The sequence below is a fragment of the Melospiza melodia genome, chromosome 1 (genome assembly GCF_035770615.1).
Source record: "Melospiza melodia melodia isolate bMelMel2 chromosome 1, bMelMel2.pri, whole genome shotgun sequence".
NCBI classification, from domain to species: Eukaryota; Metazoa; Chordata; class Aves; order Passeriformes; family Passerellidae; genus Melospiza; species Melospiza melodia.
The window spans coordinates 130,027,452-130,153,218 of NC_086194.1; the positions used below are offsets into that span (position 1 = coordinate 130,027,452).

Genomic DNA, 125,767 nt, shown 5'->3' on the forward strand with positions numbered 1-125,767 from the left:
ATTTCCACCTTCAGTTGTTCAGTGCCCTTTATAGTAGATTATCTCTTGCTCCCCCACCTAGTAAAAGAAAGTGTGCGAATTCCCAACTCAGGATGACCAAAGTCAGTTACTATAAATCAAGTAATAAATTAAAGAAGTTTATATAAATCCAGCTGGTTTTGATTAAGGTAACCTAGGCTGGGTTCCTAGAAGCTGCTCAGAAGAAAAGTGAGGAGTAGCGCAGGAAAGCAAAGAACAGCTGAGAGTAAAAAAGGCCCCATCTAATATGGATCAAGAAGGGAACATCCACTGGCAGAAAATGTAGAATTTAAAAAATACCTTTAGAGAAAACTTTAATAGAAAAATGTTTGTAGAATTCAATTTAATTTAAAGAAATCCATCTTGTTACATGCACAAAAAAATGAACCAAATTAAACACAGTAAGAAATTCACACATTGAGAGCTTGTTTCTTGCTTCATATTTTGTTCCTGGTCAATCTTGTGACAGATTAAATCTTCCCTCTGATGATTCATGGACCACTGTAGGAGAAAAGGGTAGGAAAAATGTTAAGCTATGGGTAGAGTTGCATAAAAATTGCTTCTATGCTATTAATTTGTAAGGTATCCTATTGCATTTTGGTCTAAAAGTGAACATAATTTTTACCTATTGAAGACCAAAGAAATTTATTTTAAAATATATAATGAATAATATATAATAAAGGCAAAGAATCTTCTACTTCATTAAGTTTTATTTAGTTTATTATTAAGTTTTATTAAGTCTATATGGAACCTTTGAATAAGTGCAATTTTTAAATTGACAATTTAGGTAGATCTGTATATATATGCAGATATGTTTCATAGCACACTGCACACCTACATTGTGACATCTGATGATTCACAGCTACCTAGAAGGTCCATTAAATTAGTTTGATGCAGAACAATGTTTACACAGAAAGTTGCTTATGATTTTCTTTAGTGGAAAACCTGTCAACAAACTGAAAGCTTTGAATTTCTATCCAGTTCTTAATTTGTGCAACCAGTCCTTTCCCAGGACAATTCTATTGTTGGGAAGGTATTGTTGACACAAGATAAAGGAGAGGGAAGGGGCAAATACTTTTGCAGTAAGGAAAAGTGAACTCCTAGTCTAATCATATTTTATGTGAAAACTAAAGACTTGTAGTTTAATCATTATTTTTATAATAGAAATAAGCACTAATTTACCTTTGGGAGCACCTAACTGGTAGATATCACGAGTAGATTCATCTTAAACCAGAGAGGTGCAATGCAATTCATGCATGCTGCTAATTTTCATTTCAAAAATTCCTATTTAAAATATTTTTGGACACAGAGCTCTCCCAGACTACCTGCACAGTGGTGAAAGTTAATTCAAGTGATTGGAAAATGGAGTATGATGTTTGCTTTTATCTTCCCTTCTCTGTATTTCCTCCAGTGGATGTGGGATAAGTGCTGCAGTTTCTAAAACAGCATGACAGTAATGTATAACCCTGCTGAGCCTCTGGAAGATGCATTCTTATTTTTTCCTTCTTGATGTGGGACCCAGTCCTTCTGGAAGAGGGTGCCTCCATACCTTCTGGAACAGTTCTTCAAGCAGGTCAAAGAGGGAGCTGGGATTGACCTTAAAACCCACATTATGATTTTTGTTGCATATGCAGAAAGTAGACTGGCCAGGAATAGACCATGCCCAGTTCTGCATGAAATTGTCTTAAGCTGATCCACTGAATGTTTAAGGGTTGTAACTGGAAGAGTTATAAAAATGAGATTCTGTTACGTAAAAGTATTTCTTGTGCTGTTTGCAAAGAGGACAGAAGAACAGAAGGTCTGAATGCAAGAACTGCAAAGAAGTAAAATGAGTCCTTCAGATACAGTGAAATGCTTTTGTTTCCCAGCCATTTAGTGAGGAAACACAGAGCCTTTGTCCTAACATGAATGGTTCTTCCTAATTTGAAGTCATCCAACCTGCCTTAAATTACTCTTTAAAGTTATAGCTTCTCTTTGATGTACCTTCCATAATCTCACTGAAAAAAAATCCTGGGTTAAATTATCCTCTTAGCAGCAGTTATCAGAAGCTAAACAGGAATAAAAGAGATGGATTGCCTGTTTTTGCAATGAAAGATTGAAGAATTGTTGCATAGTTTTACATTTTTATCTGTTGCCCTTTGTCAGTTTAATGTTGGCAGCAAAATCGTTATGCCCTGGACACTTCAATCTCAGCAATTTATAGAATGTACATCAGAAATGCTGCATGGTGATTTTACAAAACCCATCACTATAGAGATAATAATTATTTCAAGAAATAATCATGACAGATTGTTAGAGAAAAATCTTCATTCTTTTGTGGAAGAGGAACTCTGTTAGTGTAATTCAGGGCTTGATCTAATAAATAATAATAAATGTAGATGCCTAAAAGAGGTATTTTTCTTTCCACCTACATGTAGTCAAAACTAAGACCACAAATTAAATTCTGACATATAAATGAGATCCTTTAACAAGGTCAGGTTTCTCTGATTTGAGCCATTTTACATCCCTGTTACAGAGATGCTTGTGATTTAGCTGTACCCACACAGCTGTGTTGAGAAGATGCAATATTTGCAGAAGATTAAAGATTTTTCACACACTTCACTCTTCTATCTCTTGAAGATCTGCAAGCAGCTATGGCTTGCACTGTGCAATGTGCAAAGACAGTGATATGATTTTATGGGCCAGCTGACAGAACTCTGGAGTTTAGTCCAACACCACCCAACCTGAGCACTGTAGAGAGAAGAAGCATTTCTCTCCTCTCCTGGCAGACATAGCCATGCCACCAGAGCCCTCATACTGAGAACAGAATTTCAGGTCTCTGTATAGGCAAAAGTTTCCCATTTTGTCAATGCCAGTCAGATAAAGTGAAGCTTTTGCTTTTGAGACATTAAAGGTTTGGGTCAGGGCCTGAGGGAGACTACAGAGTATAAATCAGTTTTCCCTGGTTTATCTTACATAAAGTGTGTGTGAATGCACTTGTGTAAAAGCTTTAGGACTTTTTCTCCTGTGCAAGTGAGATCCAGTCAAGTCTCTTGAGCTACATGTATACTTCCCAAAATTATTGTTACTTGTATTTAATGACCACCTGAAAAGATGCCTGGTTCTAATAACTCACCTTGGAGTACCCTGTGCTGTTTTTAAGTTACCTTGAGCTGTGCTGTCAATGATCATTATACAATTGGTGCAGCCCTGGGGACTGGGGTGTTGTAGCGCGTTCGGTTAGTTTACTTAATGATTCCCCCATTTTGTGTAGTACTCTTCCATTTTATGTATTGTTTCCCCCTATTCAGTGTAAATGGTTCTGCCCTCCCAGTTTTCCCCGCCTCAGTTTCTGTCTATTATAGGGTTGCTATGGTTTTCCCTATGTTATATAATTTCCCTCTCCCTCCATTTACAAAGATGTATAGTTTTCTCTCCTCCCTGGGCCCAGTCAATCACTCCCCACCCCTCCCAGTTTTCCAGAATGTTCCCCTCAGTGGGAGCAGTGATTGGCTGTGGTCCCGGGGCCTATACAATGTATCCATTGGTTCTCCCTTCAAGTCTGTCATGTTCAGTTCTTCCCCCAACCTCTACTGATTGGTTTTCTGTAGACCCCTCCCTTGGTTCCCACCTCCCTTTATAACCTCATGCTCTACCACTTTTCCTTGTTACTCCCTGCTGGCTGCCATGGGGATTAAGCCTGTTTGGACTCCAGGAAGTGTTCGACTCTCGTTCGCTTCGTCCTAATTCGCAGCTCTCCCCTGAGACCTCGTCCCGCAGGCACAGCCCGAGGCCTCCGCTGCCGAGGGGTGCATGGAGCTGCCAGCCCTGGGGCCCTGCCACTGGGACTGACACCCCCGCTGCAGTGGGGCTGTTGGCCGCCCTCATCGCTAGCTGGGTCAAAAGGTTTCAGGCCGCGGTCCACCGCTGCACTGGGGTTCACTTGAGTATCAGGAATCTGAACTAGACTAAGAGCATGTCCTCATTCTATTAACTCACAGTGTTAAATATAGCCTGGTTGAACATGAGGAGATTGGAAAAAGTGCTAAGAGGAAATTGCAAGATGGCACAAAATAACAACCTGGAGGAAGTTTAGCTCATATTTTGGCTTTAGCGTGAAGATTTCTTCATGAAGTTGCTTGCTTCCATTAAATTATCACCTGGACAGCCATTCCAGGTGTTATGTTTTTTTTTTTTCTTTTTTAAGAAACTAAAGACTGCAGGTCAGTCCACTCCTTTGTGTCTTCCTGGAAGTCCCTCTTATCTTCCTCCACTCCGCTCTGTTTCCTCCCTCAATTCCTGCCTCAGGAAGCATGAAGAGCTTTGAGTATCCCCCGTCCCTCCATATAATTAACCTCCATCCCCCAAGCTCCATCAGGTGGAAATGCCCCACTACACATACATTAGACAGTCCCTTCTTTCCTGCGTAGCCTTCTGCAGTTCTGTACTTTATTTGAGCTGGTTCTGGAGGGCAATCTATAGGTCCACTTGCTTTCTTTCAAGTGATTATTTGCAGCAACTCAGTTAAAGAAGGCATGGAGTTGCTACTCAAATGTTTTTTTTCTTTTCACAGATCAGCAGGGAAAAGCAATGTGGACTATTCCTAGTGGAGATTACTGCTCAAGGCTATGCAGGCATAAAGGTAGTCAGGCTGGATTGATCAAAGGTGAGGACAACTTTTCTGAAAATGGTAGCTTTTGGTTTAAGACAAAGACCTAGTGTACTAAAAGGGCCTTCACACCACAATAGAAAAGTGGTTAGACGGTGAGGTTCACTCCAGAGTGTGCTGGTGCCAGCATTCTGCCCCAGTACAAACTACATGATAAATGGAAGAAGAACCATAGGAAAAAATACAACACTTCTTAGCTGGGCAAGGGAAAATTCACTTAATAATTGGGGAAGTGCCTCTGAAGGCAAGTACCATCCATTTTGCTTTTTGTGTGTGTAAAAATTATCCCTGTCATAAAAATAGATGGAAAGAGCCTTCAAAGTTGAGCTACTTTCCTTTGCAAAGCATTTGCCTTCTATTTTCCTAAAAACTTGCATGAGGAATTAGCTTGGGCACTGGTAGAAGGAAAAGGAGTGAAGCAATTTGCCCAGTGGTAATCTTTAGCCATTTAAAGCCTTGAGCTGCTTTAATTCTGCACTAAATCGGCTCTGGCAACATTCAGTCCTGTTTGTGTTCAAAGCTTGGCTTTCCACTGCTTCAGTTGGAGGAAAGCATTTGCCCTCTGTCACCAGGTTGTGTTGCTTCAGCTTGGTGGTGTCCACAGAGCACCAAATTGTTCAGCTCTCCAAGCCCAAAGTACTTCAGACTCATCTCTTGGGTTTTGCACTGAAATTGGCTCTGGGTGCCTACACAGCCTGTTACTGCTGAAAGGCTCCTCACTGCTTTTGGCTGGGAAGTTTTTTCCTGGTTAAGAGCAATACCTGAAAAAAGTGAGGACAGGCTTGGTGTGTCCAAAAAAATATATCTGGTGCATAAAAAAAAATCCATAAAGGAAGTCTCAACTCTCTCCTCACACCTTGTGGTGTCTTCAGACATTCAGGCAGAAAGCTGGCCAAAGAACAGAGCACCTGAGTGCAAAAGCAGGGCTTTAGGCATTGAGCCATCTGCCTTCTGTTCTACTGAGAGTGGCAAAAAAATATACATTTATTCTGCAAAAACTGATTTAAATTTTTAAAAATCCAGAAAGCTGAAAACTGAAGTCTTCGGTTCATGGGTGTGTAACTCAAAATTAATTGCTAAATCTGCTATACAATAAGATCAGTTAATTAGGGCTCTCTGGTTCCTTGCATATTGGGGACACGATCATCTGACTTTGCTGTTTGTATATTGCAATGTACTGAAAATAGAAAATAAAAGTTACACATGACAAAGTATTGATTAATTGTCTCCAAAAAACAAAAAGACAAAACAGCATTAACCAATTATACAAATCTTTAAAAGACAAACCCATGGAAACAGCATTTCCTTCTGTTAAGGCTTCGTTTGGAACAGCAGGCTGTGCTCCTGAATTAATTTTACAGCTGAGACACAGCTAATCCACAAATAAGCCTGTTACAGTTGGTGGGCATAACAAAAGGAATGCTTGCCAATAGGCACACATGACAACTGGAGCTTGAAGGCAAATTTAAGGGGAAAAGTATTTTTGGTAATACATTAAAACTTCAGGAGTAGGACCTCAGAGAAAAATGCATCCACAAATATCCATTACTGTTATAGATTGTCATGAGAGCACATGCTCACAGGGCATCCACAAATATGAGAAAAGCTCTTTTTAATATTCCCACTGATATAAAATTATATATAAAAAAGTGGAAACTCGCATTTTTCTCATTCTTTAAATTAGTTTCTTCGACAGGACTAAAATGTTAGACTAAATTTATTTTTAATATGCTATTACTGAAACCTATTTTCAAGATATTAAATATTGAAGCACAGAAGAATTTCTATTTGAACAGGAATAGTACAGGTGAGATCCTAGTCCTTCTGAAGCCATTACCCTATCTCCTATGCTTTCTAAGGAGACCAGAATATTATTCTGAAAATGCAGGTACATGTAAAGCTTAAAGCTGGCAACTGTAAGAGAAATTTACTCTGGAACCCCTTCCATTTTCAGGGAATTTGTAAACTTCAGGAGTTTCAGGCATTAATAAGTAGGCTCATTCACATCATCTCCCTATCCCACAGAACTGATGCCAGCCAGGAGAGTGACCTCACTTCCCATGTGTTGACACCTAGTACACGCAGGCAATGCCAGATTTTTAAACATCCATAGAGCAACACAAATCCCAACCCTTGGGTGCAGAGATGAGGAAGAAATGAGAGGCTGGTGGAAGGCAAACTGTCTGTTACCTATCTCCTGTATGCAATGCTCTCCTAATTAAAATTACATTCAGGCAAACATTTGAGCAAGTGCTAATTTAGGTAATTAATTCAATAGAACGGTTCTTATGCTTAAACATCATATAAATAATGAAGTGTTTTAAGATGTAAATCTGTCATTTGCAGAAAGACATATAAGGAGCCTTTTAAAAGCCAGTTGTTTGCATTTTTGCAAGAAAAAAAGATTTCTGTGTTTGTCAAGCTATAGAGGGTTACAGATTGGTTCAAAATATACATTCTTAGTACATACACCTAAATTCAGTGGCTAATTGTAGTCCCATTAAGACCATGTGTTCTACATCATTTGAGGAAAAATATAAAAGGATACCAGTAGTGTGAAATTTATTGGCAAGAAGGAATTTCCTAGTTTATAAGGGAATACATTGCTAATAAGGGCTTTAATGTGAATAAATTGATGCTTTAATGGTAATTAATTCCAGTGTGCATTGTTTAAACTTAACTGTATGTAGAGGAGCAAGTATAATTTAAAATGTACTGGTCTTTGCCCAGCGGTTTGGAAAACGCACTGCAAAAGTCAAAATCATAAGACAACTGTGCAAAATATTTTGTTATCATATCAAGAGTTGAACTGCATGATTGCTATTAAAACCAGTGTAAGTAGCAGGGCTTGATATCCTCTTTGTATTGCTTCACCATTGCTATCCCTACAACTCACAGAAATTTTTGGCAAGCTCAAGTTTTAAAAATCCAGCCTTGAATATTTACAGAGAAGTTTGCATTAGATTTGCAGATGCTCTGCCAATAGCATTTGTGCAAGAAAATATTTTAATGATGCTAACATATTTGGTCTTGGCTTAAGATATTGGCAAGTTCAATTTCAACATATTTGACTGCTTGCTACCTCCATGGGTTTCCAACAGAGGTGATCCATCTTCTGTTTTGAGCTTCTTGAGCAGCACTGGAGTACTGTAACAGCCAATCAATCTCTGACAACTCCAAGAAAAGGGTTTCTTTATCAAGAACATGTTAAAAGAGTAGCTATAAAGAGTAGGTGTGCCAGCTCTGGAAATTCCTGATGCAAAACCTGCTGTGAGAGCTATGCAAAAAAAATAAACAACTTTTTTTTTTCTGATTTCAGGTTTGGGTGTGATACAGTGGTTTAGGGTGCCAGTGTTTTCTCAGGAGAACATTAATTTTTCTCTGGACCACATTAATTAGCTTGCAATAACCACACAGCAAGAGGGTGATAATTTTGGGCAAATATATGCAGTTGGGACTCTTCAATGTTTTCTGTCTTTTGACATTTACTTATCTCTTCCTAATGCAGAGAGTGCACACAGGTAAAATGCCCCTGGATTAATGGTGAGACTGGGGGCTGGCCAAGGGAGCAGCAACTGCCTCCTGCGTGGCCAAGCTGAGGTGAATCCATGCTGGTCCCGTGGTGAAGCAAGCACTGGGCTGTGTCAGAAGAGCCAGTTTCTCAAAGTTGTTGGAAATTTTTCTCCCACACTTCTGATGGTCACACATTCAAGCAATAATGTGCACCACCCTGCATCAGTACCAAAGCGAGCCAGCACCCTGTACAGTGTTCAAGTCCCTAAGCAGGAGAAGCTTTGCGAAAAAAGAAATCCTTTGACCAAAGAAACTCTCTCATCCTTTGTGTGCAGCTCTTCTTTTCATCCTCAAGCAGTTTCTGGGTTTAATGTAGTTCTTTCCTCTGTTCTATCATGGATGAGAAGAACAAGACCATGATTCCCTTTGTGAACTCTGAGCTGTCTGCTCAGTATCAAGATGAAGAGCTCATCTGCACAATAGAGGCAGGCTTTTCAATCTCTAGTTAGAGACAAGTTCCCAGCATGGAAGCAGCCAAAATCATGCTCTTGGGCAGAATTTTAAGACAGTCTTTGTCATTGGATTCACAGATCCAGCCCTCAGCTATGAGAACACCCAGAGCAATGCAGTGCAGTGCAGTCCAGAGTGGACCTGTGCAGTCCCTGACTGCAAGGTACTTTTGCTGTGGTTAGATGTCCCAGCAATCACACAACATGACCCAGCAAACCATGACAGGTTTGCGGCGAGGTGTAAGTGGCCAAAGGTCCGGCTAGCAGAAGATGAAGGGCCGACGCCTCTGCTGCATCGAAGGCCAGCCCCCCTTGGCGTCTTGGCCTTGGGCTGGGCTGGATGGCGGACCGGATTCGCAACGCAGAGGAGATGAGGAAAGGAGTGACCACTTGCTGGGGGTGGAAGTCAGTTTATTGATGGCAGGTAGGCACCAACAGAGGGGAAGCACCAACCAGCAAATGGCAAAGAGCAAAGGGAGAGGCAAGGTTTTAAAGGCAAGGGGTGGAGAAGGGAGGGATGCCCAGCTAGCCAATAGATATGGGAGTTACATAACCTAACTGACATACAAAAACAACCAATAAGTACAAAGTAAAGGAGGGACCCTGGGACCACAGCCAACCACAACCCCCAGAGAGAAGAAGGTTCTCGAAGGCTAGGAAGAGTGGGGGGTGATTGACTGGGCCCAGGGAGGAGGAAAAGTTTACTTATAAGGAAAATTATGGGAGGGGAAATTATATAACTTACTTAACTGACAAAGCCAGGGGGAAGGGGTAACCATGGAAACGTAACTGACAAAGGGCCTGTGGCGGGAAAACCGGGGAGGGAAGAACCATTTTACATAGAACAGGGGAGAACAATACATAAAATGGGGGGGAAAACGAGAAACTTAAGAACACACTAAGAACAACCTGTGTTGACAGGTTAATATAAATACTCCACTTTAAAAGCTAGGATAGAAGGCATTCAGGTATCTCTAATGGCCCACATGTACTATAAACTGGGGTAAGCTCAATCTGTATGGCAGCAATCATCCAGTGCAAAGCCAAAAAACGGTTTAGGATTTATATCTGGAGGCCCACATATTTGATTTTAAAAGCACATTCACAGCATCCCAGATATGTGTTCAATATGAGGGGTCTAACAAAAGCTGGCTAATTTATAAAGACCAAATGAAAAACCAAAAAGTTGTAACACAGTCAAAACTGTATCCATTTCTTTAAAGTTGATAAACACATTTTCTCAGTGTATCAATTTTGCTAACCTTCTATTGAAAGAATTCACACCTATCTTTCCCGAGTTGAAAAAGTCAGCACTCTTATTTAAAAAATGATAAAATATATTTGATGCATCATAGCAGAAGTTTTGTTTGAGATTTTTTTTATTTCTGCAGAAATGCTTCTTTTCAAGTAGGAGGTATCATTGATAAACGTCTCACTGAGTCTCAGCTATAATATTTTTTTGAAAAAAAGCTTTATGATGTTAGCTGAGATCCACTTCAAGATATTTGAATCCAGGCATGCACAGTATTTTATTTACAAATTTTAAAATTTTACAGAGGTAGTAAAATCTAGTATCTAGTCAATTCAATTATTTTGACAATGGGAAGACCTGGATGTGAGAAGAAAAATACTGATTTCTAGATATTTTGGGTTTTTTATTTACATGCACTAAACTAGAACAATCTTCTCTGCTCAGTGCAACAAGATCCTCTGTTATTCGTAAGTAAAAATTAAATTTCTGGTTAACTTACCAAACAGTTGGTGAAAACTCGGAGTAACAAATATATATATATATAAATTATCATTTCTCTGTTAATACTCTACAAAATAACAACTCTTATACAGCACATGTAATATCTAAATGCCTCATCATAAAAAAATGTACTCATCCAGCTTCATTGAAACACTGATTCTTGTTCCTCCAGTTTCTTTTGCTGCACAAAGTAGAAGAATTTTGATATTCTCATTTGCTGATGATCTCTTTTTCAGAGGTCAGGAGTCCTGCCTCATTTTGCTATCTTGGCAGTCTTAAATTGTGATGCTTTCTGAACTATTTCTGTTAATTTTTCAACACACCGACAAAAACTCACAAATTTCACTATCAGCACATAACTAATAAAAAATTTCATTTATAGAGCATTAGCGGGTAACTGACAAAATACATTGACAGGTACCTTACAATGTTTCAGTGTTAAGCAGCAGATTGAAGTAGTCTATTAAAACAGCTGGTTTGTGTCACCAAAAGAAGCATTAAAACCTCCTCATCATCTGAGGCACAGAAGTGTAGCAGAATGCCTCAAATTACTGCCTCAGGAGACTGAAAGAACATGGGGAGAAAGGTAAATTGGGAGAAAAGCACTGCATGTACTATTACACACTGTACTACCTTATTAGATTAATAGACCCTCTTGTGGTTATCAGCTAATTCCATGAAAAGATGTTTTAAGAGATAAAAAACCATTAATATGACAATAAGATGTAATTAAAATTACATATTAAATAATACATAATAATAATAAAATAGTAGGTGCCTCTTCCTTTTTGTGGCTGGCGTCTTCTCCAAGCAGCTCTCAGTTTGCACAAGCAGTTTCAGTCTCAAGGACATCTCTGTCTTTTCTTACTTTCCAAGTGAACTGTTTGAGCTGCTGCTTGTCAAGAGTGGAAAACATTGCCAGAGATCACAGAGTTTCTCCCCTGAGGAAGTCAAGTGCTTCTGTTTCTCTTCCAGTTTTCTAAAAAGGAGACTCTTCTACCCAGGCAAGCTGTTTCCTCAGTGTATGAAGTGCCAACCCACCCCAGGCTCAGCTTCAGAGGGCATAAGTCTGTAGGGACTCAGAAAACTTTCTCCTTCATGGAAAAGTATTTAGGCTTCCAACATTGCTCACTACAGGAACTGCTTTCAGATTTTCAGAGCACAGAGCAATGTGAACTTTTCTGTTTACCCCATTTTACAAGTAAACCACATCACAGTAACCAGACCCTCTATTAATAGCAATAAAGTTCAATAGCATGCAAAGACTGGGGGAAACAGAATGAAGGCTTTGTTCATCTGTTGCAGCAAGAGTGGATTTTGACATTTTTCTTTGAAGAAATTCATAGACCAAATTTCAGATAAAGACAGTAAGTACATAAATAATGCTTTTCTGAGTCAAAACTAAGTAGCACATTCTTTTCAGTAAAGTAATTGTAGGATTATGAATGTCCCCAAAACTGTAGATTTAAAGACAGAATTCTGTTTGCTATTCATTATGTTAATCCTTCAGTTTTCTTTATTGAAGTTCATATTCTCAATCTTATGGCTTTTCATATTATTTGGGAGTTCACTGTAGGAGGAAAAAGTCAATCCATTAAAGTCATTTGCATATGAGAATAGTTGACTGAACACAAGGCTCAAACACTGCATTTTAAACTAGAAGAAAATAAAAAATACCAGCAGGTACTAAGTAAATCCAAGTTTAGCTTTGGCCACCACTGAGAAATATTTGTCATAAACAAATGTATGATTATTTGCCTGCAGGAATTTTTATTTCTTATTACTTGGAGCATAGCAAGTATTCTTAAGCAAGAGATTATTTTCATTTCAGAGCCTTGTATTTTGTTTTGTTTAGTATTATTACAGAGTTTATAACTTAATTCCATGTCTCATCACCAGTTAAAAGTAAACTGCACAGAAGCTCTCGGTATAAGAAAATATGTAGGATCCACATTTCACTTTTTGTTCAACCACAGTATCAATGCTGCATAGACACCCTCAAGGGGGATCATTATAAGGTTTCCTTGTTTTAAATTAACTTGTGGTTGTGCATCACATTAGTTTAATTAATTTAAGTGCCAGTAAGTCAAACAGCTGTAACAAGTAATTATGCAATTACACATAATTACTTCACAGAGATGAGTTATAATGTGAGCATTCTTATTAAGCCTGAAAGTCAGAAGGAAAACAGTGTGTACAAGCATTGTTCTCATAAGAGCCAGCCATAAGTTGTCTCCACATTTGCTGTCAACAACATGGCACTTAGGTCAGGAGTTGCATCTGAGTTGCATTGAAGAACTTACCCTTTGGCAAGGAAGTAGATCCATAATGATTCTTGTTTCATGAATGAATTGCAGCCCAGAGACAAGAAAACAAGTATTTGTTTCATGATCCCATGTCCTGAAAAGCTGAGTGGAATTTTTAAAGAGTTATGGTAGTAATTTCAGTCTCTTAGAGTAGGCATTCAGCTCTGGAGAACCAAGAACTGCACTTCTTGGATAAGAGGATATGAGCAAGGATCTTCTCCCCATTCATTTTTTCCTACTGTGATATGAAAGTTGAAAAAGAAAATGGAATTACTTATCTGGCACATTTCCTAGAAGACGGTCATTCTTGAACTAGACAGAGTCAAAATGAAAAGAACAAAAACAACTTCCATTTTGGTGCCTCTTGCTGAAAGAATGGAAACTATCAGTCAAATACTGCTGGATTCAAGTATTTCTCATGTGTATAAGTGTTTTGGGACTGGCATAATTGTTCTACTCATCCCAGAAACCACTGTGGACTAATGAGAAACAGTGAAAATCTCAGCATGTTAAGAAAATGCATTGCATAAACTCTGCCATTGAAGAGCTGATTGAGAGCCCTAAAAATATTTCGTGTTTTTGTCATTTTAATAAGGATCTTAGGGCTATTCTTCCTAAATAAATCCATTTCCATTCAGGAAAACCAAACCTCTCCCTTCATGGGAGACACAGAAGGTGGTTTGCAACTAAGTCAGTTCTTTGAAACATGAGTTTATCACAGGAGCTTATTTTATTGGGTAACAGACAAAAGTTTGTTTGCTTAAAACAAACCAAAGGAAATTATTTTTTCCTACAGGGTTCCCTACTACAACATGTTGCTTCTGCTGATGCACTGTCCCAGAGGGACTGGACAAATTCATGGAAGAAGAGTCCATCAAGAGCTGTGAGTTTGATAGAAATCTATTATATAATCCTCTGTTTTAAGAAGTGCCTTAGAGACAGAGAAATGGAAACAGACTGGAAAAGCAGAAGTGTGGATAGATAGATAGATAGATAGATAGATAGATAGATAGATAGATAGATAGATAGATAGATAGATAGATAGATAGATAGATAGATAGATAGATAGATAGACAGACAGATGGATGATACAGAGATACAGAGATATAGAGATATGCCTTGTCATGTTTTTCTTTCAAAGTATCTTCTCCTGAACACTGTCAATACCATAGTACTTGGGGGTCAGGAGTTGCATCTGAGTTGCACTGAAGAACTCTTACCCTTTGGCAAGGGAGTAGAGCAACTCCCTGCAGTCCCAGTGCTTTTTGACTCTATTAAGTTCTCTAGTTTTTCTCTCTAGTTAATTCTAGATCCCAGTACAGTCTGAAAAGGGGAGGGGGAGAGTGGGGATGCACCATCAGACAAGACTTGAGATGATGGCTGAAGTGTAAAATTCTGTGGCATAACATGAGGGTCAGGAACATTTTTCCTCACAAATTTGTTTTCCTGAGGATTACAGCAGTATTTTGCATTCTGTAACAACTGACAAGAAGTTACTATTACAAAACAATCTCTAAATTAAATCTTGCTGTACTGGAAAATGTATTTTTACATAGAAATCAATTTGCCAGAAGGAGAAAGAAGAAGAGTCATGTAGGATATGCCCCCTTTCCACTGAACTCTAGAGACTGGAAGGCACTTCTGAGGTCCTAGGGCCCAATCTTCTTTCAAACAAGACCAATTTCTAAGTTGTGAGCAGGCTGCGAGCTCACACCTCATCCCGTCCAGCATTTAATGTTTCCAAGGGCAGAGATTCCAGGGATCTTCTGCTCAGCCTCTTTCAGTGCTGAGCCTCTTTCAGAGTGAGTAATTTTCTTCCTTAAGTCCACCAGGAATTACTCTTGTTCCTTGCTGCAGTGTGTGCTCATTGATCTTTGTCCTTTCAGTGTACACTTTCGAGAGGAGCTTGTCTTCCCTATAATCCCTCCCTGGATCAGTGATGGCTGCTCTCCTTAACCTTCTTTTTTCTAGGATGAACAGCCCAGTGGCGATAGCACAGCACAGCCCAGCTTGAGATCATAAACCTTGCCAGGAGTTAGCAGCTCAGGCTCAGCACCAGGGTGCCACAAGCAGTGGCATTGCAGCTTAGGGCTGCCCGTGGTGCAGTCTGCAGGCACAGCAGGTTCCCGGCAGCCTGCAGCCTCTCAGGTCTCAGGCAAAGCTGAAAGGATGCCACCGAGTTTCTCCCGAGTATTTAATCTGCTGGCAGTCACCAGAACAGAGCACAGTAATAACCAGCTTTATCTGCTGAGCAGCATTAGCAGGGAGTTAGAGTCTAAGCTGCTGGAACTGAGCCCAGACACTCAACTCCAGTAACACAGCTTCAGTTTAAAAGGATCTGCCATGAATCTTCGTGACACTGGAGAGAACAAAGAATCCATTATCATTACAGATCTGTATTCCTGCAGCAGCTGGATCCCCCCATCTCAGGTGAAGACCTAGCAAGCACAGAACAAGGTTCATCCCTTGTCAAACACTTTGCAAATACTGTATATTCTAAAAGACATTGCTGTAACTGAGAACAAAAAATAAGAATTGAAATTCCTTGAAGAGGAAGGTCAACACATACTGAAACAGATGTGCCAAGAGCACCTTGACAACATTGCAAATCAAGTTATGATTACCAAAAAGATTAGTTAGGTACTGCTATTGCTAATAAAAGAGGTTATCACTGCTGCAGGACAAAGCTGAAAGCATCCTTCCCGACTTGTAATCGTTTCTACCACAGCCTAGGCAGAATATGTCATTCATCACCTTTTATTTAATGACAGACTATTAGATTAGATCTTAAAACTTCAGTAGCAACAAATTGCATCTCTTGATTTTTCTGTCACGTCTTTAATCATATCTCTATGGATGATTTTCTTGGTATTAGAGGTGCTAGATATGATTCCAATCACACATTGTATGTCCAATTACTGTGCTCAGTGGAAATACTTCCCTACTGAGCTCTGGTATTCTTGATAGAGTTTTGGGAACTTGAGACTTGCTAGTTTTCTAAAATTTTTGTAGTATTCAAGTTGGAATTAAATTCTGAGGAATGGAGATAGAAACATGTATTAGGCTGTTGGCTTTTGTAGGTAATATTTTCCATGAAACTGTCAAAGAGCACGCACTGGTGTGGAAAAACGCTCACTATTTTTTCTGATCTGAATTTCATGTAGTAAAACAAAGTAAGGCAGCACAGTTTCTTCCCCTGCCCTCTTTCTGAATCAGTCACTATGTATATGTTTGATGAATGTGCCAGGCAGTTTGCTGCCTAAGAGAGCAGAGCACCTCTCAGAGGAAAATCTTACAGCATTTTGTACTGGTCAAGTGTAGGCTAGGAGGAGTTCTGTGTAACTACAGCAGCAGCACTGGGGCACTCTGACAGGACCAACCTGACCTGCCTGAAGTGTTCTTGTGTACATACTAACACTTTTGGTTGGCAGCAAGGCACTGTTAGGTCATTCTGTCTGCTTTAGCTGAAACAAAGACTGCAGTTTTGTCTCTGCAAGTTTAAAGAGAGCATCTCAGCCCATCGTCTCTGCCAGCTTCCAGTTGATTGATGGTGGGATAGACTCTGTGTTTCAGGTTGAGTGACAGCGTAGGAAGTCATTACATGCATGGGTGCTTGCCCTAGGAGTTTGGTTGGGGGCTTAGTCACAGTGTGTTAATTCTGGCAGGCATGATTATTAACACCAACACATCTTAAGAATTGGCTTCCTAGTATAATACAGTGACAAAGCCATGAAGCAGCTGTGTCACACATAGTGTGACCATATAATAGTCACAAATACTCAAATACTTCATCCCCTCTTTAACTGCAGATCATCAAAATCAGCATCACATGAAAGGCACTTCACATGAAAGTGTGGACCAAACAACCCTTCCATCCCGTGAACCTTCTCTCACTCATCCTTTCCCTTCTCCTCCTTGGTGATCTGATTCAGTAAATTAATTTCTCTTTAAAAATGCTGGAATTAAAATCTGACTTGATAATTTCAAATGTAAATGCATAGAGCCAATAGTAAATATAAGTCCAAAAGCATTTCCATCATGCTTTCACGTATCTGAACACTCATATGCATTTTATTGCTCAGAAATATATCTATGCATACATGCAAAAAATCTTATCTTTCCCAGATATTATTTTCCTATTTATTGTATTATTACTACACTATTGCATCTGGGCTGGGCTCAGGGTTTCACTGCTCCAGATTTCTTTGACAAAATATCACTTTGTAAAGTTGGCATGCAGGTTTCCATCCTCCTTCCATCCTCAGCAGAACAGTGCATGCAGTATTCAGCTGGAGTTCACTTCTGACTGCTCACACCTCAAGCTTCAGGCAGATGAGCTACACCTGCAGAGATGCAATTTTCTCAGGTTCACAGCCCCAAAATAGTAAATAGCCATTCTTAAATGGTGTTCTCCTCTTCCTGACAATGTTGTCTGCAAAAGCAGCATCATTTACATGTATAAGTAGAAGGAAAGAAACACTTGGGACATTAATACAACTACAATTTCCTAAATATTCCCCAGGCAAAGTAGACAGATTGGGTCAAACTTTTAATAATTACTAAGAGATACAGCCATATATTTAAGACAAAAGGATATATATATTTCTTCTGCAGAGACAGTGTTCACCATAGCCACTGACTTCTTTCCTCCTGGAAAAGTGCACCTTCTCCACACTTCTACCAGAATTTCCTCCAGATAGGAAGAGCAGCATCTCAGAGCAGCACAGTGAGACCTGACAGCACTCATTGCATCAGAACCTAAAGGATCTGCTACTAGTACTACAAGGAAAGTGCCTTATTGCCCCACTTTTCTGATGCACTGAATATCCAGAAGACTACTGAGACGCTGGATTCCTGTTTGGTGAAAGGACATCCCCATTGCATGCCTCTCCTTGCTCATTTCCTGCAGCCTAGAGAAGCCCCCAAGACTCTCAGAGAGATTGGTGTTGTATTAGTTGTTGTCCCTGCCTCCAGAAGCAAACCTCAGACTTAAATCTTTATTAATTTTTTAATCTGTTCTAAATGTGTTACTGTGTTTATAGGCTACAGGACACTGGGGAATTCAGTCCTAAGTACAGCAGTTTGCAAATATGGACAGTTTATTTTATATTACTGTGAAATCATATTCCAGAGCCTCTCTGAAGCCTTGTACCTGATTAGAGACTGAAGTCTCCCAAGCAATTCCCCAGTGGGGTCTGTCCTAAAAATGATGTTGAATATTTTTAAGCAATTTCAAGTTTTAAAGGGAATTTTAAGAAGACCTTTTTTGTCTTCAGTGTAAATGAGACAACACTGACAAGCGATGAAGGCAGAGCAGTGTTTTGCTGTAACTCTGAGAACTCAGTGCCCCTCTGTATGATACACAGCATGATAAATGCTATGGCAGTAAAATCAGAGTATGCCCCTTGCTCCCAGCACATGTACTCCATCACAACACTTGCCTGTGAATGAATAACTTCCTGCAGGTCTGTCCTTGTGTCTAGGTACATTTTCAGGTTATTAATGAATTACCTTTGATATCTTCTTGAGCTTGAGATTGCAGTCCAACTATTATGCTACCAATATCCACTGAAGAATGTTTAAATTGAGGCAATTTTTGTAGACTTTTTATCAAAATATTGAGAAGCGAAAGAGCTGTACAAGTACAGCTGATAGAAGTAATTTGACCTGATTTACAAATAGACACTTGTTGACATTAAGGAAAGGGGTCTGTTATTCCAAATCAGGAATATATTTATTCTGGGGCAACAAATAGCAGCTCATCAAAGAATGATAGGAAGGACAGGAAATTGCTACCTTAAATTTAATAAGAAAAGGGAAGAAAGTTTGAGAGAAAATTGTGAAGACTGAAATCATTGGGTGCCTCTGATCATGCAAAGTTTAGTCCCATAACAGAATAATCACACATTAAAACTGGAAAGTGCCATTCATTAAAGCAAAAGTGAGTTTGTGCAAGCTTGACAAATACTCCACATGTATACTCAAGGTTTTATTTTGTACCTGAGCTAACATGCAGAGTCTGTTATGCAGAATAGATCTTGAGGGGTGGTTTAGTAGGGTGTTTTTTTTTTTATCTCTTAGGGAATCTGATGGAAAAAAAAGACAAAGGACAAAATAGGAGGAAAATAAGCTTTTACACAAAACACCACCTTCCTTTTTAATACATTAGCTAAACCAGAAAAAATGAAGTGTGGAAAATTTTACTGTGCCAAACTGGCCTTGCTCTGACCCTTCAGCCTCATAAAAAATCTGAAGTGAAAGGGGGGGGAAGGTGGGAAGAGAGTTGGTTACAGTTTTCTTGTCTTTTTCAGCTTGCCACAAATAAATTAAAATCCTTTCTAGCCAAGCTTCCAGCTCACTTGCAAACACTCTGATTAGCAGGGTAAGATTCAGGCAAAGAGCTGCTTTTTTTCCTCAAATGTGTTTCTGCTAAGTCACTCAACCTCACTGTAGGAGAGTTCCAGGACGGCTTAGTAAAATATCTTTTCTCCTAAAATAAATAGCCTTAAATCAACCTGGACAACTCCTTTCCTCTTCAGCACTCATGATGTTCTAACTTTGTTAGTCCATGGGCAGCACATTTAAAAGAAAGTCTGCCTTGCCCCATAGAATTTATGCTCTCATATTTCCTTACACCAGGCACTGTAGACCATGCTGTTCTTCTCACATTAAAAGTCCTGGTATGGAAGCAGGACCCAGCCACCCATCTTTTAAACATTCTCTAAAATTTATATGGGACATGGTAAAAGAAAAGAATGCAGCCATATTTAGTTTGATAACTCTCTTGCCCGTGAAAAGCTTTCTTTTACACCTGATTTTTAGAATTTTAGAAGTATCTGTGTACTGTGTCTGCTTAGTCTGCAGTAGTCTGACTCCTAGAATTCCTCACTCCTGGAAAAGTGCAATGGATCTTTAAGATGAACTAAATATCCACTTCAGCTTCTGTGCATCAGAAGTCTCAGACAAAGGCACAGTGCAACAAATGAAATGGAGATGAAAAGATTTTCTATGTCCTTTGGCAGTTGCCACTGTTTTGAGGAATTCCAATTAGATGCACTATATTTCTTAAATCAAAGTTCCTTATGGAATACTATCAACTTTTATTAACTTCAAGGTTAACAGTCAGGCAGGTTACCAGCAAAAAAGTGTTTTCCAGACATCGTACTTCACCTTCTTTCCTGCCAATATACTTGGCAGAGTAATGAACTGCAGAAGCTGGAACTTTTCTGATCTTTTATTTCCAGGTAAACCAACCAATGAACTGCCTTGGACCTAAAGCCATCCCAATTTTCTAGTCCCCAGCTCCAGGAAATATGAGCAATTTTATTTCACTGAGAATTATAGTAATTGGGAATGCATTCTGGGAAACTGACATGGAGGGTGATGAACATCCCACTTGCACCACGTCTCATTTTCATCCCCAGGATGAATTTCTGTTCTTGAATAAGCCATCTGTAGGCCTGTGCATTGGGTTTGTATGGCCAGGTTTTGGAAGTGAGGGAGTAGATGCTGTGAGACACAGCTAGAAGCTTTTCCCTTTTCCAACACTGCCAGCACCAATTGGCTCCAAAACCAACCTGCTGCTGGAAAAGACTGAGCCGGTCAGCAGGGGCGGTAGCAGGTAGATGGTGTCTCCTAGGCAGGAGAGTTAGGAAGAGGAGGAAAAGAAACTGTGCAATTTCAGCTGGAGAAAAGAGTGAGAATATGTGAGAACAACAACTCTGCAGACACCAAGGCCAGTGCAGAAGAAGGAACAGGAGATGCTCCATGCACCAGAGAGATTCACTCCCCTGCAGCCCGTGGTGCAGACCATGGTGAGGCAGCTGTGTCCCTGCAGCCCATGGAGGATGACAGGGATGATGAAGAGATCCACCTGCAGGCCATGTAAGAGACCTATGCCAGAGCAGATGGATGCCCCGAGGAGACTGTGATCCCATGGGAAACCCATGCTGGAGCAGGCTCTTGGCAGGACCTGTGGACGCATGGAAAGAAGAGCCCAGGCTAGAGCAGGATTGCTGGCATGACTTGTGGCCCCATGAAGGACCCACTCATGGAGCAGTCTGTTCCTGAAATAGTGCACCCTGTGCAAGGGATGCACACTGCAGCAGCTCCTGAAGGACTGCAGTGGGAAGGACTCACACAGTGGAAGTTCACAGAGAACTGAGCCCTGTGGGAGGAATCCCAAGCTGGAGCAGAATAGCATCAAGAGTCCTCCCCCTGAGGAGGGAGGGGTGGCAGAGACAACATGTGATTAACAGACTGGAGCCCCCATTCCCTGTTGCCCCTGTGCCACTGGAGGAGAGGTAAAATATCAAGAGTGAAGTTACGCCTGGGAAGGGAGGAGGGATGATGGGAAGGTGTTTTAAGATTTGGTTTTATTTCTCATTATCGTACTCTGATTTGATTGATAATAAATTGAGTCAGTTTCCCCAAGATAAGTCTGTGTCCTGTGTCAGTAACTGCTGAGTTATCTCTCCCTGTCCTTATCTCCTCCCATGAGCCTTTCATTATATTTTATCTCCCCTGTCCAGCTGAGGAGGGGAGTGATAGAATGGCTTCGGTGGGCACCTGGCATCCAACTGGGGCTAACTCGCCACATCCTCTTACATTTTAATGTTAAGGATCAAGCTATGAGGTGTTTCAACTACCCAACAGAATGCTAATGAGGTAGAAAGGCTGTTTTCATGATGTCAAAAATATATTTCAAAGCAATTGGATTAAAAAAAAAACACAACAGAAAACCCATAAGAAAAAGATCTTCATTTGATGAGCAGTCCATTAAAACTCTGCTATAAGGGATCATTAAGCATAAGGAAAAAGCATAATTAGCCAAAAGCAATTAGATCAAAACTCAGTTCAGACTGATTGTTATGCAGATGTCCTGGAATGGAAATTATATTCATGGCCACTGACCCTTGGATGCATTAAGTTTTAGAGGATATGAAAGAGTCTGTGTTTCTTTCTTGGGCAGGAAGGGGGGGAAGTACAAGTTTTACCATAGAAATTAATCAGTGGTCTCTGGATTCAACTGTGGAATTTTAAAACTGTAGTGTACATATTTCATAAAGATAATAAGACAATTTAACTGGAAAATAACATCTCCTGCTGACAGCATGATATGAATTTACTTTTTTTTCAGAGTTCAGTGTAATCACAAACTCAGGGTCAATAGCTTTCCCAACACCTTGTTGCCTGTAATGCTTATACAACCAGAATATACTCAAAATCTGACAGGTCTTTCCATATTTGACATACCTTCCCAGATTGACTAAAAATTCACCATTTCTCCTTGAAAGCTGTATTCTTTCATACAGTGATTGCAAGTTTTGGTGGTCACATTTTTTTATATGTGTTGCCTGCTTTTAAGAATGCCTCTTCTGAGAATACCCTGGGAGATACTGCCAAAAATTCTACTAACTTAGGTCACAGTTCATCAGTCACATTTTTCTAATTCACCAGCCCAGACAGCTTGTCAGGAATTTAGACTGTTATGCTCTGTTCTTAATAAATCCATTTTATAATCTTGCAAATCAAAATTAATAACTTGAGCAAAATCCTTGTAGCTATCAAAGTTCAGGGAAAAAATAAAAAGAAAATAGAACATTATGGAACATCTGCCTTTTAAAAATGCATAATGTTGATTCTTTTCCAGTCTTCCAAGACCTTCCCTGTCCTCCATTAAATCTCCATAAGTGGAGATAAGTGCTGGTGTTTTAGAGACTACATTGGCTGTTTCTTTAAATTCCCTTATAAAGTGTTTTTTTAATATTGCTTTGCCAAGGAATTGTAGCAAATCTCCATTAGCTAAACATGCTTGAATCTGCTCTTTAGCCTCTTGTGAACTTATCTCCCTTCTGTAACTACTTAATTAAAATTACCCTATTGTCTTAAATTCTTGTGAAGATTGAACCAAATAATTGAATCCTTTAACAATCTTTGCTTCACCTCTTACCTGTTCTTTTCTTTTTCATAAGTCCCAGGGCATCCTGCAGTGGCAGAGGGAGCCCAGCAGCTTTCCCAAAGACTGATGTGTGCAAAAAATGGCTTTTCAGAGCAGCTGGGTTTCAGCTGTCCCACTCAGAATCAGAGCACACCTGATGCAAATACACTTCCACACTGCAGAAATAACTGGAGAATATTCAGCCCTGCACCATGCAGGCCATACTGTGTATGGAATTATCACAGCTCCTCTCTGGCATCAGGCTCATGGGTTGTGCTTACTGAACACAGAAGAAAATACCTCCAGAGTTCATTTATACAAGATTTCTTTGTAAAACTGCAAAAAATATCACAGGAAAAACCTTCTAACTTCTGAAAAACCTTAAAAATTTAAAAATTTAGTTTTCTTCTTTTGGCAACAATATGTACACAGCTTTTTATGAAATTGTCCTTTCAAAAAATTCCTAAGGATTGGATTATCGATTTCTTTTTGCCCTTTCCACACTGCTGGTCTTTCTTCTCTCCTCCTTTAGGAGAACAAGGAAAGGGAAATGGTCAAGCAACGAAGAGAAGGGTTGAATCTAGCTTTTGCAGCAGATCATGAGGGCAGAGGGGTTTTGTCCTCAGCTAGGGCAAAGAGGGCTGCCCTTGCCAAGACAAAATTCCCGTTGATCTCCTTGCAGATCTCGTGTATTCCTTCTTTTTACATATCAGCCCACCAAACAAAATGGAGGTTTTAAATCCTCTATCCATGCTGAAAAAAATACATTGTCCTCACATTTCTAACAAACCCTGAATAGTGAGTTGTATTTCCAAAAGGATTCCCTGAGAGAAAGCATGTTTTTCTTTCTTTTAAGACTAGCTAAATTGTGAGTGCACAACTAACATGGTTTTCCTTTTTTCAGTCTTGTTGAAGTTTTTAGTGTTGGTGCAGTTTAGCTGCTCTCAGCTGCTCCACCTTTTGCATCACCTGTCAAACAGCTGTCACCGCCCTCATACATAGTAGCCTACAAAACTTTTTAAAATGAGGTGGCAATTTTGTTCACTATGGAAAGACTTAGAAGATACACAATGTTACAACAAAAGGAAACTGCAGTTTCATAACGTAAGCCATAATGAATCTATCCTATGTCAGGCAGTACAGTCTGCACAGTAAGAGTGTCTTGGCATTATTTCAGTCTGGTTTTAACTTTTTCAGCTGAATCCAATGAATACTGACACCAGAAAGCTGGCACCAATTGGTGCATTTGGACCAATCTGCCAGTGCAAACGTGCGCTGCGACAGCATGATAGAGAGAATCATGGAATCAGGTTAGAAAAGAACTTTTAAGATCTCTGAGCCCAACCATTAACTCAGCACTGCCAAGTCCACCACCATGTCCCCAGATGCAGCAGCTGCACATCTTTTAAATGCCTCCAGGGGTGGTGACTCTGCTACTTCTTTGGGTAGCCTGTTCCAGTGCTTGATCACACTTTCAGTGAAAAAAAAAATCCCATTATCCAATATAATCTTCTCTTGTGCAACCTGAGGCCATTTTGTCTCATCCTGTAGCTTGTTATCTGAGAGAATAGATCAACCCCCACTTCACTACTGCCTCCTTTCAGGTATTTGTAGAGAGCAATAATGTTTCCCCTAAGTCTTCTTTTCTCCAGGCTAGACAGCCCCAGCTCCCTCAGCTACTCCTCATAAGATTTGTGCTCCAGACCCTTCACCAGCTTTGCTGACCTTCTCTGGACATGGTCTAAGCAAGGAGCTGATAACTGAGACAAGCAAAACAAAATCGGCTCCCTTTCAGCTGAACTGGGCAGGGACAAGAGTGAAAAATAGGAAGTGCCTAACAGCGTGCCTTCTGAGAAATCACTCTGCCTTAAGATTTGCTTAATAAGTTGGTTTCATTGGGCTGGTCCAATTGGGTTTAGCTGGGAGTGCTGTTTATTTCATCTGCTGAGCAGGCAGCACTTGGGTCCTTCAGCTCTCTGGCCCTGCCTCTCTACTGGAATTGCAGCCAGGACACACTGGAGGAACCTCATCCCCAGGTCTCAACAGACTGTTTAGGGCTGGCCAGACACAGAAAGATATTTAAAAGACAAATGTGATTATTTGCAATGGGGGGACCGTGGGTTGGACAGAGAATGAAAAGTAAAGAATTTTCAAGCTGTGGCCTTAGACAGTATTTTAAAACAGCGTAACCATTTCTGTTGTACACCTCTGTACATCAGAGAATACACTGACTGTGACCACAGTCCATGGAGAAGCTGTCTGTGTTCATGCATGTAGAACTGGAAAAATTGCCTCTAGAAAAAAATATCATTTTCCTGGAGCAGCAGGTAATCAGCATTCAGCAGCAGCCTTGTATCAGCATGAAGCTTGATAGGAAGCAGAGAAATAAGATAATTGAAAAGGAAAATGTTTCAGCACTCAGGACGACTTCTGCCACTCTCTCTGAGTTAAATCCCAACAACTGACTGGCAGACAGTGTCTGCCAGTATCTCTCTGTCAATGGAACAGGTTGGCCCCGACCCTCTTCAGAAATTGAGACACATTAAACAAAAGACAACAAGACTCATCCTCATTCCATCTCACAGCTATTAATTTTACGGTGTGACTCCTCCAAATAACAGACCCGTAGCCAGTGCTGTGCCCAGATTCCAAGTGAAGGGAGACCAATTTCCACCACCTTGACTCCTCTAATTACACTGACAAGCCTCCTGAAATCTGTGCTGTGGTTCTTCATCTGAAACAAAAATGCAGATGATTCTCAATAGCGTCTGTTGAGCTGAGAGGAACGAGAGGATTAATTAGTTGCAGTTCATAAAACAATGAGATGAAAATCCATAAGTAACTGCAAAGTGTAATTGGCAATAATGATGCAATCACCTCAGTGCAAGGAGGACAGGATTGGGCCCAGATATTTTACACCTGTAACAAAATCCATCACTTGCACTGGGACTGTGGACAGGGAGAAGTCCAGATCACCAGCTGGCTCTTCTACTTTGCTGCAGGGGCAGCTGCCTGCTTCTCCTCGAGGCTGCCATGGGGGCAGAGCAACTGCTCAGCAGAGGAGCATCTCCTCTGCACTTCCAGGTTTTTTCCTCAAATGTCTGTGGCCAGTATTCAAGAGTGGAATTTAAACCAGACTGTGGCCCTTTAGAATCACATTAATAAGAAATGCACGTTAGAATCAATTGTTGCTTTCACAGAAGGCTTATTTCACCAGCTTTGCTGACCTCCTCTGGACATGATCTGAGTAGGGAGCTGACTTGCAATTCCTCTTTGGGATTGACATAGACTTTAATTCTTCTCATGAAAAGACACTTGGCCCACCTATTTTCAAGGAGTTCTCAGTCAACTTCTTTAATCGCATCAATGCAGTTTCTAGAACAAGGAGGGGATTCAACTTGCATTTGAACTGTTCAAAAATTCTGTAATTCAAGCCCCAATAACCAATTAGAATTCTATGAATATGCCAGGAAAAAAATCTACTTCTGTCTTAGCTAGGTTGTTTCCAATTATGAGTTCGTTTTACCCCAGAAACCATTGTTGAGAACACCTGATCTGTGCATTTATCTTTTTATTTCATTACATTAACTCACAAAAGCCATAGCAACTATATAGACCAATGCTCATAAGTGAATGTGACTTTCACTCACTGTGAGATAGGTCAACTACCCCATTTCCTTACATCAGTGTGTGATTGGTTCAATTATCACAGAATCATTGGATCAGAGAATGATTGGGGTTGGAATGGACCCCGAAGATGATCTACATTAAACCTCCCACTGTGGCATCCTCTAGATCAGGTTACCTAGAGACCCATCCAACCTGGTCTTGAGCACTTCCAGGAACAGGGCATCCACAACTTCTCTGGGCAACCTCTTTAGTGCCTTACTACCTTCTGAGTAAATTGTTTCTTCCTGACATCTAATCTAAATCTCTCCTCTCTTTGTTGACAAGCATCATCCTATCACTGTCTGTCCACATAAAACATGGTGCAAAATCCATGCTACACTTGACAGGTGTCAGTTCTAGCCCTTGATTTTCTTCTGTGCAGGTGAGACCACCTGAGGCAGCAATTCCCTGTGCATCACTACACAATGAGACACAGGGAGGACAGCAGGCATGCTGGATCACATCCAAGTGTTCTCATCATTTAGCCTCTCATTGAAGCAAAGAAGAGACATATTGCCTAATTTTAGGCTCAACCTATAATACACAGGTGTTAAGACTTCAAGAACAGTGACCTGAGACTTTACAGAACACAAGGAAATCTGGCACAAGATTGGGTGGCTGGTTAAGGGACAATGTGATGATGTGACTTAGAAAAATATGTGTAGGACTCATATAAAGGCATTAAAAATTTAGTTGTTATGGAAACTATTAGAAAAAGCTAACTAACTAATTACAGTCTGTAGCAGGTACAAAAAAAAAAAAGGTTTAGAATCCAAAATCCCGTAGTGTTAGTAAGAAGATTATTTAAATAAACCATAATGGACTCTCTGTTATGTCTTTATCATAGAAATAAAGAGAAAAACAGCTTCAACTCAGCAAGTTACCTATTCATAATTAGACATAGTCATGGAAATTTCTGACATCTTTTCTTAACAAAGGGGCCACCAAGCATCCTGCTGTTGCTCTGCAGTAGGAATAAAAAAGCGATGCCTTCTTCCCATATCTTGCAATCCAGCCAGATTTTCATTTTAGTTATTTGCATTTCCACTCACAGATCTCACTGATCAGAAGAGTCCCTGTGGTCCTGTTTGTCCTATAGGGAAAAAAGAAAAATGTTATCACAGTACGCATTGCATCCCCTATGCACCCAGTGACTGCTGACATAACTTACAGGGTTTGCCAAGTATGAATCATTACATAAAATCTTAAAATTCATGTAAATGTAGGCACATAGCCATATAACAATTTCCTAAAGTAAGGCAAGGAGTCACCCTAACCCTGCCTCTTAGCCTGGGCAGTACTGGATCATAGCTTGTGAACAGTATGGTTTGGCTGGGAGGAATTTCCAAAAAACTTTTAAACTTATCCTTCTCATGAAGGCAAATCTATACAAAAACCTTCTTCAAAATATCTTATGGGGAAGCAACACAGTTACAAGTGAAAAAAAAATTCTTTGTGTCTGTAAAACAAGCACATGGGGAAATTCCACGTACCAAATATAATGGTAGACGACAGCACTCAGAAATTTACAGGCAAAAATCTCTCTTGGGGAGCTGTAATTGAGCTGGAATTTGGGGGAAACTTTGTGGTTTCTAAGGAAAGCTTCACAACAAAAGCCACAAGTTACAGAGGATATTTTTACATTATGGTTAAATAGAAAGAGAAAATACATATTCTACACTTGCAGCATTAAGTCATCTTTGTAGTTAGATCTTCAGCTGGTGAATGTCAGTTCACTCACGCAGACTGGAACAAGCCCTGGCTGTTGGCACAGGCTCATCCTGCTGCTTCAAAACAGACATTTATTGGAGTACATAGTCAATAAGACAGAGAGAATTCAGCTTGTTTTCACATTTGAGTAAATGATGCTTTACAGCACAGAACCACTGGTAAGAACATCCCTGGTGCAGTGACACTCAGCCAGTCACCCAGGCACAGAGAGGCAGCAGTACCTGGTAGGATGTCAAGCCTACCACAAACAAAGTCAAGTTACTTGTTTCCATGAAAAAAGTGGAAACCATGTACACATTAAAATCTTTCACTGCTTCCCTCCCTACAGTAAGTTTCTCTAAAATGCATAATGCTTGGAAAAGATACTGACTTCTAGTGGAAGACAGATTTTATCAAATGACACATTTTGAAAACAAATTTAAAAACATGAAACACTTGATCATTACGTTGTTTATTAAAAAAATTATTACAACAGGAATATCATTGTCTGACTTCTGTTTCTAATTTTTAAATGTCTGACTTGTGGAATGTCACATGTTTCCAACAGAAAATTACTCATTTCCCCATGAAAAATGCATATATGCCATTGTGTACGTGTATTCTCAAACTGTCCACATAAATCCTGTAATTGTACGTGCAACATCCTCTGAGTATTGTGACATCCTATCCTTCAGAGGAAAAGAACTCCCAAAATCCATAGATGACCATCATTGAAAAGGAACAACAAAAGGCAAAAGGGTCTGCAAAAACTGAAAAATTTTATCTGGGAGAGAGACAATGAATGAGTGAATGACCAGTCCTAGCTCCAGCATCATCCTGTTTTTTTTCACAGTATGTTCTTTCCAATAAACTTTGGTTGGCTTCACAACCATCCAGCTATAGATGTTTGAGACATACATTAGCACCTTATCTTCTGGGCTTCTAGAAGTATCTGAACTTACTTAAAAAAAAAAAAAAAGCCTTTTTTTCACACATCTTTCATAATGCATGTGTTTATTTTTGTTTGTCCAGTCCAGATTTTTCAATCTGTATTTCCATCAAACTTATTAAAATTAGAACAAGAAATACACCACATTAGCCATGCTTGATACATCCAACAATTCAAATTCTGAAACTACCCATGTTTTTCCATGACCCATCAGTTAAAATATTCTTTGCATCCAATCTGTTTCCAAATAACAAAATCTCCTATCCTAAGGAGAACTACCAACACCTACAAACAGATTTCCAGATTCTCACTTCTGCTGTACAGGAATCAGCACATGATGCTCTGGCCATTCTCCTCATTTTTAGCTCCCATCTTTCCCTTAATGAACTCAATAAGGTAATTTGCATTAAATTACCCATTGGAAACCATTACTCATTATAATTAAGAGAAATTACATGAAGAGAGAGAACATATGCATTACAAAAGGTCTATTTGTCTATACATTTAATAACTGGTGCAAAGCATTATTTCAAAGTTATTTTCCAGACAGGTTTTGGCAACTCATTTTGGCTGAATGGACTTTTAAAGCCTTCTAGATAGTCTTACTATGAAATGGGCAGTGTGCCCTAATTTTTCTCATATTGTGTCCAGTGTGTTCTGGCCATCATAAACAGATGCAAAGCATGCTTACTGCAAAGGTGACATCAATGAGTGTCACCCTAGCCTCGTGCATTTTGGAATCCTCAGGAATTATCTTGGCAGGATGAACTGTTTGCATTACATAACATGAAATCCAGAACTGCTGGATGCAATTCTCAAGGTAGGGCCTCAAGAGAGTGGAGGGGGAAAATCACCTCTCTCCTCTTGTAGGCCACACTGCTTCTGATGCAGCCCAGGATGCCTCCTGGGCCACAAACAAATCATAGAACCTTTCAAAATAGTAATTTCAGCCCAAACTGCAACCCACCACTCCAGATTTAATCAGAAGCCAAAGATATGACTGGGCAAAATATTGTCTTTAGTAAAGCAAACAGATTTGACATCTCGGAGACTGAGCAGAGGAATTAACACTGTTAAGATTCTGTTAAGTGTAGTATAAAAGCATTAGCGTGTGCAAAGTCAGTTTAATCTTTTATTACCCTTTTTTTAGTACCAGCCCATACCAGAAGAGCACTGCAGGTCTGGAGACAGCACAGGGCACTGTCCTGATAGAGGTGGGAACAGACAACTAGGGCTGCCTGGCACTGGCAGTTCTCTTGCTAGAAAAACTGTGGTGTTACCCCTCGTGTTCATACTTAAATTATGAAGACACAAAGCTTTCTCCTGCATGTGCTACTTAGCCAGGAGCAGCTGACAAATGAAAATTAACCCCCAGAACTCTCCCAGCACTCCAGCCATGGAGTGGCTTTTTCTAATGAAAAGGGGCTGGAGCAGAAATTACCATCATTTCCAGCTACAGATCCTCAGAGTTATCCTCTTTTATCTGCTGCCATTAGCTTCCTAGACATTTGCCTTCCCAGTTTTCTGCATCTGTACCCCTAAAGCAATTAAGAGCACAAGCTCCTTTGCATTCTAGTGTCATTTATTTCCTCAACAAAATACATTCAATTTACTTTAAAATGCAAGGAAAGAGGTGTGTATCTTATATCTGTGGTGCTAGGCTGCCCCAAGGATTCAAGACTGGTTTATATTACCAGTATTTCAAATAGCAAATGGAAGTACAAATTATGAATATTGAAACATTAGAAGTCACTTTCTTACCTTGTCACAGCCCAGCATGGAGCTATAACTGAAAGCTTCTATTAGATGTCATGTTTAGTTACCAGTACAATAATTACTTAGCAGGCTTGCTTTTCAATTATTAAATCTATAAACACTGAATTATCTATGTATCTGTCATGTAGCATTTAATTTCAGCAAGTTTTAATGGAAACTGTGTAGATGCTTGGGATCACTCTGTCCTTGGTACCTACATCTCAGCACATATGTCACTGTTTTAGCACCTGCCTACAATTTCAGACTTGACAGCTTCATGTATGTCAATTAGCTGCAAATTCCACTAAATTAGTACAAGCTGCAGATCTTCAATCAGCCTGAAGAACATTAGGCCTCCAAATGCAGCAGCTTCAACAGAACAGCCAACTTCTATGTTTAAAAATTTCATTTGCAGAAGAATTATATTGTCCAGAAATATGCATAAAATTTGAGAATGCATTGTAACAGTTGTATATTTTCACTACACTCCACCATTACTATAATAAACTCTCTTAGAACTTGGAGAACTATCTGGTTATCCAAAAGAAGATATATGAATCATCTAAATCATAAACCTTGAGCATAAATCATAAGCCTTGAGCATAAATGAGTTAGAAGAACCATACTTTCCTGAGATTGTGCAATCTGAATCAAGAGGATTGCATGCTGTCCTTCCCGTGAATCATACATTGTCCATAATTTGTCTCTTCTGTAGAACCTTTTGTTATCTCAGCAGCCAAATTAATTCTTGTCTGTAAAACAGAAAGAATATTTGCGGGGGGTGCTTAACTATTCTCAATTTACTTATGTATGCTTACTGTAGCAGAGCCTTAAAAGATTCTGAGTTCCTGGAGGCTACAAAGAAGGGGAAATGTGCTCTCAGAAAGTAATTAGATAAGGGTATGACAAAGCTAATAAAACTATGTTTTTGTCTTTCCTTTCATTTCTAAAGGAATTGCTATGGGTGAGATTTTTCTGCTGAGAATAGAAAGTTTTTCCTACAAATTGTTTCTGACAGGCTAAGTGCATCTATTTTCAAATTCTTTAAGATTTAGTCCAAATGAATGCTTATGAGCAGCAAATTAATTCCACTGAATTTTTTTATGCCTCAAGGGACTATTGTAACCTCTACTTTGTTTTCTTCTGCAAAATAACAAGCCAGTGAGTCAATGCATTGCTAAACTAGAGGAAGAAGTGAAATAAATTAGAAAATCACAGGCTAAGCTTTGAGAGTTCATGTCATGGATTTTACTCCTCCCTTTATTCAAGAAAGCACAATATAGTAAAAAGAGTGAAAAGAGTAAAATACCATTACAATACTATGGTTCAGGAAAAAAAATCCTTGATTCATGTTGGGTTCAAAGCAATTCAGTGAGCCATTTTCCAATAACTTCTCCCCTTTAAAACCTTAGAACAGACCTTTGGCAGCACTTTTTTTAAGCACTTTTTTAGGCATTATTTTGGTCATTTATTCTTGTATACATGCTTAGAGCTCACTGTGTCAGCTCAGTCTAGTGGTGCTGACTTGTACAATGTGAAGACAATTCCTCTTCAACTCTCTTGCTAAAATATGGCAAAATATTTTTAGTGCTATCTCATTGTTACTGCCCCAAATATTTTGGTAACCATCTATTGTTTTTTAAGTGAGTCCTATGGTAATGCATATCTTACAAGAAGTACACATAAATGGGCATGCCTTCTAATGTGGTCAGGAACCAATGCAGGCTGCCAGTAGATCCAAGTAGAAGCAATGCTCTAGTGCAGCATGAGCCTTTCATTGAAAATGTTCATGTCAGCTGTGCATCTTCAGGGTGATCCATCCTCCCTGCATCACACACTACCTTGGCTGTCATGTAGATGGGATCATTATATACATCCCAATGGATTAAATACTTCAACTCCACTTGTCCTTCCTTCCCTAGGTTTACTTACATGGGTGAAGAAGACCTAAATTCCCTCAGGAGAGGAATTCCAGTGGTAGTTTTAGGGGTCGTACACCTATGGAGTGTATCCAAAGCTGGTTTTTCTGGCCTTCCCACTTTCAGAAATCAAGGACTGTCCAGTGCAATTATGAAAGCCAAGAACAAAGCCTTCCCACTCATCCAGATCACAGATGAAAGTAGAACATAAGCATAGCACTATCCCATAACTTGATCCCAAAGCCTCTACCAGAGACGTGCAGGCTCTCTCTGTGCAAACTTTGCTGAGAATCACCTCACCATGAGCACCATACCAAAGCCTGGGGACAGAAATATGCAAGAGGGAGAAGCCAACGGGCTAAACACCAGACAAAGCAAGAATTATTTCCAAATTTGATTACGACTACACTGGTGGTCTGGGCTTGGTAGTTTGACGTTGCTCAAGGGAAATATTTGCCATGACTTCCCATATTGAACAGTTTCATTGTGCATAGAAATCATGAAAATAGCCAGCTGAACATTCCACAGAACTGTAGTTTGCTGGCCTGTAAAGCTAAGGCATATTGCAATTTTGACTTGTAAAATATTCCAAAGCAATTATGGCAAAGTCTGAAAAGCAGCAGATAAGAACAACCAATAGTATAATTCCTGCCCTGGGATGAAAGGGATGAAAATGGAATTCATCGGGCTGTAACAAAAGTCCACTGAACTTGGGATGACTAGAGGCTGTGTCACACTCTTGGTCTGTCCTCCTTTACCTCTGTAATCTTTTTCCAGGTTTAAAAAAACCCTAAAAGTGTACTTCTTCCCAAGATTCCTGGTACCTTTGTAGGACCTGAACATCTGGAAAGCCTTGGGGTTTTTATACATGCAGCTGTGATCTCTATAAATGAGCTTGTCAAATGAGAAAATGCAAAAATGAAGGCAGCTTTCCTGAAAGGTGTGAAGCATAATGGAAGAGGTTTTTTCACCTGGACAATGCTCAAATAGGGACCTGAAAGCACTTCTTTCAAGATTCACTGTTATAAATATTTCCACTACTCAAAAATAAAAGGCAACCATAAATGTGATTGCCTGTGTTAAAATAAGGGAGCGTCTATTTCATATTCTGCCCAGATGAAACATATGTGTTCTTCCCAACAAGCCTTGACAGTAACAAACAGTCAACATATTCTTTATCAGCCCTCTCATACCCTTGCCAAAAATCCTACTGACTACACCTCTAATAAATAAATATTATGAAGTCAATAGTGCAAGTTTGGCATTTATTCTTATCTTCATGCAGATTCTTGCCCTTCATATGCAGTTGGAAACAGCACTGACCACTAATCCCCAAAGAAATTACTGCATCAAATCACAGCACTACTTAGCTTTGCAAATAAAGCATCTATTTAAAGTGGACAAAACAAAAAAAAAGAGGTATTAAACAGGCGTAATTCTTCTTTCACATCAAGTGTAGATTTACACATTGTAATGAATTACTGAAATTTAGCATCTTGCATCCTAATTTGAGGGTCTTCTGTGAAGAGTAGCCTTCGTTCATTTTGATTTACATTATATATCCTTCTATGCTCATAGATTTTCCCACCTGTAATTAGCCACAGATTTCAAGACTGCCTGTACCAGTGCATGTATAATACTTCCAGTTTCAGAGCAGTGTGATATCTTCCATTAATGTTAGTGGTAAAATTTCTAGTAATTTAAAAAATATATATAACAAGGATTGAAAAGTCATAATCACTATGTCCATGCATTGTAAGAAAATAATTTAAGACAAGTTAACCTCCATGGTGTGCAGGTCAGGGATTTTTCTCTGGAAATCATTGCATTCCAAAATTTAACAAAATCAGTTTCTCCAATAAACAATGTTATGAGGGAGTTGTGAATTATTCAACCTTTTCAGCCAAATTATTCATCAGCGTTTTAACTTGGGTACTTCAGAGATATCTCAGATTATATGCACAAAGAAATACAAGTTGAATACCAGGAGTTTTGTCCAAGGTCATACTCAAAGTCTAAATTAGAACAAAAACTGAATGCAATCCCCCAGACCAAAGCCCTCCTGAGTTAAATTGAATATTCTGTAGACAATTCAGAGATGGTACTTGGACAAATGTTTGATGAGATATCTCGAAATGTCTAGGGAGAACTAAGCTCTATTTCTGCAACAGCTTAATCCCAAGGAACTCCTGGGGAAGAGGCCATTTTCTACATCTCTGCTCACATTCATAATATTTATCTGTATTATCTATTATGCTCAGAGCATGTTTTCTCCAGAAGCTGTCAAACCCATGCACCAGTGAAGAGGTCACATGAGAACAATCATGTTCTCTGTACGTATTATAATTGATTTTTATGGAACTATATAATAATAAAAACAATATCCGTTATCTGACCTTGCAAATTCACAAGCACCAACAGCACTACACAGCTCCCATTAAATTTTTTAAGGGTCTTGCAAATGTCATCCTAAAACAGCACAGAAAAAAACACTGCAGACAGACATTTTAACATAGAAAGAAGAATAATCATAATGTTATCTGTGCTTTATTGTTCTTTTTTAGTAAAAATACTCAGTTGCTAATAAACAGATCAAAGTGGGCTTAAATTGAATGCTATGCTGCAGTTATTTAATATGTTTTAGGAAAGTGATAGCCACTTAATGTACAGGGCAAGACAGATTAAAAAATCTGCAGGACCTTGGTAAACCTTTATGCTTACAGATGCATTCTCATGGAGCCTCAAGGCATAGGCAGCCTCCAAGCAAGAGCTTCCACAGTCATATTTCTGGGCTTAGTCAGAATTGTAAAAGTTTCATTTTAAGTGCTCAGGTTATTTTCTGACTTTAGCTAAGAATATAAAGCTTGGACATTACTTAATATCCCCATAAACTACAACAGATTGAACTCTCTCAAATTTCAGGAAGGGGGTTATTAAATTTAGGAGAGTCTGTATTTCAGGCATCCTATGTGTCAGCTTTGAACATAACTAAAGTGCTACTATAAAGATGGATATTGCTTAGGTTTTCCTAGAAAAATCTGTTGTGAATGGAGTTAAAGTAATGACAAAGAGCTTCTGTCAGCTGTGTTCATGTTGGTCTGAAATACACAGTGGCACAACTCCAAAAAATGTCAGTGTTACCACTTGCTTTCCTGCTATGGGCCAGACCATGACAACCCCCTGGGACCTCACTGCCCTGCATGTGAGAGCAGGAGCAAAATGAGGACACTGGCATGTGAAAAAAAACCAATACAGCTGCTAGAGCAGATATGTAAAATCTCCTACAAACAGGGTTTGACTCAGCACACAAGTTAAGGGTAACCACCTCAGGTCCAACTTTCTTCTACCACAGTTAGAAAAAAAGGAAAAAGTCTAGAAAAGGCCAATCCTTTTATTTATTTTGTTTATTTCTTCTCTCACAGGTGTATTATCTTAACCAGTATTAGAGAGATCATCTGAAGCTGCTCTTGGCAACCGGAAGTTACCACAAAAACATGATGATGAAAGCTCAGGAAAATCCTCCAAATATATTCTCAGGCCTTTATTTGAGATAATACATTTCCATTGTTGGCCATTTCTCACTTTCTCTTTACTTCCTTTGCTGTTTTTTTTTGCAAAGGGAAATCTCTTGTTTCCTGCTTGATCGCTGTGAACTGGACCTGGCTCTTTCTCCACTGACAGCAGCTCACAATGAAGTGGCAGCACACCTTTACATGTTTGACTTGAAGGAAACATGGGATATATATAAAAAAAAGGTGCCTGGAGAATTCAAGACATCCCAGCAAACAGCTAAAGCTCACACTTCAGTTATAAAGCACTTAAATCCACTGCTTTTGAACTCACTGCTGGCTACCAACACCAAATAGTGACCTGGTGGCTGCATTTCTTTCTTTCAGTGTAATAAGAGAAAGTATCTAAATTCAACTTGCCATCTTCCCTACCTCTTCCTATAAGCTGCTTATTTTCACTGTAGCCCATCACTTGGTTCTACATAAAGTCTTCTCAGTTTCTGTAATCCAGGACACCTCCAATAAAACCAAAGAGGCTACGTGTCCATTCACCAGGAGCTCATTCAGGGAGAATTTTAAGCCTCATGCATAAGACTAAAAATATTCATGACATTTTAATTTTACCATTATTTGTTCAATTCATTAAGCAAATGCAGCAGAAATTACACCAAAAGCCTCAGCTCTAGCACCTTCCTAGTGCTGCAGCATGTGACCTCCTTCAAGAGACAGAAACAAAGATGATGACAGGACATTGATCTGCTTTTTTTCCAGTTTTCACTTGCCACTCTAAATGAAAATCACTTCAAGATTGTTGTAGCTTATTTAATTCTTTCTGTTATGGAAACTCTATTCCCACTAGTCTACTCGGCTCCTCTGTCATATTTCCAGCACCATATCTTGTGTAAAAATGGTAAGGATAACTGTGTCAGCCTTCTGTGTGATATCAAAATAAGAAAATAAAAACAGATAGGAATCTTAAAGATCAAGTAAATAAAACCACATCCTTGTTGACAGAAATAAACTCAGAAAATGTCCATTAAACAACATTTTGAGACTCACCTGGGCAGTCATTTCCAATTGTTCTTATTTGCAGTGTTTGGAAATCCACATTATTCTGAGCACTGTAAAAATTTCTTCTCATTCTTTTACAGTATCTAAAATTTCACTTTCTTAAGACCAGTCAAGCCATTTTAGTCTTTAATTCTCCAGAAACCTGCCACCTAAGCAGTTTCCAAGAACCTCCCCTTTTGCAGATATTTGTAATAGTTTAAGAGCTAAGTACAGTGATTAATTTTGCACATTAGAAGCCAACATCTCTGAGTGGATTTTATAAAAAAGGTTTAAAAGAAAATAAAGAAACTGAATGTAAAAGTTCTTATCACATAAGAATTCTCTCTCTGCTCTTAAGAAGGTATAAAATGTGGAAAGGTTCTGAAAAATGTGGTGAATTAAATTTAAAATTTTGTTTTCAGACATTCCAAAAGGGTACCACACTCACTCTGACAGCAGTAGTGATGGCAAGGGAAGTGAAATACTGGAAGGGGAATGGGGTACCTTGAGAAATCCTCCTCACAGCACTGCCCCTAACTTCTATCTCCTCAAAAAGGCATTCTTCAGCTTTATTTCCCATATTTCTACAGCTCATGTCATATTATCTTTGTTTTCAATAGCAATTCTCTCAGGAATTCTGAAAACAAAAGCAGAATGCAAGAACAGAGACTAATGTGGGCCCAAGGGTGCAGAGCTGAGCATGGTAAGGCAACATGACAGATAGTCCTCAGAACCATCCAGTGAATAAGACCAGCAGGGATAACCAGCCAAAACAGGAGCTTTGGCTGGTTATCACTGCTGGTCTTATTCACTGGATTCATACTGTAGTGTTGGCCAGGAGGAGATGGGAAAGGAGACTTCCAGCAAATGAGAAAATATTTCCATCACACTGTTCTGGTTTCTTTAGTTAACTGAATATTCTTACCAAGGCTTCCAATTTATCCAGTGCAATTACTATAGTATTTGTACTTTTGTTCTCCTTGTTTCAATAACTGAAACAGTAATGAGACTCCATATTTTACATAAATCTCTAAATGTTCTCTAGTACTCTATTTCCAGTCTCATTTCTAAGGTGGAAAAGGACACTCAAATTTTCTTCTTTCCGTTTAGTTGTTTGCTACAATGCCTTTGGGAAGCAGCTATTGTCCTCATTTTGATTTTTTTAAAAAAGTCCTATTTAAGAGACCTTATATGGTTTTGAGAATCCTTGCCAAAACAAAACCAGATAATGAATGACTTGAAATACAATTTACTTCCACGCTGTAGTTTTAATGGAACCCTACACCAAAGTAAGAGTAGAGTTTATGGCCTGTAGGGGAAGCTGAGAGAGGGCAGTTTTCCCTCTCAACAAAAATTTATTTATAAAGTTCAGTGTCAGGAACAGGTGCTGCCATAGGAACCTCCTTGAGGCCAGGAAGTTCAGTGAGGGGAAGTCAGTTCTGAGAAAAGGATTACACGCCAGAGGTCACAACAAGAAGGAGGTGGAAATACGATGCCTTATTATCCCTGCAGGAACCTATTACTTCAATTTCCTTTTTTATTGTAAGTAGGATAAATACACCAGGAATTTCTCATTTTCTGTCTGTGCTGCAGGCTCTTCTGAAGTTGTTCTGCTGCTGTTCTGCTGTCACAGCACCCTCTAAGGATCACAGATGGCACTATGAGAGACCTGTTGGTCTGTTACTAATGGAACAATCTCAACTAAGACTTCCATACAAATACAGCTGATATAGAAAGTTAACTGCCAAATTAAAAAGATACCTAGCCTGCAAATGTCCTCCAAGCCACCAGTTAATAACACAAGCACTACTTTCTTCGTGAAAATGTTGTATCTCTTGTATTTCACAGCTTACAATGCCAGCTACACCTCACTCTGATATGCACATGACCAGGTACACCCTCACAGGACGTGAAGAAACATTTTTTAGAGATTAAGGTCTGAAACAGATGAGGGAATCTCTTCTCTGATGTCATGATGCCAGTCCCTGTCTTGTGAGGAAGAAGTTGCGTCCCTTCAAATTTACATCCTAGATTGCCAAAGCAATGTGGTCAAGTGCACCAGATCAGCTAGAAAAGGAGTAAGGAGAAGTTGTGGGATGACTGAAGCAGAAAAACACACTAACAAAGAGAAAATGTGATCCTGGAATGATGGGCTCCAGAACAAGCCATGCTTGCTAGCTCTGAACCAGAAAGACCCTTTTTGTAAGTGCGTGCTTTGACACTGACTCCACAAAGACCAAGCACTGATGTGCTGGCTGCTGCTTTACAGACAGACTCGCTCCTCATCCCCTGATGCAGATGAAGTTTTGACAGACACGTGGAAGGATTTTACTCCTTCCAGATTAGAATTAGCTCAGAGTGGATCCAAACTGCTTCTTCAGAAGTGCTGCTTATTTCCATAACCATCCCTGTTGCCAGTGATAAACTGACAGTGGATAATGAATGGGAAATATGTCCTCACTATTGTTTCAACTTCTTCCTTGACAAATTAAAGTGGAGTCTTGTAGGTGAGGTTTTTCTAAGTTGGCAGGAGTAAGATTTATATATCTATAAACATTTAAACATTTTGGAAGTATCTTAGATTAGAAATCGTGACAGAATTCTTCTAGCAGCTAGGAAAAGCTGCATGTTCTCAGCCTGGGATTCTGAGTCTGGGTCAGAGGAAGAGTATAAAGTCAATGTTTATGTACAACCTTCAGGAAATATTACTGTTCCAAACTAACCTATTGGTCACGCTTGAAGGAAAGGGGAAAGTTTTTCTAGGAATATGAATCATGGAAAACACATTTCTTCAGTGCACAAACAGAAAGTAGTAGATAGATATCAAGATTTGCAGAGCTACATGGTGAGACTAGACGATTTTTTGACTCATGCCAAAGGGATTCTAAGATTATTTTAATAACACAGTTCTGTTCAAAAATTTGCATTGTTGTTGGATTTTGCCACACAATAAAGGAGAAAAGCCACAGTATTTTCCAGGAATATTTTTATGGCTCTAAATTCTTGCTAGTGTTTAGAATGACTCCTTGGGGAAAGAAACCAAACAGAAAAGGGTAATAAACAATCATTAATCAGAAAAAGAGAATACCCAGCAATGTGCAAAGGGAGGTCTTCAAGTGAAATGGATTCCTCATTCCTGATGGATGAGACCATAACTCTGATATTGTTTTTATGAAAGAGAACTAAAATTGCCTTCTCCTTAGGGACTGGGCATGATCTTCCAGCTCAACTATAATGCCAACTAAGGAGCTGTATCGCTCCTCTTTGGAAGCAGAAGAAAATACATTGTAACTTAGAATTGCCTGGTCAGTGGGTTCCCCCAGGCTTGGCAGACGACAAAAAGTAGATTTCTTCAATCCTGAGCAGTTCAAATGGAAAAGAATGAGAAGGAAAAAAATCTTCATTCCTTCCACTTGATTTAAAAGACTGGGCAGCATAATGCTTATTCCCCTACACAACACTATCCTTTCCTTGGATCAAAAAATGAGAAAGTAAAAGACCCACAGGATCAGCATCGAGTATCTGTTTTATCAGGGCATCCTCTTGCTCAGATGCAGCCTTCAAATCTCAGAAGCATCCTCCAGGCTGAATATGTAGGCAAAAAGTCTTGGTCCCATTGCCATGGGACACTGACATCATCAAGTCCAGAGCCTCTACCTCCCATCTGGCCAAGGGAAAACAGCATAAAGTGTTTTTTCTTCCTATAGCAGTCAGGCTGACAACCTGTAGCTGCTTAGAAAATCCCAGTTTTATAAAGGTTCTATGTCTGACAGAAGGCTGGGTTTTTGAAGAAAAATAGGGTATTTCAGTCATGAAATATCTTGGCTATCAGCAAGAATTTGCTACCGGGGTTTGAAAGATGCCAGGAAACATATGTGCCATGCATGAATCCTGATTGCTACAAACAAGAACTCTTCCTGTCTGGGCTAATACTTATTTACAGCATTCCTGTATTTAAATCTGATAGGCAAAAGGCAAATATCTCACTCTTCAACATTAGATAAAATAGAAAATGTTGCAGTAAAGCAGACAGGACTCAGTTTCTCATGCAAGAAAGCTAATTCTTTATTCACAAAGCTCAAATTTATAGGAAAAATGAGAAGGCACTGTGTTAGACTTAATTGGCTAGTAATACACACACACTCAGTTTATTGGTCAGTCAATGGCCAGGGTGCACATCTGTTACCTTTCTTTAATTTGGTTCGTTTCCCTATTTTGTTCACTGATTCTTATGGGGTAGATTTCTTGTTTATTACAGGTGCAAACAGTTCCCTTACCAGAATAGTCTGTTGTGCTAATTGCTTTTATTCTTACGATTTTTCACATGGGAAGTCACAAGCTGACTGCTAGCTTAACTAGAGTAGCAGAGCCTCAACTATGAGGTCTTTTTTTTTATAATATCTCTACTTGTATGCAACAAGAAAATGCCAGCATCATTCAGCTATGAGCAATCATCCAAAACAGAAATTGTTTCAGTTCTAACTCATTTCCAAGAGATGGCAGACCTACAATATCATGAGGTGTGTTGATGATCTCCCCATTCATTCCAACATTCCTCTGTAAACAGCAACATTTTTCAGTTTGGGAAGATAAAGGCTGGCCAAACTTTCCCCAATGTCATAATAGTCCCTGCATGCAGCCCAGAAGATGTACAAGTTGAGTCACATGATATTCTCTTTTAAGCTTCAATTCATTCTGTTTGCATAATAATTAGTCAGAACATTATCTCCTAATGGAAAAAAAGATTTTTTTTTTCTGTTTTAAAGAAGTGTTTCTTGTTTAATTAAAAAAGAACCTCCTTTGGTCAGCTCTGACAGCAATTCTTCTTATGCAAGCCAGAAGTACCTCTCAGCTGGAGAAACAGCATCTCAAGCAAAAAGACAAAAGCTCTTGGCATGAAATCCATTCTGTCCAGTGCCTGCTCCCCCAGTTTCTTACACCCCTTCTTGGGATCTCACACATTCACAGCCCCTTGGTTTCTCTCCGAGGGAAGATGTGCTCCAGTGCTGTGCTACACCTGAGACTTCGTGTCTCTGAACATCAAGTTATTGATGTTCAGATCTCAATTTGATGTTGAGATCAATAACCCCAGATCAATAACTTGGTACTTGAGATACAAGAGAGAGGAAAAACCCAAAGTTTGCTTTCCACAGCTCAGTCTTTTCAAAAAGCGTTGAATATTTCAGATTCCCAGGCCTCACTTGCAGATCATGTGCCACTCTGCCCATTTGCCAGGGCAGATGGGCTCTCTCTATTTATCAGTGTCCAGAGGAGAGGTGATCCAGCACATCCCGTGTTTCTTTCAAAGAACTGACCTAAGGAGACAAAGCTCATCAGCCCAAATTAGCTTTTAGCTTGGATGCAGCAAGCCATCAGCCTGCATCTGATACCTTCTCTGAGGCTCTGTCCTGCAGGAAGAATTGGAATACAGGGAAACTTGCCCTCCATGGAGCAGGACCAGGTTAAGGAACATTTACACAAACTGAACGATCACAAGCCTGTGGCCTCTGATCTGACACAATTGTGAGTGCCAGATGAGTTGGCAGATGTTACCAACAGGTCACGCTCCATTTCTGAAATGTCATGGTGATCAGGGTGGGTTCCCAAGGACTGAAAGAAACTCACACTGATTTCCTGCTTCCTTTCTTTATTTTTAAAGTGTTCTAAGGTAAAGCTGAAATAAAGTCATTCTTTCACAATAAAGAATACAGCTTTACCATGTGTTTTCATCTATATAGACATACTCACATACAAATATCATACATATATCTCCCAGGGAGGATATCTTCACCTGATAGCCATTTTTAAGCATCCATCCTGCTCTTGCCTCACTTCTGTGTAAGAGAGTCTTTCAAAAGATCCAGAAGGGCTAAAAGCCCTCCTTGAGGGCTAAGAGAACTCCTTGAATTGTTGGCACTGATCAGAAACAAAGGTAAGGTTCTTTCACTTTACAGAAAACAGATAAATAAAAAGGTATGATACAAGACCAACTTGTGCTCAAGCAACTAAGATCTTTCTGCACACTCAACTAAAATCCATGAGCTATGCAGTGAACACTTATTTTAGTTGGAAGATCACCACCTGCCCCATTCCACACACAAAACCTTAAAGTTTGGCATTGCCTGGTTTTTGCAGAAACAGTCCTAATTTCTGGTTGTTCAATGTGGATCTCACCCACAGCATGACAAAACATGGCCAGTTCTAGTTTGCTAGTATCCAGTTGGATACTTCTGTGGAGCATTTTTAAAGGTGTCTCATGAGGGACATTGTATGATCCCCTTATGGCAGTGTTGGTGTTCTACAAGGCTCAGAAATATGTTACTGTTAGAAAGTTTGTTCTAATTCTTCCTGATCTATCCAGAATGGTTACCCAAAACAAATTAATTCCCTTCTTCTTTGGAACAGCCTTGAATAACACATAAAATGCTGTTATATTCCCCTCCCATTTCTTCCTCCTCTGAGCTAAACTCCTTTTCCAGTATTTTCCATGCTTTCCTTTTAGGCATTTTCTTTAGCCTTCCAACCCAATGTTTTTCTTCACTCCAGACTTCATCCTTCAGTTTACAGCCTCAAAGTTGTTGCCATGACCTCCACAGCCCATAGGCACATATCTGTGGCTCCTTAACTAGCCAGAAATTTGGAAGAAGTTCTACTTCCTTTTTTATTTTGTTCATAAAAACTGGAATCCTTCTGCAGTCACTGGTGGCTTTGGAAATTGATAGTTTTGTAGATTTTCCATTCTTGCATCAGGAGTTTTCTTTCGAGGAAAACCTCTGTGTTTAACAGAGATCATTAGAAACACAGTGGGTTATAAACGTTAGTGCCTCATGCCCTGATCACATTGCCATCCCTCCCAGCAGTTACTCTGCTGACAGACAAACACTACAGAGAGCTCAGATGAACTCAGGGAACAGACAGAACAGATGCCTATGGCTCCACCAAACAAGCCCTTTTTCCCCGAACAGCAAATATTTGGGTTTTGGACTTGGTTTGGTTTGTTTTAAAAGGGCAATTAACTCACTGGCCCAGCTCAGTGGTGCACAACCTCAAACCAGCAGATCATAAAGGATGATTCTCTTCAGAACCTTCCTTTTTGGGCGTTTTGTCCACAAAAAGTAATGGTAGACATAAAATAGTGGAGTGCAGCTACAAGCAAATTCCTTCTTTTTGCAGGAATTCTTTTCTAGACCTTTGATATTCACTGTGCTTTTTCTCATCCTGCTGCATAGTTTTGGGGATGCAGAGGCTACAGCCACAGATAATACCAGTCTGTTGTGGAACTCCCCACCTGCAGCTGAGTAACAGCTGCTCTCACCCAAAGTCCTTCAGCCCTTCAAATGACTTTGCTCAACACCAAATACTTAAGACATCCTGTTCTCTACCTCAAGCCCTTTACTTAAGAATTCCAGAATTACTTTGTCCAGCTTCTCAAAGGGACAGGTACAATACTTTCACTTAACTGCATCATTTCTGCATTTGCCATTGTACTTGCCTGTTTCTCTTAGCTGTCTCTTACTCCACCTTCTTGCACACCAAATTTATTTTGCTCTTTTTTTTTTTTTTCAAATTGGCCCCCTTTTGTACTTTAAAGCCAAGTTTAAAGATTACACATATTTTTAGCCTTTCTCCTTCTATTCCTTGGTAAACATTTTTATTGGCTGTAGTATCTTGATATTGTAGAACTTTCATCATGTCACAGGAAAAAATTATAAAGAAGTCTCCTCCCATGACCTCCACCAGGACAGCTGTGACAGAGCCCCCAGATCATCTTCATGGCATCAGGCTTAGTCATTCACTGCCTGAAGAATTCTTTCTGTATGGAGTCTAATTCCCTGTGACTTAAAGGAACCTTTTTTATGTCTCATGATATTTCTGTAAGCCCTGAGGTCTTGCAGGATGCTTGGAAAGCTGCTTCAAGGTCTTTCTCATAAGTGAGAGTTTCTGGAGTTCTGGGACTTTTGGAACTTCAGTGATTCTACATATGGTGCCATAAACATGCAAGTGCAGAAACATTACAGGGTGCTAAAGAAACCTGGCATAGACCTAGATGAAACCATGTGATACATTTGCAGCAAAAATTAATGCCACCTGGATTATATCTCCTCCCAGGAATTCCCACAGGATGCTCTCAGGCACATGGTGTGATTCTTGGGGCTGTCCTGTGCAGGGCCAGGAGCTGCACTTTGATGATCTTTGTGGGTCCCTTCCATCTCAGAATATTCTGTAATTCTGTGCAATCCATTCCCTGAAGAATTACTTCCTCTGTTTTGGGGGAAGAGGAGGATGGTGAGGCAAAGAAGGGAATAGCTTAACTTTGAGTTTTGTCTCCTCAACTCATGTCTTTAGCCACTTCTGCTAAATTTGTTAAGTGATTTCCATTCCTGCTGTTTTCTCTCCCAGAATAAATCATTTGCAAATCCCTAATTTAAAGGAAAAACACTGTTTATAGAACATCCTTGAAGCATCCTGAACCTGTCTGAGGCCATGTACACCCTACGTGTGGTACTGAAAGTCTTTGAAACCATCTGATGGTGGTTACACACTTTCAGTTGACTCCCTATAATCTGGTTTGGAGCTCTGAGAAAGCCTGCCCAAATGTGCAAGTGTTTGGACACAGTTGCTCACATTTCCTGCTCTCACACAACAGCTCTTGGCTCCCTGTGTAGGAAATGGTTAGTACACATTGCCCTAAAAAGTGGCATTATCCTTTCACCATCTAACTATTAGTAAAAAACTGAAGATGAACTGCAGGAAAATGTCAAATCCAGTTTTCTATTATCACATGGGAATAAAACCACATTTCCTGGTGTTTAAATTTCTCTTCATAAAAGCTTGTCTGATCTGAATTTATATTTACCATTCACAAAAAGCCAGTAGGAAACTGGCTGAGATGTGTTTAATACCTAAGAAACATTTTTTGTTTCAGGTCAAAGTACAATGTATGATGTGCTAAAAAAATGAGGAACAAATCCATCTCCTGTTCCTTCACTAATCACATTTCAACTTCTCAAAAGCAAATATTCAAAGACCCAGAGAAATAATTATCTAAGGTGTCACAGGCAATGATACATTAAAAATATCTCTATGCAAAAGCACTGCAAGAATAATAAATTATATTGGCCCTTCTACTAACCTCAGGAGCATTAAACTCATGCAGTGTGGCTCCAGAGAATCATTATTTTTTTAATGGACCATGGAATTTTATGAAAGTAAATTCCAAATTTCCATTCTTTGCCTAATATTTCGCAACACTAAGAAGTAATGTCTTCAAGCTTTGAGCTCAGTGGATAGCACACCTGTCGCAGACATCTTTTCATTAAAAATCCTTTCCTTAGGATTTTTTCCTTCTGAGAAGCTGAGAGGCCTCAGAAACAAAATGTAAACAACGATTATCTGCTGCTGTGGAATGCAACAGGTGGATCTGTGATTGGTCTTGTGTGGATGTTTGGAATTAATGGCGAATCACGGCAGAACTGGCTCTCTCTCTATCCGAGCCACAGATTCATTCTTTTCTATTCCTAGCCTAGCCTTCTGATAAGAACTTTTTCTTCTATTCTTTTTAGTATAGTTTTAATGTAATATATATATATATCATAAAATAATAGATCAAGACTTCTGTAACATGGAGTCAGATCTACGTCTCTTCCCTCATCCAAAGACCCCTGTGAACACTGTCACAGCCAACTGTGAATCTACAGTTTTCCTGTAATTCCCTGGATCCCAGAACTGGCATTCCAACCATGACAATGAGGCAACACAGAATGAAAAATTCACGAATGGGGAAGATCAGTGGGATGAATATCTGCTCCATACAGGTTCCACAACTGCATCACAGGTACATCACCCCTGGTGGTGCATCAGCGCATGTCCCGGGACAGCTTTGCAGCAGGAACATCTCCAGAGCTGACAGCAGGCAGGTGACAGGGGACAAGGACGGGTCAGTAGGGGCACTCCGGGCTGGGGACTCGGGGCTCCACTCCTCCACAACTGTTGGGGAAGATGAAACAGGTAGGCCTTATAAATATGATTGCCTGGAAAAAGATTTTGAGAATATAGAAACTATAAGCGAGATTGAAATGAAAGCAAGCTTTGTTACTGAGCACCTGGAAAACAATGGTGTGGCTGGGCTGAAGGTAATCCCCTTTTGATGAAACAATACCCTCTGCCTGCAGACAGGTCCAGGGGTCAGAGCAGACCCTACTAGCTTGGCAGAAGGGGTCCAAAGAGTAGTTTTTAGGGTTTAAAATGTAACACAGTATGGTAATGTGACGATTCTTATAGGTTGTACGTAAATGCCATAGGATTTGTATATTATACTGGATTGGTTAGTGAGAATTAGAATATTCAACACAGAAGATTTATTGTATTGTAACGGGAACCTCACTCTCTTACCCTTTCACGCTCTTAACTTTTTCACAGTGCAGAGCTGGAGCTGTTCCTGTGTCGCCAGGAAAAATCTCCACCTGGACTCCACAGCACCGGGGTAAAAGAAAACAACAAACCAAAACCCAAACCAAACCTTTTATCTCTGCTATAAAATGTGGTGTGTTCTCACCACTCCTCAAAATCTACTGCTGCGTGCAGAGAGGTGAAGGGACAGCCTATCTGATTAACCAAAGCAGATCTAGAGCAAACCTGGTTCAGCCTTAGCTGTCCCTGCTGCCACCCTGGGCTCTGGGGCTAAAGTCACATCCAGGCCAGTGCAGAGGAACCAGGGCTGCTCCACAGTCCCCCCAAACACCCAGGCCCCAGTGGAGGCAACCTCTTCCATCCTTCCCAGGTACCACAGGAAGCCACTGGGTCAAATACAAGAGAGCCGTAAAAGTAGCGCACACACATCCACACCCACACCCACACCTGGCGAGAAACACAGATCTATTTGTCACATTTTCAGCACAAGCTGAACCCAAAATGTCTCTGAAAGTAGAAACTGCCCCCAAAAGAGCAGCACGTGGTGCTGAGGCAGAGGCTGAAGAGTGGCATGTCAGCAGCCTTCAACCACCAACCATACAGCACCATTTCTGAGTGTCCTCTAAGCCATGACACACAGGCAATGAGTCGAAATTATTGCTCCTAAATAGTCACGTTTTATCATTTTCCAAAAATTATAAAGAAAAAAACTCCAATAAAAAAGCACCTCTACTTAAAACTACTGATTTTTGTACCAAAAAAGTAATTATTTTCCTTAAAGTTCACATTTTATTCCCATCAAAATATGATAATGAAACAGAGTGGAATACAAATCAAAGCCTTCTTGCCATTTTTTGTTTTCCCTCCATTGAAATATTCCTTTATTTTGATTTATTCCTGTTCTGCAAATCAAGAAGTCCCATAGACTGTTGATGTTACAAGCAAAATTACGGCATAGTACACAATTCCTAATATAAGTACATCTCCCAGAAAACTTAAATCTTGTATTCAAAGCTAATGCCCACCTGCAAAATGTTCTGACTTTAACAACAAGCCTGCAAAACATCACCTGTCTCTAAATTCATAAAATCAGAGGCAAAGTAACAGTACATTTCAGTATATGTACTGAAATATCCTCTTCCATGCCAAAAAGTATCAATTTTAAAGACAGTGGGTTTCTTAGGAAACAGTATAACCTTATGGTCATTTTCAACCTGAAAAATTAGTAGCCAAGGAATTTGAATTGATTTGCACTGATTACTAAAGTGAAGCAATATTTTGATGGAATGCCAAGAGAGATTACCAGGAATCCTGAAAGTCCCTACCTCCCCTGGTTCTTAAATTGCTCCTTTGCATGTTGAAGCTCTGCCCAAAAACATCCTGCCTTAGATTTCTGTCTGGGCCAAAATACAAATACTTCTCCTTCTGTAATTTTTAGGTTTGTTTTGCCAGTTTCATTTTGCTTTTGCAGAAGACAGTTGTCACGAACAGCAATTTTAGAGAGGTCCGTGATTATCCATTGAAGCCCTCTGACCTCCAGCCTAATATTCTTTAAAGTAGTATAAAGGATAATACAGATTTAATCTCAAAAAAGAACCCTTTAGAAAAGCTCTCTATTATAGGACACAAGTCTTATGTGAAAAATTAAAAGCTCCATCATCATATTCCCTGAGTTTTGCCGGAAATATCCACCAGGGCATATCTGCCCCTACTGGTGTTTCCTGATTTTTCTACAGGAATCTGAGGGAGAAGGAGGCTAAGGCTTTTATGCCTATCTCCTCTTCCCATCCAAGGTGAGGAATGATGGTTATATCTTTCCTTCTTCCATTCTGCTAATGAACTTAAAAAAGGAAATCTCAAATAGTAAACTTATACGACTTTTCAGATACCATTTCCCACCCTCTTCCTTCTCTTGACCACAGGTGCAGCAACTGCTCAGGGTTCTCATTTACCCTATTACTTTGTCTTAGGTCCAGTGTCAGAACAGAATAAATTTAATTGGGATTAAATATTTATTTGGATATTTTCCCCCTCCATCCCTGTTTAGCTGCCTAGTGACTGTCCTACTTGCAGATGGAGTAATTTTTTCTTAGTAGAATGAAAATATGGACTTAGTCCCTGCTCCTAAAGAAATACAGCAATCTTCAATTAATTTTATAGACACAGACACTGTATTAATCAGTGGTTTCCAATGTCAAACAATAGTAGTGTGTCAAACAGTTGGTTTTGATGTGTAAAAGCAGAATTTTGAAATGGAGACATTGAATTTTTTCTCCTCAGTCAGGATCCAGTGCTGTCAGTGCTGTCATTTCTCATCTCTGTGTCTTTGGAAACGCTGCATTGATCAATGCATCCCTCATACAGGTGCTGTATAAGGAACACCAGACCTGACTGTACAATGATAAGCAGCCACACATGACTGAACACCCCTGACAGGAATAATTACCTGTTGAACAAACTTAACTGTCTACAGCAGCATACAGGATTTTTACTAAGATAGCTGATGCAGAGCATTCTTAATGAGCAGGACCAACTATACTCACAGGAGACATTTCTATTTGGTAATCTGCCCTGATAAAGGATGTGGATAACACAGTCCTCATTTCATTGACCACCAAAGTGTTGAAATTTAGGAACTTGCTTTTAGTTGCTAAGTTCCTTCTAAACTTCGCAGGAGTTTCTGGACTGCTGTCTTATTTGGCTTGAGGGTGCCAGTGCAGGTGAGTTGGTCTCACAGCTCCCTCTGGGATTGTTCATGGATCAGTCAAAGAGCAGGTGCTGGATCTTTTTATTTCTATACCCTTTCTCCAGAGCTGCTTGGTGCTGCAGGGTTCCACAAGGCTGGAACCTTCCTGTCATGTTCTCCTCACTCTCACTGGGATACAGAGCACTGACTGCACAGGCACAGCATCAATTCAGAGAAAGGATGTTGGTTTCAAACCAACACACCCAAATGCACAAGTTTTCACTGTAAAGATTCTGTTTGGGGGTCAGAGGCGAAGCCACAAAGCTGCTCCCTCACTACTGCTTCTTACTTCCACCAATACTTAATGAAGCCAAAGTGAGGAAGAAGATGTAACACGGTGAAGAAGGTTTCCACTAGATATCTGCCCTTCCACTGTCATCCCAATGCACATATTCTTGTTAGTCTTGTGTAACAGAGACATATCACTGTGCAGAGACCTCCACTGAAAGGGATTTAAACATCCTGGTTTTAATTGGCATTTCCCCATGCTAAGGAAATGAATCCATTTTCATGGCAACCTTCATCAATGTCAAGTTTCACACACTCAGAAATTATATTGTAAAATGCTGAAAATACCTACCAAGACTTCTCAGAAATTCTAGCCAATAGCCAGTTACATAAAAGAGCAAACAAAAGTAAACTTTTCTCAGCAGTATGTTCAACACCCACACATATTTGCTGAACTTTTGCTTGCAGAGTAAAAAAAAAGTCTTATCTGGTAGAAAAAAATGTGGTGACAAGCAACAATAAATTATTCCATCTCCTTGCAATCTTTTACAGATCTATTATTGAAAAACTTCTAGATATTAATCTAAAAATAGATATACTTCTAAGTGGCATTTCAATAAGTTAAAAAAATACTCTGCTCTAATTTGCATCTTTAACAGAACAAATAAATTTAATAGTGTTTTTAGTACATCTGAGGATACAATTCATCTAGAATGCTTGGCACTCGTGTGGCCTACAGATGAAGAGAGTGGATTTGAAAAGCAGTCAGAAAGAGAACATGAACCTCTAAGGCAGTAACATCTCCCCTCTGTGATCTGGAAAATAAAAGCTGTGATCCTTGAGGACAGATGTTAAAATGAAAAACAGTATCACTGTGATTCCTGAATCTTGTTCTCTTAACCTGACTGATGTGTTCAATCAGTTCTGTCAGAGCAGGAGAACTTTCTGGGATAGTCTTCTCTCGTTGGCCTCCCACTGCTCCTCCCAAGCAGAGCCAGAAATGCTTTGAACTGCCACTGCCCTTTCCTCTCTCTGGCAGCTCCCTCCAGTTGCCCATGGCATTACAGTTGGGATGGATTTTTATAGAGCTTTCTTTGGTTGTTTTTTGGGAGGTTTGTTTGTTGGTCCATTTTTTAAACTTGTCTCATGGCTGCAGAACTCTTGGTACAAGCAAATCATGTTTTCAAGTATTTCCTCGATATTGTGAGAGCTACCAGTGCAGAATACAAAAACCTGATTTTTTCAAAGCATCTCCTGGGTTCAAGAGCCTCAGGTTAACTGCCACTAAAACTAAATGCACCTAATACAACCCTGGTGTCAGCAGCTGTAAGAAGTGGAGCCCATGTCCTGAGTACACTTTTGTCCCTCCCTCTGGCATCCCCCCAACAACAGCATCTGCACTGACAAGTGAGGAAAGCTGGGTCTATCACTGATGCTTTCTTCACAAGGATAACAAGAAAGATGTTGCCTGTGAATTTCAGGAAGTATTTCTGGTTTGGTCAGAAGGGGTTCTTGTTTGCTTTACAGTCTCCTCAATATACAGAAATACCTCTCTCATCCTAGGGCTTCAAAGTACCTGGAGATCACGGGGCAGCTGTTTAATGATCATCACTAAGTTATTTCCCTCAGTAAGCAAAAATCTATAGCTACAGTCTTGTTTTCTTGTTTCTTCTTTTTTTTTTTTTTAAGCAGAATTTTCATCACCCTGGAGGAAACAGGGAAAGGAACTATGCCACAATAATCAGGAGGAGAACAATACCTCTATTCTAACTTACAAAGAGGAAATCCCACAGGAATAACATTTGCAAACATCAGCTGAATTGATTTATCCACTGCTATAGTCTATAGCAACAATTTTTAAACTGTGTTCATTTTTCCACTTCTTCAGCTACCACTAAGCAATTAGCAGAACTCATTAACCAAGTGACATTTTACAAATTAATTATTTACTCCTGTAAACTAGAAATGTGTAGTAAATAAATCTTGAGTTAAATAGGATCAGGAAACACTCAGTGTTTAATATGTATTCACGGTTTTAAAAACAGAAGTGTTGAAAAAATTATCTGTTCCAGCCAGCCTTTTACTCTACAAGAGTAATTTTTTCCATGAAATTGTTCAAGGGACTGAAGAAAAGGCAATGTGCATATGAAGAAAGACTGAAGTTCCCTCAGTGGATTTCCATTACTGCAGGCATCTTTATATTTTAATTCACTCAGAAATAATCCCTCATCTCACTGGAGCAAGAGTGTAGTAAGTGAAGAACACCCAGAAGTCTCTACTGTATTCATTGCAATTCAGTGACCTGACTTCTGATACACCTGGGCTGGGTGACACCTTTGGTGTAGACAGCTCTGTGTCACAGCAGATTCTGAATTAAAGGCAATCTTTAATACTGAAGTCCTGCCCCCATTAATCTGACTGTGGCTGTCATTGCACCACATGGCTGCATTCTCCAGGCAGTCTCACAGACAGGGTGATGGCTTTTCAGTAAGACAGCTGTACTTACCTTTACAGCTGAAAAATAATGAAAATGTTGATTCTGTGATTTAGTCAGAGCAGGGAAATTTTCTCTTTAGATCAGTAAGAAAGCTTTGGTATAGTACCAAGATTCTTTACATTGTGTGGTTATTGTGATCCTGGGTTGAAATAATGAAAACCAACTTTTTTTTATTTTTCATTTTCATTACTCTTATTATACACTATCCTCTTTCCCAGGGCACAGGCATGTTCCAGTCACTCTAGCACTTTGACAGAATTTTTCTCACAACTTAATTATATTATCTTTTTATCTTAACAAACATGCTATACATGTTTGTTATACACAGGGAATGAAATTAGGCAACAGCTCAAAATACAGCCCATGCAGTGGGACCCACACTAACCTTGGGTATCAAGTATTATTTCTGCTGAAATTCATTATGTCAGTGAATCCAAACTTGAAATTCTTCTGGTTTTATCTTGGAATCTTATGTCTTTATTCTGGAGCAGCACACAATTTGAGTGACTGTCAAAGAACACTTACTTTGAACCTCTCTATTCTGCTACTGGACTTGGCAGAATCCTAGCACAAAAATGAAATTAAAGTGCAGCTAAGTTTATGCTTCCAGAAACAGTAGAATTTCCTAATACTTAGAAATTGTTCAAAAACATAATGAAATTATTTAGTAAATGAAACTAAAGTTTTTCTGGGGGGAAAGCTGATGTTTCAAGGCACAGGCCACTAGAGCATTTGTACTTGAGCAAAAACTAGTTTCTATCAAAGCTAGAAATAAATTGGTGCTCATTTCCTTTGTCAGCTTCAAGTCTTAGATCCTGAGAGACAGTAATAATTACCAATGACCTATGACATGAGGGATAATAAGGAACACTATTTGGCTTTCTGTGTAAGGACTCAGTGGGAGAGAAACAGATCTTCAAATCTTCTATTGAGAAGCTTCTAAACACAGAACTAACCTCTCCTTACATTATTTTTCCCTCCTGCTATTTTTACCTGAATCTTTGAATGATACCAAAAGGTTGAGTTGCTGAATCTGTCCTCAGTCAAGTATCAAGTTCTCAATAGAGAGAATAATAAGTTTATCTTCCCTCCCTATAATGGTCATATCTTAAAAGCCATTGTAGTGGGTACATCTCAGTTTTTGCAATTTATCCAAACTACCAACATTTTTGGGCATCACAGTCAGTGTTTCTGATTTTGCTTTTGATTTTTTTACATACTCTCTACCTCATTTATCACTGCAAAAAAAAACAGGATGAAAAAGTTGTTTTGACTGGAATTTTTAGAAGTCTCTGGGAAATCTATTAAGAAAAATTTCCTTTTATTTGGGAAAAAAGTATTATAAAAATGCAATTGATAAACTAGTTCGGTGCCCTTTTTCTACTTAAAAAGTTAATGTTTTATTATTTTAAATATAAAAGATAATTGTACTTATTTTTCTCCTCATTTTTCATTCTACATTTTTCACTGACCCTATGTGTCTAGTCCTACTTGTTTCACTGTACAGACAGTCTTTCCAGGACAAGTGAACGATTTCAGAAACCTGGCAGATTTTAAATATCCCAAAACTGTATTTAAATGAAGGGGGCTTCAGTGGATTTTGTATTAATTGGTATCAAGTCACGTTGTGTGGCAAAGACCAATTATTTTCATACTTCCAAACCTGGAATTGTAACCAGCTCCTAGGGAGCACAGGTTTTCACACATGCTGAGGATTAGGAGAATATTACCTGTCTTAAACCATGAGGTTTATGACTTATGCAATTTGCCAGACACTTTTCTAGTAACACAGCAATAATAAATTAAAACTACACCAACCACAAGAGTAAGTAAATGGCCATTTTGTTTACAAGGTAAGCAATTAATACTGCTTTTGCTACAAACTTTTAGATATTTATTGCTAGTTAAGTCATTATTCCATTACTCAATATTTAGACAGGATTTTAAAAATGTCATTTCAGATAGAAACAAAGCGAGTTTGTGTCCATAAGTAATTTAAGTATTAAAGTTATGATTGTTTTTCCTGTTTTGAAGCATAGAAAAGTTTAGGTTACAAGACAAGGCAACAAATTCAGAAAACTCCACAGCTTTGTCAGCATAACCATCCCTTCAAAACAATTTTAGAATAGAATACCGTCCTAGTTTCAGCTAAGACAGGTGCACAATATTAAAAATATCAGATGAATACTCCATTAGGAATGATTTTTACTATTTTTGAGGAAGCAGATGGGGATTGCTGCTTGAGACAAGTAAAAGAACAAGACCCTGCTATGTTATCATAGTCATCTCCTACAAGATTCAGACACTCTGACTCTGTAAAACCCTATCACTCCAGATTTGCATTCCACAAAATAGTAACCTGTCAATGCAGCATTTCAGCAATTTTTGGCAAAGCAGCTTAAAACCACATGAATTCTCCTAGCAAAGGATGGAGCAACACATGCCATGAAGTATGGAAGAGATGGCAGAATTCACCTCATCTCAGGAACAGGTTTGTTGTTACTCAGCTCAAAAAAAAGCCTAATTTTATGTATATTAGTGTATGGAATTATTTCTGTATTTTAAGTAATACAAGATAGAATTGTTCCCATATTCCCCAGATTGAAACAGGGCATTTTATTTTTTACCAAAACCTCCGGCTTGGCAAGTTTCATGGTTTTATGTTACAAAGGTAGCAAGAAAGTAGATTCCTAGTACAAAAAAGAACCCTTAGAACTCATTGTCTTTGAGAGCTTTTTCTAGCTATCTCAAAAGTAAGATGTGATATTATGATCTATTGTGAGCCACAACATGTGAGCCATGACAGAAGTACAAGAATGCCATTGCAGAAGTACAAGAATGTCAAGAGCAAGACAAATCATTTCAATAGAATTGTTTTCCATTGTGGCAGTGGTCACAGTGGTCTTTGGATGAGGGAAGAGACGAGGATTTGACTCCATATTTCAGAAGGCTTGATTTATTATTTTATGATATATATATTACATTATAACTATAGTAACAAGGATAGAAGGATAAGTTTCATCTCAGAAGGCTAGCTAAGCTTAGGCTGGAAAGGAATGATAACAAAGGCAGCTGGCTTGGACAGAGAGAGAGAGAGACAGCTCTGCCACGACTGGTCACTAAATCCAAACATCTGCATGAGACCAATCACAGATCCACCTGTTGCATTCCACAGCAGCAGATAATCATTGTTTACATTTTGTTCCTGGAGCCTCTCAGCTTTTCAGGAAGAAAAATTCCCAAGAAAGGATTTTCATAAAAAGATGTCTGCGACATTCCATCATCACTGGAAGTCCACACCATGGACGCAGAGTTTCCCGTGTGAGAATCCACTAAGGAGGCATGCTTAGCCCTACTTCCATGCTAGTTCCTCTCCTAAGCAATCATACTGATTTTAGAGCTCCCAAAGACACACTTAGAATTTCTAATGACACACCAGGAGAGACAAAGCATGTCTCCAGCTAACCATTGCTACTGCAATTCCAAGGAAGGAAAAGCTCCATTATATTTGAAATCCAGAAAAGCAGGTTACCAAGGACCCTCCTCCCCCAGACACCCACAGCTCCTGCTGAGTCTCAGACTGATGAATCATGGACAGCTCAGACACGCAGGTGAGCGTCAGAGCTTACGCATTTGGGTCTGCAGTGCTGAGACTCCAGGAGCTGCTCTGCCCTGCATTATCTCATCTCATCTCACTGCTCTGTCATTCAGAGATTCTCCAATTCTCACCTGCTTTTTACCTGCCAGCCACTGCTCAATAACTGGATCCGACTGTGAGTTGCCATTTGTACCACCTCCAGCCTCCATCAGAGAAGTCCAACTCCTTCTACAGGGTCTCTCTTATTGCATCCAGTTTCTAAACATCATGCTCTTGATAACCCACTTTGGACAGGCTGTCCTAAAATATACACCAACTGCGACTTATAACAAACACTGTGGCCTACAGAGCACAGCTGAATGGCATCAATAATGACTTTTCTTCCCCTAAACGGGTGTAAGACAGAAAAAGCAATGATGACACAGCTTAAGGCTACAATGTTGAGAACCTTTCAGATTATTCTTTCAACCTGTACATCAAAAGAAAAGGACCTGAGGCGTAAAGCAACATATTCATGGACAGAGAATATTTCAGTATTCTATTGATTTAGCAAAATGATCCACAGCCCTATTAAGTTTAAACAACTGTGAAAGGTTATGTGCTGTGAATGGGCTCCAAGACTTTTTCTGAAAGTTTAAAGTCCTGGAGACAGTCATGCAGTAGTACCCAACACGAGTAAAACTGGAAGCCTTACCTAGTAAGAATAAAATGCATCAGAAGGTAGATGCACTGTCTCATGCACCAGCACTGTTCTGTGACAGCAGCAGCACCTGTGGATTGCTACAGCTGTATGCAAAGGGAAGCAAAAAGGCCACCAGTCCATACAGTGAATATGGTGTATGCTTTATTCTATTTACAGTACATTTGTTATAAATATAATACATTTCTTGAAAATCTTGAGTAGATTTTTTTTAAACAGATCAGTTGTTATATAATATAGTAAGTGACAATTTAAATGACAATCTCATGGTTGTGAAATAGTGCCTTCTGTTTTGAGATGAATGAGAAAATACTCAAACTGGTTCAAATTTTTTTTTAAACATCCTAGGTGGACTTTTATGTAAACCTTGAAACGTCACCAGTTTCTATAAATATGAAACCAAAATCTTAAACTAAAGAACCGAGAATCAGAAATGGAATTGAGCGACCTTATTGAACTTCACAGTAAGGTTGGGATTTACCATAACTAATGGCTTCAGACAGGAAAAAGCCAATGAGGTTTTCTTCCTGAATCATATCCTAATACAGCCACAAATATTAAACACACCATGCTGGAAGTTGTAACAGCAGTCAAGCTGCATTTTTGACAGGGCATTGGACATACAAGTATGTTCAGATCTTCAGTTAGAGTATTTTATGTTATGAGTATCTTAATTACCAGAGAAGAAATACATTATAAAAGGATAAACATATGTTCAGTCCAACGTGCATTGCATCGAGAAACAAACTGACAAGTCATCTGAATATTTTGCTATTTTCTTTTCTACACGATCTTTAGTAACAAGTTAGATGTTTGAGGTGCTATTCCAAAAAAACTGCAGCAAAATGTCAACCAGCAATGTAAGAAAAGAATCCCATTTATTTTTTCTTTTAGTGCTTTTTTTCAGGAAGTGGTCAGATATTATTGATAATGATCAGTGCAGGCATGGAGTTCTGCTGACTTGTTTCAAACAAAGTAACTTGGTCCACGAGCTTGGCAAATACTCTGGGGGTTCCAAGGTTATAGACACCTGTATGAACAAAGCAAGCTTTGAGCTGCAAGCTATAGACCTCCTGGCCTTTAAGTTGAAGCTTGTACTGTGTTTGCCCAAGCCATGTAAAAGATCCATGTATTTCTAGTGCTTCGGAACTGAAAAAAAAAAAAGGATAAAAATGTTAATTCTCTGCACTTGAAGTATGTATTACCTATTTACAGGACTCCCTCCAAGTTTTTCTAAGATTGCAGAATGCACTGTTCGCCCCTCACCAGGCCCTTACAAAGACTGATACTTTCTAGAAATTTTTCAGAAGTCAGTAGGAACTTATGTTACTATTCTGGTTCTCCTTGGATGAGTGCCAACTGCCATTTGTCTTTGATGCTGCTGAGTCTTTTTGACTGCCTGCCTACAATCACTACCCTTAAATCACTGCCTTCCCCAAATGCATACGGCTGTCTTTGTTCTGCAAACCCTCCTTATCTTTAAGAGCATGTTTTCTAGCAAGACAAAGCTGGACTTTGTAAGGATTAGCAGCTGACATCATAGCTACAGACAGAACTTCACTTAGCATTTTATCGAGATACTGTAATACAACTTTAAAAAAAAAATCACCTGTGTCGTCTTCTTTCCTACTACATCCCTATCCACTCACACCCATTCCCACAAATACATAAACACATGCAGACTCAGAGTATCTAGGGTACCCTTGGGTAAATTTCGGGATGTCTGTGTCTTTCAATCAGCTCAATTGAACTCTGAGTCTTACCAAATATTTTTTAATGTTCTCTGTCTCACTTAAAAATCCTTAGAGTGGCTCTCCCCTTAGCTCAGATGAATCATTACAAACATTTAATGCATTTCTTTGGTTCCTAATGTACTGTACACTATACACAGGACATTAATTACACACAGATGTATATAATGAAGAACTCAGTGTATTCTCAGCTTTCTACATAACACTAACACTAAATGTAGTAACAATATTCAAATTGTCATAGTTTAAAGAATTCCTGTTTCAGGCATTCCTAGGTCTGTCCCATGAGCTAGAGTTAAATCAGACTGCATGTCACACAGGAATAGTCAAAATGGACCTACACTGCTTTAGAGACATTGCACTGACACATTAGGAGAGAGCATGAGGGGGCTTTCTTTTAAAGCAGTTTCAAGGTACATGAGGAGTACACTGTCTTAGGACACGCCTCCCAGTGTAACACAATATGACTACCTTGTGAAAAAACAGATCAGTGACTGGCTGCCTAACTGTACCTGAAAAGTAAACTACACTTAAATTTTCTGTCTTCCATTTCTGGGCTCTGGGCTTTTAAAATCTTACTTGGCTCCATGGACTGTTGGCAAGAAGCCACTGCTCCCCCATGACTAAGCCCCTGCAATGTCTTCACAATCTTTCTTCCCCTTCCTGGTGGCAAACAGACTAGGTAGTATTATACCTAAGAGGGCAGAAGGGGAGCTGTCACCTGCATTAATCATGAATTGAAGTTGCCTTGTTTAAACACAAGTGGTAGAATTACAATGGTATAGATATCAGGGTAATGAATTCTCTATCCCACAAAAAATCTTCAGTGAAACTTTTAGAAGCAACTCATGAACACTTCCTCAATGATAATATTTTCCCACATACTACTACAGTACTGAGCAAAAAGGCAGTCATAAGAATCAGCTGCTAAACCCAGATGAAGTCTTAAAAATATCCAAGGTTCTACAAAATTTTACACAAGGCCAAATTGTGGGAGGTCTACGAATTATTCAGAATTTAAAAAATGAAAACCTAACAACTTTTGTTTAATAAAGGCTGATGAAGCTCCTATTTCACTGGTGGAAAAGATCTTTCTCTAGAAAAGATCTGCCAAGTTTTAACTACCCAAGAGCCACAATTAAAGGCCCTGTCTTAGCAGAGACTGAAGACTCACAGTTAATTGCATGAGACCTTTATCAGCTTCAATTCTTTCAAAGAAGCCACTGTAGAAAAAAATCCTATTCTAGATATTCAATATAGTTAAAATATTACAAGACTCTCCAAGCTAGGAAGGGTTCTTAAAAATATTGGTTTATTAACATTTGCACACTACCTTGTTGGTTTATGCCGCAAATCAATCATCACATCTACAACAGCCTGGGAGCAATTGGAAAGTAGGAGAGTGACAGGTACCAGACAGAGGCTGCAAAGAGAAACAGTTCTACATTAAAGACAAAAAAATCTAATTTTAGATAATTTTAACTATTTAAGAGTATAATTAAGACTATTTCCAGTAACACAGAATTTATATGTAGTTATCAATTATGCCAGTGTAGGTAGAAATATAATCACTTATACTGAATAGAGCTACTTATAATAAAAGCTGTCAATTAAGGCAAACTGGATTGGCTCATTTAGGCCAAATGAAGTTACCACCTCCCTTCATCCAGCTGAGAAAGGAGACAAAAAGCATAAATACCATCTCAGTTTACAGGAAATCTGCTTGTTTGACATGAGACATACCAGAATGGGATAACATGGTCCAGTACACTATATTCTGAATTTCTGGTCAGCACACTTTGACTGGATACTTTTCTTCTGCACTGCCTCCCATAGAGGAATTGCTGACACTGGGCCTTAAGTTATAACCTGAACAGTGCTCAACCAGAACAGATAGCACATGTATACCTGGATTTAATGCAGGCCTTTATACTAAATAAAACTAATACAGTTAATTGATATTCTGCTTGTTCACAATTACTATTATTGTTTTGGTAAATAATGCTGGAGCAAGAAAGACCCCAAGATATCAACAGGCAGAAACACAAACTACTGCAGGTAAAACAGCTCTATGTATTCAGCAAGTGATTTGTGTCACTGGAATTCCTTGCCACTGCCTAAACACTTTAAATATTCTAAACTTGAATTGTAAGAAAAGAACAATTAGAGACTCTAACTAATAAAGGGTCAATGTCCTACAAGAATAATGCAAGTCATTAAATCACTGTCATTAAAATATACCACCTTATAGAACATTTAAACATTAGATTTTAGAAACAAATCCCTTTCTTTAGACAACTTACATGAATTGTTATAAAAAACTGTAGCACAGTAGAGCTTTAAGATACAACAACTCAGGCCTAAATAGGTACCTTCATGTTTCAAGTACAACCCATTGAATGTTCAGAACTTAAACCAGGGTGTTTGTTCATATCATTACAATTTTGAAAGACTCGTAGATTTTACAGGCTCCAACCAATTCACTCTAGCAGCAGGCTTTTTGAAAGGTTAATACTGATATTCTTCCAGGGCACAAGCCCCAGTGATCTGAACTGTTACCACTTTTCCTTCTGACGTAAGTCGGAACCACGTGCAGCTAATCTTGGCAAGTGAGATGTTGTAGACATTAAGAGCTCCTTTGAGCTAAAAGTGCATCTGTCTTTCTGTCTGGCTGCTCAAAGAAATCACACTGTCTGCTCTGACAACAAAAATAAACACAAAGGGAGCAGACTATTTCTTTTTTTTTTCAGTAAGTTTGATAACATTACATTAAAACTGTGAGCTATGGTGTTACAGTCTATCCTTTTTTACAGGAAACTTTCATTTTATCTATAAACTTCTGAAGCAGTGAGTTTAAAAAGTTAACAACATTTCACGCTTGCATACCAGACTTTAATACCATAACGCACACAGCAAGTCTCAAAAGGATTTATGTCTAATTAACAATATTTTTAAAGTTTCTAAAGGTAATGTTTCACTAACCTTTTTTGATGAAAAGAATGATTAAAAGATTCTGGATAATGAAGACTTGTCTTAATAAGATTAGAAAGCTGCTCCGGGGTTGGTCTTGCAGGTACCGGCGTGTTCTCTGGTCGAAAAAACTTCAAGAGAACTGTTTCTGGTAGTTCCTGAAACAAATTTAGGATAGCATTGAAAATAGTAACATAAGGTATGAGAAATCTAATCACAGAAGTTACAATTCTCCATTATGAACTATAACTCATAAGGGAAACAAATCTGCAGCATTATGAATGCTCACATTTTTTTCCAAGGTGGTTTGCATTTAAGCATGCCGGACGAGGAACTGGTATGATTTATCTATTACCCTCTTTTCAGACAGATTTCACAGCTGCTTATGAAAACACTATCTGTGCAAGTTTCACAAAAGCACACTATTGTTGCAGTGGTTTGCTAGTGCTTGGGTTTGCCTTCTAGAGAAAAGGGACAGCATTTACACTGCTCCCTGTTCAGCAGCTATAACTAACAAAAAAAAAATTCATCACCTGCCCTAGGAAGTTCAAAACAGGAAAGACAATGCACAAGTTACCCAGAACAGATCCAAAGTAAAGCAAACAGAAATTTACAGGAATGTGTGAACACTGACAGAAGGACTGAATAACAGAGTTTCTTTGAAATTGCATAACAAGCAGTTGCAGATATGAAAGTTACCCTTTTGTCCCCAGCTGAAAGCCCAAGACAAGCTCTAACAACACACTACTTGGGATTCCCCCTAATCCTTTGGATGGAATGAGTCCCTGAAGCACAAATTAAGTGATACAGAAACTGCAACCAGCCTGCATTTGGTGCAGCGTTTCTGTCCAACATCATCTAATCTGGTTTGTGAGCAGGATTTATTCAGGAAGGGGCTGCCCTTTAGTACTTCCTTATGAACCTATTCTGCAGAAAATCCATCCTTAAAGGAAAAAAATAATTTGCAGCAGTAAATGTCACTGCCTACCAAAAACACATGAAACTAGATTTTTAAAAAGCCACCAGTAAGTTGGTACAGTATAATAAAGTTAATACTTTTCATTAAAAGGTGATAAATTGTACCTTCCAAGTTGAAAAGAAACAGTACAGGCAATGAAACCTGATTTAAAAACCAAACACACTGGGGCATCTGGAAATGTGTGTGAACACCTTAGTCACTGTGCTGATAATACCAGGAAGACACCAAATGTTTTCACAGGCTTGTAAGTCTTCCCTTTGAAAGGAAGAGTAGCTTTTTCCAAAAGTAATTTGAGAAGAAAAAAAGATATTCTATAGTAACAATAAAATATATTTTAAATGTTGAATAAATTTGGTGTTTCCATCCCACCCTAACAATGCAAACTGACAGCACGAAACACAGCAGAGATTATAGGTTTTCATTTAAATTATTCTCTCCCCTCAAATAACAGTCCAACCAATTTTCAAGGCTGCCTTCAACCACACAGCAATACCCTACATACTGTAGTTTGCCCTAGAGTCAATTACCTGTTCCAAGTCCTCCCAATCAGAATTCCCGAGTATTTTTTTAAAACCCTACAAAAGACAAATACGAATATTTACCTCTACAAGTAGACAAGAACATCATGAAATGCAGCAGAAACATTTACTGGTGAAAGTGCAGAGTGCTATTAATACTTCCAACCTTTAGTTCTAATATTACACCTCTGATGAAGGATTGGAAAGCAGCAAAATTAATCATTTTCCAGCAGAACTAAACCTTAATTTCAGCCACCTTCTGGTGTGAGAGTCAGAAAAGATGTCTGTCTCTCCAAGTTTAGCTGCTCAGACTCTATGCTTTTTGTGATTGTGTACCTAGAACAAAGGCTAAGATACAACATTCAGCCCATTTTTCTCTTACCTAATGAATGGTTCAGGAAAGAATTAATGACTTCCAAACAATAACCAAGAAGATGTGCATACAGATCAGAAAGCTACCTAGAGACTGCTAAAAAATGCTAAGTTTAAGGATGCATTAAACTCCTGCCCTACTCTGGAGCTTGTGAAATTGGATCAAGGCTTAAAAAAACCAAACCAAAAGCCCACATCTACTTGGCACCTGTACCTTCCCTTCAAGAATACACACCAAGCAGTAACAGCCTTATACTCACAAAGCAAAAGAAAAATCAAGAACTGAACAGGTGATATTTTATTGCTGAACACCTTGATTATCAGCCCAAGTGAAGTACTGCCTTTTAAAAGGGAAAAAAAAAAATTCAGACCCCTAAAATCAGCTTGCTGACTCAGTGTGGTTCTTTGCAAAGCCTCCAGAAGTGTCACAAGCTCCAGTAACCAGCATAGGCTGCATACAAGAAAGTCACATCAATGGTTAGGATTGTCCCTTTCAAAAAACAGTTATAGTGCAATTTGAGTGTCTCATCTATACATACTGGTAGAGAGGCTTGACTTGAAGAGGTTGGAAGAGGGGTGTGTGTTTTTGTTTTACATTTTATAGCTGCATTTTAAAGCTTTTTTGGTTTTGCCTAAAAATACACAACAAGCATTAGCACCAGAACTCCGCCATGTTCCTAGAGCTACAAACTGCACAACTGGTGCTTAGAAAGTTGTTTTCTGTTTTTAGAAAGCTTCTTGGTGCCCAAAGCCATTTACACAGGCCAGCTTCAAACAAATACACTCAAAACTAGACAGAAGATTTCTAATTCAAGTAGAATAATCTCCACATCTTCGCTCATTTGTGTTACAAGAAAGTCCCAACCATTAGAGTCTGGTATTTTGGTAGTTTGAAAAAGCTATCAATCATCTCTATATACACTTCTGAAATGGTGCTTTAGTCATTCACACCAGTTTCAGATCTCTCCTGCAATTATGTTTAGCTAAAAGTTGAAAAAGCAACATTTTAACAATTCAAAGCCTCTTTAAATAGATGTAACAGACAGATCTACCCATAACACATTCCTTAATATCTTAGAATGCACTTTCAAATTGAGAAGTTCTTCCTTTCCATCAGACAGACAGAAGTGATGGTATCTTCACATACAGTCACTTTTGAAGATTTTTATACCAAATATTACACAACCTAAAGTTTTCCATTTCATAAACAATATTCTTAGAGACTTGGGTCAATGTGCCCTTAAGCACACCAAGAAAAGTTAAGCACTGTAATTTGACTTCCAAGTCGTACAGAAGATCAGTATATGTGCCCCATAAACCACAAGTCATAAGTAGCCAAAAGGATTGATGTGCTCAGTCAAATACAAGGGACCAGTATGCACAGCACAGAAGAAAACCTAAACAGGAAACTCTTGAATGGAACTAAGCATAAGTAAAAGCAGAATATACAAAAGCAGTAGTGAGACATCTAAATGATGTGCTTTTTTCCCTTTCCCATTTTAGATCTGAGAATTTCTATTTTAAAACCCCAGTTTTAAGTTGCTTCCTTCAACATGTGACTCATCCATATTCATTGTAGCTCTCAACTTACAGAAATGAGAACTCCAGGAACAGTATTTTACTGATATAAAGAATAAAATAGTGCATTTGAAAACAGATTCCTTCAGCTCTGCAGTCCATAATGGGTAAAACAGCAGATCAAATATTGCAACTACTTGTAATATTTCATTCATGACAATAATATAAGCCAGATCTCCCAAACTGGTACGGTATCTGCTCTATTAATTGATACAACAGAGTGAAAAATGTGTATTTCACCTCTTGATGTTCATTTACCCTTAAGAACTTTGCTTTTCCTCTACTGAGGTGGTTTAAGGAAAGTCTTAAATCCTTCCAACAATCTTGTTTTATTCAAGCATCTCCTCCCACATACTCTGTAAAAAAAGTCCTGAACTAGCAAAAGATGTCACTTCCAGTAATAGGAAAAACAGTTACTTAAACCCCACCCCTCTCCTACATTTCAAGAATTTCTGCTTCCAACCAAACTGTTGCTGACTCACTAAGCTGCATATATTTCAAGAAGCTGTCTTACCTAAAATTATTCTCTCTATGGATTTTACTTTGGACTACCACTGGTCTAATTCACAGGACTAAACATGCAGCCCAGAACATCATGTGCAGTCCTGAAGCACACCTGGAAAGGACAGATGCTATTCCCAACATGCCAACATTCGAATGACAAACCTCTAGGCTGCTTCTCACCTTCCTTTGGTGAGAAATCATTGCAAACCAGAAGTGTGTCAGATGTCCTATTACTTCCACTACTACTTCTATCCCACCATATTACACTGAACTTTCAGAATCTTTTGGATTGAATTCACCAGATTAGAAAAACAGGGAAGAGAGCAGTAAGAAATAATATTAATCAACAGCCCTAACTGTGACTGGATGTTTAATGCATTTGAAGTTTTTGTCCTTTCACTAATTTAAGGCAGAGAGGTCAAGAAGAAGAGACAGAGTAGCTGTATTTCAAGTGCAATTTTAAGGTGACTTTCAGTTAAAACTACTTGATTCCAAAAAGCATGTTTCAGAAGAGAAACAAAACCTACAGCAGTACCATAGTTGAAAAAAACAGCCCTAATTTACAAATTCTTAACTGAATTTATAAGTGAGGCTTTTATGAAATGGATCTATTCAAAGCAATTCGCTTTATTTACACCTTATGTGACTTTTCTTCTTCATATATTGTTGCCTGTGACTATTAACATATCACTTTGTGGCACCTTCTGATTCAAGGCAAAAAACTATATTTAGCATTTTTTCCCCTACTTTTAGCCAAAGGACATTTTTTTCAAAAATACAAATGAGAGGAAGGATAAGAAGATAAATGTTTTCCATATAATCCAGAGAGATTTCTATATGAAACACATGAACACTTTAACAAAGTCAATATTCTGCAAGTGTTCCTTCAGCACACTGCATGTTATGACTCCAAACTTCTAGAACACAAAAGTGTAAGTAGATTGTCACATCTCCTGGTAGGTCTATGCTGTCCAGTAGCCTATGCTCAAAAGTAGTGCTATTTTGTTATACAAAAAAACTCTAGTGCAAACAGCAACAATAAACATCCCTATTTAGTGACAGAAAACCAGCTTTAAAGTTATAGCTATTATAGTGGTTGGAATGAAAAAGGATTAGTATCTCTAATTATATTTTGAACAAACATGGAAAAAAAGGGAGCACATGAATTTGAGCATTAAAAAACTTGTACAGAATTTTACTGCTGCTTACCTTTTTAATATGTTGGTACATATAGAAATTTTACCCAGAAAAACATTTCAGCCTTTCCCCAAGCCCCACTGTAACCAGAAGTTATATCTTGGTTTTATCAAATACTATAGCAAGTTATGCTACTGTGGTACAGGAATAATTGCACCCTGCTGCCTGTTCCACATCCCTGTTGTGCATTAAACGTCCCACAAGGATCCAAGCAGAAGTAACCACCCATCACCATGGCTCAGTCAGCAATCTAACATCTTACAGACATATAAGGATGAATTTATGTCAGTTCACCCAACTACCAATCTAGCAGCAACTGCTGGAACAACTTAAACATAACACTGCTGAAAAATATCTATCTCCTGTTCTTCACTACAGTGCTTTACTTCTACTGTTTTTGTTTTGTTTCTACTGCTTTGTTTCTACTGTTTCCCTGAACAGTAGTAGAAGCTTCTGTGAATCCAAACTTCTAAATCCATATTTAGAAGCTGGCAAAGAGTTAATCTGAGATATGCCACAAATGACAATGTAGCAGAAGGTAACCAGTACAGAGAATTTGACCAAAATATAAAGTAAGTGATCACATTTTTTTCAACAGAGTTGTTTGATTAATGTGGCTAAGATCTGAGCCATTTCTCAGAGGACTAAAAGAAATAAAGGGGGGGGGGGTCAGAGAGGAATTTTGTTCATGTTTCGTCAGTGTCCACTGTATGACTGTTCTTGGGCTGGGGATAATTGTCTGTGTCTGACAGACAGACAAAAATTCCTTTGCTGCATACAACAGCATGAAACTAAGGAAGTCAAGAAGAAAGTCACTGTAGAGAAGCAACAAACAAAACTCAGCAATAAATGCAGACAGTGGACTCTTGCATCCTAGGTGACACTCTGTTCAGAGTCAGGAATTATTTTTTTTTCCCCCCAGATCAGAGCAGCCCTCTATCATTTATGAACTGGTAACCCACATGTGCCGGTAAAAAGCATGAACCTCCATCTCCCTCTGCTGTTCAGTCCTCAGAAAACAACCAACTTCAATACTGTCGGCACAAGGCAAATCAGAAGCAATCTAGAGTAGTTTCCAACCCTGTTCATGACTTAAGAGAATAAATACAGGCTTATAAGACAAAATTATACACTGAAAATACTAAATTAGAGGTAGCGTTTGAGTTTGGGATTTTCTACCACTGCCCACCACAGCTTCTCACTGCTTGTGTTACTTTAAAAGAGCAAAATAATTCAAAGACAATTTACAGCTCTTAAGAGATTAAGTACATTATTTTCCATATCTAGCTTAATTCAATTCTATTTTGGGGAGTCTTTTAATTCTGAAATGTGGACTGAATGAAGCAAACTGCTGCAAAGTCTCAAATCAATTAATTGGTACACCTCACCTCCCACCTCAAAGCAGTCTATCTGCTCTCCCCACACTATTATGAGCCAATTGAATTAAGTAGTATGTGAGGATATGCAATTTCTCAATTCTTAGCAATCCTGAGATCATAGATTCTTAAGATTTATGCTAACTCTGGGCTTTGGTTATCATGAGGACACAGAATTTACACCTTTATTAAAAAAACCTCAACAATCAATTACTCTTATAGCAGATTTCAACTGCATGACAATGCAGATGCCTTCTTGCTCCCAACCAAATTACAGAATGCTTCAAAAGAAGTGCACTCCTCATGTTTAAGGAAGTGAATACAATAATCAATGTACAATCTATATGAAGACAGATGTAATAAAACCTGATTAGAAATAGATTTTAGACAGAGAATGCTAATACAGTAGCATATATTCAAAAAGCATTGAGAGTACATATAGATCCTCCTTGATGCTAGCAGCAGGATCAATTTCTTTAATTTGAAATTGATTGTGATACAGACAGAGTTCCAGTCTACAAGAAATGTGAATTTCTACCCATACTATTCAGTCATTTGTTTATTTTAGGATGCAGATGTGATTAATTTCTATTTTCTCTTCCTATTCATTTGAGAATCAGAACTTGATGAGATCAGAAGCTCACAGTATTGTGTCTCCTAACCTTAGATGTCTACAGTGTGATCTACAGTTCTACATATACATTAAGACAGGGAAAGGAATACCTGAGGGGCAGTTGTCATTAGATTAATACAGCCTCTTGTACACCTCAGCATAGCTAGAGCACGTGTGCCAATTCCCATTTATTTCATAGCACAAATAACTAAGTGGAAAAAATTATCTTAGCAATGTACAAACACTTAAAGGCTGACGAACCAAAGCCGAATGCACAGCTTCAGAGTAATTCACTACCTGCATTATAGCACAGCATTTATAGGAAGACATTTGTTCTGTATTGTTTTCTTGACAAAATTAGTACATAGTACTCTTTGCTGCAACTTTAGGAGCTCACTAAAAGCTATATGTTATGTCTGCAATATTGGTAAAAATATTAAGCATGGCACCAAAACAAGAGGGAACAGCAATATGCTGCTCAGGAGAAGTCTAAACAAGCACAAGACGTATTTCCTCTTATTCTGAACATTAGTCTTCTTCATCCACATAAACTGCATTTAGTACAGACATTTTTACAGAACCTTATCTGTAACTTCGATAGTTGTTATCAATTCATGTACCAGAAGACACCCACCCACAGTTTCTTACAGATGCTGCTTTCTTTCATCAAGCAAAACAACTACAAACTTCACCATTTTACTATTAACTTTTTTATGTAATAATCATTACCTTTCGTGCCATTAACAAGTTTCTAGTTCTACCTGAAACACCAAAGAAGACTTTACCTCAACAACAGCTCATCAACATGCTTACCTGCATATTGCTTTTCTCATGTTTCAACTGGGCCTGGCTAGTTCAATACAGAGGACTAAGCAAACCTGGAGTTTGTCAGTCTGAATTATTTAGTAATAACACATATCTGATGTTAAGATTCTACAAAAGCTTCCACTTACATACTAGGGAATTCATTACGTCTGTTTACAGCAAGAAGCAATTGTAAAGGAAAACTTCACAGTAGATTACCTGCTTCTGAGGAAATGAAAAGGCCTCCTTCCCAACAGTGTTAAGGGTAACATGATGCTGGCCCTCCAAAATAAGCTGCTTGCTGTCTTCCACAACATATGCCTACAGAACATAATACAAAGACATTTGCAGACCAGAAACTATCATAGGAGTCATAACACAGAATTACTGACTGCTCCCTAACTTAGGTGGAACATGCTGTACTGATCAAAACTAATAGGCTAGCATGACATATTTCTGCTAACACTGCTTCAAATGAGACTCTTGTTCAAAACAGACTGGGTTGCTCTTACAGTTCTGTAAGATCAAGCATTAATAAGTCTCTTAGTTTAAGATTTTGTAATTTTCTCTTTTAAAAGAGAGATTAGAAGAACTGGGTGCATCCAGAGTAATGTAGGGACACTTATTACAGTAATAGATACTAAGACTATCTCTGCTGCTGGCATCGTTATAGCTTGTTTGATTGTTTTCAGGAAAAAAAGTTCACCCATAAATTCCATATGTATATGCCTGACAGTTCAGGATACCACATGAAATTATTTTCTAACTGTAATGTTTCATGCCCAAATTACCACAAAGGCCACAACCATACTTACCTTCCACAGTACCACAATGTTCAAATCAACTTCACTGCATTTTTGTATCAATCTCACTGTTTCATCAAACGATTGTTTCACTGCCCTTTGAGATGCATGAGTATGAGATTGCACATGTGTTCTTTTAAATTCAGAGGATAAGCTTTGGAAAAAAAAGTCTGCACAAGGACTGGCTGAACTTATTATCTACAAGAGAAAAAAGATAAGAAAGTGTTGAGAACAGGATGTGAGCTGACTCAAGTTGCTCTAACAGAGCTAGCTCATCATTGTAGCATTTCAGTTCCATTATCCCAGTGGGCTTCCCTTTGCAAAGGGTGCAAAGGGATGCCAGGATGCCAGGGATTACAGGATGCCAGACACCTTGGTTTCTGTGCCTGACCTGTTAGAGATCAGAATAGCTAAAGGGCTGCTAAAGGTAACGTAGGGAACACAGTGCTATAACTTGCAAGTTTAGAAATACAAATACCAAACTTGGAAATAGGAGCTTTGATTATTACCACAAAGCAGTCTACTGTGATATATATAATATAATAAAGAGAGCTGCAGCATCCAACTAAGTCACACAAAAGTAATTTTTGCTTACTAATATTTTTCTCAGCTTAGCTAGAATTATTTACCTAAGTTAGAAACATACATTTTGCTAGCAATAGCAGAGATAATAGATGTGCACAGCACATCCCCACAGATACATGGCACAAACAGAAACACTGTGCTGTCATGTGTACCAAGCTCTTCCAACACCAACAGCCTGGCAAAGAAACTGGTTTCTAAGAGCAATGATACTGTGTCCTGTTGGATGCAACAAGATAAGCAAGGAACTTGGAACTTGGCTGTGCAACCCCTTCCTTTCAAAATTGCTAGCTTTTCCAGAATATGCTGTTGCAAAGCTGATAATTATTGCACCAGCAGAATGCTGATACCCAGGGAGAAAATCCACATTTGGAGACACTGCTCAGAAGGGAGGACTCCTTCCCCATCTTTCCACTGTAATAAAATGTTCTCAAGGAAAGCTCAACCTGCTGTAGCTCAGATTCCAACTTTAAAATGCACAGAAGTATCATCTACCTCAGATTTTTAGTCCTGACTTCAATTTATATGCCTATGAAATGAAATGGCAGTGAATAGGTTTTCTTTGGCTTTAAAAGCTCAATACAGGAAAAATGTATGCTCAGCATAAAATAAGCAATCTGTCATTCAGCTGACTAAATCCACTATGCAAATTTATGACCTAATGCAAGAGGCATACTTTCCTCAGGTTTTGAGAAAGCATTTGTTGTATCAAGATCATTTAGTGAGAGGATTATTCAATATCTGTGTGTTTAAAAAAGATTAGAAGAGCATGGTAGTCTAGGATCCTAAACTTCTAGAAAAATCAAATAGACTCCTTGAATTCAATGCAACCTCCTGTAGTAGTTTTGAAATTCTGGAACCAACATCCATTAGTTTTCCAGTTTTTCAAATAAGTTGTAACTAGAACTTTTAGCCTGTCTTAGTAAAAGTATAATTAAGAACAAGAATCTAATATCTGCAGGCCTCTACTAGAAAACTAGAGGCCTGGGACACATTTAAAATAACTACTCCAAAGAGCTGAAAAGGAAGGAAAAGTATTAGCAAAAAAGCCAGCATTGTAATGTAATTCCAAAGTAGTTCAGCTAAGGAGCTGGGATCCTAATATTCCTGATTACAAGCCAGCCTAAGTTACCTTACCACCTCTTTGTCCTGTCACATGATAGGGACACCTTACAAAAGACAAAATACGCAGTTGTACCCATCCACCTACCTGCTCATTTCCAAAGACAATATCTGCAAATGTGTAATTTTCTAAGGGATAAAAAGAGAAAGCATGTTTTAGCATCATGGGAAGTCACAACTTCAGCATACAGTATCCAAAAGAGTATCTTGTTTCAAAAAGTTACCACATTCAGGAAAAAACCTACCTTCTGAGTTTTTGCACCTCACTGCTTTAAAACACAACTTCGCTCGCTCTCTGCTAGCCAGTTTAGTATCTGAAAGAAAAAGGTGGCAAGATTTTTTTTATTCACTCTCAGCATAATCAGAGTCCCTTAGACAAAAGCCTTGAACATTCACAAACAGGAAACAAACAGATGACACCCTACAAGCACAGCTAATCAGGCATAGCAATGGCACACAACACAACCATATTTCTTGTGAGGAAAGTTGCCAGCCACCCCACACATGGATTTCTCTACATCACAGAAATAATTTACCTGTAAATTAAGTTTGTTTTTAAAATTCATTAAGTCTGAATAAGTTATCTGTGTATATATATTTCTTGAAATATAACAAAAGAAGGGCTTTACTATTTTTGGAATGGATGAAGTTATTACAAACAAATTATTCTAAAAACCAAATTCAGTTCCTTGTAAGATTCTTTTAACTATTTTTATCAGCCAGAAGCCAGACATGCCATCATTTTGATAAAGATACACACCTTTGTCTCCAGAGATGTTCACAGATTTTTGAAGCTTCCAGTGCTTGCTATTGCTTGAAACTTGCACTATATGAAATTCCTTAACACCCGTCTCACTCTATGGAACAGACAAAAGCTATGTCAAAGAAAACCAGTCACAACTGTGATGTGCTACATTGCACACTAAGTGTTCACTGCAAGGTGGCACTGTTAGAATCTTAATTTAACTCATTATTCACACCACTCATAACACACAGTACTTAGAGACTAGGAGAGATGTAAGACCCATTGTAAAGTCCCAGATCACAGCAACTTCCAATTCCAGTAAACAAAGCCACACGAAGAGGAAATAAGGATTCCCCAGAAAAAGACTCACAAGCTAGTATTTTAGATTAAGAACAACTTTAACAAAAACTAGGCTTTTTAACTCCAATGCAGAACACTGTCCACAAGGCTGCCTAGTTTCTAGGATTACTTTAGGAGCATTGCTATATCATAAATCCTAGAAACTCAAGATCTATTTTGAGTTTACATATATATACAATAAAATGTAGCTTTTGGAGTTGGCTTCCTTTCTTGTAAAGAGTGAGGTGGTGGTAGAAAAATAAGATTCACACTGTTAACTAGGTACGTCCTTTATAAAAACATTTCACTCTCCTTAAAGGAGTGGACAATATTCAGTAAATGAAGAAAAAAACCAGAGTGTACACACCTTTAAAAGAAAACAACAAATCAGCTCAGTGGTTCCATTACCAACTAAGTGTCTATGAATTCTATGAACAGACAATTCAGTTACCTTGCTTTGTGATTGAAAAAATGGGAGCAGCTTTGCCAAAAAAATGAGTAAATTTAAATTAGCATGTTTGAAAAACTGAGTATTTTAATCTGCTTTAAGTCAACAGACATATCTGTATTTGGATTATATTAGTAAAAATGTCTTTATAGTTTGGGGATAAATGTAAACACAGAAACTTCCTTCAAATTGGAGCTTAAATTCTGACTTTGACATTACCACTAATTCTACCAGTGTTTCCACTGAAAGGGGACACAGTTCTGAATAAGACAACCTTGGAAGCTGAGACCAAGAACACTCATCAATTTGGAATAAATCTTCCTCAAAACACTATGAACTATAGTCTTGCAATATGATTAGTATAGGAGACTTCCAGAGAGTTAGGATATAACTTCACATTAATACTTTTTCCAACAGTAACTGAATGATCAAATATGCAAGGTTTTGGGGTTTTTTTGTTTGCAAAGTTACTGTAGAAAAACTTGAGTCTTGGTTCATATCTGCTGAGCTTCAGGACAGTACTATTATTATTAACACAAATAAGAACTTACAGTATTGATATTTTCTACATCCACAAAGAGCAACATGTTGTCCCCTCTGCCTTCTTCATCCCCAAGTGCATTACTCCTGCAGACAGTAGCCCGAATGTGCAGAGACCGACTGGTACAAATAACTGCAGTGTGCCTTAATACTCTGTGACTAGGAAAGGGAGGAGTGAACAGAAAAGAAAAAAAAAAAGAGACAACATTTTGAACAACCAGGACAGCCCAGAACATGACATTAAGAAATTTAGCTTTTATGTTTGTCAGTATTAAGGCCATTAGACAATTTGTTCATTCCAAGTACCAAAGATACCCTATCAAACCTACTTTATTTTTAACCATCTTGCTGCATGGGTAGGGGCTCTTTGAACACGTAGTCTAAGCCAATGTGAAACATTGGAGAAGAAGGTTCAGGTGTTACCATGAGGAAAAGCATTTCAGAAATGTTTCAGATATAAGACAACTGGCAGAGTGAAAGCAAACAGACATGTATTGGCACACAGATATCATTAGGCTATTTAATGCCACCAAATGCTCTGGAAAACAGTTTCTGAGTAAATAAGTGAGAGAAAGACCACTACTTAGTCACATCTCTTGCCATAAATATTTGCTAAAAAGCACTTAGAATACCACTGCATTCAATAAATTTTCCTGAAAAGAGAATTTTAAAACAGAGAATCAAACCACAGCTACCCTATTTCCAGGTATGCTCAACCTCCAGGAGAGCAGTCCCTTTGTGAAAGTTATCTTTCTGCTTTTCTAAGGATGAATTAATCGTTACAATTCCATTTGTAGCTGCCATCGAAACACTTGAGCTTTTCCAATGTAGAAGCTTTTGGCTACCATAACTTTCACTTGAAAACACTTTAGAGGCATGTAGAAGTTTGCTACACATTACCTACTGAATATATTAAAACATCATGTGACACTTGGTTTTGGGAGGGAAAAATCAGTGGCTTCCTAAACTCTGCTTCACAATGTCACAATTACAGAAGAAACTTTTGAGTTTTGCAGTTAATGTTCAGATATACAGATACCTGTATAGCTTTCAAGTGGTACAAATCACATAATTTTTTCAACACTTAAAAGCTATGCTCCATCTACAAAATAGCACTCAAACCAGAGCAGTTCCCTTAAGTTCCCCTCAACACTTCAGTAATGTAAGGAACAAGTACATTACTCAAACACCCCTCTTCCATCTCTCAAGCACCTGTTTCTGAATCCTATGAGTTGTAAGGGGACAAATTCCCTATTCCTAGAGACTAGCTTAGAGTCAAATTAAATAGTAACTTGGATATTCCAGAAGCTACAGAAAAATCTAAACCAAGGGTGCATTTACAGGACTTCAGTTTTGAGAATATGCTACTCTCTCAACCATCTTGAACTTACTCTGCTTTGGTTTACACCCCAAACCCGTTTCACAGTACACGAACTTTGTTTCTCTCTTGGAACGAGCCTAGAAAACAAGCTTCAGCCACAAGAAGACATTCGGTCCATCTTACTAGAGTTTATCTGAAGTAACCCTGGTGCAGACACCAAGTGTGCAGCTTTAGGCTGGGACAGTTAATTTTCTTCACAGTAAGTGGCCATGTTTTGGATTTGTGCTAGAAATAGTGTTGACACAGGAATGTTTTTGTTGTTGCTGAGAAGGGCTTGCACAGTATCAAGGCCTTTTCTCACCTCACCCCACTAGCAAGCAGGCTGGGGCTGCATAAAAGGCTGGGAGGGGACACACTGGGATGGCTGACCCCCAGCTGACCAACAGGATATTCCATACCATATGGTGTTATACTCAGCAACAAAAACAGGGAAAAGGAGAAAGCAGGGCCTGATGATTACTTGCCAAGTAATCATTAAATGTGACGGAACCTCCCTTTTCTGAAAACCTGCCTGCCCACAGGAAGTGGTGAATGAATTTCTTGGGGCTGTTTTAGCTTGTTGTGTCAAACTTGACTGTGGACTCTCTCAAGATAGTCCAAAAAGGAACTATACAACAGTATGCAAATCAAACTTAGTATTTAACCTCTGGAAAGAGAATATCCTTCATCACAATACAATTACTAACCAAATTTTAACAACAAAACCTTTCATTCAATGCAGATAAGATTTTGTTTTATAAAATGAGAAACCAATTAGGTTATGATTTTTCACCCTATACCTCAGAACAATGTGGTTCCAGAGGAACTAAATACAAATAAAGGTTGTTATAACAGAATTCCATTAACCCGCCTTCTATTAATTTATTTTAATAACTTAGTATTTACTACTTCAATAAAAGCAGCAAAGGCTACACAATTTCCTACGGAAATTAGATCATATAGTAGAAAAAATATTGCTTAGAATAGCAGATAATGGGGCATTTTCACATCATCAGAGAGACTGAGAGAAAGTCAGTAATATTTACTTTTACCATTACAATCACAAAATCACAGAATCTAATAAGCATGACAGAGAAGGTAGCTTAGAAGAACTTACCACATTTTTGAGTGCTTTTTAATACTTTCATAGTAAAACAAGAAGTTAATTTCATGAACACCCTCTTCATCTGGTCCCCGTAACCACATTGGCAGCTGCACTGAAGCCCCAGGAAGAAGAACAGCATCAGGAAGTGGAACCTGTATTACTTCAGGTGAACCTCCCGTGCCAAGCCCAAAGTCTGCAGAAGAAGCTGAAGACAGCAGTGCTGTTCGCACAGAGGTAGGGTCTGTCACAACAGTCTTGTAAGCACTACAGTTCTCTGAGGCTGAAGGACTTAGTGGTGTTAAAGCAGCAGTATTTCCACCAAAAGTGAAAAATTCTGGATGCTTGGACACGACCTTCAGTGCAGTAAGAGGACACTTGCTTACGTTCACAAATTCTACATATGCTTTTCTGATTTCTCCACAGAGAAGCCCTGTAGGAAAATTTATAAAGAACACCTGTATGGGAGAGAAAAGGAAAAAATAAAAACCTGAACACTGAGCCAAGTTAGGAATGTCATGAAAACAACCATTAACACAAACTCTACTGCTGCCTAGAGCTTCCTGAGGGGAAGTGAAGAGGGAGGTTCTCTCTACCCTGAAATCCAGTGATCTGAAATCCAGACTGGATTTGGGAATGGCTCAAAGCTGCACCAGGGGATGTTTAGACTGGACCTTAAGATGCATTTCCATATGGAGAAGGTGGCCAAAAGCGTGGAATAGCTTTCCAGAGAGGTGGTTGACGCCCCAAGCCTGACACTGTTCAAGAGGCATTTAGATAAAGCCATTAACATACTGTAATAACTGGGTCAGGCAGCTGGACTGGATGATCACTGCAGTCCCTTCTAGCTGATCCATCCCACTCTATAGGCCCCTATCATTAACCAGTTACCATTTTAATAACTCTGCAAAGAAAAAACACTGTATTTTAATTAACCAGCTGGAGTAACTTTTCTGGATGAATGGCAAGCAAACAGAAAAAAGCTTCTTTGACTGTTCCCTGTTTACTTCAAAATCTGGCTACCAAAGGTGTTGCCAACTAAAATTCTAAAGGGAATATAGCAATTTCAGAAGGATACTAATTTTGAGGCTTCAAGTTTCAATTAAAAAAAAAACTCACACAAGTTTGCCACCGACAGATCAGAAATTACCTGGAAAGATTAGGCATTACCAAAATCCAAGCCACCATTGTTAGAATTGCATTTATAAACTGCATTTATCTATTTTCTCAGAACTGCCAAGAGGAAGTAGCTACATACCTCTAACAAAGGCATTTCTTCTGTAATAATAGGATCTAAACGTCGATCGGGTCCATATTTAATCGATGTTTTTTCCTCTTTTGTGTTATTAAGTCGAGGTCCTTGGATTTCTAAATCTTGTCTTCCTCGTACAGATAACCCATTGGAAACAAACTTTCCTGAAAAAGAGGTTTTTAAACTTTTGTTTAGTTGGGTTTTTTTAAGTAATTCCTGACTTTGTCTCTAAGAAATGATCGAAAGCTCCCAATCCAATCTCAAAAGTTAATTTTTATCATGCAATGCGGTTTTCATTGATTAAGCAGCATCACCAACAAAGAACTATTCAAAGCTTACAGCCACGTAACACATGGCTGGCTCAAGTTCCAACAGCCAGTTATCCATTGCTGTGGGCTTACTCTGCCCTTCCATAGTTTGACTACAACTGGAAGGGAAGCGGCAGATAGTGCATGAAGCTGATGGCATTTATTTCCTTTCCCAATTTCTGCCAGGCTGGAAAAGTCACTTAGACGATTATTTCCTTTAAAGGCAGCTACCACTCTCCAAATGGTTTTTATTCAAAAGGTTTCCAGCCTCTAAACAAGCTTCTATTTCTTTCAAACATGTTTTAATTTCCATTTCATCTAACAACTAAATTCACCACGTGAGAGAGACAATTTCAGATGAATGATTCAACAAAACAGATCAAGTAACATGCAGTTAATTGTCAATTTATATAGTAATGTAAAGGAAAGAGAATTCAAGATGCTAAAAAAAAAGCTATCAGCCAAATTTAAATTTAGGAATCTATAAAAAGGACTTCAGTGCAACATTTAGACAAAAAGTTGAAAGTTAACAACGCAAAAAGATGCAGAAGAAAAATTAACAGCAAGAAAGTAAATGGAAGTTGTTATAGATTCAACACGGCATAGATGGAATATTTACATTTTGATTTTTTTACATTCAAAAATTTAGCAAATTTAAAAGGAGAAGTAAAGTATGGATCTGGCATCCTTCCTTGTGGATTCCTACAAGAGTCAATTTGTTCTTTTTCCATTTCAGTTGTTTCTCTTATTTCTACATCCCTACCTGACGGAAGGCCTTGTATCAGGATAGTTAAACACTAGAATTTAGCTCTACTGTGCAGAAGCCATGTCTCCTCCTTCCAGAAACACACAATTTAAAGCAATAATAAACTTACCTGTCTGTAATCCAATAGAAGGATCTATCCCATCTAATGACACAGCACCTTGAACACTGCCAAGATTATAAACGACTCCCAGAATATGTAGCTCCCCTGTTTGATGGGGAAAGAGCTTTAGTCTTGCCTGTGGAGATACGTTAAATTTTTGTTGTTGTTGCTACTAGAAAGAAGTATTACAGTTAAATGTCCAATTGCTAAACACACTCATGGCTACATTCACTTTATAGCTGTGTCAGCTATAACTGCAACTGTAAATATAGATCATTTACTAGACTGAAAGTTTCATATACACAGAATTTACCAAACCACTTCAGAGCTGAGAAATGCTTGTTACATTAGAAAAAATTCCTTAAAGTTAACTTTCACTGTGACTAACAGAATCACAGAATGACTGAAGCTGGAATGGACTTCTGGAGGTCATTGTGCCCAACTTGCCTGCTCAAGCAGGGCCATCTAGAGCCAGCTGCCAAGAATCACAGTCAAAGGGCCCTGAACATCTCCAAAGATGGATAGTCTACAATCTCTCTGGGCAGCCTGTGCCAAGTGCTCAAGCACCATCACATTTGCAAAACAAGTAAGTGTTATAAAGGAAGTTATAAACATTTCCTCATGTTCAGGAGCAGCCTCTTGTGCCCACTGTCTCTGGTCCTGCCACATTTATACAAAGTGACAAGATACATGAGGTACTGGAATTTCTGATTCAGTCATGTGTTCTGTCAGTTTAGTGTTAAGTTCAGATGATAAGTCTGAAATGCATTCTAAAGTTCAATGCTGAAAAGACTTTTTAAAACAAAGTATAGTACTTACCACTTTTGTCTCCTCACTATTAATTAAAAATTCTGCTATTGCTTCAGTTCCTACCATATCTTCATCACAAGTACCCTGAAAAGAAGAAACAGCTCTTTAGATACTATTACTTCTAGGCAGAGAAACTGCCATAAATAATATTTCCAATACCCTTCCCCTTCTTCAAGGGAAAAAAAATCACACAAATTTCCAAACAGTTTGGAAAAGCAAGTGCTACATGCTCAGCTTCTCAGCATTTATGAATTAAAAAAGCAGCTTGAGAGCTCAGTAAACATTTATTTAGGAGAAATTTAAGATTTAGCACTATAAATTGGAACCATTCCCAGCCTGTTTCACGGATATTCACAGAAGTATTTATCACATCATTAAAGTAGCACTTCAGATCAGAACAGAAGGGAAAGTGTATGGTAAGCCTTGAGACTTAAACTATGTAGAACCATGTTTATAACTCTGGTAAATACTTACAGTAACTTTAGAGATCACTGTGTTCTCAAAGTTTTGGCCAGGAAAACAAATTATTTAGGAATTTACTGTACTACTCAATATTAGAATATATTAAAACCTTTAAAACCTGGATATGACAAGAGTCCATCAGGGCTTTTGGCAGCATTAGTTGAAGTATTAAGTCAAACGGTAGCACAACAGCTCATCTAAAGTATTCAAAACATTAATTTTTAATTCAATAAGTTTTCTAATTTCTCTTCTAATCGAGATACTAAGATATTTCTATGTTATATGAGCACAGTTTTTCAGAACACACATTTCACTACGTACAACAACTCAAATAAGAAAAAGGTATTTGGTAATCTACCTACTGACACTCATATTTGCAAGTCAAGGCTAGTGTGACTCAAAATAGATGTGGTACATATATAATGAAATCTTAGAAGTATTTTGTTTTGCATTCAGCTTTACTATGCACATTAGAATTTTTTGCTAACTTGGCTGCTTTGTGCCCTACAGATCTAGGAAAATCTAGATAGTATGAAAATTGTTTAAGTAGCTACTGTTTTTCTTCCCGTTTTTTTTCAGTTTACATTTAAACCTTCATGTTTAATGCTTATGTTTAAATGTTTTCATACTCCGGAATTTTGAATACTCAATATATACTCCATACCTGCAGCTGTTTGGGTTGGAAAAGGATGAAGTTTTCTTTACCTGCTCTTTTGTTTCTCCATCATGCTTTGCACTGAAGTCTTTAGGTTGAAACTTCCACAGCAATGAAAGGTCAGTCAAAAGAAGCGGAACTTTCAGAGGGTTTCGGAAGGACACTTCTACAGTTATTGGTTCTATCAAAAAAGTGCAAGAAAATAATGACAACAGGCTTTCCCCATCACAATCTGACGGCTATCTCAGAGTATTCACATACAAACAACTTGCACAAGAACGTTGGCTCAAATCTCTAACAAGACAGGAAATATCCATACAAACTTCTCTAACACAGTTTATTTCATAAGTGTAAAAATCTTAACTGTACCTTCTATCACAGCAAGCGGAAATTTGGAGTTATCTGAGTAGCGATTTAAACAGAACTGTGTTGGTTGAAAGTTTGAAGGTATTGTTCCTTTATTTATCACAGACACCACCTGCTCCTCAAGCTCCTTCCACTGTTGGGATGATTCCGAGTCATACTCCTGATCCAGGCTTACGTGCGTAGCTGCCTGCTTCTCACCTGGAGAGAGAGAAAGGTGAGAACAGTGATGTGCAACAGCTGCATCAGAGGCCTGTACTGGCAGTTTGGTATCTATTCTTAAAATATTTAAGTACTAGGTCACTATAATTCTTATACTACAATTTATTTTAAAAAGTGAATTGCAGAGCAGCTTGAAATGCACACATGGAAGACAACATTGAGATTCATTTGAATATAGTTCAATTTGGATACCACAGCATTCCAAGATTTTAGCATGCTACATAGTATACCCAGGCTACAGATAATTTCTACTTTATAACGGACTACAACTCCACAGTACATCCTTGGATTATATAAGAATTTCCACTCGGCTTTCTTCACACTCAGGAATCAGAGTGCTCCAAATATTTCATCCTAGAGGAAGTTAACTGTAAAGCTAATTTGTAACATTGTCACTAGCGTCCAGTATTTGCTACAGCAATAATAATCCCTTTCATGAAGTTCATTACAGACTTGCATTGAAGCTTTCCAGGTGTGAAAAACAGTGACAGTCCGCACAACCACACACACAGATTTCATGTTTACACGGAAAGTCTGAAAACATCCAGCCAGTAGATATCAAGCTCAAGCTTTTCTTTTGAAATATTTTTAAGTTACCTAGTCACTTTAGTTTTACATAATGACAGACTTCTTGTAAATGGCACCAACTCCTGCACGTATTTTGGTTTTTTTAAAAAGGTACTTGAAACTGTTTACTTAAAATTTTCTAACCTTCTGCTGGTCGTCGATCATGGCCAAAGAAAACACGAGTTGCTGAGCTGTTAATGTATGGTAAAGGAAGCTGTGGTAAGGGACCATCAGGTGACAGCTGAGTTGCATTCTGGAGCAAAGGAGCAAGAAAACAGAGTGTTATGTATACTACCAATGGTTGAATGATAAGAAAGTCAAATTAAAAACACTCAATGTTTGAACAAGGAGTACTTTTAAGATGGAATAAATAATTTCAATTAACTGTCTGACATTGTTTTTATTTTCCTTAATAGGTGTTTCAAGTTTGTGAAATCCTTATGGAAAAAGGAGAATAGTTATTTTAACCCTGAAATCTAATCACTACCATGATTGCATTGCTGTTATGAGCTTTATTTGATGCAAAGCTTGACTCTCTAACTCAGAATTTGATAAACTATATTTATTCCAACACCATTAAACAAGACTCTCACCAAGCTGAGCTGTGGATTCAACTACCAGCTTTTGAGTAAGGTCTGCCATAACTTAAACACCCCAAAAATTCTGTTCATAAGCTTTAAAAGGCAGTATCTACATGGCTGCATATTGTGTAGCAATATCAGCACTACACACCCCATGACGTATATAGTATACTGCAATCCAGAATCACCCATGAACTTAAACACAACTCAATGAGTCACTTGATCCAACAAATTCTATCCTTAATAAAAAAATGAAATTCACTATAGGACAGAGCTATCTAGTCTTTATTAAACATGTATTATCAAAAGCCCTCAAAATCATTATAAATTGGTCAAAACAGAACAGACCCATTTCCTCTAAAAGACCATGAAACTTATCACAACTACAATCCAGCTATGACCCTCAAAAAGACAACTTTATTTTAATAAAAACATATACACTACTGTGATAATAACCCATACTTATACCCATCTGTGAAAGCACTACACACATGAAATGCAGCATGTGCAGGTTTTTTGAAGTCTGAAGTAAAAAACTGAACATATCAAATAGATTTAAAAAAAACAAAAAACTCTGGAACGAAGCAGATAAAACAGAAAATCATTTAATGATTTAACAGAGAATTGGTGGTAATAAAATTACTTATTACAAAAGAAACAGAGACACTGAAGTAATTTACCTTATAGACATAAAGATATTCTCTTAAAAAAGCTCCTTGCTGAGCTGGAGGTTGTTTACTGTCATTGATCAAAATATGTCTGAAGGCAGACACGGCGTTGTCCAGCTGACGAAGCGTGAAGGACTGACGACCGATGGTGAAGTTAATGTGGTCTTCTGCAAGAGACCAGCCCTTCCCTTTGTAAACCTGCATGGCTTGACAGTAGCAACGTAAGGCATGTTTCTTCTGCAAGAAAAAAGGTCATTTGTCAAATTTTCCTGTTATCCACTGACTGAAATTATAACATTAGGAAGACTGAACAGTAAGTCAGCAAAGTATTTTTTACCACATCCCTGCCACTGTGCAAACTGTAATGTTTCAGAACTGTGCCTCATAGAATCTGGTCAATACTAATCTAAGCACAGAAGTGCTTGTTCCTACAGTACAGAGTCTGGCCTCCGGGTTAAGTTCACATTTTCAAAGACTATAGTAACAGGTAGTAAGTTAGAAAAGCAAATAAGAAAAGATTACTTTTAAAACAGTGTTTGAAGTTCCTTTAGGACTGACTGCTAAAGTCTACAGAGCTCTATTGCCAAGCCTCAGGACATAAGCTAGATTCAATACATTTCATTCCACCCGAACTGAACTTTCAGTGCGATACTTTCAGCCAACTGCTGTTCAGTATATGTATCTGGGACAAAAATCCAGGCCAAGAAAACCAACAAAACACAGCCCTACGCACAAGAAAAATTACCAATCATCATATCAGCCACTGGGAGATAGATGGACTGATCCCAGTCAGCTACATAGCTCCTTTCCTGCACATACCTCAGGACCCCGGCATTCAATCCCAAGTCTAGGTGTTGAACAGCTGTATAGACATTCACTGTACAGCTAAGTCTCAGCTTCTAAAAAATGGCAACAGCATTCCCTTACTTACAGCACTAATGGGGAAAAAATCTAATATACGCTTACACTGATATGGTGATGACAGCAGAGTACAAGCAGTAAATCCTTAACATCAGCATGTACTAGTGACACCTTAAAATATGGTATTATGGTCTGCAGCTAAACAGCCTGGCTGATTTCTCTTCAGTACCATTTTATAGTCTTGTACCTTTAAGGAAAAATACAATTGCTACATTTCCTGTAACACTGAAAAAGTACTTCTTGGATACCAGAATCCCTACAAATATTAGACACAAACAGTGAAGAGCGCTGTTACACAAAGTCAAAACTTTACAAAATGCATTTGCTTTCCCAGACAAAGGAACAGGATATAAAAGAATAAAAACATGAAAAACTGATCAATAGCTTCCTGCCATTACTGTTCTGTCATAACAATAGACAGGAAAACTGTTGCATGAAGAAAACCAAGGAGGGGGTGAAGTACTCCTACTATTCCTTACATCACAGAAGCCAACAATGCAAAACTACTTTTTCTAGTCCTTATCAGGACAGTGAGACTGAGATTGGGGAGGGTGGGAGAAAATCCCCAGCCAAGACCACAGGGCTTTGTTTAAAACAGAAATTTGACACCTTGATTCTCCTGTATTATTGTCTTGCAATAAGAACCCCAGCAGGAATCAAGCACAAGCCATCTTTACAAAATATATCCCACAACTAATGCAGAAACAGAGCACAAAAGTTCTATCCAAAGAAGTTCATCTACCACCATTAGAACGGCCTGCAAAGTAATGCGAATGGGAGTAAAAACAATCTGATCTGTATTGCTTTAACTGCCACTTAAGTCTAACAGCCACAGAGATGCTTTGGTTTGTTGTGAGTAACTGTTCACACACCTGCATCTCCAATACAGAACATGTATTTAAGTCACCAGGAAATACAAATACCTAAATTTTGCTACTATTCTAATAAGCTGAGTTTAACAAATAATTATCTCCCGCAATTCACTCTTATCTCAGGAGTAAAAATATTCTTTTGCCCAAAAAAGCAAAATTACTGTGTATAAAATGAGACCCAGAAATGAAAACACACATCACTTGAAATTTAAGTCAGCAATCTTCAGCATTCCTTCAAAAACAGAAGTAAAAGGCTAAGGTGATCAATCCAGAAACCATTTTCAGAAGATTGCAAAAGAGAATACTGCAGACTAGCACAGAAGTGTCAGAAGATAAGCATCTTTTTCCAGACTAATGACACACAAAGTAACTTATACCAGGCATATTTTCCATGTGAAAAGATAATACTTACCTGGCCTGCTTTACTAAATCTGTGGCCAGCCAATATCATATGAAATGCAAACTTTCTAACCATGGGACTTTTCATATTTATAAAACAATGGGCTGCCTGCTCCAACAGGAGTGCACTGCGAAGATCTGAATCCTGTTTAAAAGGAAAAAAGAAGAGTTAGCCTGAGTTGAATAAAACCATAGAGGTAACAGTTGCCTTGTTTTAATGCTAAGAGGGACAGTAAGTTCTAAGAGTTCTGTGAAGCCAAAGATTCTTTTATATGCAAACATTATATACATTTGTGAGTACATAAAATAAGACTAAAAGTATTTTTCAATATTATTCAACGCCATCATGTTCTTACTTATTCTAGTGAAGTATATTTGAACCTATTTCAGTATGACTAACAAAAGAAGTATTTTCTGCTTTTTCAGTTACTCAGGCTACAGTTTCAAACACTTACCATTACCTCTGAAGAACTCTCCCACCTTTTACCCTCCCCTTCCCCTGCAGATATTAGGGCTAAAAACAAAAAATACCATGATGACTGAAAAATACAGGAAGCAATGAAACTTGGTGAATTTTTATCACATGAACTTTTTGAACATACTGATTTCTTAATGTACAATTTCTTACTATTATATCCTTTTCTTCTGCCAAGACACAGCTATATTACTTTAACCAATCAGAACATAATCGACTTGATTTTACCACAGCTGAACTCTACACAGTCAGTGATGCTCAAGTCTGTATCTTGACTACAAATATACTCTGGGACACCAATATAGTATCCAGTGAAGATTTTCCTTGCAACTACTAAAATGCTCCACAGGCATACTATGTGCAATTTCAAGCTGTAAAATAACCATGAAGAGCTAACAGGATTTAAATTCTTTGCTTTAATATCTTAGTCAGCTCTTGTAAACACTGGTAGAAAGCTTAAGTTGAAAGGGAAAGAATGAAGCTACAGAGACACTAGAGAAAGAAAATTACAGAAATTATTCTGGGCTTAAGCAGTCCAAGGAAGGTCTCAGAAGCACCACATTTGGTGCAGCTGGCCATGAAATCAGAACTACTAGTTAAACTTCCCTCCATGCTTTAGAAGAGATGTTACACTATTACTGGAATAACATTTTTCTTCATTCCTTTTAAAGCAAGACACTTCCTGGGTTAGAAGCTGATCCATGCTAATTTCCACCAATTAACATCACAGAAGTGTAGAGTTTCACTTACACAGCAAGGTTCTAATGATTCATACCAGCTGAACTACAGCAATCTCTTAACTGCCTAAACTATAGAGAACTTCTGATTATATATGGGATAGTGTCCACTATGGCTCTAGCAAGCCATGCTAATACTTTTAACACAAGTTTGTAAGCTACACCATCCAAGAGCTAGGCAGATGTCAAAGAAAATTAGTTACAAAGCCAAAGATAACATATTTAGCATGGTTAAGGAAGTCAAGCATTTGACTAGAAAAAGAGTAACTGTACTAGTTCCTTCACTTACAGTGTACACAGTTTTCTTCACTTCATGCTCTATACCTGTTCATTTGCTACCTTTGGCTAGAAAATATTGTAGCACAAGAATCAGAAGGCAACCTAGAAGTGTTTGAGTAAGAAAACAAATAGTGAGAGGGCAGAAATGGAAAAAGCTACTAAGTTTTACCTCACTGGTCAAACGAATCAGAAGAGCAGCTGCCTCTGAATATTTGCTTTGACTTTTTAAGATTTCAGCACTAAGCAGTACACAGCGTTCAGCCAGAACCATGTTCCTGAAGTAAAAACATGCATGTATTAATAAATATTTATCAAAATAAACCTCAGAGAACTTTTAATTTGCTACACATGACATCAGACTGAGGTTCTGTAGCTTATTCTTCTTAAAGCAAAATATATGACAGTTCACTCCCCACAAAACCACATACAGATTGACACATTAAGTGTCCAATTCTACTATAACAGGAGCTTTATGAAAGTCAAAGCTGGAGACCATTTTTTTAGAATATTATTGTGTTTGTAAGAGTACCAAATAAAATTATCTGATAAAAAAAGAAGTCTAAAAGCTAGAAGCAGGTTGTACTGGCAAGTTGTACTCATGTACCAGGTGCCCACCAAGCTGCTCTGTCACACCCCCTGCTCAGCAACACAGGGGAAGAAGATCAGACTAAAAACCTCACATGGCGAGAAAGAGACAGGGAGACCACTCACCATTTAGTCATGGGCAATACAGACTTGTTTTGGGGAAGATTAAATTAATTTATTGGCAATTGATAACTGAATAGCACAATGATCAATAATAGCAGAAATAAAACACCTTCTCCTGACTAATCCTTCTTCCCAGGCTCAAGTTCACTCCAAATTCTTCTACCTCCTCCTCCCCACAAGCAAGGCAGAGGAACAGGGAGAAGAAGCTGTCGTCTTTTAACATTAACTTATAACATTTCTCCTTTGCTGTTTCTTCCTCCAAATCCTCCTCCCCTGTTTCAGTGTGGAGTCCCTCCCTCAGATGCAGTTCTTCAAGAATTGCTCCAGCATGTATCGTTTTTGCAGTGTAGAGTCCTTCAGGAACTGTTTCAGTGCGGTTTCCCCACAGGTCACAGATCCTGACAGCCACCTGCTGTGGCATAGGCTCTGTACAGACCACAGTCACCTTCAAGGTACATCCACCTGCTCTGGCATTGGGACAGACTACAGGGTAGATCTCTGCTTGCCCATGCACCTCCATGGGCCACAAGGGAAAATCTGATCCAGCATGGTCTTCACCACAGGCTGCAGGGAAGTCCCACCTTCTCCTGACCTTGGCATCAGCAGGGCTGTTTCTCTCATTTTCTCACTCCTTTCTCCCAGCTGCTGCACAGCTATTTTTACCCTTTCTTAAATGTGTTATCACGGAGGTAACAGCAGCACTGCCAGCTTGGACAGCAGCAGGCTCATTTTGGAGATGAGTGAAAACTGATTCTGCCACAGGCAGCTCCTGCTGTCTTCTCACAGAAACCCTCCTTGCAGCCATCCCACTACCTAAAAATCTACCATGTGAATTCAATACACAGATTCAATAAGCACTCTGTTAAGAAGAGCCCAGATCTCCTTTCATGCTATCCTAGATATGTCAGTTTATCTTACTCCTTAAAATGTTACCATCATTCTGTGATCACCTGGCACTATTACTGTGCAGGGCCAGGAAGTTAAGCCACCAGATCTTTCAACTTTCACTGTACAAAGATCAGTACAAAAGTAAACAACGTACTTGCAGATATCTCGGTAGGTCTGAATTGCTGTCTCCATATAATGAGCAGGATATGGCCTAGGAGCTCCAGGCTGAAGAAAAGCTGACACTGCTGCCATTTCCTACAAGAGAAATCCATTAAAGTCAATGTAGGTTTTTCAACAAATCACAAACCTCAAAATACTGAGGAACGTGTTTCAATAGCTATTAGATTCGAGATCTCCCTCTGATCAGTTACTGGCATATAAAAGTATCCAATACACTGTAACTGATAAAAGGTTTAATACAACAGCCTATTTATGGCTCTGATTGTAATTAGCCAGAGAGTTATCCACAGAAGTGTTCACAGTTGACAGTACACCCAACATTGTGCAGAAGCATTGATTCAGTGCAGTTTTACAAATCCAAAAGAACTTCCTATTATCAGGAAGATTGCTCCTGCAAAGTAGCACTAACATGTATTTTAAGATGAGGTCTATTTTTTGAGTTTTGCTTAAATGAAATTACATTATGAGCTTGCAAGGAAACTCTAGTGAACACAGAGTCTGAAATTTTACTGCTTTTCTCACAGATTGAACATATTATAGCAAAGATTTTCTACAGAAAGTAAACATTAAGACTAGTAAATTGCAACAAATGCATAATTAAGACTGCTTCCATTCATTTGGAAATTAAGATTTCTTAATATTATTCTGCTTATTCATATTATCCAAATGCAGAGCAACTTTCTGAACTGTAAAAACAGATGTTTAAATAAAAGTTTTAATCAAGAAGCAAAGGTGTACAATAATGCTTCCATGGGTCTATGAAGCAGAGTTTTGAGTTTTAGCAAGTTAACCAGACTAAAATTTAAAATATATATCCTCTAAAAATTTATAAAATTACTCATTTTCCTCCAGTGCTCCCATTCATTTTGTTTAAAATTATTTTAGTCATAAACATCATCATTCTTAGGAGGAAATTATGAACGAGTATACGTTTAGAGTGAAATTCAGTAGTGACATACTCAAAGTGTAGCCTTCAAGTTTTAAGTCACCCAAAAACACGTACAATACCATCTTTATAGTGACAGAGTCTTGACTTTCTGACAAATAAGTATTTTATTTAAGTCTAAAAGAGATACTCTAAAACTATTTTATGTCTGACTTTGAGTTATCAGTTTAAAGACCAATTTTTCTGGAGGTGGCATTCTAGTTTTCCTCCTTTCCACAATTTAAGAATTAACTCTCCAGTTCTTATTCATACCTTTATTCCCTTCATATAACAGCAGAAAACAGATTTTACAACACCTTAGAGTTTCCTAAAGATAGGCAGCAGATTTGAGGAGACCCTTACAAATTTGGAGGTGGAGAAGAGAGATTGCATTTTGTTGCCTTCAGACAAATATTAGAGATTATTAGAAAAAATTCACAGAATGTTCATGTTACATGAAGTACCAACCAGTGCTCCAGCTGCATAAAGCATTGCCTGATCATTTAAGAAGTCCTTCTTTGCTGTATGGTAACAGCTATATGCAAGTTCATAGTGTTGCACCAAAAAGCACAAGTCTGCCATCTTTCGGATTTGAAGTTCTGGCGCTTCTGGTGGATACCTACAAATACAAATATTTCAATTCAAAGTTGTCCTCTCTCAGCCTAGCCCCAAAATAGCCAAGAAAAGTGAATCTCTTTCCTTGCTTCCACACGTAACTTGGCTTCACATCTTACTTTCTTACTAGCAAGATTCATTGTTTCAGTATCACTGAAAGCACACACTCCTCTTAGCCAAGAAATACTGAATGGAGTTTATAACTACCACTCAAGCTGCTCAGTCAGATTAACCATCAGAGCTAAGCAGAACTGTATGAGAAGGAAAAAAAATAAGACTTTGATTGTTTACTTGGCTTCAAGTTGTTATTTCTCCACATTTCTCCTGAAATAAATAAGTCCACTAACAACTATGCTTTATGCCAAAACACTACAAGTTCCTGTTCTCTACAAGCATCAATCTAATTTTAGGTTAATCCAATATATATGATTCACTTCAGCGATAATCAAATACATTTTCACAAACACTTGTATGTCAGATGCTGTAGGAAGTGAACTACGCTTACAGGTTCAAAACAGAAAGCTGGAATTAGCAACATTTTCACTAAGAATCCAAAGACACACAACACAGACATTTGAAGCTGTATGTCTATGTCAAGGACATTAACCTTGACTAGAAAATGACCAAAATTATTTAGACTTCTGTGGTAAAGACAGTTGTTTTTCAAGATTATACATCTTAATTCGCAGAGGGAATTACCAAATCATACAGAATTTGTATTTTGCTAACACTTAAAACCTGGTTTTAGTGTATACTAAGACACAGGTGCACTAAGTATGAAATTCCCTTTAGTTTAGCTCTTGAACACATTGCAAAAGCAATATACTCAATACTCTGCTGGAGCAAATTGCATAGTTACATAGGCAAAAACACCTATACATGGAGTTTGGCTGTAATGACAGGTGGGAAAGCTTGTACAAATTCTTGAAAAATCCCCCATGACAAACCATAGCTTCTTTTTATGACTAATACTCTTAACATCATGTGTTCATATTAACTTAGAAAGCCTCGTTGTAAATAGAGCAGGCAGATGACTCTGCAGTCTATTTTACCCCTTCTTCTTTAAGTTCTGCTACTCCTTTATTGTACATCTTCAGGCACAGTACTTTTCATGATTTTTCTAACTGAAATCATTCACAACACTGCTGGTTTAGTTCACCTTGCAGAACACCATCAAACAAACACATGCTTTCCCTCTCGCCCCTAAAAAAGGCTGCATTTGCAATTTAGAACTAAAAATAAGGACTGAGATTACTTACAGCAAACCAGAAGTATTCTTGAGCTCATTTATACTTTTCTCTGGAACCTTGCTGCCACTAAACCATTTTTTAGTAGCAGAAAACAGTGATCGGCTCAAGCCTTTCCTGGATATTAACTGGAGGAAGACATTGAATTAGAGAATTAGAGCACTATATTGCAATAGGCCTAAGTTAAACTAATATAAAAAGTCAAACTTCACTTGTAAATTGATTTTTCTTCCATAAACCAGAAATAATTAAAGGAGTAAAATAAATAAGAACCCTCTTTCTTAGAATTAATCTGACATTGAGATAGAAGCTCTTATATTTATTTTTATATATTCATATATTCATAGTTCATATGTTTATTTTGTCTCAGACAGTTGAGGTTTAGAGTTGAGTTTTTTCATTCTTTCTGTAAAACAGACATCTTAAGAACTTGAATATTTGCTACATCTGTTTGAAAACTAAATTCTAAATAATTAGAATATCTAATTTTGGGTAGTAGTCCAACCTAAAATCTAGACTAAGTGCATACAAGAAAGAACCTTCTCTCTCATGCACATAAAGCATTATCACACCACGAACATCAATTTCAAGTGTCAAGGGTATGAGGCAAGCAACATTACACAACTTCATTCTTTTAGATAAGTTCCACTTAGAAGGAAACTTCTGCAGGGAATTACCACTCCCATCCTGTAAGGCAAGCTATAATCACTCTTTAAAGATAATTTTAAAAAGCAGAACATCTTTCTTTTCTTACCAGGACTAGGAGGAATATATCACTGCATTCCTGTTTGCTACACTTTACGTAACCACTTCTTTTTAATGCTTCTCCATAAAACTTACTAAATGTAAATATGGTCAGCATGCACCAACTCCCAAAAGTCACCTCAGGGAGTGAGCATTCCTAACACAACATGACCCTTCATATGGAAAGCCTTCATACTTAAAACTATAACTTGAATAGACAATCCAATCAAAATAAAATCACAACTAAGAGAACTGACTGATATTTGGGTCCAAAACTTAATGTGAATACAGTAATTTGATTGCACCAATGTAAGTCAATCCATCTCTTCAGCTGCTTAAGCCCATGTAAGAGTGAAACACTTGTAAAATAAAGGACTTCACTGCGATCCAAATAACTTAAATGCATGACCTTGACTGAACATGGACATTATATTAATCTCACTTCCAAAAAATGCCAGTTTAAGAGAAGCATATTCAGCTGCAAAAACTGCTGAAATCAACAGAATTACACAATTCAGGGTGTCCCTGCATTTCTTCCATGTCAAGTAGCAACTGAGGGGGACAGCTTTTTTTGCAGACAACTATTAATTAAATAAATTTCTTAAATTTAGTTGTGTATTCTGTTGAAACACAAAGTCTATTTTGTTCCCCATGCCAGATTCATCCAAAAGCACAGAATATTAAGGTACAACAGATTTCCCCAGAAACAAGTCACACACACAGGTTTCTACCAAGAAGCCACCTTGCACTGGAGTTTTTGATACGAATTAGTTCTTGTCTTTATAAAAGATAAATTAAATAATAATGAGAAAACTTCAGTTATTTCTCTTAAATCTACTACAAGTTTTCAGCAAGACTGTTGAATCATTAGATGCAGAAAGAAGTAATACTGTCAAAACAGATTTCTGAATAACTGGATTTATACCCTAACCATTTTTCCTTATTATAGCACAAAGTGTTTTTAAGGGTAAACTGACCTGATCATTGAGCTGTCGAATTGTTTTCTCTATGTGTGGCAAAAGTCCCCGAAATGTGAATTCCTGTATGAACTGCCTAATTCGATCGTGATCTGTGAGAGTTAAACAAGCACCATGAGGTGACCCAGAATTTGACTTCTTTGAGTCTTGAAGTGATGTAGAAGCCTTCATGTAATCAGCGCTATCCAAACTGCCACTGGGATGATCCAGTTGAAGGGGGTGAGTCTTAAAGTTATTTGACAAGCCATCTGTTGAAAGATTGAAAGAAAAGTTCCAGTAAGTATAAAGCTACTTAAATATTTCAGGTTCTAAAGGTCATTTTTACTAACCTACTTCAAAGCTTCCCTTACTCAGAACTCTGGAAAGCAAAGCAATTCACCAACTGTTCTGCACTACAGATCAATGCTGAGCAGGCAGCAGCTGAGCACTGAGTATTGTATCATTCCTGCAATTGTCAGAAAGTTCAGGCAATCTCAAGAATTACAACATGACTGAATATGCACAGTTTTGGTCCTCAACTACAGTGCAAAAAAATCTTCCAGTATGCTGACTAATATTAACAACTTTGAAGGAAAACTGGAAACATTAAAATGAAAATAAAGCATTCATCAAAGTTGGGATTGCAGCAATTACTACAATGGCTCCACTGGGTCCATTCTCTTTTTTTCCGCTTATGTTTTAAGGTTAAAAAAAAAAAAAAAAACCAACAAAAGAAACCTAATTTTCCATGTTGCTCCAAGCAATCATGATGTAAAACAATTTCCTCCAAAGTCCTCTTTGTTCAATGAGAAGGACTGCTGATCACTATTGCATTTAGCTCTCTGAAATAGACTGAGACATTGCTTCACTCCAAGACTTAAGCAGTTTTCTTACTTATAAGAAAATCAGCTTGCACTATGTGGCACCAAGCAAAGCTGAGCTGTGAAAGCAAATCCTCAATGGATATTACCCATGAAATCTAATTTTGAGCTTTTAAAGTTCAATTGGTAGCTCCTAGATTACATCTGGGCTGCAAGGCCTTACAAAGATGGCAACTGTAGGGTCTCCTACACATGCTAGGTCTCCACAAGCCTTTCAGGTGAGATATGAAGGATCTGGGCTGAGGCAGGCCAGGCAATGCAGGGTACCTCACTTATTCCCTATTTGGTGATGCCTCTCACCTGAATACTACACAGCTATCTTAATTGTGTTTAAGGGTGCAATAATTTGCACTCAATTTCATTTACTATCCTCTCCCATCCACAAGCTGAGTTCCAAAGCAAATGCTTCCAATCAACTTAGAAACTAAACATTCTCTAACATTTACAGATTTAATATCAAAACCAAGGACAAACTACAAAACCTCAGCTTCCAAGTTACAGCAAAGTATACAAACCAAACCTTTCATAATTATGAAAATTGGCCATTTAAACCTATGCTATTTTCACTAATTACCAGAGTTTGCAGACAATATGCTTAGACTTACAAAATATGAGCCCAATACATCATTAACCACCTCATTAAGGAGATGTCACCAATCCAGTAGGTCAGTACCACAGCATTTTTCCTTGAGGACACTTAGAGCATTTAAAAAGCCATTACTCTGAGCTGCCTAACAGACCATCTAATTAAATACTGTCCAAGACAAAAAACAGTTGTGTAAACGCTGTCAGATCAAGGTTTTCATAAAGCTACAAAAATACCTTTAATTTCACTGTCTATGCCATCTGATATCAAGTGATCAGTGTTCTTGTTTGAAACAGTATAATCTTCATAGGAATCCTGCCAGAGAAGAGAGGGGAAAAAAAAGTCAGAACTTTAAGACTACTCATCCACATACAAAAGTCATTAAACAATAGTTGTCAGTTTCAGTAAGTTAACTGAATTACTACAGCAACGTGTTTGTTCATATGTTTTAACTTCTCTAAGTAGTTTCTGAGGCTTTAATAAACTGTCTTATTTTAAAGATGCAAGTTATATTCACCAAATGAATCAAGTACCTTCTAACTTGCTCAACTGGCTTCCCTGTCAATCAAAGTAACTCCAACTCTTGCACAGCAATGCCTACAGCAGCAAAAATATATTCCCTAAAGCAGTTCCTGAATAAGCTCACACACACAAAGATCTATATTGCACAGTTCACACAAGACAGAAAAAAAGAAAAATATCTGATTAGTTTATGATGGACTGTAACTCACTGGTCCTCTTAGCTTATAGAATATGGAATGTTTTGACTTTTCAGTGGCAGCTGATGCCAAGAATGGCTACCTAGAATAGACAGCTACATTTGGCAAAGAAATATGATTCCAGAAGCCTTTTAATCATAAGGAGTTATAACTGCAAGTCAGTCAAAAGCAAACTCAAAAAAAGAGTATTTTTGGTTCTAAAGCCAAAAATACAGATATTTATGGCACGCTCAAAACACACTATCCCTTGCAATCTTAGCAGATGACAGACCAGACTAGACCCACAAGAAGTTATCACAAAAACCACACATACTCCCACAAAACAACACACCCAGACTATTTAGTGAAGTACAGAAGACCCAGGGAAAAAATTTAAGACTGAGGAAGACAAATAAAAATGAAGGTAGAAAGTTGCTATGAACACGACACTTCTGAGGTTACTTCCTCTTACAACTCTTATTATTTCTTATTTATTGTCTATTATTTCTGTGTTCCTGTCAATCTATTTCAGACAGTCCAGTATTTCAGTGTTCCTTACTGTCAACTTAAGTAGCACAAAGGACAGTTCCTGCTGAGGACTCATCTTATGCCCTCACAAAAAGCCACAGCTGTGTCAGAAGTGTCTGGACTGCCTACCCATTCTGTAGAAACACATAACACTAAGGTGAAACTTAATGCAACTACAATGGACTTTCATAAGCATGGTAAGATCTGTTTTTAGAAGACTGTACTACCTGGTTCTGGATAGTGTTTTTCTGAAGGTACTGACTCCAAGGATCTGGTATCTGTTCGTCTGCTCCTCTGTTAGACACCCGAGAATTTATTTTCAGCAAATAGCAACCCTGAGTTCCATATCTCTGTTTCATCTCTTCATAAATGGAGTCAGCTCTGAAACAGTAAAACAACATTAGTCCTGTCTTGATATCAAACTAACTTTAGAACATGTACTGCAACAGACTATTTTAGACTATTATCTATAGTGCTTAAAAGGAATATTCTCCTATTTTTAAAACAATCCATTACGTAAGAGTAAACTGAAAATCTTTGAGAATTAGTTCAGAAAGCTACCAAAGAAAGCACCTACCCCAAAAGCTGGGACTGATTATTTTCATTTTATATGAACACAAGAAGAAGATCTAAAAATAATACTTTCAAATATCTGTCTTGATAATAGCATACTGGCTAATGGATCCTGTTGCATGTCTAATCTCAACAGAATTTATCAACACAAACATTTTGGTCAAAGAGCTCATCTGTAAGCTCACTGAAGGCAGATGACCCACCTTTGCTCTTCTCCTGTGCTTACATCATGCAGTAGCACATAATATTTGAGTGTGTTTGGTATAAACCACTTGGGATATGAGTATTCATTACTGTGCTGAATCCGATGCTGTTCTTGGGACAGCTTCAGGAACTGCTCCACAGGGTCAGGTTCACTAGAAGAAACTACCAGCATACCTGAATTCATTAAGGACATATATCCAAAGAACACAGGGACACCACTGATCATAGCATAAAACAAAAAGTACATAGAATAGATGATACAATACTTAGGTATGTAAAACATGCTGCCACAAAAGTATGTGCAATCAGAATTTGGCCTTACTCTCAATAAAAAACAATCAGTTAACTAACATCTGTAAAATGAGATGCAGGAGTTTGCTCCAATTCTGACGGTGAATCTAAGTTTAAGCTGCTACATGACAGCCAATTTAAGATTTTAGATAGAGACCAGATGTTCACATAGCAAACATGTAGCTGAAATTCATCCCACCGTATTTTAGCTTTCAACCTCCAAGGAGAGTTGGGGCTTTAAGTTATCACCTAAACAACAGTAATCACCAGCATTCATAAACACAGCAACACCACCCGAGTAAAAAGCAGAAGTGGTCAGATTTTTATCTCAACGACACAGTCATTAATAAGGAACATCCCACTTTGCTACATCTACTCACCAAATCAAAAAACATTACTTCAGAGAAGCCAGAAAGCAAAGCTGTAATTTAAATGTTATTAAAATTCAGAAGCCAGAATCAGTATTTTGCCAAGTTAATTTTGCACAGGTGTGGCCATTATAATACCTTTCCACTATACTGAAATTATAATGCTCAGTACAGAATTAGGAACGGAGTGTCATAAAACCTGCAGTATTATAATTACTGTAAAGCTTAACACCAGCTACATCATGAAACAGTGATTATTCTCAATTTCCCTGTAGACAAGCAAATTAAGCTTTGGTAAAAAAAAAAAAAAAAATGTGACAGCATTCAGGCATCTTTCCAGACTTCTTTTTATCCAGCATAGCTCAAAGTTCACCAAATTTCCAAAACACCATCTCCCCAACCTCCATCACTCCATCTGCTTACAAAAAGCTACTAAAAAGCAGCAGATGCATCCCAAATACACATTCCTCTATGGTAGATAAGGAACGGACAAGAGATACTTAAAGAGCTACAGCAGAAAGTGTCTGAGGATGATGGAGTTTCATTCACAGGTATTGTCTTTGAGCTCACTTTGACACAAAAAGAGTGTGTGGAGAAGGGGAAAAAAACCCAATAGAACACTATTAAAAAACTCAGACCAAATAATCACAAAGAAAACCCTTACGCCCTTATGAAATCAGTCTGTGTAGTCAGACATAGAAGAAAAATATACAGGCTTCAAATCATAATTGTGAAAGAGTTACTGCAAAACTTTCAGTGTCTCCTACATTATATTTTGTAACAGCCTTCCCTGGAGTGGTCTGCAACATTCAAAGGATACATGCAACATAGTGGTTTAAGAATTCGTGATCAGATGCAGGCATGGACTGAAGAAAGCACTCTCTGTAAGACTCAAACCAAGGAGTAGTAGCTGAAATACACAATGAAACAGGACAAATTAGACTATTCAGTGAAACTTGTTCACCCATTAATGAAAAGGAAGTATGAAACACTACACCTGAAAGTGAAGCTTGCAAACTCTGACAAGGTTTGCACGGCAAGGGAAAGAAGGAGGAACAGTCCAAGGAGAAAGTATTTTAGATGCAACACAAGTAGGAGAAACAGTAACACTTCAATCAAATCCTGTGAAACTGAATAGCACCTTAAGCACCACATTCCTCACCACTTCAGGCTCACATGTATTGAGTCCTCGTTAAACCACTACTCTTTACCATCCCTTTAAACACTCAAACACTTGGCAAAGAAAGAAATAAATTCTTCTAACAGTCATTGAATTTTTGGGCTAGGGATGTAAGAATTGACCAAGAAACAAAATTCATTTTTGAGTATGTAGAGGAGCTAAGGATTACCAAAACCCTATACTGCCTGTTTTCTACAAGTGCTGACTTGGCTTGACAGCAGTCCCCTTCCCATGCCTTGCTAAAACAAACAGTTCAGCTGACAAAGATCCAAGAAGATAAAACCTCAGATCTAAGTTGTGCCATTAATGCTGAATAATTTTAACCTGCCAAGTTCAATGCCCTTTCACAATAGGGATTTCATTTTCCTAAGAGTAACAAATCAAAGGAAAGCAAGGATGTCTGGGACATCAAAAAAATGTGAACCTAATATTGTCCATTTCTTTCCACTCCAGCTATAGGTCAAACAATGAACTATTATTTCTTCTTTTAAGCCTGTTCTATTATATCTTTATTCTCCAACTCTTCCCTTGAGTGGGAAACAGATTCCAGAGCAAAATCAATCCACTTCCAATAATCTTATTTCACATTGAAGTAACTGGAATCCACTGTCATCTCACCTGCAAACTAGAAGACAGTAACTATCAGAGAAAAAAATTTGTTAAGAAATTCTGAAAGTATTTTCTTCACATGACCCTTAAAAATGCACATTGCTAGACTTTAGTAAATAAAAATAAAATAAAAGTAGATAAAAGTATCTAATGCTTTGTAAAGCTGTCATGCACCTCCTCATAAAAACCAAGCCAAACCACCACTTTGATTTCTTAAGCTAATTTTGGAGACAGGTTCACTTTTATGTTGGAATTATCTTGTATGGCATTCATTTAATGCATTTTCTTTAATCCTACATTGTCAAGCCATCTTAGATTGGCTTCAGACACACAGAAGTCGGACACAGCCACACTTGAATTCAGTCTAGCAGTGAGCACATGTTACATAAAAAAAAGCATAATAGGAGACAAACTTCCAGCTTTTGGCTACAGCCCTTCCAGAAATTGTTCTCTGAGTACTCAACTAGGATATAAAAAGCTCTTGGCTTTACTGAGTCCTACATGCAAACATGCCAACTATTTAAATTAAGGAAAACACAGCTTGTTATTATTAAAAGTAAGCCATAAGTAAGTGACTCATACGCATTTTTCACAAGTATAACAAGCCATGCTGTAACTCTGGTTCAAAGTAAACACTGTTAAACAACCTAAGGCAAAAAATTTTCACTTCTGTTTTACAGCTGAATCACAGCAAAATAAAAAAATCACGTGTTTTTTAAAATCTGACAGTTACAAACAGGGAAGTACTACTTTGTTTTGTGGATTGGCTCCCTTGCCCTCTTTTTTCATTAGGCCTATTTAAAAACCTTGGAAGCAGCCTCAAAGGAAACTGGGACTTCCTCTACACAGCAATATCAACAGGATTCACTTGAGCCTTTTACAGGGCTGTAATCACTTATTGTAGATACCTGATAAACACACACCATACTCAAAACAAAAGCAATATTTGAAAAAAAATTTCACAACTGTGACACCTCATAACACATTACAGCAGTGTAAACCAGCACTGCCATTCAGGTACCCAGATCTATACACTTTGCATTTTTCCAGTATGCTGGAACAGAACTGAAGTTTTGGCAAACTTGTTAACACATTGAGAACTTATTAAGAATAAAAAAAAGTAGTATTTCTACATAACAGCATAATAATGGAAAATCTACTTAATGAAGTTTTGTACCCTTTAGGCATTTACCAGGATCTGAACAGATACTACTGAAAGAAAGAATGGATATTATTCACCAAAGGCATAAACTATATAAATATATAAAAATGAAAAACATCAAAACCTGGCTTTTACAGACCACAATGCAGAGCCTTAAGAGGTCAATAACCAATGTGGTTTGGCAGCAATAAGTCTCATAAACTACATAAAAATATATTAGAGAGCTTTTTCTTTTTTTAAGGATCATACTCCAGAAAGGATGTCAATATAGCAGAGACATATGTGCTCTAAGTACAGTCAGCAGTTGAGTTCCAACTTAAAAAGTGTTACTGTCCCCTGAGAAAGGCGTTCCCCAGAGAAGCAGAAAGTACACTTGAAATACAGCAGTGACAGTATACAGCTCCATAGGATCAAACAATCCAGTGTTCTTAACAGCATCAGGTAATTTACCACCACCACCCTTATTGATTGTATGGAAAGACCAAATGATTTTGATTAACAGGAGTAGAAATGTGATTAAAAGAAAAATTAAAACAACCACCACCAATGATTTTTCAGTTAGGGGGAAAAAATGGAGGAACACACATCTACGTCCGGAAAAGTGCTGAACAGTTGTAGCAGATGGTAAGGAAAGGTGGATGGGGCACATGGAAAAGGAGTAAAGGGCAATTTGGCAAATCAGCACCAACCACAAAAAAATACCTGAATAAAATGTGGATGTGTTCAGTTCCATCAGTGTCTCTTTCCAATTACTGTACCAAGGAACACTAGCCTTAACTGAGCGATCTGATAGAAAAAACATGATATTATTATACTAAAAAGGGTCAGATGCAAACACACTCTTGGCTTTTACACTCTGGTAGCGTGAAGTAGAAAAAAATCTACACTATGCACGACCATGAGGGGCATGGAGGAGATTTGACTCCAGCTAACCTTAATCAGGAATATTTCAAGCTTCTCAACATTTGACAGAGTAGTTTAATGGAAATCAATATTAATTTCTAGTTCAGGCGCAATTCTAGGCTCAAACAAAAATGGAAATTCTATCAAGTAGCAAAGACTTAAGTTGTATCTACACTTTATTTCTATTTTACCAGATGGAAGACACTCTAAATCTAGGGCACTAACTTGTGAGATTTCCAAGCCTCAGTACTAGTTAAAAGTACCTGAATACATTAGCTGCTGAAAAAGGTTGCCCCAACACCCTCAACTCAACATATTCCTCCAATGCCTCATGCTAGCATTTATGGCATGCAGCCTTGAACAAACACAGCCAGGGAACTGATTTAGTAGGAAAAAAAAGTCTTTCCTTCTTTCAAATAATTTAGTTCTTTAATGGGATCATTTTTCTTCACTTTCTACATGTACCAGTACATGGGAGAAGCAGGCATGGCTGAACACAAGCAACTTTACAGCAACCAAATGAGTCTCCCAGCACCAGATTATGGAACTATAAGAATATTAAACAAAACTGTAACAAAGAAGGATTACAAACAATTAAATCAATACAACACACCAGTTCCAAAACTTTTATCAAAAAAAAAGCAGGGTTATGACCCCAGTGCCAGAAACATAACTCAGCTTCTTAAACAGTGTTTATCTGTCTTCAAAACAGACTGCACTTGATCACCATTAAAATTAAGGAAATACCTTTTAATATCATTATCCTAGAAAACTAATTCACTCCCAAAAAAGAACAAATTAAGAACTGATGGGAACATTTCCCATTTGCCATGCCAAATGATTATGTTCTGCTGTCAGGAATGAATGCATCCCTTGGTTTGAATAAAATGCTCTAAGAAAGTTGAAAAAAAATACCCTACATGTCTTAGTAAATACTCATATCCATCTAAGCATAAAGAAACCCTACTTGGTTCTTCTTCATATTCTCTTACGCTGTAATGGGATACAAACTCCTCCATCAACAGCACTGTCAGTATGTTGTGACACAGAGCTCCACTGAATGACAAAGCTACTACATGAATTTGTCCTTCTTTATGATCTTAAACAGCTTGGACACCTCTCCTCCTGTCAAATAAGCATATAGCCAGTGTGAATGGAAATAGGAACCTAATCACTGAGAGATAAAAGATAGTCAAACACAGTAATTTCTACATCTGAGGCTCCAGCAGCAAATATGGAAAACAAAAGAAGAGATATTTGCTTCTGTAACTACAAACTTCACTTCTAAACTAAGGTCAGAAAAAACCTCATGAAAAAGTCTCCTCACTGATATCATTCTGCTTTCTTAGGGTCTTTCCATCTCTAAAATTGAAGCAAACTTTCCATCAAAAAAAAAAAATCCATAGCAAAACAGCAATTCACCAATGTGATCTATAAAGAAGGACACAGAAATTTTACAAAATGTGGGATTTTCAACACATCTCAAAAACAAGAAATTTCCAGGCTCAGGTTCTTTTGCTTTATAACCAACACGGGACATCAAGTTGAAGACGTACCTTGTAAATTAGGTATCCAAGACATGAGATTATGCCATTTTTCCATTATCAACATTAAAAAAAAATTTACTACAGCAAAATCAGTCACTAATTCCCACAAAGTTTTATCAGTCTATTGCTATAGCAGAGCTAAACTCTTCACTGCAGGCTGAACTTTAAATACAATAAATTACGCATGTTTAAATAGGGCAGTGCATACATACTTTGAATTAAGTACATGCTCAGAGGCTTTAATGGATTAGGGTCTTAATTGGGAGGAGTTCAATCTTCTCAGCTCCTAAGATCAGGTGTCATTTAGCATTATTCACAATACCTCATCACTTGGAAATCTGAGGAAAAACATTTTTAGCATACCCTAGTAATTCTGACAGTGAAATATGAAGGACAAGTTCCACAGAAGAAAAAAAAAAAGACAAAGAATCAAAGGAGTCACACACCTTTCCTCACAGTCTTTTTTACTTAAACTTTTTATGACTTTATCATCAAAAATAAAAGAAGCTAGGATAACTAACTTCAAGATAAAGCCATACATTAATACCAACATCAAGTTCTAACATTTATTCAGCCAAGTGCAACAAGTCACTGTATCAGTTTTGTAACAAGAAAATTACACAATGAAAGCATCGCTGATGGCTACATTAAGATAATGACTTCACAGAAGTTGAGAAGAAGTAAAATACCAGGAAAATTAAAATTATTAATTCAGTTCAACCACTCTTTCAGCATTACATAAAGCCAAAACTACTCGATAAATCCAAGGTTTCAGTAAAAGCAATGTCTCAAAACTGCAACTCTGAATAATTTTAGTACATGCCACAAAGCTGAAATGAAGGCTAGAAACCTCTCAGCCAATTCCAGTTTACATTATGAAAAGCCCAATAGCATTACATACCACTGATGTTGAGATCATAATCTCCAGCTGTGATCACATTAGCCACCAGTCCTTCAGCAGGCTGACTGACAGACACAACATCGTGCAAAAGTTTCCGAATAGCACCGGGCTGAGGTGGGTGAGTAATGATGTTGTTGACAGCGATCTTCAAATTTTTAATGATGTGAAGCTGATTATTAGGATCTCTCATGTGAACTAAAAAGGAAAAAGAAGATGATTTGTTGAGGAGTATGACAGACAGTTAAAATAGTTGTCATAAATTAGTCTTTTTCCAACACATTTTCTCTTTAAAGATTGCTCCATTAAACTTCTCCATCATCAATTTTAGATCACAGTCCATAATGCTTGACTACCAAAAATGGAGGGGGGGAAGGTGGTAGCAAAAAATCACTTGATGTTCAACATTAGGCTCATCTAGGCAGACTGATTAATGAATAGCATAGGATCTTAGCTGGTAAGAATATCCACTCCATCTAACATAGTACATGCACATCCTACACTGATACACTCACTCCCTCCTGTGTAGAACATATCAACTTTCATGGAAAAGCCATAGGAAACATGTATGGATTTCACCCAACACATCATGTTTCAAGGAATCAGCAATCCAAGAAATCTCACACACACAAATAAATAGCATTTAAGAAACTTGACAGGGAAAACGTGGTATTCATTCATCCAAAATTAACATATCCTAAAAGACAATCTGAGAAAGTTGGGGTTGCTCATCCTGGAGAAGGGGGGAGACCTTAGAGCAGTACCCGCAGGGGGCTTCCAAGAGAGCTGGAGAGGTACAAGGGCATGTAGTGACAAGACAAGGGGGAATGGTTTAAAACTGAAAGAAGAAAGCACATTTAGATCAGATATTGGGAAGAAATTCTTTCCCATGAGGACGGTGAGGCATTGGAACAGGTTGCCCAAAACAGCTGTGATACCGTAACACTGGAACAGTTCAAGGCCTGGCTGGACAGGGATGTGAGCAACCTGTTCTAATGGAAAGTAACTCTAACCACAGCAGGGTAAACTTAGAACTAGATGTTCCTGAAGGTCCCTTTAAACCTAAACCATTCTATGATTTTTAGCTATAGCTTCCTTTGTAGAATCTTTGTGAAAATTGCTTCCTAAAGCCATCTGGTTTTAAAAAACTGTTCACAACATTTTCAACACTCGTTACAATTCTGGGCCTGCTGTGATTTTTCATGTAATTTCACCCTATTTCAAACTACAAGCAAGCCAGTCTGTGAGTGCAGGCAGGACACACTGACTACAGCTGCCCAAGCCACCTGGTGCCACCATGTGCCACGCAGCACAGCCCGACTCCTCTGCATGCTTTTTCACAAATTCCTGTAGAGCATAGAAAAGGTAGCACAAAGGAAATTTCTTAGTGTTCTCTTCATCTTTCAACTAACTACAGGATTCACACCATAAAGGTCTGAAACTGAGTATTCAATCTGCTCCAGCCTGGAAAGCACCCCACACCTTCTCCACAAGCCTCTTCAGAAGTCCCAAGTACATAGCTAAAGTCAGATCACATTAGATGTGTTCACAATCCATTTTGAATGTTAAAAACAGATTTCTAATGTTGCTCAAATCTTGACTCACATAGTTCTACCTTCCTCAAGCACATATTCACTCCCAAGCTTTACTAGCACTCAAGCTCATGGGAAAACACAGTAAAGCAGGTTAGAAAACTCATCCTGCCAAAAACAACCTAAAATTGTGTGGGTTTTTTCAGCTGTAAGTTTCAGATTGAACTCACATATCATAAGGCTTTACCAACACCAGAAAAGGCAGTTGTGCTGGCTAAACTTTACTTAGTTCAGCATTTCTATCAGAAAGCTGAAGCAGTTGTTTTGGATGGGGCTTCTTTCATCTTATCACATGGGTAAATTATCAACCCTATTTTGAAATTATCAGATGTAAAGGAAGTGGCAGGAACAAACAACAAGGAAACCAGTTTGCCTTCACCAGCACAGCTGCAACACTACAACTCATTCTTGCTGTCTGCCCTAAACATAACAGCCATAATAATGAAGAGCAAGCACACTTCCATGACATCTCTGGCATATGTTTAATGACAAGGACTGAAATAACAGACATACTTAGAACCCCAAAAAGTTTTAATACAAAAGAAAAAAAAAAAGACATGTCTTGTGTCTTGTGTTATACATTTTCTTCAAATGTTTATAAGATAATTTCAAAAGGAACTTTGCCAAAACTGGTAGCAGTATCATGTATTAGAACAGTATCTTTCTCATCAAAAGCTGAAGATGCTGAGATACACATGACAAGGAACTCCTAACACCACACTAAGCTTGAATAAGCACAGTGTTCCCATTATACCTCCTTACATCTTGCACATATTTAAGGTTTAGAATCAGATAAAGTTATCAGAAGCTCTCTTTTTCTGTGTGTTAAGGTCAAACACTTTGATTTAAGAGTAACCAATGCTATCTTAAAGTGATACTTGCTAATTGACATGTGTACTGTAATCCTCCCTCCCACAAAGACAGTATTAGTTCATAAGCATTTTTAGAGTCTTAAAAACAGGATCCTATTTTAAAGAAAACCTTCCTATATACACAATCTATACAGTGCAAACACTTGTTAAATCAGGCATCAGTTGTTACTAACAAACAAAACAGTTAAGAAAGACAGCCACTTAGAGAATAAACATGAAGGTATAAAATCCTCAGTATACATTTGGTTTCCTTACTAAAAGAACTTGAAAATTTGGGGAAGCTGTCCTTTTACTTTTTTAAACATTTCTCCTTCACTAACAGGAGGTGACTTTCTTACAGAAGTCAAGAGGCTGAAATTTAGAGGACAGAGCACCCTGAATCTGTGCTTGGGACACTCTACCATCACAGTTTGCTGAGTATTGCAAGGGTATTTTTGGCTACACCAATATTAGCAAGTCACTGATAGGCCAAAGTTGATGAGTAGATTAAATACTGACTGGTGCAAAGGGTGCTCCCATTGTGTCTACGTTACATATCTTTGTGGGGTTCTACTTGGAATTAGATAGAATCTGACCTCCTTAAATTGAGCAACCTCAACAGTGTGTGGTTTCACTCTACCTGAAGGTTTACACTGTGTTCTGGTCCTTCTCATCTCTGTTAGCACGTGAAGGATGACTGACACGTGCACAGCAGAGAGCTCAGCTCAGTTCCTGTTTATCAGAATTGCTTTGCACATACATCAGTAGATTAATTTCCTACCTGCACTGCTTCTTAAGCAAGAAGGCTGACAAACACACAGCCTTCAGCTGGTTCATAAGCTACATAATGCCTAATTTCAGACAAAAACATGTATTGTAACAGGACTCTAACAATGCAGTAGCAAATCCATGACTGAGCTTTTCAAATTATAGAATAACTCAAGAAGCTATTAATGTACTTTAAACGTCTGCATAAGCAAGGGACAGCTTATTTCTGAAGGGATGAAATACTAATCAATCCAATCTTCTGTTACAAATTCAATGAAGTAAAGAGAGACCAATTAGTTGAAAATCGACAGCATTTCACACCCCCTTAAGAAACGTTGTACTTAGAAATGAAGACATCAAAACAGAATTAAAGAATCACAGAAGTGTTAGAGTTGGAAGGGATCACTGGACATCATCTAACCCAACCTCCCTGGCAAGCCAGGATCACCTGGAGCAGGTAACAGGAACTGCCTGGGTGGTTTGGAATGTCTCCAGAGGGAAACTCCACAGCCTCCCTAGGCAGCCTGTTCCAGTGCTCTGCCACCCACAATGGAAAGAAGTTTTGCCTCATGTTGAAGCAGAATTTCTTGTATTTTAGCTTATGGGCACTGCTCCTCACAGAATCCCAGAATAGTTACCACCACAATGTCATAACCATAAATAATATGAGAATAATAATAGTAACATTATAAGAAGCAGTAAAACACAGAGCATGTCATGTACACACATTCTGCTGTACCATAATCAGAACATTTACCCATGCCTTTCTTCCTCTCTGCCCTTACCCTCACACATGCTGCTTCTAACACAAGAACTGACAGTCAGCATGCACTAACATTTTTTCCAGGCAGTAGGAAGAGGAAGTCACTCCTGGAGTGAGGAACTGGAGTCAGGCTTGTGGCCTGCTGGATCAGAATACACACAAAGCAGTGTGCAACAAAACCCACTGTGCCAACTTTCACTCAGGGAACACTGAGGATAATTCAGGTTTGCAAGTTCCTTAACTGTCACAATAATTGGACCAAAATAGTTGCAACTAAGTGAATTAATTAACCTTCCAAGTGAATGCTTCATTTAGAATACTCTGCCTGGTTTTGCTTGCTAGATGCATTTTGAGAGCCTTTCACTAAAAGGCTAATTAACTTCAGAACTCTAAAGATGCGAGCATCTGAATTTATTATTTTTATCTCTGCTGCATTCTCACATAGTTCATAAGCACTCTTAAACAAAATGAAAACATTTATGAACAAGTTACACTTGGTAAGACTCACCTGAAAACTAAGGCAGATTTTTAACACAAAGTAGCTTTTAAGCTGCTGCCATTTTTAAGAGAGAAATGCAAAAATACAACAAGAATGACAGTACAAGCTTCATTTTCTTGCACTCTTTCCTCAACACATGACATATAGAGGCTGCAGTCTGAGCTACATGTCTGTCAGAAACCAAATCTGACAAATGTCATTGCAACTACTCTGACAAGCAGTTCTCACCAAACTACTGTTATGAGCAGCAGCTTGAAATGCATAGCTTATCTAAATTAAAAACAAACAAATTCCGGATAGTAAGTTAAAGCATCACAGTTAAAAAACCCTGTTGTTTCTCTTAAGTGGTCAAGCTCCAGATTTCCTGCTGCTTCACGTGGTCATTTTGCCACATAAGCAGCTCGATTCCCACTCCTTCTCTGCACAGGTCTTACAGAAACGTCAACAAAAAAAAAAAAAAAAAAGAAAAAAAAAAAACGTAAAGGATAAAGCTACAGGCAAGAGAAAGGAAAGCCCGGCAACTAAAATCACGATTAATGTTTCTGAAAGACTGGCCGTACTTTCAACGCCTGGCTACGGCAAGTGTGAAACCCAGCAGAGTCTACAGCAAGTGTCAGGTACGAGCACTAGGGAGGTAACAGCAAAGTGCTTTTAATGGAACACAAAAATCCGTCTGGAAGAGCTGAATTTACAGATACTTTCCTCTTCAGCCGTGGGATGTCTCCAGGAGAAGCCAAACTTCCGCGGTTCCGCAGACCGAAACAAACTAAGCTGACTTAACAGCTGTCACCTGCGCCAACCCCGGCAAACGCGAGTCTCCTCAAAGCCCGTCAGGGCTCCCTCCCGGTGACACCCGCCCGGGCGGCCGGGAAGGGGAAGGGGCGGCGGGCACAGCCCCGGCGGGCACAGCCGTGCGGGACCCCCGGAGGCCGCGGGCGGAAGGGAGCGGCGGCGCCGCCTCCCCCGCCCCGTGTAAACAACGCGCTCCGCTGCCGGCACCGACCTTCCGAGGTGAGGCGGCAGAAGGGCCTGACGAGCTCGGCGAAGCTGAGGTTGTTCCTGCGGGTGAGCCGCTCCGCCTCCTCGCTGCACAGCGCGGCCACCAAGGGCACGAACGAGTCCTGGATGAACTCCTGCACCGACTGCACGCACTGGGCCATGGCCGCCGCTCGGGGCCGCCCGAGACGGCCCCGCCACCTTTCTCCGCAATTCTCCGGATTATTCTTTCTCTCCCTCCTTCCTTCCCTGGCCGCTGCCTGTGCACGGCTCCCGCCCGGGCCCCGCTCAGCGCCCGCCGAGCGCCGCCATGTTGCGCCTCAGCCGAGCCCCTCGGGGAGCGCCCGCTCCCGGCGGCCCCCGCGCCCGCTCATGTGATTGGCCAAAGGGGCGGCGCCGGGCCGGGAGGGGGAGGCGACGGTGGCCGGCCGGAGGGGGGGACAGGGAGCGCACAACAAAATCCTCCCCCCCTCGGAGCGGGCAGTTGGTGCGGTCCGGGCGGCGCGGGGCTGTGGGATGCTCCAGGGGGCTTTGGCCAAGGAACGGGAAAAACAGCGCTGAAGGATTTATTAAAAAAAAAAATAAAATACCCCAAAAAAACAACAAACAAAAAGCCCAAAAATAACAACAAAAAGTGCCAAAATTACCCCAAAACAAGAAAAATAGAGGGGAAAAAGCGCCCCGAAGCAACAACAAAAAAGCGCCAAAATAACGACGGAACAAATCAAAACAATGAAATTGGGGGAAAAAAACCAAAAAAAAAAACATCAAAAAAAAAAAAAAAGACCAAAACAAAAAAAATTGCCAAAATGACTCCAAAACAAAAAATAAAGGGGGGGGGTGGGAATTAAAAAGAAAACCAAGAACAAAAATCCAAACCAAAACAACAAAGAAAACCCCAAAGCAACAACCATAAAACCACCAAAATAACCCCAAATCAAAACAAGAAAAATATCCAAAATAGCAACAAAAAAGCAAAAGAATTATACCCTCCCCCCCCCCAAAAAAATGGGGGGGCGAGGGACAGAAATAAAAAAACAACCACCAGAAAGGGGAAAGAAGCCCACCAAAATAACCCCAAAACAAAAACCCCACACATGAAGAAAACTACACACATCCAACCCATGAATGGTTAGCCATAAACTAAAACACAAGTTCTGCTTCAACGTGAGGAAGTGCTTTCCATTGAGGGTGGCAGAGCACTGGAACAGGTGCCCAGGCAGGACATGGAGTTTCCCTTTCTGGGGACATTGAAAACCCACCTGGACACATTCCAGTGTCACCTGCTCCAGGTAACCCGGCACTGGCAGGGGGGATGGATTACATGATCTCCAGAGGTCCCTTCCAACCCTAACAATTCTGAGGCTCTGTTGAAAAGCAAAGAGTTGCTGGGGTGTTCTCTGGCAGATCTGTCAGTGTATGCAAGACATTCAAACTGGGCAAAATAGCTTCATTTTTAAAGCTTTGCCCATTAAAGCATGATATTAAACAAAATCCTTGTGCACAGAGTGGTGGGCAGCTGTCCTGGGGGATTTCCTGGCACCAGAACGCTGGTTTGTGGTGGGACAAGAGCTGGGATTTGGCCCCAAAAATCTCCTCCAAAGGAAAGCAGTTCTGTCAGTTTTATTAAAAAAAAAAAAAAAAAGGAAAGAAACAAAACCCCCACAACAGCAACCACCCCAAAAAAGCAACAATAATAAAAACAGAAAAAATGTCCCAAATAAAACGACCAAAAAACCACACAAAACCCCCCAGAATAGTTAACTTATGCACAGGAGGCTCCACTAGAACATGAGGAAGAGCTTCTTTACTGTGTGAGTGAATCTGCTGTAATTGTCTAGAGAGGTTTGCAGTCTCCTTCACTGGAGATACTCAAGAACTGTGTGGATGCAATCCTGTGCCATGTGCTCCAGGCTGACCCTGCTTGAGCCGGGATGTTGGACCAGATGGTCATTGTGGTCCCTTCCAACCTGAGCCACTCAGTGACTCTGCTAAAAATTCAGGAGTTTTGGGGTGGTCTCTGGCAGACCTGTCACTGCTCAGTTGTTTGCATGAAATTCAAATGGGATGAAATAGCTCCTTTTCCTTTTTTTTGAGATTCGCATGTTAAAGCAGGATTATCACCCAAAGTCCTTTTGCATTTGTCACCTGAGGAAGGAAGTCATTTGGAAGACAACAGTGATAATCCATGGTGAAATAATTGATTTTGAACATGTTATTTACAAACAAGTAGTATTGTAGTAGGGCTGATTTTTAACACCCTGCCAGGGACAGGGCTTGTAAACATCACAAAAAAACCCATAACCCATCCTCTGTGAATGAAAAAGTAGTTTTTCATGTAGACAGTAAGGAAAAAAAATCTTATAGTCCATACAAGTTGCTGTTGTTCACGATTGGGTCCTGGGAATGTTGTCTAAAAGCTACTAAATATTGCAGGAAAAAAGGGGTTTTTTTGCTTTCATAGGTTATTAGAACAAGAGGAAAGCAGACTTCCACAATATTTATGGCTTATCCACATTTGGAAATTCCCCAGAGCTATTCAAAAATCATATTTTCACAGATACTTAAAACTAGGACCTCCACCCAGACAATTTGGGAAAATGGTGCTTGTCTCCCATTCCTCTTGATTTATTACTTCTGAACACTAGAGTTATATCCAGTAGAGTGAAGTGGGTCAGAAGTCCTGATCTTATGCACACATGACTTGAGGTTAAAAATTATTTTAAAGTTCTGACCATCATCACATCCCTCTGTCAAAGATTCAAATTTTTATTTAAATTTCTGGCAGAGATTCAGATTTCATGTGGCTATTACCAATCTTCAGTAGCCACTACAGAACGACAAATCATTCATTTAATTGTAATTGTGTTGGAGGATTTTTTTATTATGGCAGCTCTAAACTTATATTTTTGTGTTCAAAATTTGTTCTCTGTGAATGCAGACATGTTGTACACATTTTCTTCGTACCCAGTATTAAAAATGTGGTGCTCAGAATGTCTCTGTCTTTGGATGATCTCTCCCAGTAAGACACTGTCTACAGGACCAGTTTTGTCACGCTAGTTTAATGCTGCTCTACATCTCATGGACTGCTCTCCTAAGACAAGGTAACAGAATCACAGAATCAATTAGGTTGGAAAAGACCCCTGAGATCATCAGTCTTTGACAGAACAACACCTTGTCAATTAAAGCACAGCACCAAGAGCCATGGCCAGCCATTTCTTGAACACCTCCAGGGGTGGTGACTGAGAACCTGGAGTACTGCAGAGGGATGAACAACTCCATCTCCAATAAACACAGCAGCTCAGGGTGCTGTATCCCAGATCTGTTACTAAAAATTGGGGCAGTCAATTAGGATTCAAATACCTTTATTAACAAGGCAGAAGATTCATTAGAAGGAATATAATAGGTGACTTGTAGCACCCTAAGTCTGGCAATGTGTGCACAACATTTTGCTGCCAGATTCTGACAATGTACAAATAGATAGGAAAGACAGTGGACAGAAATACAAAGGGATAATACAATGTCACAAATACATGTTTTAACCATCTGAATTATTTAACTGAAAACCAGTTTCTCTGGTTATTGCAGAGAAAGCAGTGGATGAAAGGAAATGGTATCTGAACAGAAGTCAGAGAGTATAGGATGGAAAGTGACAGGGGAGGCCTAATCAGGGAATAGAAAAAAGAACAAATAGTAAGAAAGTCAATAATAGATGAGAGCATGTCCACTGCTTCAATTGTAAGAATAACCAGAACATGACTGTAAAATTTGGAGCTGAAACTGCTTAGCCTCTACCCTTTGCTGTTTCTTTCCTGCTGCCAGTTGTGCTCTTGTACTCTTTTGGGCTGGAAGCTTACTGAACTTGTAAGTTTTGCAATTCTTGTATGCAGCTAGATCTTTCTGCTGAACTCAGCTACTGCTGAGGAAGTTCATTTGAAAGGGTTTTTGCATCTGTTAATAGCATATTTGTATTACCATGTAGGTTTAAAAACAGAGGAAAAAGAATATAGAATTGCAAGAGCTGCAATCTCAGGCTGAATCCAATACTTTCATTTGTAGTCATTTAAATATGGGATGTAGCTGTTTCCCAGTGGTAGTTACAGGTTAAACTATGTCCTTGAAAGTTTACAACATGGATTCCCAGCTCCTTGCAAACTTCAACTGCACATTTGAATTTACGCTCAGTTCAAATTTCTGAGTTACAGAATTAATGTTTTTCACAGCAATCCTCTGCAGCACAACTTGAAATGAAAATTTTAAAATTTAGCTAAAATCACACAAGAAGCTATCTGTTGGAGGGGTGGAATTGGTTGGTTGAGGGTTTTTTTTTTTTAATAAACCATAGCAATACAAATAATTTCAAGTTTGATACCAACATGGATTTACAACCAGTTAGCTATTGTGTGGTAACTCCTCAAGGTTAATCTGGGACCCTGATTTTTCAACTTTTGGATTTGGTCATGACCTTCACAAATGTGAGCAATGTGGTCATCTGTGTCAGCAGACACTGGTATGGAAGACGAATTGCTGCCAGAGGGAAGCTGTGGTTCCTGCATCTGCCCTCTAAGTTTCACTGCCTTCCACAAATGAGGAAAAGCTCATGAAATGCCCTTCTGCAGCTTGCAAGACAAAGGAAAAACAACACACGCACAGAAGAAAGAGGAACTCCTCCTAAGCTGAATCAACACAGCTTGTCCTTTCCCAAAAGACAAGGACAAAACCCAGTTCTGAAGGAAGATTTTAGACAGCAAAGCAGCAAGAACTGCTCCAGGGGCCTCAAGTGTGTATCAAGGCCAGGGTGGCTGGGACACGGTCCAGGTGATCCTCTGGACAGTCTGTTGGCTGAAGCAGAAGGTCAGATCTGAAGCTACGAGGATTAATGGGAAAGGTTTGCCCAGCCATGCTTCAAGGTGGTAGCAGGGATCAATCTCCTGCTCTCCTTCATCAATGGGACACTGTCCCTGACTACTGGGGATCCCAATGCCCTTGATGGGCACGGGATGGGAGTCCGTGATCATGCAGTTCTCCTTCCAGGCATGATAATACTGCTCTTGATAATACAGTGAACAGCTCCGGGTATTCAGAGAGAGCTAGGAGTAGCTCCTGGTGATCCTGCTCTGGCTGGGAATTCCAAAGTAATCGTTCTATATAACCTCTCTTTTGTTCCCCAGAACCAGCCATGTACCACCCCCCCACCAATCAACCCAGGATTAGCAGTAATCTTCTATTCTTTGCTGGTAACAAAAGACAGAGACAAGTAGAAAAGAAGAAGAAATTAAGTAAAACAAGTGTATCGAAACTCAGCAACACAGTCTTTGGATCCATTCACCACAAAACTTTGGACATTTATAAATATTACCACTCTCCTTGTAAGAAAAAGTGAAGTTCTCACGCGCACTCTCTCACACACTCTCATACTTCTTTTTTCCTAGTTGTCTCAGATATTTCCACCTAAAGTCTGTCATCCTAGCTGCTCATTTCTTTTGTACTGTAGTCAGATGGTCTTCTGGGGGTCCCTTTGTCAGGAAGACTCCTGGGGTTGTTGCCGGCCACTACCTGAAACTGAGTTGCTGAACTAACAAAGGACTAACAAGCTGGTTCTTCATTTGTAGGCAACATTTGTACTGCTTTCTCCAAAGCTGTTCCATCTTTGCAGTCCTAGTCACATGCAAAAGCCCTACATGTAATGTGTCCCTAGAACAAGGTGTCTGCTGCAGTATTTATGACATAGTGTGTGTGTGTAGTGTGCAGCTTTGATTTTAGGTGATCCAAAGCAAGCAGGTGTGTTTTACTAGATGGGAGGCAAGCACTGGTTACAGTGTGCATAGATAAATGTAAACAAATAACTGAAAGTATGAATTAAAACTGATTAATTAAATCTGGTTCCTCAGATTCCACTCTGCTTTCACTGAGCTTAGCTATCAGAGTGATGTTAAATTTAAGCAGTAGAAAGATAAAGGCAAAAACCGTCACTGGAGCAATAATTAGAGAAATGACAGCTGGGAATGTGGAAATGCAAGTGGATATGTGATTTAATGAATAAACTATATCTGTTCACCTGAGGTGAATCCTTTTTTTTTCTTTTTCTTTTTTTTTGTTAAGTCAAATGGCAATGTGCTTTATGGAGAGGAATTGACCAAGGCATCTTAATACTACATTTTTTTTCTCATCTTTTTTCCTTAAAAGAGAGTCGTACCACATTATTGTTGTATCCAACCAGATTTTCCCTTCTAGGTCCAACATATGTAAGTAATTACTCTTGGACACAGAAGATGAAAATTAACCAAACAGTAGATTCTCACCTAGAAATCAGTATTTTCCTGGTTCACAAAGAGTATTTTTTCTGAGGTTTTTCGATACATAAATACAGTGCTATGTAGAGCAAAGTCATAAAATAATAATAAAATGCTGTGAGATGATAATATCAGTTTTCTATTGTTCACCAGATATTACTCCAGGGAATACAATCAATTTGAGATTTCCTGTCTTTCCTATGATTAGAATCACCTCTCTATCCTTCCACAAACATACTTCCTTTACTACATTTAAGAGATCAACAAATAAAAAAGTCTAAACAAACTTTTCCTTGTCATTTAAAGAAATTTCGTCTTTGAATCAGCAGTTCAGGTTTTCACTGCAAAATATATTTCAATACATTGGAAACAACAGGTAGGCATAGAAGGGCCGTTTTGAGCTTGACAGAGTTTACCAGTTGCGATAGTCAAGTAGATGTGATTCATCTGTCCCATCACAAGGGAAATGAATAGACAGAAATTTTTAAAACTGTCTTAATTGTATGCTTAAAGATGTGAGAAGTAGTGTTTCCAAACAAGTAATTTTTATTGGGGTTCGAGTTAATAGAATTTGCTGTATTCCTAGAAAGTGCCTTGTTTAGACTCTCTGTCACTGTAAATTTTTTTTTTTTTGCAAAAAAAAAGTGATTGAAGTGGAAGAGAAAAGCAAATGAGAAATGCTACTCAAGAGAGTTATAATTTTTTTACTAATGACATTATCAAAAATGGTCTTGGGAAACATTATAGTTACATATTCCTTTTATTCTCTGTGCCTAGAAAGTTTAGTGAAATATGAAACTGTCCAAATAGCCTGTAAAATCTATAAGGTTTTCTCATTTTAATATATCTTTCAACCATAGTGCTTGTTGAATAAGATCAGCATTAAAAATAAATACTATTTATCGTAGGAGCCATCATGCATATGTTAGTCTATGATATTATTCAACATCTTAATTGCTGCATTATAATTTGAAGCACAAAGGAATGAATTCTGATCTGAATTATATCAGAAGCCACTGGATTTAGTGTGCAAGACATGATTGCTCCTATATTTTTGTAAGGATATAGGCCTCAGCTTGGGAAGAGATGGGCTCAAATTGGATAAAAAAATCAGAGCACTCCACTCCAGCAGCTTCCAGCAATGCATAATGCAGACGCATGAGAGAACCATCCTCACTCCTGAGAACTAGAATTGAATGCATAATTATTATTTTACTGTTTGGAAAGGAAGGGTAATGGAGGAAGGAAAGGAGTGCAATAGATTCAGCATGACAATACTGGTTCCCAAATTAGAAAGCCCTGAAAGAGGATATAATCACTTTTTCTTCCATGTCTTGTGTCCTGTACCAGACATGGCAAGGTAAAATCCAAACTTTCCAATCACTTCTAAACAGCCTGCTTAATTTTTTTGCATTTATTAATTCTGTTTAATTCAGAAAGGTATTTCACATTCCTGACTTTTTCTACCCCAGCTGGTAGGAGATTTCAAAATTTCAACTCTTGTCCCAGTTTGAGGGGGAAAAAAATTAATGAGGTAATTTCTTAAGGAGCAGGAATTAACTGTTAGTTCTACACCTACTATACTTCATCAAAGTCATCTTATGCTCCTGAGCTGAGCCTGGCAAAGAGGTGTAATGTCACTAATCTGAGTGTGGTTGCTGTGACCATGCCCTTCTAAGGCAATTTGAAGTTTTGGAATAGCTTGCTTCCCCTTTCCCTCCTATTCATGATTCCCCAGGGCCTCTTTTCACTCACTTGGTTCACTTTCCAAAAGCCCAGCCTGGTGAATCAATCAAACTGTCCAGATTCCTCAGCCAGGCACCAGCTCAGGCCTGCTGGTTCTTTCCCAGGAAAAGTTTCTTCAGAGGAAATTGCAGGGAAGATACACAGAAAAATTGAACATTTGGACAAGCATGCATTCTCGCATGGAGGAAAATAATTTACTCATTGCAAATATTTTCTACTTCAAATTGATCAGGAAAGCAGTGAGTGCTTTCACTCCCCAGTCAGGCAATAAATGCTGCATGGCAAAACAATAGACAAATCTAGAAAGCTAAGCCAGCAGACATGGGTCACTAACTTGTAAGGAAACACAGGATGGAGAAAAAAACACACAGATGAAGAAAGCTGGCAATAGTGCAAGGAAAAAGCATTGGACTCAAATCACAGTTAGATGAGGATGACAGGGAAATACTCTGCAGGTAAGTGAAGGACAGGCAGGAGGGAAGGTCCTCTTGAGGGTGGTCAGTGAATCTGTGTGGAAGCCACAGCAACAGATAGGATCAGAGCTTGAGGCAAATATGAGCAATGGGGAAATCAAAATACCGAAGGAAGTTTCAGAAGTTTTCCTAAATGTTGATACCAAAAAGTAAATTTTGGGCAATGTATTGCCACATTGCTGTGAAAAGTGATTTCATAAATCAACAAAAGGATTTTGTTAATTTATGAAATCACTTCTCTTAAAATCCTAGCCATTAAAGAAATCAGTACTTACATGGCTTATCTTTTCAGCCATCTTTTCTTATTCACAAAGGTTTTCCCTGGGGGAACTATAGTTTCTCAAGGTACAAGCAGAAGCTAGAGATTATACCATGATTTTATAAAACCAGCTTCATGTCAACGCATGCTTTCATCAGGCACCATGTGTCTACTTCAATTGACCTTACCCAATTAATTAATTGTATGACTCACTCTAACAAAGTTTAAGACATTAAGGTTTTAGAAAGTTACACCAAATAACATACTTGTCACAGATTACTTTCTCATATAATAGTGTCATTAAAATCAGGTAAATAGATGAAGGGTCACAATGTAAATAAGCTTGCTGAAATTAAAATTCACATTTGAAGGCAACAGCACTGCTGCCTGACACACGTGCGTGGTGTAATGTCTCCTTTTTGGGAGTAGGAAATCCTTGCCTCTTTCTGACTTGCATAAATGACAGGAAACTCATATGAGGAAATCCTCTACAATCTTAGCATTTTCAACTAGGACAAGGGAACAAAGAGGAAAGGCAACTTGGTGTGCTCTTTTCAGGGTCAACATCCCTTGCTGTGCTTCAACGTGTGTCCTCAACTGTAAAACCACAGCTTCTGTGTGGGTGGGAAAATGCCCTGTGGTTTAACAGCAGTGCTCATTATATGCATGCCCAGGTTACACCAGAAGAATGTATCCCTGATCCTGTGCTTGGGAAACATTGCCCTGTTTCTCATCCCCTTCCATTATCCCCTTGTCCTTGTGCAGATTATTTGTGGGCACAGGTTATTTGATATATGTTATGCCTTGGATAAGAAAAATAAATTAGTCAAGTTGCACTAGCGGAGTTTCTTTCACTTGCTCTCCATTTAAGAGCAGTGAATCCAATGCAATAAATATCCTATTTTTCAGTTTACACTGTTGTTTTTCTCATCAGAAGTAATTTGGCTTCTTTGATAGCAGAGCTACCAGGGAAGTGCAAGATGCTTCTCCAACCTGCTGCCAGGTTGTGTTCAGCCACTAGTTAATCTTCCAGAAATATAGCACACATTTTTTCTTCCCCTGGATATATGAGATTGCACTTGACATTTCAGGATCTGCTTTCTCTGAATGGGTCCAATTTATCCTGGAATGCAGATTGTGCTGTGCAATCTACATTGCCATCATGATTTATCTCTTCATCTCTGCTTCCAGCATCTGCAAATACAGTCACTGGGTGGTTGTGTATTTGTTTCCACAATGCCCATAAAAATATTACCTATGGTAAGGTCAAGTATGTATGTTTCTGATGCTTCTTTGTAAGATCTGCCATACAGCATTTATTCTTTCCCAAGTACCTCATTTATATTATGTAATGTTATTTTATATTAGTTGGAAGGCCATGAAAGACTAATTTAAATACCCTATAGAAGTGTATTACATCAGCACAGTTACAAAACCCAATTATAATTGAAGTTCATCAGAGTACAGCCTGAATTGAGGTTGCCAAGTCCTGTTTCTAAAACCAAATTAGTGAGCATCAATATATTTCTATTGATGGTGCTTCATATTTTATATTTTATATCTGATGGGGTCAAACATGTGGTTTGAGTCCAGCACTGGAGGACTTCCATTGCATGCTCAGAATTATTAACAATGATTAACAGCAAGATAGAAGACTCTTCAGCTAGTTCATCTGAGGTTATTTCTCTCCCTTCCTTTTAGAATATTTATTTTTTTAAAGAATTTTTATTAATGCAGTTTAAAACTTACATTTGCATTTTGGCCTAGCAAATTATCCACAATCCTGATCAGATGTAAATACATCCTTTCAAACCTTACCAAATACTGTAGCTAACATTAGCACTCCCCTATTAATTTAGCACCAGATCTTACCTGCAGCTCTACTTTCTCTTGTTTCTACTGTAGATTTCCTTCTGTTGTCCCTCATTTTACTAGGCTTGAATTTTCTTTGGATTTGTGTGGTAATTTTTATTGACATATTTATGTTTGCTATCTACTTCTAACTATTATCTTTCTTTCCTTTTCCAGAAAAGGTTTTAAATAAAATTGTTCATTTTAATATTTCAAATATTGCTTAACAGCATGTAATGAAGTCTTCTGACACACATCCTAATTTTCATTAATACTGTTAATTTTCTCATCTAATACCTTCTCTGTTTTCCTTTTTGCATAACTAATTTTTTTCTAGGAAACTTAAAACCAGGCATATGTAGAATTTCTTTGTGTGTGTGTCCCCACATTAAATGCAAACACTCTGTAAATGGCTACTCAGCCATAAACACGTGCGCATGTAACAGAGCTTGGCTGAGCCTGTTCTCCCTGTGACCTCACTTGATATAATTGGTAGTGAGCATTGTGTCTCTCTTCAGACCACCACAGCCTTCCAGCCTGGTGCTCATTTCAGCCCTTCTCACCACAGTCAGGTTTCCGTGTGTGCCATCTATTGAGAACTGGAAAAATATCATCAGTAATCCCTGAAATCTCAAATGCAATTTTACCACTGTCTGCATGAGACTTCCATTCTTCATATCAGCAATGACAATGCCATTTCTGTTTTCACATATTATTGACAGGCACTTAAGGGCTTATTTGCTGGGTATTTTAATGTTGGTTTGTTACTCTGCTTTTTTTTTTTAACCTCTTTACTTTTAACCTCCCTGATTTAATGCTTTCCATATATTATTCATTCTCACATTAAGTCAGATTTTAAATGCATGTGTGATTTACCAGAAGAAAAACCCTACAGATTTAGTCCCTGATTGATTTTTTAAATAATCCTAGCACTTAATTATCTTAGAGTGGCTAATGACCTTTTATCACATTAGATTATTAATGCAGTCATATGCAAAGAAATTGAATTTGGGTGCAATTCAGATCTAAATCTTAACCAAGTGACACCAAATGTAATGCACTAATAGACAAAATTAGAGTCCAGCCAGTGGCATGGTATTACTGTTTTCCTCCTGATTTATTGGATACTAAAAGAAACCAGTAGCTGTCAGAGGAAATTCATTAACTTGATTCTGACTGACAAGATTGCACATGTGCTGGAACATACTTTGTTGCAGTTTCTATAACAATGCATGCTGCTATCCTGGTTTTTGTGGGTTTTACCTAAGATGACATACAATTCTTAGATCTGCTTTTATTATTCATTGGGGGATAGCGTAGGAGTAAATAGCAAGGACAGGATTTCCTGTTTTTCTGCTGTCATTACATGTTTGATTTAGCAAGTTAATAACATGACTGTAAAGGCTGTTTATATGAGATAATAATCACTGCAGAGTTTGGGTCCAGAAAATGCTGATAACTTCTCCAAAACCAAATCTGTGATGGAAATTTCCAAGAAAATCACTTTGACAGGAGATTACTAGTTTTACTGCAGGCCAGATGCAAACTGAAAGATAACTGAATGTGTTGATGCTTTCATCTTGGAGGTGCCAAGTCTACTGCATTTCCCGTTTTATTTCTTACTCAAAAGTGGGTCATACTTGACTTTGCTTCTGTAAAAATATCAAACTGTGGAAAATACATTGGATACTGGAAAATATAATAATAAATTGCCAGATATTATTTTTTATGATTCTATATTCAAATTTTCCCAATAACAAAGAAAAAATAATATTCTGTCATGACAAAAAAGACACTGCCCAAAAGATATTGCAACCTTTTCCAACTGTATTTAATAGGGCAGATGCAACTTTTAGCCAAATGAGAAGAACCTAGACAGATCCCTAAACACTTAAATGCATTACTGAATGTATCATATATATCCCAGTGCCTGCAGAAATAAGTAGAACACTACTTTGTTCTTTGAGTGTTCACATGCCTGAGGACACCTAGAAGGAATCTGCCTCTTTTTTTGCTTCATTACAGGCAAAACCAACCCAACACTTGCTTTGGTAGATTGCTTTGACAGCTGCATTAAGGTCACTGTGTGATGTTTGTACATATTCAACTCCTTCCATGATTTTCGCTTGGCTTCAGCACTCATTTCCACTGTTGGCAGAGAAGCTTCATGCACAGGGATGAATGATGTGAGAGAATATGACAAGAAAAATCACAGCTTTGTTTCCACAGCGCAGCTCCTTGAGCACCTTAACTTCCTGCTAAAATTAACCTACATTTGTTAGCCAACACAAGGACACGTCTCATATGTTTTGTTGCCCTATCTTGTCATTTGCCACAGACATCCCCATCACAGCTATCATAAGAGTACTGGGTAAAGAAATAACAGGCTGAAAACAGAAATTAGAATCCTTCATAACCTTTATAAATAGAGCAAAATAAATTTCTCTGAAATATCTGTGGTCATTGTTTATAACATTTAGCCATTAAGCCTTTCCCTATTTTCTTTGACAGAGGTAGTTGATGGTCCATCATGCTGGCACAAGGAATGTGGGCCACAGCTGCCCACACCCGAGGAAACAACTTCTCCAGTGCTAATGGAAATGTATTTTTAAAAGTAATCGATGACTGAATCATCAGCTTTGAGATAACCTACCTCTGCCTACCACTATTCAAATGCCTTGTCAGTTACATCTGTGCTCAACAGTTGCTCCCTTTCCCAGCCTGGCACTTGGCACAGGCCTCCTTCTGCTGCTCATGGCAGGCAGAAGTGTCACTTAAGCAAGTGTTCAGGAGTTATTCCAGGGGGAGAAAAATTAGAAAAAAGGATGAAAGGTTTCCTTGCATGTTTCTGAGCTCCCTTGTTTCCAGGATCACTCGTTGGCCTCAGAAGCTAAGTCGGCTTTGCAGCGTTCCTTCCCCACAGTGATCCAGCTAAGCAGTTGAGCCTTTTCCGCAATTAATCCGGCAGGGCTTGTTTTCACTATTTATGCCAGGTGACAGATTATGGAAAATCAGGTGCTCCTGAGCTGAGACACACAAATATATGCATGCATGTCTAAAAGTACAACTGTTTAGAGCAGCCTCAATATCTCCTAGATGAAGTAATGTATTAGCTTTTGTGGGATTTGGGAGGTGTGAGGCAGCCCCTGGCTAGAGATTCATGGCAATTGTTTGGAGGCCAGGCAGGAAGGGAAAAATGTAGGGCTTTAGCAGTGTTCAGAGTCAATATCCTGAGATACTTAGGTGTTATTTAATCTATCTGCACCGCGTTAAGTTTTGTTTGTTTGTTTTATGTGTTTAGGTGCAGTCTGAGAAAACAAAGTGATAAATTGAGTTAAGGGTGGAGGGGTTTTTGTGGCTGAACCTGAACTTTTTGCAAATTGCTTTTATAGTCAAGGTAAGAAATCACTGCCTAACAGCATAAGACCATTTGCATATAATGCATGAGTGCAGTTGTTCTTCACCAATCCTTTATATCAACTTTTTTTCCTACTACTGACAGTTTTAGAGGGAGGGTGAACAAACTGGCAAAGGGTAATCTGATTTTATATTCTGTTACATTAAAAGGGGAAAGCTCTCAGACAGCATTTGTGAACCTTGTACAGGGTTATTTATAGAAGATTCATCTGTTCCTCAGGGAAACAAAGAAACCTTTTCAACCCTGTCTAAAGTACAGGAATGATCTAAGTTAAAACCTGCCTGCGGGCAAACAGTGTGTAACAATTCAGAGTTTATCCTTGGACAGGGAGCATGTCGGGTCTCTGCTGTACCCTATTTGCACCTTGTGCAATCATTTATACTTCTGTGAAATAACTGCAAAATACCACCTTTTGTCTGACTTGGACTTTGATTGTATTTTATATGGCTCCGTGGAGCTATGGATGATGGTGGCTTCCAAAGAAGAGATTACATCTGAAATGCTCCTGTAGATCGATCTCAGGCTGTTAAGTATGTTAGAAATGCTGTTGCAGAGTGCTCTGGCAAGCTTGGCAGGTTGTTTGACAGTGGTTTACATTATCATTATCCAACCCCACTCCCTGCCGGAGCTGCCGGAGCTGCCTTCCACATTGCAGAGCTGGTGGGAGCAAGGTGGACTCTTGCCTTAGTAGCTCTGGTGCAAAGATTAGCATTTTAGCAACGGGGAAAACAGGTGGATTCGCTCTGAAATGGCCAACTGAGTAGAAGTATCTGAGGAAAAGTCTGTGATACACTGAAGGTTACAGTGTGGTACAACAGCTTCTTCTAGCTCCTCCAAAGCCGGAGGGGCTGCCAGTGAGTGAGTCAATGTGCATCCTTTCTTTTGTCCTTCCATGCAGCCCCAGGCTGTTATTTTGAGCTTCAGATCCCTATCTCGACATGATAGAAAGCAGTAAGCAAGTGTAAAGGAAGGCCTTTTCCTCTCCCATTAGCATCAGGAATTTTCAATAGTGCACATAGCAGCAATGTTTTTTCTACATCTCTGCAAGAAAATTCACCAAAGCTTATCCATCATATCTGACAAATTTGACAAAAGCTGAAAAAAAGCTTTCAAAAGCAGCTGCAGTGACCACTAATTCAATCTGTTGTTATTCCTAAAACCAGAGACATGGCTCAAATGCTCCCAGAGGCAGGTATGCCTTTCCCCAATCCAGACCCCGAGATGGTTAAATCAAGGAACCACTTGACACACAACAGCCCAAAGCTTCCCCTTCCATTGCTGCCTAAAATCCCTAATGTAACTCTTCATCTCCTGACTTCATCATGTGCTGGAGAAATTGCCTTGTCTCAACAACCTGGATAGTTAATAGCTTATATCATAGAATATCCTGAGTTTAAAGGGACCCACAGGGTTATGGAGTTCATGATCCTCTGCACAGGACAGCCCCAAAATGGTTGTCCCTTATAGGAGCAGCATGAAGTATTCTGCTGGTTCTGGGCTCAGGAAGGCTTTAAGTAAGCTGTTAATGTGCATATTTGTGACATTGTCCAGCAGCAACACTACAAAAATGAAATCATCTTTGCTGTGATGTCGGGTTTTCAATCACTAACTGGAGGCTTTGCCTGGCCCATGGGGAATGAGTTCCTCACTTCTGCTCTCAGTGAATCCTCACATTCATTGTGCATTTTGGTGCTACCAGGAGGCTCAGCTTGTCTGTTTTCAGCTCTTTTCTGGATGCAAGCAGGACCAATTTGCACAATCTTAACAACATATTCTAAGAAGAACAAATATCCTGCATGTTACACCAGGGATGTCATGTGGTCCAAAATGTTTATTGTTTTTTATACACCCTGCCTTATGGAAAGCCTATTTTAAAGCATTTGGTTTTGTTTCTTTCTATGTATAGATTCTGTCATTTCTGTATTTCTGCAGGTTTAAATAGTATGGCATAGATCTGTCCTTACTGTTGCACTTATCTTCCTTCTGCAGGAATTCCAGCC

The 125,767-nt window shown here is 38.6% G+C and overlaps 1 protein-coding gene across 4 annotated transcripts; it reads right to left on the reverse strand.

Annotated features, from left to right (window-relative positions):
• Positions 1–57,549: 57,549 nt before the first annotated feature.
• TRAPPC8 (trafficking protein particle complex subunit 8) lies at positions 57,550–110,033 on the reverse strand. Of its 4 annotated transcripts, XM_063168023.1 has the most exons (31): positions 109,735–110,033; positions 104,262–104,456; positions 101,613–101,696; positions 98,780–98,869; positions 97,300–97,474; positions 96,751–96,904; positions 95,534–95,612; positions 93,852–94,099; positions 92,143–92,258; positions 90,737–90,887; positions 89,318–89,418; positions 87,737–87,842; positions 86,090–86,221; positions 83,897–84,121; positions 82,780–82,888; positions 81,853–82,047; positions 81,534–81,664; positions 80,376–80,450; positions 79,566–79,692; positions 78,389–78,546; positions 77,146–77,588; positions 74,680–74,827; positions 73,357–73,453; positions 72,842–72,910; positions 72,685–72,725; positions 70,905–71,090; positions 70,309–70,410; positions 63,655–63,702; positions 62,161–62,306; positions 60,512–60,601; positions 57,550–58,576 (listed from the first exon to the last, which is right to left on the reverse strand). In XM_063168023.1, the coding sequence occupies exons 1-31, from the start codon at positions 109,889–109,891 to the stop codon at positions 58,342–58,344; spliced, it is 4,413 nt and encodes a 1,470-aa protein (XP_063024093.1). In that variant the 5' UTR covers positions 109,892–110,033; the 3' UTR covers positions 57,550–58,341. The 4 variants fall into 4 exon arrangements, with proteins under 4 accessions (XP_063024093.1, XP_063024102.1, XP_063024111.1 ...); XM_063168032.1 differs by lacking the exon at positions 63,655–63,702; XM_063168041.1 differs by lacking the exon at positions 101,613–101,696 and having other exon boundaries at positions 109,735–110,032.
• Positions 110,034–125,767: the final 15,734 nt, after the last annotated feature.

What these genes read in the sequence shown, in the direction of transcription:
- TRAPPC8 (XM_063168023.1), bottom strand. Translation starts at nt 109,891, where the DNA reads ATGGCCCAGTGCGTGCAGTCGGTGCAGGAGTTCATCCAGGACTCGTTC. An exon ending in CTTAAACCACTATGTTGCAT is followed by an intron (nt 97,475 to 98,779) that starts GTATCCTTTGAA and finishes TAATGAATTCAG; the next exon opens with GTATGCTGGTAGTTTCTTCT. An exon ending in AAGAAATGCCTTTGTTAGAG is followed by an intron (nt 77,589 to 78,388) that starts GTATGTAGCTAC and finishes TCTCCCATACAG; the next exon opens with GTGTTCTTTATAAATTTTCC.